This window comes from Chiloscyllium punctatum, chromosome 1 (genome assembly GCF_047496795.1).
Source record: "Chiloscyllium punctatum isolate Juve2018m chromosome 1, sChiPun1.3, whole genome shotgun sequence".
Taxonomy (NCBI): domain Eukaryota; kingdom Metazoa; phylum Chordata; class Chondrichthyes; order Orectolobiformes; family Hemiscylliidae; genus Chiloscyllium; species Chiloscyllium punctatum.
This window is the reverse complement of record NC_092739.1, coordinates 112,861,105-112,980,020: the sequence shown is the minus strand read 5'-3', so window position 1 is coordinate 112,980,020 and position 118,916 is coordinate 112,861,105. Positions and strand designations below refer to the sequence as shown.

The following is a 118,916-nucleotide window of genomic DNA, read 5'->3' as shown; positions in this document are numbered from 1 at the left end:
CTGAACCCTGTCCATTTTAGCAATATCTTTCCTATAGCAGGGCGACCAGAACTTTACACAGTACTCCAAATGTGGCCTCCCCAATGTTCTGAAAACGCTCAACATTCAACGCTCCATACTCGGTGTGGTCTGGACAATGGAGGCAAGCATGCTAAATGCACTATTAACCATCCTGTTTACCTGTGACACAGCATTCAAAGAACTATGTACCTGAACCTTTAGGTGCCTCTGTTCTACAACACTACCCAGGGTCCTGCCATTAACCGTATAAATCCTGCCCTGGTTTGTTTTACCAAAATGAAGTAAGTTGCATTTATCCAAATTAAACTCCATTGGCCACTCCTCAGCCCATTGGCCCAATTGATTAAGATCTTTTTGTAATCTGAGATAATCTTCCTCACTATCGACTATTCCACAAATTTTGGTGTCATCCACAAACTTATTCACCATGCCTCCTAAACTCTCATCCAACTCCTTTCTATAAATGGCAAACAGCAGTGCCCCCAGCACTGATCTCTGTGGAACACCACTGGTCACAGGCCTTCAGTCTGGAAAACAACTCTTCAGTAGTTACGTCCTCAAAACCTCAGTCAAGTTTGCAAGACATGATTTCTCACATACACAGCCATACTGACTATACCTAATGAGTCCATGCCCCTCCAAATGCCTGTTAATCCTATCTGTCTGAATCTGTCCCAATAATGTATCTGTCCCAATAACGTATCCCAATCACTGATGTCAGTGTTGTCAGTCTATAATTCCCAGGCTTCTCTCAACAGCCTGTATAAAATTATCCGAGATTTGCAATTCCAAATTTCAGAATAGTGAATACAGCTGGACCTTCGACTTGAGCATGTTATTAGGTAAAACTGATCAAAAAATAAATCAAATCACTCACATGGTAAGAGATGTATCCTGGTGTATTTGAAGCCCTGAAGTATAATAGCAGGGAAACACAACTTGTTTCAACAGCAATCAGTTAGGAAGAGCTGGTTGATATGGCTTAGAACTCCTACTGAGTAGGAACAGGCTCTTCACACCAACCCTCCAAAGAATATCCCATCCAGACCCATTTCCCCCTGACTCAGGCACCTAACCTACACATTGCTGAACACTATGGGCAGTTTTGCACAGCCAATTCACCTAACCTGCACATCTTTGGATTGTGGGAGGTAACTCGCGTAGACACAGGGAGAATGCCACATAAACAGTCACCCAAGGCTGGAATTGAACCTGGGTCCCTAGTGCTGCAAGGTAGCAGTGCTAACCACTGAGCCACCATGCCACCCCAGTTCTGGTCTAATGTAGAATGTTAGAGAACTGCACTAATCAACAGTAATCAATTCAGACAGTGAACTAACTAACAACGTGCCTCAGCTTTAAACCAAATGCCATAGAAATTTTCAAATACACGAATTGGCAAGTTGTGATTACTGAGGAGAGCAATAGGGTAAGTGGACTTATCAAAATTCTGAAGGTGGCTTGGTTAATTGGACCAAGATGAAATTGAAGGCAAATACGAATAGAGAAATTAGTTTAACATGGAAATGTGAAGGCAAAGAATAGAACCTTGCAATTTGTTGAGTGTAATGTTAGGGACCATTTTGGCCTGAAGAGTTTAAATAGTATCACAGTGACGATGGCCGAAAATCACCTTGGGTGTGGGCCTCAAAAATACATAGGGATGAGGAATGGGCTGAATTATGAGATGCTGGGTTCCTTGTTCCTGGCTGAAAAGAAATGGAGCTGGATCAGGATTAACCCTTGGGGCATGTAGGCTGTCCTACACACATTTGCTGATCTATGGGTTGTTGATAAACAGGAAGCAGGATTTCCACCAGAAATAGAAGTCTCGCTGCAGAGCTACTTATTATTCAGAAACCAGTTCAATCCAGGCAAATGTGAAGTGATACATTTAGGCAAGTCTAATTCTAGAGCGAATTATACAGTAAACTGAAGAGCCTTGGGAAAAGTTGATGAGCAGAGAGATCTGGGAGTTCAGGTCCAACGTACCCTGAAGGTTGCTGCACAGGTGGATAGAGTGGTCAAGAAGGCATATAGTATACTTGCCTTCATCGGACTGAGTATTGAGTATAAGAACTTGCAGGTCATGTTAAAATTGTATAAGATATTGGTTCGGCTGCATTTAGAATACTATGTACAGTCCTGGTCGCCATATTACCAAAAGGATGTGGACGCTTTGGAGAGGGTGCAGAGAAGATTTACAAGGATGTTGCCTAGAATGGAAGGTGCCAGCTGTGAAGAGAGGTTGAGTAGGTTAGGTTTATTTTCATTAGAAAAAAGGGGATTGAGAGGGGACCTGATTGAGGTTTACAAAATCATGAAGGGTATATAGAGGGTAGATAGAGACAAGCTTTTTCCCAGGTCCAAGCAGTGATTCTGTGACTTCTAAGCAGAAATTACCTTATTTGTCCCAATAGAGGCTCATCCCAACCTTACTACTGCAAACATGTTAAAAGATATTTGGGATTCTTTTTATGATAAATTCCTCTCTTTGCGGGTATAATTTTCTGCTTCACTCCCCAAATCAATTTATTTTATTTGAGAGATTAATCTAGTATGCATTATACAGCTTCATGCCCTTACCTTCATGACCCAGTGGCATGATTATGTTTTTCTTTCTTCTCAGCAGTTGGATGGTGTTATTGCCCCCTTGAGGAAATCCTCTCTATCCAATACCACAATGTACCTTCTCACCAATACTGCCATCTTATCTGCCTTTTGCTGCCTTCACCTTTTATGAATGATTGCTCTTCTCATATGTTAATTGCTCAATCCTCGTCATTTAAGGCATTTTTCAGTTATTGTCACTACATCATATTCCCACAGTTGTATGCTTTATCAAATAATATGTTTGATGAGCCGCAAGCACAAGTACATGTTTTGTAGACCTTTCCGATGTAACAAAAAAGGAAGGAGGAAGAGACCATTTGGCCCATCAGACCTGCTTTACCATTTAATAAGACCATAGCTGATTTAATTGTGAAGGTTCCTTTCCTGGCTGTTATCCATAACCTTTTGTTTTGTCAATAAAAGAAGTCTACCTTGTTTTGACTATGATCCAGCCTCCACTGCTGTGTGTGGAGAAAGAATTCCAAAGAGAAAAGACCCTCTGAAAGAAGAAGCTTCTTCTCCTCTCCATCTTTAATGGAAGACCCATTATTTTTATACTGTATCCCTTATATTCTCAGTTCTCCCACAAGAAGAAACATCCTCTCAGCCAGTCAAACATCAGAATTGTGGGTGTTTGAAAAGGATTAACTTTTGACCTCCTAAACTCCAATAGAGAAAGGCCCATCCCACTCAACTTTCAACCAAGGTCAAGCCTTTCACCCAAGAATTAGCTAAATGAATCCAAGCAAGTGTATCCCTTGTGAAGTAAGTTGACCAGAACTGTACAAAGTACTCCAGGTCCAGCTACAGTAATACACTAAATAGTTGCAGCAAAACTTTCCTCCTTTTATATTCAGCTCCTTGACTTGTATTCTTCATAAGCCTTCTTAGTTTGTTCCTATCAAGGATTACAAGCTTATTCTCACCAATGCTCTTACTTTATGCATCTTATTCATGTCATTTTCTAAATGCTGCTCCACAACCCCTGCTAATTCAGCTTAACCCTTACCAACTATACTAGACCTCCCCCATGAAGATGCCAGGCTCCAGTCCTGGTAGGGTGCAACCTGCCCATTTCTATTACATGCCTATTACCTCAATGTCTCATGCTATGCATTGACCCTCTCTACTTTCTTATTGCTGCTATTACTAACATGTGGCACTAAGAGTAATCCAGAGATTTCTATTTTCAATGTCCTGCTTAGCTTTTTGACTAGTTAGGGGATCAAAGCTTACAGGAAGAGGGCAGGAGAATTGAGTTGAAAAATGTATCAGCCATGATTGAATGGCAGAGGACAATCGATGGTCTGAATAGCCTAATTCTGCTCCAATATTTTATGGTCTACTTTATAATTTCCTCTCTACGTCTTGAAAGTCTGATCCTTTGATCCAAGGGCCATTATGCTTACTCTTTCTATGTCATTGCTACTGATGTGGGCCACCACCTTTGTCTCATTCTCTCTTCCCTGATATTCTGCATCCAGTAAGTGATGTTCTTTATCTTGGCATCACCCAAGTATCAAACTGTGTGGGATTCACAATGATGGCTTTTGAATGTTTCCCAGACTGTGTAACCTCCTTTAGCAACTACATCTTCTTCCTTCACTGTTCTCTCCTGGGCAGCCCCTTGTTCATTGTTGCAGTGGTCTTCTGTTTCAATGGATGTGAAAATAACATGGTACTGTTTGAACAAGAGCAAGGAATTCTTCCAGTAAACAGGCCAACATTTATCCCTCAACAAGCAGATTGTCTGGTCATGTATCCTATTGCTGTTTGTAGGATCTTAATGTGTGCAAAGTGGCTGTCGTGTTATTTTGCGACTACAGTAAAGTACCTAATAAACTGTCAAGTGTAAGGTGAAGGCTCCTCGCTTGCTAAGAAATAGTAAGGTTATAGAGCCAGTACAAGTTCCGAATGCCCTACCATTGAGTGCAATCTAATGTGCAGTTTACTGTTTATGAACACACTGTTTTATTTTTGATCTGTGAAAACACATATTTGATTGAAGTTATTTCACACTCATTTCCTTCCTGTCTTTAGGAAGAATATAAAACCTGAAAATCAGGAAGTAAAACCATATTGAGAGTACCTCCAGCCTGCGTCCTCTGTGGGAGATTAAACTAAACTACAAGTGGTTTGGAGTATTCACCATCTGTTCCCACCATTTAGCCCATCCCAGATAAAGCAGAGAAGCAGCAAGCCTCCTTTAGCTTTTAAATTTGTTATCAACATCTCAAACAATGTTGCTGATACAACTGTGAACTAATGCCACCTACACCATTCTGTTTGACTAGTGAAGGATCAGAAAGTGTTAGAAAATAATTATGAATAATAAAATCAGGAGAAAAACATTTTAGTATTTTAGAGAATTGTGAAACTTCAATCAAAGTAAATGCAAACTATTAGAAATGACAAATTCCATTAGAGAATGGTGATACTTTATGCTGCTTCAGATGGAATAATTTCACTATGAACCTCACTATGGTTTCACTATGGTTGACTCAGAGGCCCTGATTGCATTAGAGAGAATAGATTACCAGGGCAAGGATAACAGGCTTCCATTAACCATGGGGAGCACCAGTGGCAATAGCAGATGGTGAGTGAGTGATAAAGGCTGGCATTCAGTGTCATCTCTAGTGCTTCCATGCCCTCTACCCTGGCAGCAAATACCAACTCCAGTACCAGAAAAATGCATCGTAAACATCTTGAAATATATTTCCTTCTCAATGCAATTAGTGGCAGACTGACCCACAGCAAATCAGAAGTTAATGGTCCTTCTGTTAAAAGGTCTTGGGCTTGATTTGTGAGCCATAGTTTTGTGACAGTGCAGCATAAATATTGCAAACAGACCATGAAAAGTGCAGGTGAGCCTCCAGCACGTATTCCTCAGGCACAGGAGCAAGCCTCTCAGCCCCTCAAATCTGTTCCACCATTCAGTTGGTTTATGGTTGAATTGTATCTCAACAATTTACTGGTTTAATGTAGCAAACAGTCGAGACAATGTCCACAAGAAGTTCATTCTCCTACGTTTTCTGCAGTATTACAGTGGGGAATTAGCTTGAAAACCAACAGCAAGTTGAACTGATTGCATCTCTTTTTTTTGTTGCTAAGTCCATCTTATTTTGGTCAGATAAAGGAATTCTTCCTGCTCTGTAAAGACAGCAAAATGTGTGCTGGGTTTTAATGAGCAGACCTACATGGGGACAGGGTCCATTGTGAAATATTACAGACGCTGGAGATCAAAAATTCAAAGAAAGGAAATGTTTGAAATATGTAGCAGATTTGTGGAAGAGAGAAACAGAGTTAAAGTTTCAGGTTGGTGACTTTTTGTCAGTTCTGGGGCAAGGTATCAATCTGGAAGGTTAAAGGTGAGTTCGAACACACTCTCTGCCTATTCAATCTTTTCCATCGTCATCACCTAATTTAGCTGTAGTTGTTCCCATCCCTCCCCATCTATGTATTTCCTCAGCTCAGTATGCAGCACACAATGGCAACCTATGTCCTATGTCCTATCTCTCTCTCATCACCACACTCAACAATTTCATCTATCCATTCAATGAATGCTTGCCTTTCTGCATCTCTTCACTTAGCAAGATATGAGTACTCAGCTCACTCGGGGCAGGCAGAGAACTGCGGGTGAGGTGGCGGGGCGCGGTTTGGTCCTCTATAGAACACACAGCTGACATCTGTAGAGGTGGAGGAGACAATGGAGCTGAATAAAGTTAGTGCAGTGTAGGTCCTGGATGTCAGAGAGGGAGGGATAGGATGATCCTAGCCAACGGGTGAAACAACAAAAAAAAAGTGTGTAGAATATGAACACTTTTATTATAAAAATTCTTATCTTGTCCTCACAAGTTCTTTTTGTTTGAAAAAGAATCTACCCTAGGCCCTTGCCATGTGCAGCAAAAATGGCTAAATCTGGTTTGTCGAGTTGTGGAGTTCTCCTGAATGTGCACTGACACAGCACACATGTAGGTCAGATACTTGATGGGACTGGTGAGGCTTTGAATCTGCTGGTTCACTCTTTACAAGTGAGAAAGGGTTAACAAGTAGATAAGGAAAAACACTGGAGAATCCAAAATAATAAATCCAACAACTGTGGATATCTGGAACTAGAAATTTTAAATAAAAACAGAAATTGATGGAGGAACTTTTCGGGTTTTACAGCATCTGTGGAGAGAAAGCGGAAGGCCAGTGATGGTCAGAAGCAAGTTCTGATGAAGGGTCACTGGACTTGGAACATGATTCTGTCTTCTCTCCACAGATACTGGATAGTCTGGATTAGAGAGTTCAATCCCTGGACACTGATGATGCACCCTGTGGCTGTTGATTAACAGGAAAATGAATGAACTTAAAAGCGGACTCACCACAATTAGAGAGATTGGAGGAGTCCACTGTAAACCTGAAGGAGGTGAAGCTGTAGGCCACCCAGAGTGCCTACCTTCTGAGAGTAACCAGTGAGATATGCATCATTTAACGTTCCAATCTGAAGTGGTTAGCAAAATGATCATTGACATCCTGCTCTCTCTCAGGAGAATTGTGTGCTTATGGCCTAGTGCACTGGAGTTAAATGCTTGCTCCCCACTGAGTCCCCGATGTACTGTAATTTGTCCCAGTTTTAAACCCCCACCCTCTCTGCAGCCTTTCCTAATCTGAAGCTCTCCACCAAAGTAAAATGCAGTTGATGAAGGAGCAGCGCTCCGAAAGCTAGTATTTCCAAATAAACCTGTTGGACTATAACCTGATGTTGTGTGATTTTTAACTCTACAATAAGAGGCAAATGTAAACTTGCAAACAAAAATTAATAACTTGAAGGCACTTGTCAGGAACAGAACTTTATTAGTTGATTCGTATAGCATGGAAACAGACCCTTCAGTCCAACTAGTCCATGCCACCCATGTTCCCAAACTAAACTAGTCCCACCCACCTGCCTGCATTTGGCCCATATCCCTCTATCCATTTCCTATTCACGAACTTAGCTAAATGTCTTTTAAACATTGTAAAAACACCTGCAACCATTAATTTCTCTGGCAGTTCATTCCACACATGAATTACTCTCAGTGTAAAACATTTCCCACTCGTGTCCTTTTTAAATCTTTTTTCTCACCTAAAAAGCATAATTCCTGGTTTTGAACTCTCCCACCTTAGGGAAAAGATCCTTCTTATTCACTTTATTTATGCCCCTCTTGATTTTAGAAACCTCAATAAGGTCACCCCTGCACCACCTACACTCCAGTGGAAAAAAATCCCAGCCTTTCCAGTCTATTTTTATATTTAAAACCCTCCATTCCTGGCAACATCCTAATAAACCTTTTCTGATCTTCCTCCAGTTTAATAATATCCTTCCTACAACAGGGTGACAGCAGAGACCTCACCAAGGTGCTGAACAACTTTAGCATGACAACCCAATTCCTCAGGTCAGGCAGCATCCAAGGAGCAGGAGAATCGACGTTTCGGGCATGAGCCCTTCTTCAGGATTTCCTGAAGAAGGGCTTATGCCCGAAACGTCGATTCTCCTGCTCCTTGGATGCTGCCTGACCTGCTGGCCTTTTCCAGCAACACATTTTCAGCTCTGATCTCCAGCATCTGCAGTCCTCACTTTCTCCAACCCAATTCCTCAACCTTAGGGTCCGAACAATGAAAGCAAATGGTATTACCCACAGTCTCTAACATTGGCATGAACCACCTCATATCTCAAAACGCTTTGTTCAATTTTGAAGTAGTGCTCAAAACAATTCCTTTAAGAAGTTACTTAGAAGCCAAATAGTATCTTGCGAAAGCAAGATACTTAGTTGTTTGTTCTCCAAATTCAGCCTATCACCCTGATTTGTGTTGCCCTGTACTGGCTCCACCCAATATTAAAACTATAAACTCCTTGTCTGTTTCCTGGCAATGAACTCATCTGTATCCTGGCACACCTTGTCTAACTTTACCCCATAGCGTCCTTCAGCCTTGCATACATTCACACATCCTTTACAATCCTCTGACTCAGCTCTTTTGCACAACCTTCTGTTTCTTTGTATCTTCATTGGTAGAAGGGCTTTGAAGCCACCTGAATTTAGACCTCATCCATGTTTGGTGCAAACAAAATCAAAAGGGCTAAATCCCAGAGGTATGTTGAGAATGCTGCTGTTGACTCACATTAAGGGGCCCCATGAAAAAGCAACATCAATGTGAATCAGGAGGAAAGCCCTCCATTGGTTGGAGTCACACCTAACACCAATGATTCGTCACCCGCAGGACATTACTGTAGGGTTTTCCCAGGTAGATATTTTTTCCAATCAACTTGATCAGATATGTCGTGGCACACATCTGAAGCAGTTGGAATGTGAGTCCACACTACCGCTGCAGTTCAAGAGCCCTCATTTCCACAGGATATTTTTTCCCTTTTTCTTTAGATCCACAGTCCTAAATATTTTTCTTTCCCTCACAAAATCACCCGTGTTTTCCAATTGACTAATTTACATGCAAAGCCTGTCCAGGGCAATGCAGACTATCAAAGGTCAGGAAGAGGGGGAGGGGCCTAAATCAAAATGGAGTTAGAATTAAAATCCCTACAGTGGAAACAGGGGATTCAGTCAAACAAGTCCACATTGACTCTCCAAAGAGCATCTCACCCAGACTCACATCCCTTTCCTATCGCTGAAATCCATATTTCCCATGGCTAATCTATCTCACCTACACATCCTTGTACACAATGGACAATTTAGTATTTCCAGTTCACCTAACCTATACATCTTTGGACTACAGGAGGAAACCAGAGCACCCGGAAGAAACCCACGCAGACACAGGGAGCACATGCAAACTCTACACAGACAGTCGTCCGAGGGTGGAATTGACCTCAGGCTCCTGATACTGTGAAGCAGCAGTGTTAACCACTGAGTCACCGTGCTGCCCCAAAACTGTGTATTTCCCATGACTAATGTTGGAAATTCCTCAGGATATTGTCCTATGGCCAACCATCTTCAGCTGCTTCAAACAATCTAATACACGGTTAGAATTAGGGACGTTCACTGACCATGTTCAGTTCTTTCAAAACTTCCCAATTACTGAAGAAATCTGTGCCAACTCTGAAAAGTCAACAACAGATAACATGTATGCCACAGAAGTTCCAGGTAATGACCATCTCCAATAAAACATAATCCCATCATCTGCTCTTGTCTTTCACAGTGATTATCATTACGGATAATTCACCAACAACATCCTGGTTCTATTAACTAAAAATACTAGACCAGCCTCATAAACACAAGAGCCGGTCAGAGGCTAGACATTCTGTGGCAAGAAACTCAACTCTTGATTCCTCAAACTTATCTACAAGACACAAGTCAGGAATGTAATGGAATACCCCACGCTTCCCTGGCTGAGTGCAGCTCCAATAAGATTCAAGAGGCCTGACATCATCCTGGATAACATAGCTATTTGGTTGGCACCACATCCACTACCTTCAACATTCACTCCCTGCACCACTGCACAGGGACAGCTACAAGATTCATTGCAACAACTTGCCAAGCTTTCTTGACAGTACATTGCAACCCTGTAACTTCTAACACCTATGAAGACCCCACATTTGAACAAGCAATACCCATCCTGACTTAAAACAATGTAATTGTTCGTTCTTTGTTACTGTGTCAAATCCCTGAAACTCTCCCTCCGAACCATACAGAGTGCAGTGGTTTTTGAAGGTCACTCACTACGATGTTCTGGCTTAGGGATACACAATAACTGCTGGCCTTGTCAAAAACAACAATGTGAATGAATAAAAACTTCAAACACCCTCCCGAAAATCATTCATTAGACCATTTCTCCCTTTCCATGCCTCTGCAAACCCATTTTTATGATCCAGCTACTGATCAACTTTTCTAAATTTTATTTTCTTGGAAGATATTTCCCTGTCTAGCTGAATTAGTGAAGCCCCTGGGACTTTGTCATAAACCATACTATGAAAATGCAAGTTATAGTCTTACTATCCTGAGGGTGATCTCTTGATTTGTGATTATAGTTTCCTTTACTCCAACAAAAATCTTGTTTTAGACAGTCATTGCTGTCAGTTATGGTTTACAATAATGCTTTTTAAAGGATTTCTCAAAGCCATCATGCAACTTCTTCCAGTAGAGGTTATTACTGACTTTATATCACTTTACAGAGTCGTCAGGTCAAACTAAGGAAAAGATACAAATACATTTTTGCGCACATCTGTTTCCTCCCAAAATTATACTTCACCAAACAGATATACAGTTCAACCCTGTTTCTGCAATTTTGTTAATTAAATATACCCAAGCACTGAACATTATCCTCCACCACCACCGAAAGTGTATGTGACATCCTGTGTCATACAGTAAATAAACTTGTGCCCTTGTATATCACATTGCATATAAAAAATAAGCACACAATAATGAATGTAAAGTTAACTGTCTTACACAACTGATCAAAATTGTTTACCAGTCTCCTAGTATCTGAACAATCAATAGCCTCAGTGAAATTGCCCTGATGCTGTACAGCTCTACTCTTTAAGTACTGCATTTCTTTACATTGTATTCAGATCGTGACATATTACACTGCAGAATTTTATTAAAGCATGAGCCCTTTCTAGAACTGTACAGAATAATTGTTATTCAGAAACAGTCTCAACTGCATTAAGCTAAAGTTCTGAACAGGACAAATAACAAACAGGTAATTTGTTCTTGAGGAATCATTAACTTCTGCTCTAACATCCAGGTTCAATTCCAGGTTTTCTGCTGGTAAACAGATTTGCTGAGTTCTCACGCTTCCATTGTAGCAGCAGGTTTGTAGATTACCTTCTGTCCTCTTTCAGTGTTTGATCTGTTAAAAACAAAGTTTGCAATAAGAAGTGAAACATTGCTGTGAAAGGAATCAAAGAGAGAAGAAAACTGATGCATTGTTTTACAAGGTATACAGATTCAACAAAAGGTTGAAGTTCAAATTTTTAATTTGGTTGCTCTTTCTCTTTAACAATACTTTCAATAGATAAGAGTTATCTGCATCAATGGATATTAATACATAAATGCCTCAGACATGCACATCAGAAGGACGTTAATTTCTGGGTCTATGCTAAATCACCTTGTGTGACAGCTGAATCAGCACTATAGGCAAATAACGTCTCTGTCTTTGGGCTAAGAAAAGGAGACAATCAGTAAAGAGCTTCATTCTGTTCACTATCCAATAGCATATGCTATGTTATGTGAGACCTTGAACATGATTTACTCATGCTCATTATAAAAAGTGGCTGTTGACATTCAATTTCTACACTCATATGGAAATAAAACTAATTTGATCAATGTATCAGACACTTTCGAAACTCTGCAATAGGAATGAAACTGGATGGCCCATATGGCACCAACTAAGGCACTGGAAATTACAACACATAACATAGCCCTATTGAACCTGGCAAGAATACTCCTTACTAACATCTGCAGACTCATGCCAAAATTAAGCGAACTGTCTCAGACTAGTAAAAGAAACTGTCGGACAGTCATATCCACAGAATCATAGCTTACAAACCAATGATGCCCCAGACACCATCACCATCCCCACTGACAGGCCAGACCCAACAGAGGGATTGACACAATGGTATACAGGTGGGAGCCCTTAACGTTGACTCTGAATCCCATAAAGTCTCATGATATTGGGTCAAACACGGGCAAAAAAATCTCTTGTTGACCAATTCACTGCCCACTCTCCAGCTGAGGGATCTTCTGCATTTTGAATACTGACTACAGGGTGTCACAGGGTACAATACATAATCTGGGCTTTTCTCTTCTTGATTCCTGGGATGCGTGGGATTCACTGGCTGGGCCAGCATTTATTGCCTTTGGAGTGGCCTCCTGGAGGCACTACAGACTGTGTGGAGTAGGGACACTCAAACGTCATTAGGGAAGGAGTTTTAGGATTTTGACCCCATGACATTGAAGGAAAGCAATATGTTTGGATCAAGTTGGTGTGAGATTTGGAAAGATGGTGGTGTTCCCACATAGATGCTGACTTTCTAGGTGGTAGTGGTCATGGGTTTGGAAGTTGTTGTCAAAGAAGCCTGATTTTCTGCAGTGCATCATGTAGATGGCACACATTGCTGCCACCGAGTGCCGGTGGTGCAGGGCGGAGTAGATGCTTGAGGGCTGCTTTGGTCTGGATGGTGTCAAGCTCGAACATTGTTGGGGCTGCATCCATCCAGGCAAGTGGAAATTTCAATGTCCATCACCAAGAGTGACTCAGTAGCTCTACTATAGACCAAAACCTCAAGGATATAGTTGGTAGACTAGGTCTGCTACAACTGGTGAGGAAACTAACAAGAGGGAAAAGATCATATTTGACCTTGTCCTCACCAATCCACCTGCGGCCGATGCATATGTTCATGACAGTATTGTTAGACATGACTGTCACACTGACATTGTGGAGATGAAATCTCATCTTCAGAGTAAAGATACCCTCCAATGTGCTGTGTGGCACCACTATCGTGCTAAATAGGATAGATTTCAAACAGATCTTAAAGAAATAAATAAAACAAAGAACTGTGGATGCTGGAAATCTGAAACAGAAACAAAATTGCTGGAAAAGCTCAGCAGATCTGGCAGCATCAGTGGAGAGAAATCAGAGTTAACGTTTCGGGCCCAGTGGCCCTTCCTCAGAACTCAAGGACTCAGTTCTAAGGAAGAGTCACTTGACCTGGTACATTAACTCTAATTTCTGACCACAGATGCTGCCAGACCTTCTGAGTTTTTCCAGCAATTTCTGTTTTTGTTTCTAAACGAACTCAAGACTGGGCATCCATGAGGCACTGTAGGCTATCAGCCAATGTAGAATCATACTCCAACACAATCTGAAACCTCATGGCCCAGCATATGTCTCACTCTAGTTACCATCAAACCATCAACTTTAGTCCACTGGAGAGTGCAGTAGGGAATGCCAGGAGCAACACCAGGCATAGCTAAAATGGAGGTGTCAATTTGGGAAAGCTACAATATAGGACATTTTCCTTGCAAAACAGCATACATAGAAACCAGTAAAGCTAAGCGATTCTACAACCAATGGATCAGATCTAAACTCTGCAGTCCTGCCACATCTGGTTGTGAGTGGCGATGGACAATTAAACAACTCACTGGAGGCGGCGGGTCCCCAAAATTCCCCATCTTCCATGACAGGAGAGCCCAGCACATCAGTGCAAAAGATTAAGCAACAGTCTTCAGCCAGAGCGCCAAGTGGCTGATCTATCATGACCTCCTCCTGAAGTCCTCAGCATCATAGATGCTAGTCTTCAGCCAGTTCGGTTCAATCCACATGATATGAACAAATGGTTGGAGGCACTGGATATTGCAAAGACTATGGGCCCTGACACCACTGCTTTCCCTAGAGCAATAATAACTGCTGGTCCTGCCAGAAATACCCCCATGAATGAATACAAATAAGCACAAAACAAAAGCCAGGAAGTGTGAATAAGGAACTTAGACATCAGTATAAGTTGAGTTTTAGAAGATGATCATCCTTAAATCCCTGGACCTGACTGCCCTGTGCTTCATTTGTCATGTTCGAGCACATGCAGTTTTCACAAATAACCAGCAAGAGTCTAATTTCCCCTTCCGCGCGAGACTCAGTGATATAATGATGTTGAAGGAGTGCTGGATAGGAATGACAGCATGAGAACTGCCTGTCACTTCAGTTTAGGTTTGAACATTTGGATAGATCTTAAAAAAAAGGTTTGTATCAATGTTAATAGCTTTAATAGTTGTTTACAAAACAGTCCTGCAGACTTAGCCAGCTTCGAGGAATAGCAATTGACTGATCAGCATGAGATACATCTTATGATCCCATTTACCTCAACTAACAGTGAATGACCTCCTAGGGGCAGCATTCAGATTAGAGTCGAGAGTGTGGTACTGCAAAAGCACAGCAGGTCAGGCAGCAACCGAAGAGCAGGAAAATCAATGTTTCGGGCAAAAGCCCTTCATGAGGAATGAGGAATCTTTTTTCCCCCTAACCCCACCTCCCTCCCATTTATCTCGCCACTCCTGAGGCTCCCAGCCTCAAGCCTGATAAAGGGCTTTAGCCCGAAATGTTGATTTTCCTGCTCCTTGGATGCTGCCTGACCTGCTGTGCTTTTCCAGCAATCTCGACTCTAATCTCCAGCATCTGCAGTCCTCACTTTCACCTAGCAGTCAGATTGCAGACAGCATTACAGCATTTGAGGAAAGACATTCTGGCTATTGAGGGAGTGCAGCATAGGTTCACGAGGTCAATTCCTGGAATGGTGAGACTACCTTATGCTGAAAGACTAGAGTGACTGGGCTTGTATACCCTTGAGTTTAGAAGACTGAGAGGGAATCTGATTGAGACATATAAGATAATTAAAGGATTGGACACTCTGGAGGCAGGAAACATGTTTCCGCTGATGGGTGAGTGCTGAACCAGAGGACACAGCTTAAAAATACGGGGTAGACCATTTAGGACAGAGATGAGGAGAAACTTCTTCACCCAGAGAGGGGTGGCTGTGTGGAATGCTCTGCCCCAGAGGGCAGTGGAGGCCCAGTCTCTGTATTCATTTAAGAAAGAGTTGGATAGAGCTCTCAAGGATAGTGGAATCAAGGGTTATGGAGATAAGGCAGGAACAGGATATTGATTAAGGATGATCAGTCATGATCATATTGAATGGTGGTGCAGGCTCGAAGGGCAGAATGGCCTACTCCTGCACCTATTGACTATTACAAAATAGACTCAATTTTGGGTTTGGGTTGTACTAAAGACCTTGTGACTGCGGGTCCCAATCTCATGCTTGGCAGCAGTAAAAGAGTCGGTGGAATCAGCCAGGAGCAGTTCTCCTACGCTGCCTGCTCTAGTGAAGGGGGACACAGGCAGGCTCCTGACATTGCAGGACCAATTAGAACTTTCAGCTCTCAAAGCTCAAGCAGGAGAATTGGACCCAACATAGGCAGATCACGAGGCTGCCTCCATTTGAGTTGCCACCAGAGATGTGGATGGAAATAAAATATTACGTGGGGCTGGAGTTGGTGGGTCCCTCAGAACAGAGCAGAGGGGAAACCCCTCCAGAGTTTAAAGAAGCCTGTTTTATTTTGTAATGTTGTCTGCAATCTGAATGCTGCCACTAGGAGGCCACTCACTGTATCTTACTCTGATCAATCAATTGCTGTTCCTCAAAGTTTGAACTCCAGAGTTTAAAGCATGGGAATGTTAAACAGAATTCAAATACATCGGCGATCTGACCTAACATGGTGCCACCTTTCACCCAGTCCCAGGCAGCTCCAATCCCACTGTTCATGGGGCTGGGAAAATACAGGCCTTAATTTCTTTGTTGACTTAGTACTTGCTTTAACTGAGTGAAGGTGGTTTATTGTCAAAAACATCATTGTCAGAGGGACACAATCTGTTCACTGAAGAAAGAAACTCTGTTGTTTGCTGACACTTAAGGATTAATTCATTTTTATTTAAAACATTTGTAGAGCTCAGGATGATGCTGCCATTTGGAACTCATCCCTAACTGACTGTGAAAGGATTGGTTTGGTAGTGCCCTTAAAAAGACAAAGTCAGAGAGATGTACAGCATGGAATAAAAACGCTGGCCAGCCAGCAACACCCACATCCCATAAAATTAATAAATAATTTTAAAAATGGAAACAGACCCTTTGGTACAACTTGCCCATGCCAACCACATATCCTAAATAAATACAGTCCCATTTGTCAGCATTTGACCCATTTCTCTAAACCCTTCCAATTCATATACCCATCCAGACGTTTTTTAGATATTGTAAATGTCCCAGCTCATTCCATACATGTACCATCCTCTGTGTGTAAAAGTTGCCCCTTAGGTCCTTTTTAAATCTTTCCCCTCTCACCTTAAACCTATACCCTCTAATTTTGGACTCTCCCACTCCAGGGAAAAGACCTTGCCTGTTCACCCTATCCATGCTGCTCATGGTTTTATAAACTCCGATAAGGTCACCCCTTAGCCTCCTATGCTCCAGAGAAAATAGCCCCAGCCTGTTCAGCCTCTCCCTTTGCTCAAACTTTCCAAACCTGGCAACATCCTTGAAAGGATTCAGAAGAGATTAGGAGAAAGTGAGGACTGCAGATGCTGGAAATCAGAGTCAAGACTGTGGAGCTGGAAAAGTACAACAGGTCAGGCAGCATCTGAGAGCAGGAGAAATGACGTTTCGGTTTTAAGCCCTTCATCAGGAATGATTTCATCATCATTTACAAGTTTCACAACATCCTTCCTATAGTAGGGAGACCAGAATTGCACACAATATTCCAAAAGTGGCCTAACCAATGTCCTGCACAGCCGCAACATGATGTTCCCAGCCTCAATGATGGAACACCCCAGCACATCAGAGCAAAAGATAAGGCTGAAGCATTCACAGCAATCTTCAGCCTGAAGTGCCGAGTGGATGATCCACCTTCGCCTCTTCCTGTGGTCCCCAGCATTGCAGATACCAGCCTTCAGTCAATTTGATTTACTCCGTGTGGCATCAAGAAACTGTTGGAGACAATGGATACGGCAAAAGCTACAAACTTGGACAATGTTCCAGCAAAAGTGCTGAAGACTTCTGCTTCAGAATGTGCAGGGTGATAGAATATTCCCCACTTGTCTGAATGAGTGCAGCTCCAACAACTTTCAAGAAATTTGGCCACCACCAAGAACAAGCAGTCCCTTGCTTGGCACTGCATCCAAAAGCATCCATTCCCTCCATCAAATCTCTGTAGGAGCAGTGTGTACTACTTACAAAATGCACTGCAGAAATTCACCAAAGATCCTCAGGTAGCACCTTCCAAACCCACAACCATTTCCATCTAGGGAGGACAAGGGCAGCAGATATATGGGAAAACCACTATCTTCAAGTTCCCCTCCAAGCCACTCGCCATCCTGACTTGGAAATACATTGCAGTTCCTTTACTGTCGCTACGTCAAAATCCTGGCGTTCCCTCCCAGTTGGCATTGGGTCAACCCACAGCATGTGGACTGCAGCGATTAAAGAAGGCAGCTCACCACCATCTTCTCAAGGGCAACTAGGGATGGGCAATAAATGCTGGCCCAGCCAGTGACACCCACATCCAAAGGTTCAAAGAACATACTCCTGTGTGATACTGTGAGACTTTATTTCAGGTATTAAACTCTACTGATAGCATAGCCTAAATTGCATATTGAGATGAAGGTATATATTATATCATTATATAGGATCAGGGTTAACCCTAAGGCTTTCCATAGGTATGTCAGGAATAAAAGAATGATGAGAGTTAAATTAGGGCCAATCAAGGATAATAGTGGGAAGTTGTGTGTGGAGTCAGAGGAGATGGGGAAGCACTGAGTAAATGTTTTTCGACAGTGTTCACTATAGAAAATGAAAATGTTGGCAAGGAAGATACAGAGATACTTGCATCTAGACTAGAAGAGATTGAGGTTCACAAGGAAGAGGTATTAGAAACACTGCAGAGTGTGAAAATAGATAAGTCCCCTGGGCCGGATGGGATCTATCCTAGGATCATCTGGGAAGCAAGGGAAGAGATTGCTGAGCCTTTGGCATTGATCTTTAAATCGTCATTGTCTACAGGAATAGTGCTTGAGGACTGGAGGATAGCAAATGTGATTCTCTTGTTCAAAAAGGGTAGTAGAGACAACCCTGGTAATTACAGACCAGTGAGTCTCACTTCAGTTGTTGGTAAAGTGTTGGAAAAGGTTATAAAAGATAGGATTTATAACCATCTAGAAATGGGATAGTCAACACGGTTTTGTGAAGGGTAGGTCGTCCCTAACAAATCTTATTGACTTTTTTGACAAAGTGACCAAACAGGTAGATGAGAGTAAACTGGTTGATGTGGTGTATATGGATTTCAGCAAGGCATTCGATAAGGCTCCCCACAGTAGGCTATTATACACAATGTGGAGGAATGGGATTGTGGGAGACATAGCAGTTTGGATCAGTAATCGGCTTGCTGAAAGAAAACAGAGGGTTGTAGTTGATGGAACATGTTCATCTTGGTGTCCAGTTACTAGCAGTGTACCGCAAGGGTCAGTGTTGGGTCCACTGCTGTTCATCATTTTTATAAATGACCTGGATGAGGGCTTAGAAGGGTGGGTTAGTAAATTTGCGGACAACACTAAGGTCAGTGGAGTCGTGGATAGTGACGAAGGATGTAGTAGGTTGCAGAGAGACATAGATAGGATGCAGAGCTGGGCTGAGAGGTGGAAAATGGAGTTTAATGTGGACAAGTGTGAGGTGATACACTTTGGACGGAGTAATCGGAATGCAAAGTACTGGGCTAACGGTAGGATTCTTGGGAGTGCAGATGAGCAGAGAGATCTTGGTGTCTATGTACACAGGTCCCTGAAAGTTGCCATCCAGATTGACAGGGTTGTTCAGAAGGCATACAGTGTTTTGGCCTTTATTAATAGAGGGATTGAGTTCCGGAACCAGGAGGTTATGCTGCAGCTGTACAAAGCTCTGGTACGGCCACACTTGGAGTATTGTGTACAGTTCTGGTCACTGCATTAAAGAAGGATATGGAAGCTTTGGAAAGGGTGCAGAGGAGATTTACTAGGACGCTGCCTGGTATGGAAGGAATGTCTTATGAGGAAAGGCTGAGGGCCTTGAGGCTGTTCTTGTTAGAGAGAAGAAGGTTGAGAGGTGACTTAATAGAGACATACAAGATAATCAGAGGGTTAGATAGGGTGGACAGGGAGAACCTTTTTCCAAGTATGGGGACAGCAAACATGAGGGGATGCAACTTTAAAGTGAGGGGAGTTAGGTATAAGACAGATGTCAGAGGTAGTTTCTTTACTCAGAGAGTAGTAAGGGTATGGAATGCTTTGCCTGCATTGGTAGTAGATTCGCCAAGTTTAAGTGCATTTAAGTTGTCATTGGACAGGCAAATGGATGTACATGGAATAGTGTAGGTGGGATGGGCTTCAGATTAGTATGACAGGGCGGCGCAACATCGAGGGCCGAAGGGCCTGTACAGCGCTGTAATGTTCTAACTGTTCTATTATTTGGGACTTTTTGTTTTACAAGATAGAGGCCAATGAGTTTTTGGCTTTAGTTCTGTGCAGGTGGCTTGTCTTTTAAAAGAGCAAAAGGTAAGAGAGTAATGCTGAACAGTGAGTTCAACCAGAATCCCCAAGAAGGGCGGCACTGTGGCTCCGTGGTTAGCACTGCTATCTCACAGCGCTAAGAACCTGGGTTTGATCCCAGCCAGCCTCAGGAGAATGTCTGGAGTTTGCACATTGTCCCCGTGTTTATGTAGGTTTCCTCTGGGTGCTCCAGTTTCCTCCTACAGTCTAAAGATGTGCAGATCAGGTGAATTGGCCGTGCTGAATTGCCCATCGTGTTAGGTGCATTACTTAGAGGGAAATTGCTCTGGATGGGTTACTCTTCGGAGGGTTGGTGTGGACTTGTTGAGCCAAAGAGCCTGTTTCCACACAGTAGGGAATTTAATCTAAAAGTATGTGACTTAAGCTAAATGACGAGATAAGCTACTTGGAGAGATAGTGGCCAAAGTATTTACTAAATCAAGTTTTTACAACTTATGGAAAAAGAGAGGTTAGTCTACAAGCAGGTTCAGTTCAATATAAGGAAAAGAAACACACTAGCAAAAGGGTAGTTTCAGTTTTGATATCTGTATTGCCACCAAAGCTGAAATGATACTGTAACACAATTGGTGACTCCTCAGATACTGAAACAGTCCATGTTCAAATGTACAAGATGAGGACAATATCCAGGCTTGAGCTGACAAGTGGAAGGAACATTCACACTACACAAATGATCAATTCCAATAAGAGACAGTCGAACCACTGCTCCTTGACATCTAATGGTGTTACCATCATTGAATCCCCCATACCAACATCCTGGGGGTTACCCTTGACCAGAAATTCAACAAGACTTACTCCAAGAATGGGTACCCAATGAACACTGTCCGCTGGTTTCTCAGCAACAAACCCAAACAAACAAGACAAAACATATCCAGAAACCCTAGCCACTCTCCCCTACATCAAAGACATCTCGGAAATGACTGCCAGACTACACAGACCTCTTGGCATCATGGTAGCCCACAAACCCACCAACACACTAAATCAGTAGCTAATGAACTTGAAAGACCCTATACAATGAGCAAAACTAATGTCATTTACAAAATACCATGCAAGGACTGTAACAAACACTACATTGGACAAACAGGCAGAAAACTAGCCACCAGGATACATGAACACCAACTAGCCACAAAAAGACATGACCCTCTCTCAATAATATCCTCAAATACAGATGAGGAAGGACACCACTTCGACTAGGACAACACGTCCATCCTAGAACAAGCCAAACAAAGACAATTCCTAGAAGCATGGCTTTCTAACCAGAACTCTATCAACAAACACATCGAGTTAGACCCCCATCTACCACCCCCTGAGCAAAGGAACAGGAAGTGTCTTCACCACAGGAAATAACATCACCAAAGGAAATGACATCACCAACCCAAAGAAACCCAAACATATAACTAGAAAGCAAGAATTTTCAGCATTGCTTTGCATGAGGTTTAGATTAGATTACTGCCAGTGTGGAAACAGGCCCTTTGGCCCAACAAGTCCACATGACCCTCTGAAGAGTGACCCACCCAGACCCATTCCCTGAACATGTTCCCTAGTAGCGTGATGAAACGTCAATGAACCTTTCAGTTCAGCGAGCAAACCTACATCCAAAACCTCAACCTGAGCTACAAACCTTCTCAAAACTTGCTCCATAAACAATGGCTACAAGAGCAGGTCAGTGGCTAGGAATACAGTGGTGAGGAACTCGCCTCCTGACTCTCAAACCCTCTTCACCATCTACTTGGGACAAGTCAGGAGTGTGAAGAAATACTCTCCACATACCTGGATGGCTGCAGCTCCAACAACACAAACTTTCCACCACCCAGGACAAAGCAATCCCTTGAATTAGCACTGCATCCATTCCCTCCACCACCAACACTCAGTAGCTGTAGTGTATACTATCTGCAAGATGCTCTGTAGAAATTCAGCAAAGATCCATAGATAGCACCTTCCAAACCCACAGCCACTTCTATTTACAAGGACAAGGATTGCAGATATATGGGAACACCACCACCTACTATCTATCACTACTCCTTCACTGTTTCTGGGTCAAAATCTTGGGAATTGTCTCCCTAATAGCATTGTGGATCAACCCATAGCAGATGGACTACAACGATTCAAGGTGGCAGCTCACTACCACCTTCTCAGGGGCAACTAGGGACAGGCAATAAATGCCCAAGAATAAATTAAATTAAAAATTAGGTAGGGCGAGAAAAGCCCCGAGTTTCTCTCAGATTCTAGGGATGAAAAGGTCAATGTGTTAGCTTGTCTGTGTGTCCCATGGAGAGATGGAGAGGGCCACACATGCAGACAGTTGCCAAAGGAAATGCTTGTGAATTTGTCATATTGACATTTCTTACTCAACCAAAGATAGAAGTGATAATTCACTTTACTGAAGGACATTTCTTAGAAAAAGGGTTATATCATTGTTATGATGCTGTTTATGAGAAGATCTTTCAAAATTGTCAGCTATTTGTACAACATACCAAAGTTCTTTGTTTAATGTATAATAGCAGCTTTGTGTGAACAGTGACTGTACACCATGTTAAAGAAATTGCAAAAGAATAAAACTTACCATCCACCAAGCCAGGTTTGTCTTTGGGATCAGACTTGTCCAGTATTAGATTGACTGGGATCATAATTGTCTCTCAATGCAGTGCCTTTCTACTCCTCATGAATCAGCCAGTGGTAAGCCATCATTTTTATTCTTATTGCTTCTTTATACACTTGTTAAAAAAATGTCGCCTTTATGTTTGAATAGATTAATTGGTGGTACTAAATCATACCGAGATTTCTACAAATTTCGGAAATTTATAAAAAGCATCCACTCTTCTCACCTTTGTTTTTTTTGTTTCAGCACATAAACCGCAAATGCCAAAGCAGTACATCCGAATAAGGTCCCAAATATAACAGCCAGCGTATCACCTACAGAATATAACAGACATATAAGATCAGAACTTCTGTTTCAAGACAAAAGGCTCTGACTTTCCTCAAAGACAATGCATCTTAGGTCGGGGGTAGGTGTTGAGGGAGAGTTCTTACGAGAGATGTTCTCCATCAGCTGCTGTTCTGCCTCCTGACCATGAGCAAGTGTCAGTACAGCAGAGTAGGTGGGGCTTAGAAACCTGCTACAGGCTGTGCTGATGGCCTTGAACACTCCTGATGATAAATGATAAAGGCCATAAGTTGTACAACTGGATATTGTCTTTTTTTAGTCAGACCTGTCAGCTTTAAACTCACATCATTTTTTTTCTTAACCCTCTAACACCATTCAAACCCTCTAATATTGAAACAGGCAATTGATGGATTCGGCCTATGAAAACTCTAGCAGCAAGGCCTTGATTCCTTGCTCACAGATGGGCACTAGTTTCTACTTTGCTATAATGTGACAGAGTGGACTATTTGAGGGTCAAGTGGAACTTCCTTGTAACACATACATACCTCTTTTTCACAATAGACTTTTGATTGCCCCCCCCCCCCACCCACCCCCAAACTGCAGAGTCCCAGAATTAGTTGGTCATTCAAATAGACCCATACCAGAGGGTCTGGCAGGAGTCTCATAGGTGACTCAGGTAGTTACAGCATAGGAGGGGGGCATTCAGTCCATCGTGTCATCAATAAAATTCTGATTACACAAATTCAATTTTTCAGCCTTTAGACTAAAGCCATGAAGACTACATTTAAATATGGCTTAAATGTTACAAGGGTTTCTGACTCAACTATACTCTCAGACAGTGAGTTCTAGATTCCTACCACCCTGAGTGAAAAAGGTTTCTCCTCATCTTTCCTGTTAGCCTTCTCTTCATAAGACCATAAGACCATAAGACATAGGAGTGGAAGTAAGGCCATTCGGCCCATCGAGTCCACTCCGCCATTCAATCATGGCTGATGCGCATTTCAGCTCCACTTGCCAGCGTTCTCCCCGTAGCCCTTAATTCCTCTAGACAACAAGAACCTATCAATCTCGGCCTTGAAGACATTTAGCGTCCCGGCTTCCACTGCACTCCGTGGCAATGAATTCCACAGGCCCACCACTCTCTGGCTGAAGAAATGTCTCCGCATTTCCGTTCTGAAATGACCCCCTCTAATTCTAAGGCTGTGTCCACGGGTCCTAGTCTCCTCGCCTAACAGAAACAATTTTCTAGCATCCACCTTTTCAAAGCCATGTATTATTTTGTACGTCTCTATTAGATCTCCCCTTAATCTTCTAAACTCCAACGAATACAACCCCAGTATCCTCAGCCGTTCCTCATATGCTAGACCTGTCATTCCAGGGATCATCCGTGTGAATCTCCGCTGGACACGTTCCAGTGCCAGTATGTCCTTCCTGAGGTGTGGGGACCAAAACTGGACACAGTACTCCAAATGGGGCCTAACCAGAGCTTTATAAAGTCTTAGTAGTACATCTCTGCTTTTATATTCCAACCCTCTTGAGATAAGAGACAACATTGCATTCGCTTTCTTAATCACAGACTCAACCTGCATGTTTACCTTTAGAGAATCCTCGACTAGCACTCCCAGATCCCTTTGTGCTTTGGCTTTATTAAGTTTCTCACCATTTAGAAAGTAGTCCATTCCTATATTCTTTTTGCCAAAGTGCAAGACCTCGCACTTGCTCACGTTAAATTCCATCAGCCATTTCCTGGACCACTCTCCCAACCTGTCTAGATCCTTCTGTAGTCTCCCCACTTCCTCAGTACTACCTGCCTGTCTACCTAACTTTGTATCATCGGCAAACTTCGCTAGAATGCCCCCGGTTCCCTCATCCAAATCATTAATATATAATGCGAACAGCTGTGGCCCCAGCACCGAACCCTGCGGGACACCGCTCGTCACCGGCTGCCATTCTGAAAAAGAACCTTTTATCCCAACTCTCTGCCTTCTGTTAGATAGCCAATCCTCAATCCATCCCAGCAGCTCACCTCGAACACCATGGGCCCTCACCTTGCTCAGCAGTCTCCCGTGTGGCACCTTATCAAAGGCCTTTTGAAAGTCCAGATAGACCACATCCACTGGGTTCCCCTGGTCTAACCTACTTGTTACCTCTTCAAAAAATTCCAACAGGTTTGTCAGGCATGACCTCCCTTTACTAAATCCATGTTGACTTGTTCTAATCAGACTCTGCTCTTCCAAGAATTTAGAAACCTCATCCTTAATGATGGATTCTAGAATTTTACCAACAACCGAGGTTAAGCTGATTGGCCTATAATTTTCCATCTTTTGCCTTAAATCTGTGGGCCTTGGGTATTAATTTGTCTACTCATGGTAAGATTTATTTTCCTATCCACCTTATCGGTGCCCTTTATAGTTTCTTTCATCTTTATCAGGTCCTCTCTCAATCCTCATTGCTCCAAGGAAAATAACCTCAGACTATCTAGACTTTCATCAGAGCTGAGACCCTCCAGACTGGGCAGCAGCCTGGCAAATCTCGTCTGCACCCTGTCTCTAGTGCAATCACAATCCCTCCAACAATGTGGTGACCAGAACTGCACCCAGCTCTCCAATTATATCCAGTGTTTCATTCAGTTTCATAATGTTTTCTATCTCCTTGCTCTTGCATTCTATACCCCGGCTAATAAAGGCAAGGATCTATATGTCGTCTCAACTATCTCATCTCTGTTCTGTTACCCTCAGGGATGTGTGGATATGTACACCATGGTCACACTGATGTTCAGTATTTTCCAGGTTCCCACCATTCATAGTGCAATTCTTTGCCTTATTAGCCCTCCCTAGGGGTATTACCTGACATTTTTGGGTTGAATTTCATTTGCCAGTGTTCTGCACAGCTGACTAATCTGTTGACCTCTTCCTGCTGTTTACAGCTATCGTCCTCATTATTCTCTGCCCCACCGAACTCACCTCCACCTACCTCGATACTGTCCTATCCCCCCTAGTCCAGGAACTCCCCACATACGTTCAGGACACCACCCATGCCCTCCACCTCCTCCAAAACTTCCGTTTCCCTGGCCCCCAACACCTCATCTTCACCATGGACATTCAATCCCTCCACACCTCCATCTGCCATGACCAGGGCCTCCAAGCCCTCCATTTCTTCCTCTCCCGATGTCCTCACCAGTACCCTTCCACTGACACTCTTATTCATTTGGCTGAACTGGTCCTTACCCTCAACAATTTCTCTTTCGAATTCTCCCACTTCTTCCAGACCAACGAGGTAGCCATGGGCCCCCCATATAGACCCCAGCTATGCCTGTCTCTTTGTTGGCTACGTAGAACAGTCCATCTTCCATAGTTACACCGGCATCACTCCCCACCTTTTCCTCCGCTACATTGATGACTGCATTGGTGCCACCTCATGCTCCCGCGAGGTGGTTGAGCAGTTCATCAGTTTCACCAACACATTCCACCCTGACCTTAAATTCATATGAACCATCTCTGACACCTTCCTCCCCTTCCTGGACCTTTCCATCTCCATCAACGATGGCCGACTCAACTTCAACATTTTTTACAAACCCACTAACTCCCACAACTACCTGGATTACACCTCTTCCCATCCTACCTCCTGCAAAAATGCTATCCCGAATTCCCAATTCCTCCACCATATCTGATCCCAGGAGGACCAGTTCCACCACAGAACACACCAGATGGCATCTTTCTTTAAAGACCCTAATTTCCCTTCCCATGTGGTTAAAGATGCCCTCCAATGCATCTCATCCACGTCCCGCACCTCTGCCCTCAAACCCCACCCCTCCAACCGTAACAAGGACAGAACCCCTGGTCCTCACCTTCCACTCCACCAACCTCCACATAAACTGGGTGGCACGGTGACACAGTGGTTAGCACTGCTGCCTCACAGCGCCAGAGACCCAGATTCAATTCCCACCTCAGGCAACTGTCTGTATGGAGTTTGCACATTCTCCTCGTGTCTGCGTGGGTTTCCTCCGGGTGCTCCGGTTTCCTCCCACAGTCCAAAAATGTGCAGGTTAGGTGAATTGGCTGTGTTAAATTGCCCATAGTGATAGGTGAATGGGGTAAATGTAGGTGAATGGGTCTGGGTGGGTTGCTCTTCGGAGAGTCGGTGTGGACTTGTTGGGCCGAAGGGCCTGTTCCTACACTGTAGGGAATCTAATCTAAGTAAGTAAGTAATCTAATAAACTGCATCATCCGCCAACATTTCCATCACCTACAAACGGATCCCACCATCAGGGATATATTTTCCTCCCCACCCCTATACACTTTCCGCAAAAGCTGTTCCCTCTGTGACAATCCATCCTCCCCTCCTGGCACATTCCCCTGCCACCGCACTCCCCCCCCCCCCCCCCCCCCCCCCACCTCACTTCCACCCAAGGCCCCAAAAGAGCCTTCCACATCCATCAAAGTATCACCTGCACTTCCACAAATATTATTTATTGCATCTGTTGCTCCCGATGCAGTCTCCTCTACATTGGGGAGACTCAATGCCTTCTCGCAGAGTGCTTTGGGGAACATCTCTGAGACACCAGCACCAATCAACCCCACCGCCCCCGTGGCCTAATATTTCAACTCGCCCTCCCACTCTGCTGAGGACATGCCGGTCCTGGGCCTCCTCCACCACCGCTCCCTCACCACCAGATGCCTGGAGGAAGAAGCCTCACCTTCAGCCTCGGACCCCTCAGCCCCAGGGCATCAATATGGACTTCACCAGTTTCCTCATTTCCCCTCCTCCCACCTTGCCCCAGTTCCAAACTTCCAGCTCAGCACCATCCTCATGACCTGTCCTACCTGCCAATCTTCCTTCCCACCTATCTGCTCCACCCTCCTCTCTGACCTATCACCTTTACCCCTTCCTCCATCTACCTATTGCACTCTCAGCTACCTTTTCACCAGCCCCACCCCCTCCCATTTATCTCTCCACCCCCGAAGTTTCCAGCCTCATTCCTGATGAAGGGCTCCTGCCCAAAACGTCGATTTTCCTGCTTCTCGGATGCTGCCTGACCTGCTGTGCACCACTCTAATCTTGATTCTAATTCAGCATCTGCAGTCCTCACTTTCACCATCAATTATTGGGTCATCTGCAAACTGCTTGATTATACGTCTGACATTTTCATTAAATTATTAACATATGCCACAAACATTAAGGTCTGGACTTGCTATATTCGACCTTGAAGTGGATATGTATTCTGGAAAGAGATTCCAGTCTGGAACCCACACTTGATAAGAGATGATACAATTGGGAATCTCTAGGTCAGGCACTCTTATTCTAGACAGGAAACCAACTCGCGGAGTGTTTCAGGGAACATCTCTGGGACACATGCACCAAATAGCCCCACCGCCCTGTGGCTGGCCAATTCAACTCCCCCAAGGACATGCAAGTCCTGGGCCTCCTCCATCGCCAAATCAAAACCAACCAACAACTAGAGGAAGAATGTCGCAGGACCCTTCAACCATATGGCATCAACATCAATTTCACCAGTTTCCAAATCTCCCTTCCCTCCCACCTATCCGCTCCACCCTCCCCTATCACAATTACCCCCCACCTGCACTCACCTATTGCCTTCCCAGTTACTTTCCCCCTATCCCCACCCACACATTCCTGATGAAAGGCTTACACCCGAAACATCAAGTATCCCACTTCTCAGATGCTGCCTGACCTGCTGTGCATTTCCATCACCACGATTTTCGACTCTGACTGTGCAGCATCTGCAGTCCTCACTTTATTCTAGCTCCTATTCTAGCTGCTTAGTAAGGATGTGGGATTGTAATGGCATGGGTTTGTGCCTTATTCAAACTAAAATCAAGCCCATTTAGAGATTTAAGATATGGATCAAGTTACCAAAGGCAAAAGGTAAGAAACAGGGAGTCAAAACTACTTTTTAGGGAAGTCTCTTCTGTAATGGAGTCACAGGGCACTATTTTACCAGGAGTTAATTAGTTTAGATTCCCTCTGAAGAGTAACCCACCCAGACCCATTCCCCTAACTAATGCACTTATCACTATGGGCAATTTAGCATGGCTAATCCACCTAACCTGCACACCTTTGGAATGTGGGAGGAAACCGGCGCACCCGGAGGAAACCTACACAGACACGGGGAGCATGTGCAAACTCCACACAGACAGTCACCCAAAGCTGGGGATTGAACCCGGGTCTGTGAGGCAGCAGTGCTGACCACCAAGCCACCGTGCCACCCCTTATCTGGCACTGTGTCCGATCAGCCAACTCCTGATGGAGTTTCTGGTATCACTGTTAGGGGTGCCATGGATGCACCCCCTCCCAACCACAAAGTGAACTTTAGCGAGATGGATTTGCAAGATGTGTGTTCCCCATAATTACTTCTGTGGTTTTTCTGAATTCTCACTTCTAAAGATCTGAGATTGGCAACTACTTTCTCAATATTGGTATTTCTCTATTTTCTTTGGCTTGAGTGTCAGATTTGTGATTTGTTGAGTTAGAAAATAATGTCAATAACACTACAACAGTCATAAGTTGAAAATGACTGTACAAACTAAAAAGGAGGAACATGCTGCAGATATTAACTAGCAGAATGGATTGCTTCATCACCTCAGGAACAACCACTTGATGCATCTAAAAGGAAAGAAGGACATATTCTAGTCTCAGCAAGCAGGGGCATGTGGATTTGAGTCTGAAGACAGGCTTTGTCATATCAACTGTCGCACCCATAGCTGGCATCCTGAAATAATGATGCCAACTTCATTGTTGATGAGACCTTTCACATTTTTTCTCCACTTTCCTTGTTAAGTTTGGGGTGGCACGGTGGCTCAGTGGTTAGCACTGCTGCCTCACAGCACCAGGGAACCGGGTTCAATTCCATCCTCATGCGTTTGTCTGTGTGGAGTTTGCACATTCTCCGTGTCTGCGTGGGTTTCCTCTGGGGGCTCTGGTTTCCTCTCTCAGTCCAAAGATGTGCAGAGTAGGTGAATTAGCTATACTAAATTGCCCATAGTGTTCAGGGATGTGTGAGTTAGGTGTATTAGTCAGGGATAAATATAGGGTAGGGGGAATGGGTCTGGTTGGGTTACTCTTTGGAGGGTTGGTGTGGACTTGTTGGGCCGAAGGGCCTGTTTTCACACTGTAGGGATTCTAAAAAAATTCTAAGTCTTTCTTTTACATCAGATCAGCTCTCTCCTAAACTCTTTTGGCTTAATGTTTATTCCAATTTTGAATTGCATTGGGATAATTGTATTTTTGAAAAGTGCAGAATAATATTTTAGATATAATATTTTGTTGTTGGAGGAAATTGAAAATGCTTGTCTTATGTTTGACTGTTGGAACAAAAACATCTTGCTATAAATCTTTCTTTATTGCTACAATCTTGAAAGACTGCACACACTTATGAAACTTAGATCCTTTAGTTAATATTTCACAAAGTAAATATTGTCCAAACAGAAGAGAGACATCTGCTAACATGAATTGAGTTAGAACTACCAGTTAAAAAAATTATTTACCGTCCAAAAATTCTTTAGAATAAAAGCACTGAATTTCAAAATACATACCTAAAGTGAAATGGTTGCCATTTGCTGAATTGAAAAAAGAAGAAATAGAAGTTACACAGAATTAAATTGCTGCATATACACATACAAAACGGTCAATCTCCTGTATAATAATTTAATCTCCAATTTTTAAATTCAAACATTTTGCACTTACCATCAGCTCGGTGATTTAAGTCAAACCCACACCCTGCTGTAAACCCCTGACTGATAAAACCATAGACTAGCAGACCATTGACAATGGCTGTTCAGTCAAGAATAAAAACCTTTTGGCTCCGATTGTACTAATTTTGGGGGTGGGGTTGGCAAAACTCTACATTAGCAATGGGACACAGTAGCTTTCAAACTCGCCAAAATGTAGCTTATGTGCAAGTCAACACTTTACATTTTGACCCAAAGAATGAGTTTAGAAACTCAAATTTTACATGAGTGTAAAATGGTATCATGATAATACACCATTTAATAAACATTGCCAGGAAACAAGTTGTCAAGCTTTTACCTTTGAAAATACCTCTTAACACATCAATTTCTGGGAAAGAAAGAAAATACCTACATCTTGTCAGTTAATGACAGATTATAAATAACTGACGTAATTTCGAACATTGTGGATCTGGTATGTTTTGGAATCCGGTACCAAGCTGAAAGTCCCACCCCTGTCAGGAATCAGTAAAAAATAAACAGCTTTTTCCTGTCCAAGTTGACAGGTTCCCAAGTTAGATATATATGTTGAAATCCTTAAAAAGGTAAATTTTCCAGTTGCTTTATCAAGTTGTCAGATATCAATAGCAATGTTTTAAGAATTGAATATTATCTGATTTATGGGCTATTATTTTACAAATAAATGCATAAATATATAAAACTGATACTGCTGGATACAGATATAAGAGCGTGGGCTTAGCTATATGAAAGAAAGCAGCCCCAGTTTCTCTTGTTGGCCTACATTGAGCTATTTGCTCCCAACTTCAGCTGTTGAGGATATTCATCGTCACTGGCAGCCCCTTGCAGACGAGAATGACTCTCTTCCACTCTCAGGGGGAGTCTAGAGGTGGCTGTACAGACTGATGCAGCTATGAGAGGCTCTGTTGGTGGTCACGGTGGGGGGGGGCATTGGTATGGCAGTGTGCTCTTTACGCTGGTTTTGCCTGGCTTCCATTTTCTCCCTCAACAGCAAGTCTTGAGGTGCTTGACATATTCCCGGATGCGCCTCCTCCATTTTGTACGGTCTTGGGTCAATGATTCTCCGGTGTCTGTGGGAATGCTGCACTTCACCAATGAGGCCTTGAGGATATTTACACTGTGAAAACACTTAGAAACAAACGTGCCTAGGTTCTCTGTTCTGGTATTCCCTAAAAGAAAATGATTGATAATCCTTGTTGAAGATAGCTTTGACTCTTCTTTCATGGTCCACTGACATTCCATCTCAGACTTTTTGATGAGGCTTTCATCAACACATCAAGTGATCCTGATCAGAGTAGTATAGGAGATGTGTCAGATCTCTGCTCACTGTGTCACACTCTCAATTTCCCCATAGCTAGTGGACTGTGGCAGACAAACTTTCTTCTCATAAAAGGTGGTCACTTGTTTAAGGATTATTTAAATCTAGGGTGTCCAATAATTTAGCGATGCAAGCCATTCACTCATGGGAAATGGGTGTTGTTGGCTGGCCAGCATTTTTCAATTGCCGGTCCCTAGTTTGCCCTTGAGAAGCCAGAGGTGAGTTGCATTCTAAAACCACTACAGTCCACACCCAGGTAGATGCAAATTTCCCTTTAGGAGGGAATTGCAGAATTTTGACCCAGCAACACTCCAGTAACAGCGATGTATTTCCAAGTCAGGATGGCGAATGGCTTGGAGGGGATCTTGCAGGCGGTGGTGTTCCTATGTATATGCCACCCATGTCCTTCTAGAAGGAACTGGTCATGCATTTAGAAAGTGTTGTCTGAGGATTTTGGTGAGTTTCTGCAGTGCCTCTTGTAGATGGTACACACTGTTGCTGAGTGTTGGTGGATATGATGCCAATCACGCGGGCTTTGTCCTGGATGGTGTCAAGCTTCATGAGCGTCGTTGGAGCTGCACCCATCCAGGTAAGTGGGAAAGGTAATGAGAAACTGCAGTTGTAAATGGGGAGTTTTGTTTTTCTTTATCCATTCATAGGATGAGGACATCACTGGCCAGGCACCATCCCTAATTGTCCAGAGGGCAGTTCAGAGTCAACCACATTGCTGTAGGTCTGGAGTCATATCATAGATCAAGAACCCCTACTGCGTGGAAACAGGCCATTCAGTCTAACAAGTCCACATCAACCCTCTGAAGAGTGACCCACCCAGACCCATTCCCCTCTGTTGCTATTTGTTGTTCATATCAATTGTTCATCCCATGGAGTTAGGAGTTCATCCATCTGCTTGATTTGTATATTTGACTTTGCTTACTTTCCATAAATCCCACTTATGGACTACTTTCACCTTCCTTTGTACATGAAACTCTGCACCTGAGGCTGTGCAAAATTCTAACAATGAATTAATCCTTGAAGGCCAGTTGGCTTCAGTCTACCAATCATTTCAAACCATTTGTGTAGCCGTGGCAGAATATGTATATTTCACTGTTCAACCCAAACTGGGCAAGGTCTTGTGTAAATCATCTCCATTTATGTAAATATACTACAGTAAGAGTTGGCCAATTAAAAAGAGATGTGTAAAGGGAGAAGTTTGAAGCTAAAACTGGAGGTTAAAAAATGTTGCAAATCCATTTTGTCTCTAGGCTGCAATGAACCAATTTACCTAGTCTGAAGGATTAGTGAGTGCCAGAGGGAAGCCTACGGGAAATGTTCTGCTGTGATTAAAAGATATTTCAGGACAGCAGTCTGTCAGTCTATAACGCTCAATCGAATACATTCAGTTGAGGGTCACTGAAATTAAATCATCGCATGACTTGACATTGAGAGTATCCAGTCAGAAAGAGCAGCATTCATGACTCACAAAGTTCTTGTTTGAAATAGTTACAAAGCTGCACCCAGCCTGATAACAGCGACCGCAATAAAACTACGTACAGGCATAATCATCATTCCAGAAAGCTGACACCAAGACTGCAAAACCCACCAACATCTTTGCCTCATTACCTGTGTTACTAACAGAAGTATCACTATGTTCAGCTCACCAAACTTAATGTTTGCTAATTGCTTTAACAGTGATGTACACTACCTAAATTAGCTGAGTGTATTTAAATTATTAGCATTCTGAAGAATTATGAATGATGATTTCCTGAAAGAAATATTTTGGACATAACCTGGAGTTTTCCTAAACCTATGTTGACAAGGTGACTCCAGCTTCAGTCTGTACTGGCTACTTGCTCTCAACAAGTTTGAGAGGGAGAAAGTTTGCATTAATTTTATTTCCCAGTGGCAAAGTCAGTTTATCTCAATAAAATATAGCTGTCTAATTAGAGAGATATGATTTGGTTAAATAGATTAACATCTTTCAGACATTAAGTCCTGAAAACTGTTGGCAGTTATGCCAGACTGGCACCTTCCACTGCTTGCTAGGATTTGTCTAATATATATCAAATTTAAAGAAACAAGTATCTAAACAAGTATCTTGAGTTCACGTTATCCTCCCCTTCCTCCACACCATTCAATGCACCTCCTCGAGGTCATGATAAACTTTCTTACCTCTACTGGCCTCCAGTGTTACTCCAGCTCCCTTGAAGGCTAAGCAAGTGGGAAGGCCCGCCTCCAACCCACCCAACCATATCCATGCCCTTCTAAAGGGTCAAGCTTCTCCCAACCAAGGACAGAAGGTCACTTATCCAAGTGACAATGTTTATTCAAGTCACTCTGGTAAACTACCATTGTACTTTAAAAGAAAAAAAGAACAAGGAACAAACCCTTTGGTCCACCAAGCCTGCCTGATTCTGAGTCCTTATTTAAACCTGCTACTTATTGCCCATAAGTGGCTTCTATCCCTCTGTTAGTCTCCTATTTATGTGACTATGAAGGTATTCCTTAAATACCTCCACTGGCAGTGCATTCCAGACACCCACCATTCTCTGTGTGAAACATTTTCCCTGCAATTCACCCCTAAAACTTTCCCCTCTCACCTTGTACCCTCTTGTAGTTGACCTTTCCATCCTGAGTAAAAGGCTCTGACTATCCACCCTATCTACGCCCCTCAATTTTGTAGATCTCTCTCAGCTTCTGTCTTTCCAGTGATAACAATCTGAGTTTATCCAACCTCTCCTCATACCTAAAACCCTCCACACCAGACAACATCCTGGGAAAACTTCTCTGCATCCTCTCCAACGCATCCACATCTTTCTGGTCACCATGCAACCAGAACTGCACGCAATATCCCAAATGCAGGCTAACTAAAGTTTTATACAGTTGTGACACAACTTGCCAACTTTGATATCCGATGCTCAGGCCAATGAAGGCGAGCGTGCTGTATGTGTCTTGACCACTTTACCCACCTGCGTTGCTACTTTCAGGGATCTGTGGACCTGCACACCCAGATCCATCTGTATGTCAATGTTCCTAAGAGTTCAGCCATTTATTGTATAACTTGCACCTGAATTTGATCTTCTATAATGCAACACCTCGTATTTGTCCAGATTAAACTCCATCTGCTATTTCTCTGTCCAAATCTGCAATTTATCTATATTCCACAGAAACCTTTGACAATCCTCCTCACCATCTGCAACTCCACCAACTTGGTGCTACAAATTCAGAGTTATAGAGTTGTATAACACGGAAACATAAACTTCTGTCCAACTCGTCTATGCTGACCAAATATCCTAAATTAATTTAGTCCCTTTTGCCAGCACTTGGCCCATATCTCTCTATTCATATACCCATCCGGATGCCTTTTAAATGTTGTAATTGTACCAGCCTCCAACACTTCCTCTGGCAGCTCATTCCATTTACGCACCATCCTCTGCATGAAAATATTGCTCCTCAGGTCCCTTTTAAATCTTTCCCCTCTCATCTTAAACCTATGCCCCCTAGTTTTGGACTTCCCTACCCTGGGGAAAAGACTTTAGCTGTTTACCCTATCCATGTCCCTCATGATTTTATAAACCTGGAAGGTTGCCTCTCAGCTTCCATTGCTCCAGGGAAAGCAGCCCCAGCCTATTCAGCCTCTCTCTATAGTTCAAACTCTCCAACCCTGGCAACATCCTTGTAAATCTTTTCTGAACCCTTTATCACTGAAGTCCAGTATATCAGCCAAGGGAAATTTGGCCTCCATATACTTCTTATACATCCTTTTTCCTAGTAAGACAATTGTGAATATTGCAGATCAACTATAATTAATATTGTGCTTCAGATTCTCTAATAATATTAAAATTCTCTCATGGGCTTTGACTCTGTCATATGATTCACCAGATTCAGTCTGCAACAATATGCATTATCAAAAAGGTGTTAGGGAATACACTGAACAGCAAAGGAGCTTTGAAAACAAGCAATCAGTTTCAACGTTAAAAGCCATTCACCCAATCATTGCAATTTGGCAGATTGGAACAACACCAAAATGGCGAGGCTTTTTTATCCAGTCGGAATGCCACATATCATAGGCCAAGCCTATTCATATCACCCTGACTCATCATTCATGTACATAATCAGGATGTTTTGCTGACAGTATTCATAACTATACAGGATAGCCTGTCTTTTGGTGAGGGAGGAAAAGATTTGCGCCTGGCATTGGTCACACGTTGAGGAGTCATGTGACTGGCAGAGTAACAGTAAAATTTTTTTGAAAATAACTGCTTTATCTGGTGCTTTCCCTAATGTCATCTGCCCCTTTAGCAATGTTCATGCCATATATGCAACATCGTTTGTATTGACCCAACTAAATAGGGGTGGAAATATTTTATTTTGGAACAGTATCTGATACTGAAGACACAGCAGATTGCTCCTTGGCCCATCTCCACCTGTATGGAAAATCTTGCTTAATCACTCACCCTTGCTCACCAATTTCTCTCTCTTCGGTTAATTAACTTTGACTTGATGAATTAGCTTCAAAACTAAACCAGAAGAAAAGGGCTACAGCAAACTACAGTAGGTTTAACATTATAACATTTTCATCCTCTTGTTTGGACTTGAGGCAAAGTTCATGGTAAGTTTTACTGCCATGGTTAATTTATATGACATCCAATTCATGTCAGCCTATGGAGCAGCAAGCAAACTAAATAATTCAATAACTTACATGTAAAAAACTATTCATCTCAGCCTGCTCTCTCCTCAACCCTTTGGCCTTGTACCAGAGCATCTCTGGGTAAACACATGACTCAGAAAAACAATAAATACTTCAAGAAAAGACTGCCACCTCTCTGCTCAATGTATATTTTGAAGGAGTTTATTACAACGCTACAAGACTATTTATTGCTGGACATTAAGATTAGAGCACATACCATTTACTGTAAATTTACTGTAAGTTTTACTGTTTATTCATGTCTAACTCAGAGGCAATGGGCTCAAATTTCTTGTTTCTATCGTTCAGACGATCTGCATACGAGTTGAGAATTGTCCTGGTATCCTGGTTAATATTTCTCCCTTGTTAAGCTTTTATGTGGAGTTGAATAAGGTCATTCAACCAACCAGTGTGCTCAAGTGACTGCCTTATTCCCCTATACAGTGAGACAACATTTCAAAATAAGATGGTTTTAGGTACCAGGTTGTTGTTGACATGATTAGGAGTTGAGAGATAAAGGAGCCTCAAAGGATCATTCAGCACATGAAGAGGCCAATCTATCCTCTACATCTATGCCAGTTCTCTCAAAAGAAAATCCACAATCTAGTTCCACTTTGCTACCCTCTTCCCACCGGCCTCCAAATGTTCTCTTCAGGTTCTGATTCAATTCCCTTTTGAAAGCATTGATTGAATCTGCCTCCACCAACCTCTAACACAGTGTACTCCAGATCCTTAATACTCACTGAGCAAAATATTTCCACTTATGTCACTGTCGAGCCATTTGCCAATCACCTTGCAACAGGGTTCTCCAGTTCTCAACCCTTCTGCTAATAGGAACAGTTTTATCTAACAATTCTGATGTTTTATACAAATAAACAATATGTTTTGTCAAATGTCAAAACAATAAGTTGATCTTATTAATCAAAAGACAGCAGATACCCTGCAATCACATGCACCGTTGTGGAGTCTCAAACGTTTTGCATCTAAAATGCATTACTGTGTTTAATTAATTTTGATGGTTTTCCTGCCTGGGAAGTTGTTCTCAGTTTCCAATAGAATCCTGGGCAGCCGTGAGGATTCATGCTGTTCTTTGCTGAAGTACCACATTTTTCTCAAAAATATGTCCTGTGAGCTAAGGGCATGCAAAGTGACATCGGGATTCTAAATGGGTTAACATTAATGAATCAAAAAGAAGTGCTTTTAAATGAAATAACATTTTGACCTCCAGTCACTTGAAGTTAACAAACATGAAGCGATACATAGAGGATGAGAAACAGAAGTAACTGAGCAGAACAAAACTATTTCTTTTTTAAAAACACAGGGTAGTACATGTGTGGAATGAACTTCCAGAGGAAGTGGTGGTTACAGGTACAGTTACAAGGTTTAAAAGACATTTTGATAAATCCATGAATAGGAAACGTTTGGAGGGACCTGGCCAAGTGCAAGCAGGTGGGACTTGTTTAGTTTGAGATTATGGTCGGCATGGACTGGTCGGTCCGACAGGTCTGTTTCCATGCTGTATGACTCCTCTCTCTATGATGCTATAAATTGATAGTAGCCATCTCTAAAAACCTGGTCGCATTATTTCACCAGAGCTGATTGGATGTGTGAAACAAAACATCCACAATGATATTGAATTGCAATGCATCTTTTTTACAGGTTATGTTAACATAGAAGATAATTCCAGAAAAATTCAAGGGAAGCACAATTTAACTATAACAATTTCTGTTCGACTCATGAATAAATCTAGAAATTACTATACCTGAATTGTCATTTCCATCAGAGTCAGTAAAACCAACGTTTGGAACTGTGGATGTAAAAAGACACTGCATTATTCAAAGTGCTGGATGGGTCTCTCTAATTTTGTACTTGACTAGTAAAATCTGATTAAATGAGCTGAATGTATAATCAAAACAAAACATGTAATTAATCAGCAATTTTATAAGCACAGGCTCAATTTGGTCACTGACACTTTCTCTTTTGGCTAATTATTAGCTAAATCTTGATGGCCTATGATCAACCGGTTAAAACAATTGAAGCAAACTAACAGAATGATATAAAATCTGCATTTTAACTTTATGACCCTCATGCATTTGATTTAAAACAGAATCTAATAAAGTGAATTTCTCTATTACAATTGATGCTGTCCTGTGTGGAATTAAGAAAGTGTAAAATGGAAAAGGTCACTTGACCCCTTCCAAAGACCACAGGAAATACATTCTAGTGTATTTGGCTCCAGTCTTGTGATGGCCCTGGATCAAGCAGAGGTGGAAGATTAACTGAGAAAATTGATGCTGCCACAACGGGGTTTTGTGCCTGAAGACACAGTGCTCATGAACTTACTCATCCAAATATGCTTGGAAAGATTAAAATTAGTCTGCAATATAGTGACACTAGGTGTTAAATTTTCCAGACTTGGGATAGAATCTCAGTCAGTCACATGGAGATGGAGGACAGTGAATTTAATGAAATGTCTGTCAGTAAAGATGGGATGAGTCCAGCATCAGGTACCTGCCCAAACAGGTATTAAAGAGACTACCTGGGGGTAAATTGACAATACTGTTGTGATCTCCCTGATGGTGATGGGTTCCTTGGTTTGGCCAGAGTCCAGAGTCCAGCAGAAACCTGGAGTCTCAATGTTGGGGGAGGGGCCTGCCTAACGTCACTGCATACAGTCCTGCTGACAGGGACATATTAATAAGCCGGCATCCAGGAATGCCACATAGGTCAGAGCCAGTGGGCAGAGAGCAAAGCTCACCATTGCTACTATTACAACAGGTATCACCAAAGCAGAAAGTCCCAGATGAGGTACTAATCTTCGCTTCTTGTGATTAGTCAGGCTTTCTAAAGCCATGGTGCGCAGTTCAAGAGCAGATAGTACTAATAACTCAAAAAAAAGTGCATTATTTGCTAATGTTCTTTGCTCCTTTTCTACCTTTACTGAAGTTAGTTTTTGACAATGGATCCACAAGTATCTGGCATTACTGCTGCTCTGCATGGACCAACATGAACAATGTACAATCATGGATGCTGATTTTTTTTAAAAAGCTGCATTAAATTCATGTTGGATATCAGAAAATGAATGTGTCTATTTTAAACCTGACAGAAACCTGACAGCTAAGCCCATGCCACCACATTTACAGCAGAGAGCCATCATGATCCCACCAGCGGTGGCCTCTACTTTGACTTCTAGCTTCTGCCCAAAACCAAAAGAACCTTTCTTTGAATAGAGAGATGCAGGAGTCAATTACGTCCCAATATAATTTTAACTCCAGCCTGAGCAGACAGCTGTCCCACCAGATGAACACCGGTTAAAACCTGTTGCAAAGTAGGAAAAACTTCCAAACAGGGTGGGATCTGGGCTTTGCTTGTTGAGCTGAAGGTGTAGGAGTGGTTCCCTGGCACTCTCACTAACAAGTTCAGGTCTCTCCAATCCTGGACACCCCTTTCCTCCCTGAGATCCTTCTGTACAGATTCCTTCACCCACTTCTATCCCCAAAACTTTCAAGGGATTGCCAATTCCAGCAAACTTTTTATCAGGGAATCAAGTGGCACCCTGTTCATGAAGCATGGCCTGTTAAACATTTGGAAGCTTCTGTCACAATGGATGGGAATACATTGACTTGTCGCAGACCACTGGAAACTCAATGAAAGTCAAAATGTACCCGAATGTTCTCTCTCTCTTTCTCTCTCCTCTTCAATAGTAATTTTGTAGTGACTGCACCTCATTGTGTTATGTAAGAGGAGAATGAGAAATAAGAAAATCACCAAGTATAAAAGCACTGTCTGTGACACAGGAACACGCTGAAATTTTATAATACTGACTCAAACCATTGTATAATCTGGTATTTACTTGATTTTGAATAAAACGAAAGAAGCCCTCCAAGGCCCCTGTTATAAAAATTACACGAGTGGTAGTTCAAATTCCTGTTGTGATAACATATTGAATTCACCTCAGGGGTTATAAATATATTCCAAAATATATTAAACAAATGGTGTTAAAAAGTCTTGCAGCAAATTTTGAACCTAAATGGGGATGAATCACAGTCTTCATTTTGATTATAAGCATTTTAAAGCATAGGTTTCTTTTAATGCTTTAAAAAAACAAGTTGTTTAAATATTTCTTTGTCGTTGCATTTCAATTCTTGTAACTAAATCAAACAAAGACATCAAGCAACTCTTCCAAAGAGCCTATCAATTTTAAAAAGAATTGTTTACTGAAACAAAGTAGCTGTAATAATCTGCAACAGTGTTTAGTGCATTTTCAAGGTGAATAACCTATTATAAACCACAGTATAAAACCGTAACAGTGAGTCATTCTGAAACTTGTATAGTTATATGGGCAATAAATAAAGAGGGTGTGGAATAGACAACATGGAGTAAAGTTGCGAACAAGAAATGTAACAGCTGGAAACATTTCAAAGATTCCCAATGATACATTCATCTTCCAGTCTCACTTAAGTGTCACACAGTTATGACTTTGCTCAACACCTCCTCCTAGTCAAGCATCCCATCTGTATAGAATTGTGATTAGGGAGTTTTCTCTGAACATTCTGCAGTTTAGAAGTTGCGTAGTTACAATTGGACTGGGTTTCAATTCATTATAGTCAGAACTGCACTTTGCCCGATATGCTTAAGCACTTAACATTACAGCTGGAGACAAGGCAGCTTCATGCTCGGGAAAATGATACTATTTTTACTTAGTAGTAAGGCAGCAAAAGCACCCCCAATCTGGTTCAATTCTCCAGTGGAGATGGAGGAGCCTACTATGTGCTAGTAATCTCAAGGTAAAAATACAGTTACTGAGGATATCTGTCCAACCACAGAGTCTCAGTGTATTTTCCTTGAAGAGAGACAGATTAGAGCATTTTCTGGTTCATAGAATGTATAGTTCATGGATTATCTGGTGTAAATATCCAAAAACATTAGGCTCAATTTTAACTTAGTGCTTGTGGAAATAGCTTGTTCAACCATATGCAAGTACATGACCCCATGATAATTTTGGCAAGTGTGTTTGTCCAACCTGCAAAGCCACTTCTCAACACCAAGGCCCTCACTGAGTTTTGCATTTCTTGTGTCAAATTAGATCCTGATTCTAATTTAACATTACATCGGCTTTGTTAAGGAAAGGTCATGTTTTAACAATGTTATCGGGTTCTTTAGGGAAGAGAGAAGGAGGATCAACGAGGGTAGTGCAGTGGATGTTGTCAAATAACTTACTAAAATCCACATGGACAAGGTCCCACATGGCAGCCACATTAAAGAAGTAAAAGCCCATGGGATACAGGGTAATGTGTTAAATTGGATCCAAAAGTTGGCTTCGTGATAAGAAACAAGGAGTAATGATTGATGGCTGACCTTACAAATAGAAGGCTGTTTTAAAAGTGGTGTTTTTCAGGGCTCAGTGTTGGGACCCTGGCTGTCTGTTTGATACATTAAAAATCTAGACTGAATATGGGGGTCTGAGGAAATTGTAGAGAATAGCTGTAAGCTCCAAAGTGAGAAACAAGGGTTGGAGGAGTGGGCAGAAAAGTGGCAGGCAGAATTAAACTCTAACAAGATAATGCATTTAGGGAGGTCACAGAATACACAAAAGGGAATACACAAAAAAAAAGCAATATACTGAGAGGGATACAAAAAGTGAGAATTCTTGGTGTGCAAGTGCACAGGTGGCTAAAGGTGACAGTACAGGTAGATAAGGTGGTAAAAATGGCATATGGAATGCTCTCCTTCGTTATCAGAGATATAGAATACAAAATCAGGGATGTGATGAAACTGTTAAAGACACTGAGGAGGCCACAACTGGAGTACTAGGTGTAGTTGTGGTCACCACATTAGTGGAAGGATACAATTGCTCAGGAGGTAATACAGAGCAGATTTACAAGAATGTTGCTAGGATTGGAGGATTGTAGCTATGAGGAGAAATTGGAATTGTGATTTTTTGAACAGAGAAGGCTGAGGGGTGACATGACTGAGGTACATAACATTGTGAGGGGTAGAGACAGAACAGACAGGACGAACCTATTTCCCATGGAAGAGAGTTTAAAAAGAACAGAGGTTACAGATTCAAGCTAAGTGGCAGAAGGATTAGAGAGGACGGGAGGAAAAATATTTTTATGCAGAGGGTGTGTGTGTCTGGAATTCACTTCCTGAGCTGGTAATAGAGGCAAAGACCCTCAAGGAGAACCAGGATCTGTACCTTAAGTGCTGTGACTGAAGGCCGTGTGCAGGAAGATGCAATTTGAAAGGTCATCTGGGTGTCTTTGGGTTGCCATGGATAAGATGGACCAAATGGCCCTCTTCTGTGCTGTTTCATTTCTATGGTTCTATGGTCAGGTCCTAAACTGGCACTAGCCTTGTTGGGGAAACATGGCACCATGAGGGGATGTGTAAATCTTTATGGCTTCAGGCATCCAAGTCTGGAGGGATACACTGGAGCGATACAAAGCAAAGCAAAAAGAAGTTTCCTGCAAATGATGATGGAAAAATGATTCCCAATAAAAACTGGAAAATTCCATGTAAGTAGATAATAACTGAAGTAATAAATCTATGTAGTGTCACGTTTTCCTTTCATAGTTAGGAGCTGAACGCAAAGTGCATATGATGGAAGTTTAACTCAGTCTATTGCCACAGTATATACATCAGGCAACACACCCAGTTATTTCAAGTTGAAGGTCAGGTTCCCTATAGTCATTATAAAACTTATTGATTGTGAGTCATAGATTTGTAAAAGGTGTAAGAACCAATGAGTCATTCTCTCATTTATGTCTTAACCTGTGCTCGTAAGTCAAGGATTTTCAGGGTGTGGAAATGATATAGTGCCTTAATATGGAATTAAAATTTGCTACTCTTCTCATATACTGTACAAAATGTGTTTTGCCTTTACACTGATATTTCTTGTGAATTATCCAAATGACTGCAAGTCACAATATTTTCTCAAAACGTCTGTTTAGCAATACTTAAGAGAATAACTATAAAAATTATCAATTTTCCTTTATTACTGATGCTATAAATCAATTAAATTATCATTTTAGCTACTGACTGAACAAAAAGGTACCCATTAAGGGCCATAAGTAGTTTCCTAACTGATAAATTGCAGTATTACCAATTGTCTATACCACATTAAAAATGATAATTGGCCAATGACTAAACTGAAGTTACTCTCAGCTATAACAGTAAAAACAGTCACACTGATACTCAGACTAAAGGCACTAACCAACATTGCAGTAAAGGCCTGATTTTAACTGTGTGATGAACCTCTTCCTGGCTGCAACCATTGTATGATTCATTATATGAACTCGTGGCTCAAGGGAAACGAATGGCTTAAATCATAGAGGCTTGACGAGCAAAGTCCAGTTCTTGGTTGACAACAATTAATTGAGTTGCTATAATTAGCTTCATCAACTCTGAGATCAGGAAGGAAAATTCAGCGAGGCTTTCTGAGCAGAATTCTGAACTTTATCCCGAGGCCCTGCCCAGCCAAATAAAATTGGTTAGAGACATAAAAACTGCAGATGCTGGAATCCAAAATGGACAGGCAGGAGGCTGGATGAACACAGCAAGCCAGGCAGCATCAGGAGTTGGAGAAGTTGATGTTTCAGGTCTACAGCCAAATAAAATAGCAGCTGCATGTAACTGCACTTCAGAGATAATTGGGCTGTGAAATGCTTTGGGACAATCAAAAACATCATGATCTTATCCAGGGAATTAAATGTTGATATTTGCTAATGTTAGTGAAAAGACATCTTTCTCCATTTGGAGGAGGGGGAGGAGGCACCATAAATATTTCAGCTTTCTTCTGAGAGCATTTGCTCCTGGGAACTCCATGAGTTCTGCCTTCTGGTAACTTCTGGAGAGAAAGAGAAGAAACTGCAATATATTACATTTCAACTGAATCAATGTGTCAAAACGGATGAGACTATGAAAAGAGGCCTTGTGTCTCAGAGCAGTCCACTAGAGTGTGAGGGGGAGAGAGCCGTAATTGGATCAGGGGTATCAGAGCACATATGTGCTTAAAAAAACATGCATGATGCCAACTGAAAAAGAGACATCCAGTATTTAATGCTTTACTCCATACTTGTGGCTGCTGTTCACTAGGTATTGTGTTTTAGGTTTTTTCTGCATTGACTGCGCATGACATTATGTCGAAAGAGATTTCTGTTTCCTCATATTTACTGGATGAAATGTTAAGGGACAGATATACCTTTCATGGGCTTGATCAATCCTCAAGCTATAAATTACACAGACATATTAACAACGATTTGCATTTATAACCTGGTAAATTGCAATAGATGTTTGTTACATTAACTTCAAACTAGTGCTGTTCCAAAAGGATACTGCTAGATTCAACAACTAAAGGATTAAAAAGAAGTGTGTCAGAGGTTTGATGAATTGATAGGGAAATTCAGGTTCGATTCCACTCTAAGGCGACTGTGCAAACTCCACACAGAGAGACATTTTCCCCTTGTCTGTGTGGGTTTCCTCCAGGTGCTCCGATTTCCTTCTACAATCCAAATATATGGGAAAAATAATTGGTGGATTGGCCCTGCTAAATTGTCCATAGTGTCCAGGATGTGCAGGGTCGGTGGATTAGCCATGGGAAATGTCGGGTGACAGGGTAGGGGTTGAGTCTGGGTGGGCTGCTCTTCAGAGCATCATTGTGGACTCAATGGGCTGAATGGTCCACTTCACATTGTAGGGATTCTATGATTCTACATACAAGTCTTCGGCTCCCAATGTTGTCTTACTAGCCCAAGAAAGATTTACAGAGTCAGGTAAAATAAGGCCGTTCAGAAGATTCAACTTGAATCTGACTTACATAATAAGCTGATGTATCACTTGAGACCCAGAACGGGTTGCCTCTTTTCAGTAATCGTTAGTGAAACATTCAACCTATTATTTTGTGCCGGACTGAAATGTGATTGTTCCAGGTATGAAGCCACACAATAGTCTCAATATCTGTAATGGTGTTAAAATCCATGTCTGGGATAGGTCATTGACACAATGCAGCTGAAATTGCATAGCCAACCCCACCAACGTTTCCTTGATATTAGTTTTGGAGTTGGCTGTGTACTCTGAAAATCATTAGACACAGTGTCTGAATCATTGTATTTACAGAATGGTACAGAGACCTCAGAGCTCACCTGTCTCAAACTCAGGCTGGGAATGACTAACATGAACGTTCAAACAGTATTGAGATGTAAAAGATATAAAAAAGAAATAATTTGTAAATATCTAATATACTACTACAAAGATAACTTGATGCGCCTGGGGTCGGGGGGGACCATGCTGGAACATTGGTGAGAGCTCATGCTCAAGGAAGACCAAATTAACGAGAATTTAAAAAAACAAGAAAGAGAGGCTGGAAGATTCACCCAGACTGAACTAAAGGGAAATATTCTAGAGAAAAACCCTCACTGTGAGAGAGCGTTCTGGAGTTAAAGTTCATCAAAAAAAGGAAGTAAACCTGTAGGACCTAAGCATCAATATTTTTTATTCACTTGAGGGATGTGGGTGTTACTGCTGGCCTGCATTTTATTGCCCATCCCTAGCTGCCCTTGAGGAGGTGATGTTGAGCTGCAGTCCACCTACTATGGGTTAACCCACAATGCTCTTGGGGTGGGAATTCCTGGATTTGGATCAGCAACAGTGAAGGAATGGCGATATATTTCCAAGTCAGGGTGGTGAGTAGCTTAGAGGGAAATGTGTTTCCATGTATCTCCTGCCCTTCTGCAACCACTTTGGACTCGTACCAGGAAAACTGAATCACTATGTCAGGGATGTGTTGGAGAGCACACACGTGAGATGGTTTGGGTTAAAAAGTAAAAGGGGAAAGTTTTGTTTAAAGTTCAAGCTGCAAAACATGTAATACTTAAGTCATTGTTACTCAAAAGTCTTAAAAAACATTAAATCTGGTCTTGTCATCTTTTCAAATTGGAAGCTCAAATTTCTTTTTTAAAAATGTAACTGTTCTCTTCAGGGATGGTTACAATTCTTTTAAACCAGGTAATTCAAGTATACAAACTACACCTATAATTTAATATAAAAATAGTTTGCAATATTCAGAATTTTACTCAAACTCACTATATAACAGCAGATATATGTTCAGATAAATTGTCAGCACATACAGTCCATTGAGCTCTATCATTCTCAATCTGTAATAGATTGCAACATTTGTTTTGACTCAAAGAAAAAGTGCTAGTCATTTCCACAACTCCTCAAATTTGACGCAATGTCTAAATTATCAGGGTCAGAAAACCTCCCCTCAGTGAGTCAGAAATAACTAAAATGGCAGTTAGGAGGAAATCCTTTTGAATTCTTTATCAGAAGTGACTAGTTTCTATCTCTCATATTTTTCAGATTATTCCAGAAACCAATGAGTGAGTTTCAACTGACCTGGAAATGATCAGCACTGAAAGGCAAATAGAAAGAGCTGAAAAGCAAAAGATGTAATCATTAACTAGTTACTTGTTTACCTATGCTTCGTGATGATGTTAGTGATGAAAAGGAAGCAAATACACTCCTTCTGTTGAGCGGCTGAACCTGTCTAAAGTTTGAATCCAACGTGTGATGGTTAGCCTTTAAACTGGTCTTCAATTTGTCCAGCTGCAGAAAGGACAGGGTACAGTTTCAGTAACCATTTTCAGATAAATTGATTGAAAATGTATTTGGAATCTGTGTAGAATCAGTAAGTTACCACAATTATCCTTATAATAGTTCATAGTTAAACTTCACATGCAATGCTCCAATATTATAGTCTTATGTTTATAGAACTGTGAGAGAATACATTATCTTACTGTGGATTCCACGGGAGTAATTTTAACACTGAAAAGCAGTTTAATTGCAGACAGATGAGAGGTGGAAAATTTAAAATCTCAAAATCAACCTCATCTATGTTCACCCATTTGAGTTTAATGAAGGCGATCTCATATTTAACCTTTTAAAAATTGGTTCAAGGGATGTGAGCATCACTAGCTAGGCCAGCATTTATTACCCATTCCCAGTTTGCCCTAGAGGAAGCTGCCTTCAAGACCCACTGCAGTCTTTAGGTGTAGGGACTCCCAGGTTTGGTGTTGTTAGGAAGGGAGTTCCAGGATATTATTTTTGAGGAGGTCAAGATGGACCTCCACTTGGCACCTCTAGGTGATGATGAACACAAATGCTTCGGCCTTGTCTTTTGACCTGATGTGTTGGGATCCCCCATGATTATGGGTGGGGATATTTGTGGAGCTTCCTCCTCCTGTTTGTTGTTTAACTGTCCACTACTTTTCATGACTGGAGATGGCAGGACTATACAGCTGAAATCTGATCCAATGGTTGTAAGATTGCTTAGTCTTATCTGTCACATGCTAGTTCTGCCATGAAGCTTACTATGTCCTCTATCTTCATCAGGTTGAATGTATGTCATGATAGCCAGGGGCAACATCGAGCAAAATTGTGGGCTTGTGAGGGTACATTCCAGACCATGAATTATCAATTGTGGTTGAACACAATTCTTTGCTAGCCCTCAGCTATCACAGAAGCCCAGTTTTGAGTTGTTAGATCTGCTTGATGTTTCTTCCATTTACCTCTCACTGATAGTGCTACACAACATGATAAGAAGAGTCCACAAGGTCTGTGCTATGTTCTTACCTATGGCAGCTCAGTGGTTAGCACTACTGCCTCACAGTACCAAGAACCTGGGTTTGATTCCAGCCTTGGGTGACGGTCTGTGTGGGACCTGAACCAGGGCCTGCTGGATCAGAGATAAGTACACTACCACTACACCATTAGAGTCTAATTAGTTTGTTGGATGTTTAAAACAAAAAAAAGGGTGTCACGGTGGCACAGTGGTTAGCACTGCTGCCTCACAGTGCCAGAGACCTGGGTTCAACTCTCGCCTCAGGTGACTCTCTGTGTGGAGTTTGCACATTCTCCCCGTGTCTGCGTGGGTTTCCTCCGGGTGCTCCGGTTTCCTCCCACAGTCCAAAAATGTGCAGGATAGGTGAATTGGCCATGCTAAATTGCCCATAGTGTTAGGTGAAGGGGTACATATATGGTAATGCATCTGGTTGTGTTGCGCTTCGGTGGGCCGGTGTGGACTTGTTGGGCTGAAGGGCCTGTTTTCACACTGTAAGTAATCTAAAGAGTTTGCACATTTTCCCCGTGTCTCCAAGTGCTCCAGTTTCCTCCCACAGTCCAAAGATTTCCAGGCTAGGTGAAGTGGCTCTGCTAAATTGCTCACAGTGTTCGAGATGTGTGGTTAGGTGCATTAGTCAGGGGAAATGTAGGGGAATGGGTCTGGTTGGGTTACTCTTCGGAGGGTTGGTGTGGACTTGTTGGGCTAATGACCTGTTTCCACACTGTAGGGATTCTACGATCTGTCATGGATAAACACATCTGTAGCAGACATACTGGTGAGGGCAAGTGAGGTATATTTTTCCTGTTAATTCCCTCAACTGCTGCAGACTTTGTCCAGCAGTTGTGCCCTTTAGGATTTAACCAGCTTGATCAGTAGTGCTGCTGGCAAGCCACTCCTAATGGTGCATGGAAATCTCCCACTATGTGTCTTGTCACCTTCAGTGTTTCATCCAATTGGTGTCCAATGTGGAAGAGTTCTGATTCATCAGCTGAAGGGAGATGGTAAGCAGTAATAGGAGGTTTCCTTGCCTATATTTGACCTGGTACCATGAGATTTCATGGGATCCAGAGTCAAATGTTGAAGACTCCCAGGGCAAAACCCTCCTGATTGTATACCATTGTACCATCACTAACACTGCTTGGACGGGTTTTTCCAAAGGGTCTTATTGGTGCTGTCTGGGACAGTGTCTGTACAATATGATTTAACAACTTTAATTTAGTCAGGTTGATGCTTGATTAGTCTGAGAGAAAGCTATTCCTATTTCGGCATTGACCCCAGCTATTGGTATGGAAGGCACGACAAGGCTGTTTTTGCCAATATCATTTCTGAAACCTAGATCAATGCTGGGTGGTCCATTCAATTTTGTCACTTCCTTTAGACATTGTAGTTGTCTGACACAATGGAGGGGCTTTCCAAGCCATTTCAAAAGGCCATTAACATTACTATTGGTCAGGAGTTGCATATAGGCCAGACAAAGTAAAGATGGTAGATTTGCTTCCCTGGGAGGAAGGAAATTAGCGAATCATTTATTTTCCCAACACTGCCAATGTTAGGCTAGCTTTATATTCCAATCCATGAGCCCAGAACATTAATCTGAGTTGCTGTATTGCTAATTGTTATGGACCAGGTCAGACCCCCTCAAAATATTTCAGTAGCCCAGACCCTAACTTTGGTCATTGTTTTAAGCAGATATAATGCGGATATTCCAGAAGTGGTGCAGTTGGTCAAACCACTTAGTTTTAAGCAAAACAGAATTTATTTACAAGGTCACTGAATGAAGCACAAACAAAAGGGAACAGAATACTGAATAACTTAACCTATCCAAAAACCCAACAGATCATCCCCACTTAATGATGCTGTTCCAAATACCTGCAACAATCCCCATAAACACCCCTTGACACAGAAGGTAAAATCAAACCCAGGCTCTTACAGGAGAGAGGTCAGAGAGAGGTCAGAGAGAGAGAGAGAGGTTCAGCATGGACCTGCTTCTTTGGGTCTAGCAGCTTCACAACTGCATGATTGGTCTGGCTATTCACTAAAAGCAGAGAAAAGCTGAGCTGGGAGAACTGGCCACTCCCTTTTCATTGTACAATTTTTTTTTTAACTTGAAAGCCTTTTTTTGAGGCAGTATCAGTTAGCTATAACCAAATTGGCCTTAAAACCCTTTTTTTCAAACCTGGAATTTTCAGAGCCTGTGTCTTTTGCAACCTCACTGGAAAAAAAAAATGGACAATATAACCTTGTTAAAGGAGCAGTATTGTCACATAATGCAACAACTTTATTACTAAACCATGGCCTACCCACCCTCGAGTAGAAGAAATCATGCAGTTTAGGTAAATCCATTTTTAAGCCTGATCAATTGAGTTTGAGAAACTTGTACAGCTGATGGTAGGTGCAGATACAGTCACAGAGTCAGAGCATGGAAACAGGCCCTTTGGCCCAACTCATCCTTGCCGACCAAGTTTCCCAAATTAAACTAATCCATTTTCCTGTAAACATATCCCTGTAAACAATTCCTATTCATGTACCTGTCTAAATGTCTTTTAACATGTTGTAACTGTACCTGCATCTACCATTTTGTCATTAGTTCTTTCCACCAATGAGCCACCTTCAGAGAGAGAAAAGGGACCCTCAGGTCCCTTTTAATCTTTCTTCTCTCACCTTAAAATTATACCCTCCAGGTTTGAACTCCATGGAGAATTGGAAGTGACTTTCCAGCAGTGTTTGTGGAATACAAGCAAGGCAGTGAAAATAGGTTTTCACATGGTGAGTGGATAAGAGATGATGTAATGCTCTGCCTGAGAGTGTGACACAGGCAAATTCAATCATGGCTGTCAAATGAGAATTGGATAATAAGCTAAAGTATTTTTTCAGGCTAGGGGAATAAGCAGGGATCCGGCACAGGTGAATTGCTTTTGTATTAAGCTAATGCAGGCACGATGGGCCAAATGGCCTCTTTCTGTACTTGTAGCCCTTCTATAACTATTGATGAGCTTCACACACAATGCAATTGTTCATTCTATCAGCATTTTAGACAATGCTGGTGTGTCTAATTGTTCAAGTTTTCTGGAGAATCAGGTTCCAGTTAGGTCATGGGCTAGAATCCAGCCCTGATAGTTGGATCATAATTTCCCCTTATTGTGAACTAGGTTTGTAATTGAGAAGATATCAGTCTGGGTGCAAAATTATGTGACTTATTTAAACTATGGGTGACATCTTCTATTCTTCTTTGGGACCAGTTGTAGTTCCAGCAGTGGCCACCACTCTGTTTTGGCACTATTGGGCTTTCAGAGGCTGCCAGCCAATCAGATTGCATAGCAGCTTTCTAGGACAAGATTTTCTTCCATGTTGGGGGCACAAGCCCCATTTTGAGCCAATTTTTAAAAAAGACAACCTGTTCAGAAATGTTATGACACACCTCTGGAGCAGGTGGGACTTGAACTCAGATTTCCTGGTTCAGAAGTAGGGACACTCCCACTGTGCCATAAGAGCCATGTGAGAGAGAGATCACAGTGGGGCAGCCAGATTGCTGGTTGGAAGTGTCCTAACTAATTGAGGTTGTTGGAGGCTGATTTGTCTCCATGAAAAATCCACACCGTTCTGATTATTGGTTCCCAGCTTAAAACAGCTGGGAATTTAGCACAGGAGTTACATGGACTTGCATTAGCCCCCCCAATTTTCTTTCATGGGTCTGGATATTTGCTCTGGGTGGAAAGGCAGGCTGGATTTTGATCTGCTGATCTGAAGAAACAGACTAACTGGACTGGCAGAAAGTCAAGATTAGGGTCGTGCTGGAAAGGCACAGCAGGTCAGACAGCATCTGAGGAGCAGGAAAATGGATGTTTCAGACAAGGGCAGAAAACCTACTTCAGGGCTCCAGTGCTGTAACTCAAAGTTTAAGAATAGACATGATAATACAGCTTTGTTCCTGCTCACCCCCTCTCCCTTAGACAGACCCCATACCCTACCATGTCAACCCATCGAACCTAATGCCCTCTTCCCTCATAGCCCTTCATAACACCCATGTCCTCTACTCATCCCCTTGGCCCCTCACACTCTTATGGAAATTTAGTGCATTCCATCTACCACCCTTTCCACCCTTCACTGACCATCTAATGAATCCAGTATTCATATGCCCATGCATATGGGAACAAAAAGATTAATTTAACATTCTATATTGCACTTTTGAAAAAAAAATCCCATTCATAAAAATACTTTGATACTTCTTGACAGGTTGACACTTCAAGACAACTCTTATAAGGTCTTGACAAGTTGGACAGTTCCAAGGGGATTATGCACAATCAGCTCCACAGTTCAGCCCCAAAGGGCATATACACAATCCCCCCAAAGGATTCCTGATCCCCAACCTCAAAAGGATGGCTAATCCCATTCCTGCCAAGAGAATTCCTGTCCATATGTCTATGATGCCCAGGACAGTATCAATGGGGCAATCTCAGCTCTCCAAAAGGACACCCTGGCAATACAAATGAAGTATACTGTAAGCAGACCAGCTCATTGCTCATCTAACCATCACATTATGTGTTCAAGGGGAAAACAGGAATCCAAAATCTAATTTCAGCAGAGGCAGAAAATTATTTAAATAACCCCAATCCTGCCCCTGCAATAATGAAAAATGCTGGATTGAGGCATGAAATTTTGGATTCCCAATTTCTTCTGGTATCCATGCCAGAGCAGGAGTGCTCTGCATCAAGACAACAGTCTAGGCCAAAGCATTGTTGCCATTAAAGTAATGAAAAAGGCATTATCCAGGGTATGGTGGTCCCCACCTGAACCTCCACTGAGGAGGTCAGTATGAATCTCACTCAGAAAGCCAAATGGCCAATTGAGAATATCTGCCAATCAGTAGTATAGTTGTCATTGCCCAATTGTGCTGACAGGACTACAGGTCATTGCCGGGACTGCACCTGGACAACAAGGTGGCAAGCTGCCTTTGTTTGGAACTTTGCACATGATGGGGGGGCACGGGGGGCACAGTAGTGCTTGGGGGGTGGGGAGGAGGTGTCAGTGAGGTCAGCTAGGTTGGGTTTTCAGACATCATCAGGAAGAATAGTCACTGGGTGGATGGAGGTGTCAAAAGGTGAGCCCTCTCATGCCAGTCCATGCTGTATAGTTGCCTGCATTGTGTGGTCTCTCTTGCCTTAGGTTACATGCCACTAACAACTGGAAGATCCACTTTCAATTGTCCCATGTCCATAGGACCAAAAGACATAGAAGCAAAGTAGGCCATTCAGCCTATTAAGTCTTTTCCACCATTCAATGAGATCATGGCTGATCTGATAATTCATTAATGCACAGGTTACCCTGCAGCTAATATAGTTGTGGTGAAAGCGGGGGCAGACGGCTAGGTCATGGTAGACCACCTGCTGATTTAACTTGTTCCCTGCACCATCTGAGATGGAGCATTAAATCCTGTCCCTGGATCTGCTAAATTAACTTTGCTATTACAACTGATTAACTTAGACATTGTAAGAGTTATTTTGCGATGGTGTTATGTACTATTACATTAGCACTACTTATTGTTGCTAAACTAAATCTTAAAAGACAACTGTACAACATTGACAGATAGTAAAGGAGAAAGCAGGTCTCATTGAGGCAATAAGGAGCAGAAGTAAGCTATATGGTTCCTCAGTCTATTCCATTATGGTTTTTTTTGATTTGTAACCATGAGGTAGGAACCTGTATTAGATCCTTCAACTGCTAAATGTAACATGTGCACATAACTTCAGGTAATAATGGGTGAAAAATAAGAGGTATTGGCTGACACACTAACTTTGATGCTATTTCACTATTAGCTAAACTAACTTTAGTAGTTGCAGAAGTACCTGTACTTGAGAAATTAGGACAACCTCGTTGAATACGGTCCAGGTAACTGTCTGAAAGCAGGGCGGCGTTGTCAAAGATCCAGTATAGCGGAAAAAGTGGTGTAGCTGACTGGGTAACAGTGTGTTTATGTCAAAACCAGGAATTTTTATAGTGGCACCTACAAAGGAATCAAAGCAAAACAATGTGTTCTATGTAGAGAGCATCACAAGAAAGATCTAAATGTCAGAAACGGACTATAAAAATCTGAGATCAAGTCAAAGATATGCATTTATTTTACTACTGTAAGTTTGTCTTCATAGATACATTAAAATGTTGACTTCAACCTCAAATCAATTCATGTTAAAACTATTTTTAAGTTACACAAATTAATTTCATCTATTCGAAATGTTTTAAAATACTAATTTAAATGAATGCCACCTCAGTCACATTTTTTAAAAACTGTGAAATAAACTTTTGAAAAGGACTAAAATAAATTGCAGTCTGGTGAGGTATACCACATTGGTCTGATGTGGTAACATCTTTTATCCAAACCACATACCATTATATCAACTTTATCCCTGCCAGGTTTCTGAGCAGCTATGGCATGTGCTGAATGGGAGAATGTAACTCTCGAGATTTAAACAGAGCTACATCCACAGAACTCTGCTTTCACCCAAAATATTGCTCATTAATTGGATTTCTGCAAGGAGGGGGGTAAGAGACCAGTCAGGAACAAACAGGAGAAGCAAGTTAAATGAGCAAGAATGGGAACAGAGAGCTGGGAAGAAGAGACAGAAAAAAGAAGATGAAGTGTTAGCTTTCTTCACAAGAATCACAAGAGAATCAGTCATGCCGTGGGGCAGCACAGTGACTCAGAGGTTAGCTCTGCTGCCTCACAGCATCAGCGATCCTGGTTCAATTCCACCCTCAGGCGACTACCTTCTTGAGTTTATGTGGGTTTCCTCTGGGTGCTCTGATTCTGTCTCACATTCTAAGGATCCTGCGTGGATTAGCCATGAGAAATGCAAGGTTACAGGATAGGATAGGGGTGGGATGGTCCTTGGAGGATCAGTGTGGACTCAGTGGGCTGATTGGTTTCTTTCCACACTCTAGGGATTTAACAACTTAAATACAATTCTCAACAGTTACTCAGAGATGGCTTAAAGCCATAATGTAGAAACAGTTCCCAGCCAGAGCTCTTGATATAGGAAGGTAAAAGCATCCGCCGACATTTCCGCCACATCCAAACAGACCCCACCACCAGGGATATATTTCCTTCCCTACCCCTTTTCCGCTTTCTGCAAAAACCGTTCCCTCCGTGACTATCTGGTCAGGTCCACGTCCCCCTACAACCCATCGTCCCATCCTGGCACCTTCCCCTGCCACCGCAGGAATTGTAAAACCTGCGCCCACACCTCCTCCCTCACCTCCATCCAAGGCCTTAAAGGAGCCTTCCACATCCATCAAGGTTTTACTTGCACATCCACTAATATCATTTATTGTATCCGTTGCTCCCGATATGGTCTCCTCTTCATTGGGGAGACTGGGCGCCTCCTAGCAGAGCGCTTTAGGGAACATCTCCAGGACACCCGCACCAATCAACCACACCGCCCCGTGGCCCAACATTTCAACTCCCCCTCCCACTCTGCCGAGGACATGGAGGTCCTGGGCCTCCTTCACCTCTGCTCCCTCACCACCCGATGCCTGGAGGTAGAATGCCTCATCTTCCACCTCGGAACACTTCAACCCCAGGGCATCAATGTGGACTTCACCAGTTTCCTCATTTCCCCTTCCCCCACCTCACCCTAGTTCCAAACTTCCAGCTCAGCACTGTCCCTATGACCTCCCCTACCTGCCTATCTTCTTTTCCACCTATCCACTCCACCTCCTCCCTGACCTATCACCTTCATCCCCTCCTACACCTATTGTACTCTATGCTACTTTCTCCCCACCCCCATCCTCCTCTCATTTATCTCTCCACCCTTCAGGCACTCTGCCTGTATTCCTGATGAAGGACTTTTGCCCGAAATGTCGATTTTCCTGCTCCTTGGATGCTGCCTGAACTGCTGTGTTTTTCCAGCACCACTCCATTTCCAGATTCTTGATATAGGAGTTAAATACACAATATATACTGCATATTTCAATAATAATCACAACTTGGATTTATAGCATCTTTAAGGCCCAAGGAACTTTGCAGGAGTGTTATAGGACATAAGAGTTAGGAGCAGGAGTAGGCCATCTGGCCCATCGAGCCTGCTCTGCCATTTAATAAGATCATGGCTGATCGTTTCATGGACTCATTTGTCCTGATCTCTCATCATGTGTACTGGTGCCATAAAAGCAAAGAGTGGGGTTAAATTGGTGTTTTTCTGGTTGGCAATTAGGGGTTAGTGATGTTCCTCAGATCGGTGTTGGGACTCCATTTGATTAGATAATGTGGAGTTGTGGACCAAGTGTAGTGTGTCAAAGTTTGCAGATGACATCAAGATGAGTGGTTACTCGCCCGCTCACCATAACCCTTAATTCCTTTACTGTTCAAAAAGTCTATCTTTGTCTTAAAAACATTCACTTAGGTCACCTCAACTACTTCATTGGGTGGGGAGTTCCACAGGTTCAGAATGCCTCCCTTTGGGAGAGGAAGTTCCTCTTCTATATCTGCACCCCCTTATTTTGAGGCTCTGCCTCCTAGTTCTTGTTTCACTCACCAGTGGAAACAACTTCCCTGCTTCTATCTTATCTATTCCCCTCATAATTTTATATGTTTCTATAAGGATCCCCTCTCATTCTTCTAAATTCCACTGAGTATAGTCACAGTCTACTCTGTCTCTCCTCATAAGCCAACTCTCTCAATTCTGGAATCCACCTAGTGAACCTCCTCTATACCCACTCCTGTGCCAGTACTTTCTTTTTCAAGTAAAAAAGTCAAAACTGTCCACACTATGAAAGGTGTGGCCTCACCAGCACCCTGTACAGCTGTAGCATAACCTCCTTATTTTTAAGCTCCATCCCTTTAGCAATGGAGGACAATATTCCATTTTCCTTCTTGATTACCTGTGGCACTGACAGACCAACCTTCTGTGATTCATGCTCAAAGACACCCAGGTCCCTCTGTACAGCAACATGCTGCATTTTTTTCATTATTTAAATAATGGTTCATTTGCTGTTATTCTGTCCAAAATAGACGACCTTACATTTACCAACATTGTGCCCCATCTGCCAGACCCTTGCACACTCATTTAATCTATCTATATCTCTCTGCAGACTTTGTGTCCTCTGCACACTTAGCTCTACCACTCATCTTGGTGTCACATGCAAACTTTCACACACTACACTTGGTCCACAACTCCACATTATCTAATTAAATGGTATCCCAACACTGATCCGAGGAACACCACAAGCCTCTGATCACCAACCAGAAAAACACCCATGTATCTCCATTGTTCACTTTTATGACACCAACACACATGATGAGAGATTAGGACAAATGAGCAAAAGCCTAGTTGGAAACAGTATTAAGGAGCATCTTAAAGAAATTGGGGTGACAAGCAGACAGGTCTGTACAGAGGATTCCAGATCTCAGAGCCTTGCCAGCTGAACTATGGCTAACAACTGGGTCAACAGGTCACAATGAGAGGAGATTAGAGACAGGAAAGGTAGCATGGAAGAAATTGACGATGAGTTTGAGACTTTTAAAATTGAAGCATTTCTTAACCAAAGTCCAGTGCAGAGCAACAGGCATATAAGTGAATTGAACTTGCTACAAGTTAGGACGTGTGTGGCAGAATTTGGATAATGTCAAATTTACTGAGGGCTGAATGTCTGTTGGAATTTTTATCTTTCGAGGTGATGAGCAAATGAGTTGAGATGAGGGCAAAGTTGAGCAACGTTACAAAGGTACAAGTGGGTAGTCTCAATAATGGTGTGGGTATTTGGCCAGATGATCATCTCAGTCAAACCTACCACTAAATGTTAGGTGTGTGCACTTTGCCTTTAAGAAAGCTCTCCTGTTAAGGACTCTAGACCTTGTGCTTATACAATCTTGTGAATTTTCCTGTCATTCTCCTTAGAGTCTGAAAGCTGCACACGCAAATCAATCGATTTTGTTAGCCTTGTAATTAGTTTTACTGTTGTAAATAAACTAACTCACAGAATTAATTAATCCTTGACAAACATTTGAATATTAAATCATTAACATGACAGGAAGCAGACTGATTTAGTCTCAGAGTTGCCAAGGGGACAGTTGGAGTCAGTGGTTATGGAAAACCTACTGTAGAGAACTGGAGAGATATAGTCAGTGGCTATGGAAAACATTCTATAGAGAACTGGGGAAATTTTGAGATACTGAAGATGATGGCTGATGATTTACAGACAATTGGGGAGGGGCAGGGTGCAAATGGTGATAACATCAAACTAGGTGTACCTGTACAAACACAACATGTTTAGAATGATGTCGTGATGGACAGCATGCAACAGCACACTTGTAAACTTTAACTAGAGTCATACTTAGCTGGAGGCTGAGCTGGAATCCTTAAGTCTACTCACTAAGGAATTGACAAAATAAACAGCAAGCATCTGAACCAGAGAGAGAAAAAAATGATCTTTATGGAAACTCAATGCCCTTATCTCAAAGTTCTTTACGTGCAGGTTAATGTGTTATCTGTCATGTTATCAGAGCAGCAATGCTGGCGTTTACCATCAGCATTCTGAACTACAATACACTTAACATCAAACAGGTGAGACACACAGGCAGTGGTGCATGAGGAACACTAGCAAAAGAATAGACGTTTGACTCGAAAACTGTCAATGTATTGGCATGTGAACAAAACAAACCACAGCAAGTTTAGTTCCCTTCTCCAACCTTTTCCCTCGGTCAGACGTTCTGTCCATTTTGAACTAGTTTGGCCTATTACTGACAGTAAGGCCTGACAGTAACTCCTAACTTCTTCAACTGATTGGGAAACTGTCTTTCATGGATAGGGTTTCCAAGTCTGTTGGTTGGCCAAAGTTTGAGGGAGAAATTCTGTTTTTGGAGTACACAGTCTTGTAACCTACACATCGTTTTATCCTCCTGCTTATTTAGGGCCTCAGAAAATGATTTGTCACTTAATCATATCAGCACCAAGGTAATCTTGCCAAATTCATATAAATGACTTCATCTGTGGGAAGAAGCAGTCAGTGCACTGAAACAGGTCAATGCACTGAGGTGCAGAAATGTACAGGTCTTGCTGAAATGATTGCTTTGAATTTCCATGGGGCTTTCTACAGATCCCTGGATTAATGTTGGTGAAAGATCAGCAAAACTTCCAGGGGAATTAGCATCAATAGCTGAAAAATAATTACTTGCCTTAAATTCCCATTGTAACTTTATGTTGTAATTAATGGAAATACAATTTTATGGAATTGCAGTTATGGGCTAGAGACTAGATAGATTGTGGTGGTTTTACATAGAGCAGAGAAGCCTAAAAGGGGGATCAGACTGCAGTGTACAAAAGTTCTGAGGGGCATAGACTCGGTAGATAGGGAGAAACTAATCGCTTTTGTAGACGGTCAATACCCAGGGGGCACAGTTTAAAAGCTAAGGAGCAGGAGGTTTAGAGGGGATTTGAGGAAATGTTTTATCACCCAGAGGGTTGCGCGCATCTGAAACTCTCAACTTGAAAGAAATTGATAGAGGCAGGAACTGTTAAGACAATAGAGGGTAGCATTACAGACCTTGGGAATATGAGAGCTCAGTACTATGCAAGTTGGCAGAGACAATGAGTCCTTAGTGCTTGGATGCTGAATGGAGCCATAAACTCGGTGGATTTACAATGGCAGGTGTGTATGAGGAAAATGGCTGTCAGAGTACTTTTAATATTCCTCAGTCCTCCCCTTGCTGTCAACTTCCTTCCCTGTAACCCACCACTCCACAACACCCTCCTAACCAATAACTTGGCTGTGCTTCGAACCCTATACAATCAAAGCTCTCAGATGGAACTAATACTGGCAGAAACCACAGCTTCTGGAAGCACTGCTGAGTACAGGAGTGCAGCCAGCCTTTGATTAGCCAGTGGCTCTCAGAGGGCAGGACCTCCTTCTGTGGGGTCCTTGATCCATGGAGAAAAGCCTGTCACTGACCTAATAGGGATACAGGATGGGAACCATCTCAAAGACAGCCAACATGGGATCTTACAGGTTTCTCCAGCTGGCAGCCCATACCCCCATATCACCACAACAAAGTTCCACCTGGTAACTGCCCAGCTGGATGACAGCAGCCATCTGTGCCCTCATCACCAAAGATCTCACACCACAATCAGCGGCACAGTGGCTCAGGGACCTGGGTTCGATTCCAGCCCAGGGTGACTGTGTGTGTGAAGTTTGCACATTCTCCATGTCTGTGTGGGTTTCCTCTGGGTGCTCTGGTTTCCTCCCACAATCCAAAGATATTCAGGTTAGGTGGATTGGTCGTGCTAAATTGCCCATAGTTTTCAGGGATGTACAGGCTAGGTGCATTAGTCAGGGGAAATGTAGAATAATAGGGTATGGGAATGGGTCTGGTTGGGATACTCTGAGGGTCGGTGTGGACTGTTTTCACACTGTAGAGATTCTATGATTCTAAGACCTTCTCGCCATCCACGGTTTATAGCCTTCCAGCTCATTATAGCTCACACCTTCTTTATTTCTCATGTGTTCCAAGCATCAAATGCAGACATTGGTGGCATCTTGCAAATAACTACATGCCATCTTGCATCTCACTGGGCAATACACTTTGAAAAGAGCTGGACAGCACATTCAAATGAAGACAGACAGAGAACATACAAACGTACAGCACAGAACAGGCCTTTTGGCTCACGAGGTTGTGCCGAGGATTAATCCTAATGTAAAATAAAATAACTTAACCTATGCACCCCTCAATTCACTGCTATCCATGTGCATGTCCAGCAGTCACTTCAATGCCCCTAATGATTCTGCTTCCACCACCATCGCTGGCAACGCATTCCATGCATTCACAACTCTCTATGTAAGAGTTGTGAATACATGGACTTATGAAGGTCACGGAACATTGGACCATCAATGCTGGACTCCCCCACATGCTTGGGAAATTATTTTGATGTGCACATCAAGGCTCTGCACCAGATAATGAGATCCTCGCACAGGAATGAATTCTAATCCTCAACTCCTCTGCAACTACAATTATGTATGTGCTCACCTTCCAGGCACCTTCCAAGACTCCTTCATCTTGCAGCAATCTTCCTCAGATCTTCTCTTCAACCTCCAAAATGACCACACAACATCAGAAGTCTGATTGGTTGTCAACTTCTTTACTCTCCAGAAGGAGTCTCACTCGTTGTGGTCTGCTATCTTCTCCAGTAAGTCTCACCTTATGGGATTCATTTGTTTACACAGCCCATGGCTCAAAAAGCGAACACAGGAGACCAACTCTATTTCTGTTAAGAGCTTTCCCCACATTAAAATGGCAATTTTAATCGCCGTCCTTAATTGGACTGACTGACGGTTGACTCCAGGTTCAGAGTCAAACACACGACTCTGAACTCTAAAATGGTCAATTGCAATTACGGACAGGCAATAATTGTGGGTATGGCCTGTATTGGCCAATCCTGTGAAAGAGCAAAAGAAAGTATGATGTGAGGAATTACAGTTCCAATTCCAAATTCAGGAGTAGTGCCTCACCCTCGCTCACATTATGTCACCATCCAGTTGGCCAAAATTACAAAAATAAAACCATCAGGAAAACAAGTGTTCCAAACTGTGTGTATAAATGATAACATGCAATATTGCACTTGGAGGTCAGTAATCAACCTTGTGCATTTCCTTAGTTCTTGTTTTCTGCCTGTCCTGGTCTCTTTCTTAAATTCACTTGTGGGGTGTGGATTGCTGGCTGGCCAGTATTTTGTTTCCTGATCCTATTTGCCACTGAGAAGGTGGTGGTGAGCTGCCTTCCTGCTATGCAGTGTTACCACAATTGCTGTAGTAAGGCTGGTGAAATGTTGCTGACTTTCACAGGGCAGACTGCAGATGGCACTGGAGGAGGATTTCATGTAGCTATGAACTTGGAAGGCCTGTTTGTAGCCTGTACCATCTTATCAGGGGTGACAGCATTTGGGACTGGCTAGCTGAAGGGCAATATAAATATGGGGGCATTGGAATGGAAGGGGTGGGAGAATGAGCACTGTCATCCTGAGAAGGGACAGCAGGGGCATGCTCTATGAAGCCATTCTTCTTTGGGAGGACCTAAGTGACCTGTTCGGGGACTGACTGATAAATTGTTGGGGCAGTCTGTGAGGGCCTTTATAACACTGTAATCCAGAGTCAAGACAGCAGCAGCCAGCTATTCCAATGCAACATTTAGATATTGAGTTGCAGTTGCTGGAATTGGGGATGTCACATCAGCCAGACGCTGCATCATGCTTGAATCCAAAAGTATGTAAACAGAGTTATTCGCCACGTCTTGACTGGAAACGGTACAGTCCATACTCTGAAGTTAGTGCTTCCCAACGCACCCAGTGTTTCACTGTGCACATTGGTCAGTATTCTTCTGTAGGCTGTGCATCAAATGTCGTCACCTGAGTTCACTTCAACAGAACCCTAATCCTAACCCTCTGGCAACTGCACTATCCTTACCCAGGGGCCTTGACTGCAGCCCATTTATACCCAATGTCTCATCACTTATAGAATTCACCTCCATACCCTCAGAGGAAAATTATTTCTCCTCAGCTTGGACCCAAATGACATTTCCTTTTTAAAATTGTACACCCTGGTTTGAGATGAAGCATTTACCCTGTCTATTCCTTGAAAGACTTTTGTAAATGTCAATGAGATTACCACTAATTTGTTAAAATTCTCCAGAATAAAGGCTCCTTTTGTGAAAATTCTCTTCACAGGACAGTTCTATCAACCCAGAATGAAGTCTTGTTAACTATTGGTGCTTTCCCTCTGAGGAAATAAGATCATTCCTGAGATTGAGGAGACTCAAACTTCATCTAGTACTCTTGGTGAGGTCCCACCAGACTTCTGTACAGTTGAAGCAAGCTTCAGAACTCCAACATTACTGGTGTTTGTGGATTGCAGAGAGATTTCAGGAAGCTGGCTGCAGTTGATCATCAAGGACCGGCTGTATATGTTTTTTAAAATTGGATTTGATTTATTGCCACATGTACCTTGGTTTATGCGCTGTACAATAAGCAAGGACATATAAATCATAGGGTGAAAAAAACTCTTGGACAGAGGCATGCAGATTACATCGCACAGGGTTTGCACTTGGCAAGATCAACATCAGCAAGACCAGCATTATTTGGGGCTAGAGAATTCATTCAACAGTCTAATAACAACCAGGGAGAAATGGTTCCTGAATCTGCTGGTGCATGTGTTCAATTTCTGTATCTTTTGCCTGATGGAAGAGGTTGGAGGAGAGCATTACCAGGGTGTGATGGGTCTTTGTTGGCTGCCTTTCTGCAGCAGTGTGCCATATAAATGGAGTCAATGGATGGAAGGTTGGCTTCCATGATGATCTGGGCTGTGAGCACGACCATCTGTATCATAATATCATAAAATCATAATAGTAGCCACTATTCTTCCCTTTGGAAGAAAAAAGTCGATATAGTTTTCAATATAGCTCATAAGATGGTCCTTTAGCACAGGGGATGACATCCTTGCCTCTGAGCCACAAGTTCCACATGCAAGTTCCACTCCAGGACTTGACGGCCAAAGTGATTTGGCCAAGCAGGTAAATGCTAAAGGCAGGTAATATGCACAAAGGAAGATTCCTGGTCAGGTATGTGATGGAAAACAATGGGAAAGCCTCTACTGATCACTATCCATCACTCCATACAACAACAGGTAAAAAGTGCTGTTGTCACAGCAACAGACGCCGAGTGATCATTTACACAACAGATAAACCAGCTCACCTGAGTTAGTACATGAAACCATGAAAAGAGTGGAAAAATCTGATGTTTATGACCCATCAACAAAATTGATGTTTTCAAAAAGGAGGAAAATGGGGACATCAGATAATTGGTGTTTCAATCTAACCTTTCAAATCAGAAGAAAAACCCAGTACAACATCTAAGGCCCAAAGCATTACAATGAACAACTGAAAATCATTTGGTACACTTTCAGTCTAACAACAGTATTTGTACTTCCAGTCTGGATGGACTTTTAAAATCCAAATTGGCTGTGTTCCCTTCCTTTACTAACATTAGAGAACGTCAGTTCTAAAGTGGTCTCCCACAACTCTATCGTATGCTTCTGATAAGATATTGCAAACTAACACCATAATTAACTGATAGGATCAGTGTCAGCAACAAAAACCTTGGCAACGGCCCTAAAGATAGAGGCAACAGAGATACATGTGGAAAAAATGTAAGTAAATATGGGAACAAAGACTAAAAGCAACAATTAACAAGCAGCTAGGTTAAGGGTGGTTAGGTGCCAGAAGAATCTCCTTCCACTTGTGCTCATCATTTTTACAATGCTGTTCATCCAAAATATCTTCCAGTTCAGAGGAAGTCTCCAAACCTGAAATATCAAACTTGAAAATTCACCCTGTTGATGTTGTGTAACCTGCAGAGTGTTTCTACAATTCAAACATCTGCAATACTTTGCATTTTGAATGTACACAATGAGTTGGAAAATTGGTGCCAATCAGATAAGACATGGACTCAGTGTAGGGATGTGACAAGCTGCTGGTAGGACCATGTCTGGCCAAGGGAAATAGTTGACTGAATTGGAATTAGTCTCTTATCTTCAGATACCTGGCAGTGACAAGAAGCTCAAGAAAGTCATTTGTCTTGGTGACCTTAGAATGACTTGGACTCAACGTCAGCTCAATGTGATGAGTTAATTTGACAGCAATAAAACAATAATTCGAATTTTGTTCCTCAAATATAAAAAGACAAATACTTTTGATTGCACATATGGGAGGCCAATTGTATTTTGCACTGACCGATTACCTTCAGCAATATCTTGAAGTTTATCAAATATGTGATCATAGTTTTTATTATGTTGTGTTCCAACCTGCAAGATAAACACATTAGGTTAGGAAAATGTCAGAGGTTACATAACAAAAAAAAGCTAAGGTATACTCACCTTGAGCCAGCTCTTTTCCAGTGTGAAGTTCTACACAGAGTGCATACTGAACCTAATTCTGGGGACTAGCTTGGCTAATTATTACCAAAAGGCCATTCACCTTCATTTTGATTGCCAGTCCATTTTGATCATCAGCCCATTTTTAAGTGTAGGTGGCTGATTTTTCTGGGTCGTGGGAATGTTAGCAGCCTAAATGGAAGCAGGAAAATTTGCATCAACATGTAAACTATCTCCATAGCACTGCTGAAGGCTAGGAGGGCAGGATTGTTTTCATCAGACTAAACAAGGTATTGTCCCCGACCTCCCCAATCTGTCAGCTCACTATCTAACCACAATCATCAGACCCTGTCAGACAGAACACTGCGAATGTTATTTTTGCTGCAGTTAAATAGACATCAACTACCGACAGTACAGAAAATATCCATTTGTGAGATGGAGCAGCAAGACCTGGAACAATTTCTTCACCTAAAAATGCATATTTTGTAAGTTTTACATTTGATTTCATATTTTTAAAAAATTATTCCTAATGCAAAATGGTCCCAAATGAGAAAAAACATTATGAAAAATTAATTGAAACTTCTAGTAAGGACAATAAAATACACATTAAGAGTAGGTTGTATGTGAAGAGTTAACGTGACTTAGAGTCACGGAAACAGACCCTTGGGTCCAACTCGTCTATGCTGACCAGATATCCTCAACTGATCTCATTCCATTTGTCAGCATTTGGCCCATTTTTTATGATGCCTCTGATGAAATGCCTTGGGATATTAAATTTGAAAAATATTTTTAATGGAAGTTATTATTGTTGACACCTGCTTTTGAGGCTGGCTGCTGCTCCTGATTTTCTGTTATGTATGAACTTATGAATTAGAACCAAGAATAGACCATTTAGTCTGCATTGCCATTTAATAGCTAACCATGGCTAAGTTGATGGCAACTCAATGCCACATGCCACAATTATCTATTTCCCACTTGCATACCAAGAACGGATCCACCCAATACTCGGACTCTGCTCCACAACTTTTAGAGGAACAGGGTTCCAAAGCCTCAGTGTGTGGGAGCTACATTGTTTGAGGATGGAGGAAAGGTTTGAAAACCTTGACAATTGAGGAAGCAAAGTTGAGGATACGTTATATAGGCATGAGCAGAATCAAAGTAGTTAAAAACTTAGGTGGTATTTCAGATTGAATTGTGATGATGTAAGATGAACAAGGGCTCACTGAAGGTGGAATTGCACAACAAAAGTAGGAGGAATTGTGTCAGCATTAACAGACAATCATAGCTTTCAAACATTGCAGGAAAAAGACAAAATATGTGCAAAGAAACTGCTATGTACAAATAAACTGAATTGAAAGGGATATTTCTTGTTAAAAAGTGATCTCCCAAAGAAAATTAACAAACCTCATCTTGATAGCACTTTACCTGAAGAAATACTGCCAGAACAGCGAGACCATCTGCTTTCTGTGATGCATTGACCAAACTTTCATACTTGGCAGCAAAGTGAACAATGTGCATCTGCAACAATAAGAAGTACATAAGAACTAGGAATAGCAGTAGGCAATTCAGCCCCACTGTAATGATTCTAGCTACTGGCATGTATTGTCTTTACTTTACAGTGAGAGTTTGATCCAGGACATTTCACAGAAACTTAAACTAGGAGCAGGGGTAGGCTGTTTGACCTATCGAGCCTGCTCCAGCATTCAATAGGATTATCATCGTAGAATCTCTACAGTGTGGAAACAGGCCATTAGGCCCAACAAGTCCACACATGACCCTCCAAAGAGTATCCCAACCACACCCTAAATGACCAATGCAGCTAACCTACACATCCCTGAATACTATAGGCAATTTAGCTCGTCCAATTCACCTAACATGCACATCTTTGGATTGTGGGAGGGAACCAGACCACCCAGAAGGGACTCATGCAGACACAGAGAGAATGTGCAAACTCCACACAGACAGTCACCCAAGGCTGGAATTGAACCCAGGTCCTTGGTGCTGTAAGGTGGTAGTGCTAACCACTGAGCCACCGTGCCACCCAATGACTGGCTGTCTAATTCAATGGCATATTCCCACTTTCTGCCAATTCTCTAAGGTGCCTTTAGAAATCAAAAACTGGCTCTTTTTGAATATATTCATGTGACTTGGCCTCCATAGTCTTTTGTGGTAGAAAAAAATAACACAGGGGAGTACGTGGAGAATATATATCCTGAGACTGTAGTTCCTGGTTCTAGCTCCCCCCTCAAACAGAGAAAATATCTTCACTGTATTTTGTCTACCCAGTTTGTTACAACTTTATATGTTTCAAGCAGATCCCCTCTCATTCCTCTAAACTCTAATGAACAGCAATGCAAGTAAATCAATCTCTCCTCATAGGACAATTGTGCCATCCCTGGTATCAGTCTAGTGAACATCTGCTGCACTCCCTTTATGGCAAGTATATCCTTTCTTGGGTATGCAAAACAGCATGCAATACTCCAGGTGTTGTCTCAGCAAGGGCCTGTATAACTGGACTGAAAGGTCTCCATTTCGGAACTCAAACTTTCTTGCAATGAAGGCCAAAATACCTGGAAATCTAAAAATGGTGGCACCCATGCTGCTTGGTTCTTCTTCAGGGTAATTCTTTAGCCCAACAGGGTCAACACACTGGTTTAAATTTAAACAACGCTTGGCAGTTAACTGTCATTCAGACATTCTGTAACTGATTCATAGAAACAGAAAATAGCAGGAATAGGCCCTTTGAACCTGCTCTGCCATTATTATGGAATTATGTTCCTGCATTTCCCCCTTATCTTTTGATCCCTTTTGCTCCAAGTGCTATATCCAACTCCTTCTTAAAATCATACAATATTTCATCTTGACTGCTGTCTGTTGTCGTGAATTCTACAGGCTCACTCTGGGTGAAGAAATATTGCTTGATCTTAGTCCTAAATGGTTTATACTGTATCCTTAGATAGTGACCCCTGCTTCTGAAATACCCACCACCATTGTGAGCATCCTTTCAGCACCCACCCTGCATAGTCTTCTGGAATTTTATAGATTTCTAGGCGCCACCACCTATTCTTCTGAACTTTAGTGGAAGAAGCCTAGCCAGTACAAACTCATACATCTCCACTGCATGCCTCCAAAGCAAGAATATCCTTCCTCAGATAAAGGAGGTCAAACCTGAACACAATATTCTGGGGGGGGTCTCACCAAGACCCTGTATAATTGCAGCAAGCCATCTCCGCTCCTGTACTTGAGTCTTCTTTCTATGAAGGTCAACATCCCATTTGCTTTCTTTACTGCCTGCTGCACCTGTGTGCTTACCTTCAGGGTACATGGGCACATTTCTCTCTCTCAGATAATAACCTGCCTTCCTCCACTGAAGTGGATAACTTCACATTTATCCACATTACACTGCATCTATTTACCCACTTGCTAAGCTTATCCAAATCACCTTAAAGCATTCCTGCCTTATCCTCACAGCTCACCCTCCCACCCAGCTTTGTATCATCTACAACTTGAGATATTACATTTTTCTCATCTAAATCATTAATATATATTGTGATTAGCTGGGGTCCTTGCCTACATTCCCACAGTACTCTACTAGTCACTACCTGTCACTTGAAAAAGACCTGTCTATTCCTACACTTTGTTTCCTGTCTGCCAACCAGTTTTTTTTATCAATCTCAATATACCAACCCCAAGCATGTGTGCTTTATATTTTATATATTAGTCTGTTAATGTGGGACTTTGTCAAAAGTCTTTTGGAAGTCCAATAAACCATATCCAGAGATTTCCCTTTATCAACCCTTCTAGTTACATCCACAAAGGGTTCCAATAAAGTTGTCAAGCATTATTTCTCTTTCACAAATTCATGCCAACTCAGTCTGATCCTGCCACTTCCTCCCCCCGAAAATGCTCTGTTATTAAATCTTTAATAATAGACACTAGCATTTTTCCCCACTATAAATTTCAGACCCACTGACCTATAATTCCCAGTTTTCTCTCTACCTCACTCTTTAAAAAGTGGGGTTGTATTAGCTAACCTCCAAGCGAAAGGAAATTTTCCAGAGTTTATAGAATCTTAAAAGATGACCACAACATTCACTATTTTTAAGATCACTTCCTTAAATACTCTGAGATGTAGATTATCAGGGCCTGGGAATTCAGGCTTCAATCTAAATTTCCCTTCACCATTTACCTACTAATCCTGATTTCCTTTAACACCTCGCTCACTAAACCCTGTGTTCTCCAATATTTCTGGTATATTATATGTGTCCTCCTTTGTGAACACAGAACCAAATCTATTTAGTTGGTCAGCCATTTCTTTGTTCCCTATTAGAAATTCCCCTGTTTGACCATAAAGGGCCTACTTTTGTCTTCACCAATCTTTTTCTTCTCACAAGAAAACTTTCACAGGCAGTTTTGTTTTGCTCCCCACAGCCTTACTCTCATACTCTATTTTCCCTCTCTCAATCCCTCCTTTATCCTGCTCTCTCAAATTCTAAACTGCTCCCACTTCTCAGGTCTGTTTTTTTTCTGGCCAATGTGGATTCCTCTTCCTTAGGTCTAATACTTTCTAATATCTCTTGTAAACCATGGTTTGGCTACCTTACAGGCTTTGCACCAGGGATGAATGAACACGTTTTGTAGCTTTCTCACGCTCTTTGAATGTTTGCCGTTGCCTTTTCATGGTCATCCCTTTTAGTAACACTCCCCAATCGATAGCCAACTTGCTTCTCATACCATTGTCATTTCTTCTGTTTAGATTCACTCTTGTTACAGAATTAAATACAGACCATTCTCTATGGCAATACTCTGCCAGAGTCAGCCTGCCAGCTCATTTGCACACTCTTCTCATGCAATATAAAAAATGTACACCTGGTATTCTTGTGAACTGTCTTAAATGCGTGCAAGACAAATAAATTTCAAATAGTGCTTTTTAAAAAGTTCCTAAATTTCAAAAAAACTAAATGACATTCAGCATAAAATAGTAAGCAATACTTCTCTGAATGTTGAATTCAGTTATAGATCAATTTCTTAAATTGCAGTTTGCACATGCAAAAAATAAAGTTTTAACAAAAAATGCACACAAACCATTCCTCCCGGTTAGAACCTGTTGCTTACTTCATATTGAGGTTAGCCATTTTGACAATCAAGGGGGAAACAATACCTATATTCTTCTTGTTTGTGACACCTTGAGTTCTTTCAGCAAATCACATCACAGAACAAGAACATGGAATTCAGACTTGCCCTACAGATTCCCTGCACATGCTGTATGATGTTGGGCTTCAGGTTAATGTGCCCTGTGCAGTAGGATGTCTTTAGCTAAAGCAAGGTTGAATGTAATTAATTGTCATATTCCAGACTGTAACTTTGAGCACCTATTAAAATGATCAATGAGGAATTATTCCAATATTAACTATCAATCTTCAGTGACCATTGGCCATGGTAGCAACCATGGTGCATCTTACAACTGGCAAAGGGCACTTGGCACAGAAATAACATCTTTCAAAGACCATCATCTTTGGAAGATGCAGTTGGCACTGTGGCTCAGTGGTTAGATTAGATTCCATACAATATGGAAACAGACCTTTTGGCCCAAAAAGCCAACAGACCCATTCCCCAACCCTATATTTACCCCTGACTAATGCACTTAAAACTATGGGCAATTTAGCATGGCCAATTTACCTGACCTGCACATCTTTGGATTGTGGGAGGAAACCCACGCAGACACGGGGAGAATGTGCAAACTCCACACAGATAGTTGCCCAAGAAGGGAATCAAACCCGGGTCCCTGGTGCTATGAGGCAGCAGTGCTAACCATTGAGTTACCGTGCCACCCACATCATGCTGTCAGCACTACTGCCTCACAGCATCAGGAACGCAAGTTAGATTCCAGCCTCAGGAAATGTTCTCCCTAAGTCTGCATGGGTTTCCTCTGGGTGCTGCAGTTTCCTCCAATACAGTCTGAAGATGTACAGGTTGGATGGATTAGCCAGGCTAAACAGCCCATATAGTGTCCAGGGATGTACAGGATAGATGGATTAACCATTGTTTAGGGTAGTGGGGTGGGTCTGGATGGGATGCTCTTTGGACAGTCGGTGTGGAGTCGATGAGCCAAACTGCCTGATTCCACATTTTGTGGATTCTATGACAACATCATGCTGCAATGGTTTTATTTCATTTATCCAGTTGTGGTAAAGCCCATAACAAAAAGAATACATTAAATTTTAAGACGTTTTTCTTTAAAATGAATCCAAATGAAAAATAATTACTGAAACTATGATGAATCAACAAAATAATCACCAATTTTTGCAGAGTAAAATCAACAAAGGCCGACAGTATTACCTCAGCAGCATACTGGGTACCATCCACTGTGTGCTCAGATCCTGGAATGTTCTCTGATCCCCAATGAAAATGCAGCTGAGATGCGAGATATTTCTGTGTGAAACCACCGCTTATGCTCATTGAATCTGGGAGTGAAAGTTGAACTTGAGAAAAAACAAAAAGTGCAACAATGTTACTGTCCTTTTATATTAAACCAGATGGAATCACGTGAATGTTCTCTTAGCAGCACAAACTGGTGCCACGAGTTATATTCCACACAGGTTCACCTTAGTATCACAGGTATTTTGGGATGGTGAGTCTTTGTAATCAGAAAAAAAATCATGAACAAGGTGTTGAAATAAAGAATATTTCTCAGAACTTAGAAAATATTCACAAACAATTCATTCTCATGTTTAGGAGTCATTAGCAAATTCTTACATAAAGGTTAGAGGTTCGAGCCCAGAAACAGGCTGTCTAACCCAACAGGATAATTTTATCAAGCAAAATACTGCAGAAACAAACACACAGAATGCTGGAGAAACCCAGCCAGTCTGGCAGCATCTGTGGAGAGAGAAACAGTTCATCTTTCAAGTCTGGTATGACTCTTCTTCAGAATGCAAAGATGCTAGAAAATAAATTATTTTCTAAACATTTGATAGGGGCAGAGGAGGACCAAGAGGATTAATGCAAAAGACCAAGGGATTGTTAAAAGTGCAGAGAAAAGTAAAAAAGGATGTAAGTTATGGTGTGAAAGGGAGAGAATTTGTCCTTTCTACTAAGTACAAACTAATTAAGATACAAACATGAAATGGCTGTGGGGGATGGTAGTAGTGGGGGAGAATAAATGAGAAAAATAGAGGGCAGATGTAAAATGATTAGTTTCTGAAGTTAGTGAATTCACTGTTGAGACCTCAAAGCTATAAAGTGTCTAAATGGGAAATGAGATGTTGCTCTTCGAACTTGTGATATTCTTCATTTGTGAACACTCCACTGGGCCTAGGAAGAAGTGTTACATGGCACCTACCCATGTAAAATCACAGAAGGTGGTGTCACACATATGTGTTAGCCCCCTCTCTCCTCACTGTCCAAGACCCCAAATACAGAGCATTTCACTTGGACTTCTTTCTACCTAGTCTATTACATTTGCAGCTCATAATGTGGTGTCTTTTACATTGGTGCAGCTAAATGCAGACTGGGTGACTCAGATCTCCATTCTAACTGCAGGAATAACTGTGGCCTTGTCATTTCAATAAACCTCTTTGCTCCCATGCTAACACTTCTGTCATGCTGTAATGTTTCAATGGTCTTTTTTATCCTTTAATATCAGCCTTCTCACACTTTTGAAGATATTAGTTTTTATAACACTGTACACAACTTTATATGCAGTGAAATAAATTTATACTTCAGAATCTGAGATATACAAAACATATTATTGTTAAATAGAGTCATAGATATGTACAGCATGGAAACAGACTCTTTGGTCCAACCCGTCCATGCCGACCAGATATCCCAACCCAATCTAGTCCCATCTGCCAGCACCCGGCCCAAATCCCTCCAAACCCTTCCTATTCATATACCCATCCAAATGCCTCTTAAATGTTGCAATTGTACCAGCCTCCACCACTTCCTCTGGCAGCTCATTCCATACATGTACCACCCTCTGCGTGAAAAAGTTGCCCCTTAGGTCTCTTTTGTATCTTTCCCCTCTCACCCTAAACCTATGCTCTCTCGTTCTGGACTCCCCAACCTCAGGGAAAAGATTTTGTCTATTTATCCTATCCATGTCCCTCATAATTTTGTAAACCTCTATAAAGTTACCCCTCAGCCTCCGACGCTCCAGGGAAAATAGCCCCAGCCTGTTCAGCCCCTCCCTATAGCTCAAGTCTTCCAACCCTGGCAATATCCTTGTAAATCTTTTCTGACCCCTTTCAAGTTTCACAACGTCTTTCCAATAGGAAGGAGACCAGAATTGCATGCAATATTCCAACAGTGGCCTAACCAATGTCCTGTACAGCTGCAACATGACCTCCCAACTCCTGTACTTAATACTCTGACTCAATACTCTGTTAAATCTTACTTACGGCTGACCTTCCTGAATATACACAGGATTTGGAAAGCACATGGTGTCTTCAGGTGAAGCAAGGGTTTATTTAATCAAGGAATGCCATTTCCCCATTTTAAGTTCAGCTATCACACTGTACAATATTTTGACTCATTTACAGGCATCTCTCACTATAAACTTAGACAAGGAATGAGAGAACTGTGGTGTCAATGTACAAGGCACATCTAAATAAAGGGTGATTTGGTGATGGGTCACTGGCCTTTATTGAACTATTTCATTTGGCTGCTAGAAATTTGAAACAAAAAACAAATATCTGGAGAAACTCAGCAGGTCTGACAGCATCTGTGGAGAGAAAGCAGAATTAACAGCCTGAAGAAGAGTCTTTGGATGTCAAATGTTAACTCTGCTTTCTCTCCACAGCCGCTGCTAGACCTACTGTACACATGAAGATCAGATTTTAAAGAACAAAATCCATTCACAGGATGAGGGTGTCACTGGTTAGGCAGCATTTATTGCCCATCCCTAATTTCCCAGAGGGCAGTTAAGAGTAAACCACATTGCTGTAGGTCTGGAGTCACATGTAGGCTAGACCGGGTCATGATTGCAGTTTCCTTCCCAAAAGAACATGAGTGAACCAAATGGGTCTTTATCTGACAATCTATTCACAGTCATCATAAGACTCTTAATTCCAGATTTTTTAAAAATTAAATTCAAATTCCAATTTATGCCATGGCAGCATTTTATATCCAGGTCCCCAGATTATAATATTCAGCCTCTGGATTAACAGTCTATGATAATATCACAAAGCTTCCCCTAATTGTAGAAGGGGAAAAGTTAAAAACAAGTAATAAGGTTTTCCATCCAGCACAGATATTCACAAAAATAAGATTTTCAATACATTATGGATTATTGGTTTTTCTCAAGCATGTACCACCTGAAATTATTGATTTTATAACCTGGTGCTCATGATAAATTGGAAGTTTCACTGCTGCAGAAATAGGGAAATTGTGAGGATTAGTGGAGAAAGGGACATCAATAAGAAATTAAGTGGAAAGATGTTTGTAAGCGATGAGCTCAGAATTGGTGCAGTTAGAATTTTAAGTGGTTTGGAAAAAAAAGTGTTTTCTATCTACCACAGGTAGATACATACAATCATTTGGTTCCCTCATACACACCGCAGTTAGACCATCATAATGGCAAAGTTACATTTGAATGCAATTTTACTGTAATATAACCACATCATTTGTCAAAATAATTAATTGTTTTGCTTTTCTGTTCAAGTAATTGTTTTATGTCATTTTGAGAGCTGGCTTGATTACGGAGTCATATTTTGATTAATCGTGTGTATGAAGCAGTTTCAAACTTATGCAGTTGGCAGTTTTGTTTCATACAGGTTGTTTTTGCCAGGGTTAGAGGGTTTGAGCTATAGGGAGAGGCTGAATAGGCTGGGGCTGTTTTCCCAGAGGCTGAGAGATAACCTTATAGAGGTTTACAAAATTATGAGGGGCATGGATAGGATAAATAGACAAAGTCTTTTCCCTGGGGTTGGGGAGTCCAGAACTAGAGGGCATAGGTTTAGGGTGAGAGGGGAAAGATATAAAAGGGACCTAAGGGGCAACTTTTTCACACAGAGGGTGGTGTGTGTATGGAATGAACTGCTAGAGGAAGTGGTGGAGGCTGGTACAATTGCAGCATTTAAAAAGCATCTGGATGGGTATATGAATAGGAAGGGTTTAGCGGGATCTGGGCCGGGTGCTGACAAATGAGACTAGATTAGGCTAGGATACCTGGTCAGCTTGAACAGGTTGGAATGGAGGGTCTATTTCCATGCTGTACATCTCCATGACTATGACTATAACTGCTCATGTGATGGCGCTAATAGGGGAAGGATTTGAAAATACTTAGTGGAGTATGAGAAGACCATGCACTTTTCACTTTACAAAGTAACCAGACGAATGATCTGAATAATAGCTCATGCTTTTGCACTAAAATGACAAAAATGTCTCTAAATTTCTCCACCATATTTAAGCAGAGGAATCTGAAACAAAAACAGAAATTGCTGGAGAGACTCAGCAGGTCTGGTAGCATCTGTGGAGAGAAAACAGAGTTAACAGTTGAGAACCAGTAATTCTTCTTGAGAACTGTTTGCTTTTGTTTCACTTTTTAAAACAGGTAAATCTGATGGATGCTGTTAAAATGTTTCTATTTATTCAGCCACAAAGAGGTTTCTGCCAAAGCCAATCGATTACTGCTGGCTACAGTATTAATTGGACACTTATTAAGAAAGATACTTGCTCTATCTGCCATTTGTATAGCAGTGGAAAGGAAATGGCACTGACTCTCATAACGAGTAATGGAATTTCCTGTTCCTGTCTGCCACTTTGGATGGACTTGAAAATCATTTGAACAAATAGCTTCTTCATAAAAACAAACCGCTGACCTACAATAATCAAATAAGCGCGCGTCACATTTGCTCAGAGTGTGAATTTTTATTCACAACCATGAAGTACCAATGGGCATGTAAAAGGCTATTAGATATTTGTTAGCTAAGTGTATGAAGGCCTTGGGGAGCAAAATGTAAGTAAATAAAGTTTTGGCATTCAGTAATTGAATAGTGAAAGAAGCTCAAGAGATTGAAGAGCTATTTCTGTTCATATGTCGACTTAAGAAGAACAAACTAATTTGAATCTTACCTTTTCATTAATCAAATGTCTGTGCAAAAGTTATAAAAATACTCTGTTTAAAGCAATACATCTAAATTCATTTTATTTATACATTAATTTATACCCTCTAAGTTGAATAATGACACAGCCCTTCCAGAACTATTACCCCCTTATATTTGCCAAACTAGAATTCTCTTAAAACGTAGTGACTTACCTTGTGAATGCATTATGTAGCAGCCTAGTCATTGTTAAAACAGAGAGATTGCTAACTTGGCCAAACAGAAAGGGATGCTGTGTACATTGACTAAGTGAAAATCTGATATCACAAAAGCTCTCACACCAGACACAGTGCAAACTCAACAGTCAGGTGCTAATGATATTAGCGTTATGTAAAAAGCAAGTATTATCCTGGGCAGACATATCTCCAATAACTTATCCACCAAAGGTGAGTACAGACAGAAAGGCACTGGGTCTTGCTACACAAACATGCCATTTAAATGACTGATATGTTTCAAACAAATAGGGGAATCTCCCTGATTGGTCAGAACTATAGAAAGACCCAGAAAACTATCCAAAAAGCTGTAAAAACAGGGTTCACCTGCAGACTTCTCTCTTGGATCCTCTTGGGCCTCCTGAGGAAACCAGCATGACTAAGGCAGAGACCCACTGACTGTGTGTAGAGAGGGAGCATGAGGGAATGTGAGGCTTTGCAGTCCTACAGAGACAGAGAGAGCACAACTGTGCAAATCTACAAGAGACTTGGGAAGTATTCTGAATTAGTGGTGCTGGAAAAACACAGCAGTTAAGGCAGCACCCGAGGAGCAGTAAAATCGACGCTTCAGGCAAAAGCCCTTCATCAGGAATAAAGGCAGAGTGCCTGAAGAGTGGAGAGATAAATGAGAAGGGGTGGGGGTGGGGAGAAAGTAGCATAGAGTACAATAGGTGAGTGGGGGAGGGGATGAAGGTGATAGGTCGGGGGCGGAGGAGGGTGGAGTGGATAGGTGGAAAAGAAGGTAGGCAGGTAGGACAAGTCATGGGGACAGTGCTGAGCTGGAAGTTTGGAACTAGGGTGAGGTGGGGGAAGGGGAAATGAGGAAACTGTTGAAGTCCACATTGATGCCCTGGGGTTGAAGTGTTCCGAGGCGGAAGATGAGGCGTTCTTCCTCCAGGCGTCTGGTGGTGAGGGAGCAGCGGTGAAGGAGGTCCAGGACCTCCATGTCCTTGGCAGAGTGGGAGGGGGAGTTGAAATGTTGGGCCACGGGGCGGTGTGGTTGATTGGTGTGGGTGTCCCAGAGACTTGGGAAGTATCGTAAACTTAAACGGCTGAACAAGATTAGAGATAGCATTGTTTCCTAATAAAGTTGGGGTTGTTTTGCATCAGTACTAGCTTGTGTTCATGCTGATTTGATTCGGTATTGTGGGATGCCTGGGTAAATTCGTTCATAAATACTCTGGTTGGAGTTGTCTAAATTGTTTTAAAAGGAGGAACTAGACAATAGTTCTATCAGCTCCTCTGCTTGACTACGATAAATTTGGATGGCAAATGTACTTCCAGTAGATGCATTGCCTCCTGACACTGGAATTGGCAGAGTTACACCATTCAGTAAGGTGGGGGGGAACAGAAGACAAGAAGCTACAAGCCAATTAGCTTGACCTCTGTCATGGGGAATTACAGCTGCACACTTAAAGTAACCTGGGAGAGTCAGCATGGGTTTATCAAAGACAAACCTTATTTTTCCAATTTGTTGGCATCCTTTGAAGTAGTAACACATGGTGTGCAGAAAGGGGAACCTGTCAATGTGCTAACCTTGGATTTCCAGAGGTATTTAATAACGTGCCACAACATAACTTATTGCAGAAATTAAAAGCTTATGGTGTAGGGAGTCATATACTGATGTGGATAGGGGATTGGCTGGCTGGTAGAAAACAAAATATGCATAAATGAATCTTTGTCTGATTGGCAGGACGTGATGAGTAGAGTTCCATATGTTCTTTGCTGGCACCTCACCTTTTTCAAATTTACATCAATGACTTTGATGAGGTGGGTGAAGGTACTGGGAGCTAAAACTTGCAGACAATACCAAAATAGTTAGAAATGTATTTTGTGAAGAAGGCATAAGAACATTGTAGACAGATATAGACAGATGCAGTGAGTGGGCAAACATCTAGCAGGTAGAGTCATGGAGTTCGAGATGTACAGCACGAAAACCGACCCTTCAGTCCAACTCATCCATGCTGATCTCGGGGCAGCACTGTGGCTCAGTGGTTAGCACTGCTAGGTAAAAGCTCCTTCACAATACCAGGGACCCAAGTTCGATTCCTGCCTCGGGCAACTGTCTGTGTGGAGTTTGCACATTCTCTCTGTGTCTGTGTGAGTTTCCTCCAGGAGCTCTGGTTTCTTCCCACAGTCTAAAGATATGTAAGTTAGGTGAATTGGCCATGTGTTAGGTGCATTAGTCAGAGGTAAATACAGGGTGTGGGTGGGACACTCTTCAGAGGGTTGGTGTGGACTTTTTGGGCCGAAGGGCCTGTTTCCATACTGTAGGGAATCTAATCTAATCATCTGACCTAATATAGTCCCATTTGCCAGCACTTGGACCATAAATCCTTCCGATTCATATACCCATCCAGATGCCTTTTAAATGTTGCAATTGTACCAGCCTCCACCACTTCCTCTGGCAGCTCATTCTATACACGCACCACCCTCTGCATGAAAAGGTTGCCCCTCTTGATTCCTTTTAAATCGTTCTGCTCTCACTCTAAACCTATGTCCTCTAGTTCTGGGCTCCCTCACCCCAGGGAAAAACTTTGTCTATTTACCCTATCCATGCCCCTCATAATTTTATAAACCTCTGACACTCCAGGGAAAACAGCCCCAACCTGATCAGCCTCTCCTGATAGCTCAAATCCTCCAACCCTGGCAACACGTTCGTAAATCTTTTCTGAACGCCTCAAATTTCACAACATCTTTACGTAGCAAGGAGACCAGAATTGCATACAATATTCCAAAAGTGACCTAACCAATGTCCTGTACAGCCGCAACATGACCTCCCAACTCCTATACTCAATGCTCTGACCAATAAAGGAAAGCATATCAAATGGCTTCTTCACTATCCTATCTACCTGCAACTCTGCTTTTAAGGAGCTATAAACCTGCACTCCAAGATCTCTTTGTTCAGCAACACTTCCCAGGACTTTACCATTAAGTATATCAGTCCTGCCGTGATTTGCCTTTCCAAACCTTATATTTATCTAAATTAAACTCCATCTGCCACTTTTCGGCCCATTGGCCCATCTGGTCAAGATCCATTGTGCTCAGAGGTAACCTTCTTTGCTGTCCACTACACCTCCAATTTTGGTGTCATCTACAAACTTACTAACTATACCTCCTATGTTCGCATCCAAATCATTTATATAAATGACAAAAAGTAGTGGCCCCAGCACTGATCCCTGTGGCACTCCAATGGTCACAGGCCTCCAGTCTGAAAAGCAGCCCTCCACCACCACCCTCTGTCTCCTACTTTCAAGCCAGTTCTATATCCAAATGGCTAGTTTGCCCTGTATTCCATGTACTCTAACCTTGCTAACCAGTCACCGATGGGGAACCTTGTCGAATGCCTTACTGAAGTCCATATTGATCACGTCCACCACTCTGCCCCCATCAATCCTCTTTGTTACTTCTTCAAAAAACTCAATCAAGTTTGTGTCACATAATTTCCCACACACAAAGCCGTGTTGACTATCCCTAATCAGTCCTTGCCTTTCCCAATACATGTAATTCCTGTCCCTCAGGATTCCCTCCAACAACTTGCCCACCACTGACGTCGGGCTCATTGGTTTATAGTTCCCTGACTTTTCCTTACCATCTTTCTTAAATAGTGGCACCACGTTAGCCAACCTCCAGTCTTCTGGCACCTCACCTGTGACTATTGATGATACAAATATCTCAGTAAGGGGCCCACCAATCACTTCTCTAGCTTCCCACAGAGTTCTTGGGTACCAAGAACTTTGTTTCCAAAGAGGTCAATGCATATTTAAGATAGAGCCACATAGATTCTAGCTGGTTAGGGGAAATTGTGGGTAGACAGGAATGTAGAATTGAAAATACAATAGATGAACTATGATCTTATTAATAGACAGAGCATCAGAGGAGCAAAATGGTCTACGTGTGCTCCTATTTTATTCATGCGTACATCTGTTGGTGATTGTGCCCTTGCAGCAATATTAAGGGAAATATGTCAACCAGTATAATATCTGCCCATTATAACCATAATAAAACTAAAATGTAAGGTACTGTTTGATTAGCCTTGGTTCTTTCTTGCTTGGATTCATGCACACAAGTTTTTTTTCTGTTTGTGAACTTATGTTGAGGTTAGCAGCAAGCTTTGGCTGTGGATGGTCACCAAGGCTTGCTTTAGCCACTTGCTACCCTTAATCCCTGGGAACCTGGAAATATTATGCAGATTATTCCAAAGGCTGGGCAAACACTTGGAGTCAGGTATACATCTTTGTGGAAAGCAGAATTCCTATCAGTTGAAACAGGTCACCCCATTCCTGATAAAGCAGACAGTATGGATTTTTAACAGGTTCCAATTCTTTTGCATGTTACCTCAGCTAAGTTCCAAAGCCTATGATTCATGCTGTTTTGACACTTTTTCCACAGAGAGAAATAAAGATCAAATCCTACGAGTTTCTTCAGCTCATCTTTCTCAATGAACAAACAAATGGTGTGCTAAAATTCTGGCCAACATTAATATTAATTGTTTTTGAATCCTGTGATTTCAGACATTGATGGATGCTTAAGCTGTGCCTATTATTGTTTTAGTTTCTTCATGAGCGAAGGCTTTGGAAAGGCTCAAAAACTGAACTCTGATGGAGAACATCAGAAACTTTAAGACACAATATTATGATATAATCAGATGCTCATAATATTTGCTTATTGTCCTTATTGATTTATAAATCTTACTTCTGACACTAGATAATTATAAAAAAGGTGTTGTCAGCTGACTTTTGAGCAATTTTAAAATCGATGCTTCACCTGCTCCTTGCTGTTGAGCTTTCAGAAATTATAGAATACTGCTTGCTACATGTTGATGTGTGCACTCCACACTTGCTCAGTTACAATTTGCTTTTCTTAATCTGAAATTGTAGCCCTGCTGAGGAAACATAGTGTATCAATTTTATAATGGGGAACAATCAGCATGATATGCAATGTGTGTTTGGTATAGCATCTTCCGTGGTATCGTTCATGAGCCAGAAGTCATATTGTTATAAAGGCAACAGTGGGTTTTGAGGGTAGTCTGAACTCAAACCTGCCAGCCACCGTTTTTATTATAATCTAGGTAAATACGTGAGACCTGCCTGGTCAAAACAATCAATGATATTTCCCAAAATATCAGCAGTATTACTTCTATCTGAAGCATGAGGGATATAGAGTCAGAGATGTATAGCACGGAAACAGACTCTTTGGTCCAACTCATCCATGCTGACCAGATATCCTAACTTAAACTAGTCCCATTTGTCAGCACTTGATCCATATCCCTGTAAACTCTTCCTGTTCATACACCCATCCAGACGCCTTTTTAAATGTTGTAAATATACCATTTCCTCTGGCAGCTCATTCCAAACATGCACCACCCTCTGCGTGAAAAAGCTGCCCCTTTGGTCCTTTTTAAATCTTTCCCCTCTCACCCTAAACCTGTGCTCTCTAGCTCTGGACTCCCCCACCCCAGGGAAAAGACCCTATCCATGACCTTCAAGATTTGATAAACCTCTTAAAGTCACTGCTCAGCTCTGCGCTCCAGGGAAAACAGGCCTAGCCCATTCAGCCTCTCCCTATAGCTCAAACGCTCCAATTCTGACAACATCCTGGTAAATCTTTTCTGAACCCTTTCAAGTATCACAACATCCTTCCAATAGGAAGGAGACCAGAATTGCACACAATGTTCCAAAACGGCCTAACCAATGTCCTGTACAGTTGCAACATGACCTCCCAACTCCTATACTCAATGCTCTGTCCAATAAAAGCAAGCATATCAAATGCCTTCTTCAGTACGCTGTCAACCTGTGACACCACTTTCAAGGAGCTATACACCTGCACCTCATAGGATATGATTGGATTTCACAATATATCACCCCCACTCTACATAATCTTATCTTAAATGATTCACGGGATGAGACGTTTGTCCTTTGAGGAAAGATTCAATAGAATTGGTTTACATTCTCAGGAATTTAGCAGAATATGAGGCAATGCTATTGAAATATATAAAATTATTACAGGATGGGACAGATTGGTTGATGGTAAGCTGTTTCCCTCTAGAACTAGAGGTGACAATCTCAGAATTGTTCTGAAGATGGGTCACTGGACTCAAAACGTTAACTCTGCTTTCTCTCCACAGATGCTGCCAGACCTGCTGAGTTTTCTCTGCAATTTTGGTATACATTTTTGATTTCCAGCATCCACAGTTCTTTGTTACTTTTTGTGATAATCTCAGGATTAGCATTGACCATTTAGGACTGAGATGGGGGGAAATATTGTTGCTGAAAGATTTGGAAATCTTTACTCTCCACCCCAGAGAGCTGTGGATAATCTGTAGTTGACGATATCCAAGACAATGATTGAAAACCTCCAGGGATGGAGAAAGGGGAGCAATTGGAGTTGAGGTCTTATATTAGCCATAAGCCTATTGAATAATGGAACAGCCACCGTCGGTATTAGATTTTAAGATTTAGATTTTATTGCCAAATTTTAAATCTAATGTAGGAGTAGACCATTTAGCTTGTGAAGTCTGCCCCACCATTCAATATGATCAGGCTGATCGAACATTTCAATGCCTTTTATGTACCCTATCTCCATTTACTCATGTTCTATGATGAATTTAAATGATATGCAAAGATGAAAACTATGATTTCACACTTACCGGTGTGCCCATTATTAGATAAATCAAGCTGTTCAGTTTCTTTTAGATTGTATCCTTCAAGAGTGATTGAAGGAAGTTCTTTGTTGACTATGGTTTTTCGAGTGTTGATATTAATAGGAGACTGTGCATCCCCATTACAATATGGATAGCCTTTGACCCAGTCTTGATCTAAAGGAAAACAAAAGCACAAACCACCATTAGGTATGATTCCTTAAAATTAATACATGGGCTGCAAATGTATTCTTACTATTATGTGTATTTTTGGAGGTTAAAGTGTACACAATGAATTCATAGGGTGAAAATTCCAATTGGAACAGCTGTTATACAAAAGCTTAACACATTTACACTACATTCTAGTTTACACAGCCATTGATGTAGTTGAATAACTTCTAACCAGATGACGAATACTCTTTTCAGATTAAGAAATATATTAACATTTGGCACATCAACATGACCACCCATACTCCCAAGAGCTATTACATTAAATAGACCATAATTAATCTTACTTCAGTAAACAGTAGACCAAATTACACTAAAACATAATGTACTATTATTATCAACTTTAACAACTTTGACTTAGATTTATCAATCTGTTGATATTTTTAAAGCAAGCATTTTTCCTACTACTGTATACTTTAGTAGCTTTACCACAAACATCCTGTTCCCCTTCCTTCCCATCCCATAGGTGTTGACTCAACTGGAATATGGAAATAAAATTCTAATGTGATGCCCTTCATGCCCATCAAGAAAATATTGCCTTGCCCTATATAACCCCTCTATTAAAGTTAATGGATGGGAAATTGCAGGCAGGAGTTGTGTTATTTCGCAATACAAGATCTTAGCCAACATTGGCTAATTGTTTGCCAAAACATTGTCACCATTCCCATGGTGCCCTCTGACTCTATGTCAAAATGGTACATTCTCTTCATGGTATGTGATTCCATAATGCAACAGGTTATTTAAAAACATAGAGACCATCACAGCTGAACAAGTTTCAACCCTCATCTGATATCCACATCTCCAACCATCCAATTGAGCTAGCAGATCTAAAACAGGAAGAGTTCCTTTCCCTAAACTAGAGGCACGAAGACCAATTAAAACACATTTGAGCTAAGATCAGAACAGTTGGAACAGACCACAGACCAATTCTGGGACCTTTATGGGTTGAATGGTATGGAGTTACAGTGCTTGCTGATGAGATTGTACTACACTCACTACAGATAGCTAGAGCTTGATGGAAGTGACACAATATACCTATTTGAAAACATTTAATGTCAATGCATAATTGATTAAATTTAGGTCTGCTGTCAAGAGTTTCTTTTCACAATGTGTTAATTATTATTAATCACTTTCTGGATTAGTGGTGCTGGAAGAGCACAGCAGTTCAGGCAGCATCCGAGGAGCAGTAAAATCGACGTTTCGGGCAAAAGCCCTTCATCAGGAATACAGGCAGAGAGCCTGAAGCATGGACAGATAAGCTCGAGGAGGGTGGGGGTGGGGAGAAAGTAGCATCGAGTACAATAGGTGAGTGGGGGAGGGGATGAAGGTGATAGGTCAGGGAGGAGTGAATAGGTGGAAAAGAAGATAGGCAGGTAGGACAAGTCATGGGGACAGTGCTGAGCTGGAAGTTTGGAACTAGGGTGAGGTGGGGGAAGGGGAAATGAGGAAACTGTTGAAGTCCACATAGATGCCCTGGGGTTGAAGTGTTCCGAGGCGGAAGATGAGGTGTTCTTCCTCCAGGTGTCTGGTGGTGAGGGAGCGGTGGTGAAGGAGGCCCAGGACCTCCATGTCCTCGGCAGAGTGGGGTGGGAGTTGAAATGTTGGGCCACAGGGCAGTGTGGTTGATTGGCGCAGGTGTCCCGGAGATGTTCCCTAAAGCGCTCTGGTAGGAGGCGTCCAGTGTCCCCAATGTAGAGGAGACCGCATCGGGAGCAATGGATACAATAAATGATATTAGTGGATGTGCAGGTAAAACTTTGATAGATATAGAAGGCTCCTTTAGGGCTTTGGATGGAAGTGAGGGAGGAGGTGTGGGCGCAGGTTTTACAGTTCCTGCGGTGGCAGGGGAAGGTGCCAGGATGAGAGGGTGGGTCGTAGGGGGGTGTGGACCTGACCAGGTAGTCACGGAGGGAATGGTCTTTGCGGAAGGCAGAAAGGGGTGGGGAGGGAAATATATACCTGGTGGTGGGGTCTTTTTGGAGGTGGCGGAAATGTCGGCGGATGATTTGGTTTATGTGAAGGTTGGTAGGGTGGAAGGTGAGCACCAGGGGCGTTCTGTCTGAAGGTTGGAGGGGTGGGGTCTGAGGGCGGAGGTGCGGGATGTGGACGAGATGCATTGGAGGGCATCTTTAACCACGTGGGAAGGGAGATTGCAGTCTCTAAAGAAGGAGGCCATCTGATGTGTTCTGTGGTGGAATTGGTCCTCCTGGGAACAGATACGGCAGAGGCGGAGAAATTGGGAATACGGGATGGCATTTTTGCAAGAGGTAGGGTGGGAAGAGGTGTAATCCAGGTAGCTGTGGGAGTCAGTAGGTATGCCCCAGGGCATCTATGTGGACTTCAACAGTTTCCTCATTTCCGCTTTCCCCACCTCACCCTAGTTCCAAACTTCCTGCTCAGCACTGTCCCCATGACTTGTCCGACCTGCCTATCTTCTTTTCCACCTATCCACTCCACCCTCCTCCCTGACCTATCACCTTCATCCCCTCCCCCACTCACCCATTGTACTCTATGCTACTTTCTCCCCACCCCCACCCTCCTCTAGCTTATCTCTCCACGCTTTAGGCTCTCTGCCTTTATTCCTGATGAAGGGCTTTTGCCCGATACGTCGATTTTACTGCTCATGGATGCTGCCTGAACTGCTGTGCTCTTCCAGCACCACTAATCCAGAATCTGGTTTCCAGCATCTGCAGTCATTGTTTTTACCTATTATTAATCACTGCCAATCGATTTTTTAATTAAAGCTCTGCAAATGAAATGTTAGAATTTGTCCAGAGGCAAATAGCTCAACTAGTGAAATTTTCTGACTTGCCTGACAGAAAAACGAGGGTTTGGGAAGTGTTGATATTCAAAGGGGCCTGAATGTCCAACTTCAAGTCAACAAAAGCTACCATGAAGGTGAAACAACATCAATAAAGGCAGCATGTATTACATTGTACTTCAATACCCTAACTATGATGGTCAAAATGAAAGATGTCAACAAGTGTGGTGCTGGAAAGGCACAGCCGGTCAGGCAGCATCTGGACTCATGCCTGTTTTGATGGCGCTAACTTTTTTTAAAATGAAGATATCTTCTCTACAACAACAAACAACATTTCAGACACCAGAACTGGCTTAGCAAGACAGAGCTTACATTGGGAATTTCCTACCATTAGCAAGCATAACATTGATGGAAAAAATCTGAACAGGATTTTGTGCCATCCAGCCAAGGTGTTACAGGCCAATTGAGAGGCCCATCAGGAAATGGGTCAATATCAGGAATTTCCTCCCAAATGTATTGTGGGTCAATCTACATCACGTGGACTGCAGTGGTTCAAGAAGTCAGCTCTTCACCACCTTCTCAAAGGCAATTGGGAATGGCAATAAATGCTGGGCAGCTACCGATGCCCACATTCTACGAGTGAGTAAAAGAAAACTCCCCAGTATAGCTGCTTAGTTATTTGACTCATGCAGTTAAGAGACAACATCAGCTCAGGTTCAACAAGCAGCTGATGTCCATCAATTATTAACCTTTGATTTAACTGTTAAGATTAACATCGAATCAGATTGCATATCCAGACAGCTGAGATTACCTTCATAATTCCAATGGGCAAGCGTTTTACCTTGGGGGAAGAAAACAGAAAAAGAATTGTTAGCATGTCAAAAACTGTTTACCAAGAAAGATAACAAATTTGAAGAGTAGTTACAAACAGCAATTTTTAAAAGTCCTATCAGCATGTAGCGGTAAGACTTATCAGGCCAAAACAGGCCATTTTACACTATAAAACAAATGTTATTACTGTCCTAATCTTTTTGTTTATCGTTTGGGATAAACATCTAGGGCTTGAAAAAGACCTACTGCTGAGTGCATGTAATTGATTCTGATCATAAAGTGCATGTTTGATACTCTTTGATGATCCTAATGCAAGAGAGTTCAAAAACAAAGGAAATTCATATTGGAAAGTTGCTGCTCCTTTTACACTATTCAAATGACCTTATGGGGAAAACATTTCTGTCATACACCATTATTTATGTGGCATGTTCAGGATGTCTCCAGGAGGTCACTCACAGGCTACGCAGTGAATTCTCCCCTAAAATCCTCTGATCAACAGCTGCTGAAAGCAGACCTGGTCACCACATGAATTTACATTGAAGCCTCTAATCCGAAAGGCAAAGAGAAAACAATTGTAGAAGGATCAGTTACTTGGAGTTACGGTTGTCTCAGCAGGGTGGACCTCCCCTACAGGCCTGGCCTTCCAACGCAATTGTTTAAATAACCCAAACTTTGGAAATCGTGGGAAGAAGAGGTTCTTCTCTAATGTGTCTCGAGTGGTGCATTGGCACTGTGGGATTTTTGACCCAAAGGATTTACCATGCACTAATAAATGAAAACTTTAGGAAAATATGTTTCTGTAAATAGACCACAGGACTCCAAAGGCATATTTGTTCCGTAGTTTGCATTCCTAACTTTGAAGTAGAAACAGAGTTGATGACAAGGGCAACGTCTTTCTGATTTCATTAAAAGAAATGGCTAGGTTTCTGTGGTACCAAAATTTATGTTTTATGGTCCATAAGTGATAATATTTCATGATATAATTTTTCATGGTGCTGTGAAAAACTTTATCCATTTAGGCATTCCTGACACCCAACAAATCTAGATAGAAGTCCATAGTTCTGAAATTCAGGATAAATTCTGAAATGCTTTGTCCACCGCTCCGAAACTATGGGCAGGCTGCTTCTTGATGTCCCATTCCGGATTTCTAAAATTGAACTCACTCACCAGGTATTTTGTTCTCTGGGAGTTGCTGCAAGCTTGAGAGGGGGTCTGATACTTCCCAAGTCTGCAATGCAGGTAGGCTGTTAGTGTAGCCAGTGAAGTAAAAAGGCCCAGTCTGTTTATTTGGGCACTGCCCCAGTTCCATTCATGCTCTTCCAGAACAGTAACTCTCATCTTCTGCCAGCTCCATAAACTTTGCGTCTCATTTTATTTTCCCATGCACCTACATCTTCCTCATATCTCCTATGTGTCCTCCACTTCCTCTTGTGTGCATCCCTTGCATCCTCCCACCGGGTTCAGAAACAAAATAAGATGTTGCTGGAAAAGCTCAGCAAGTCTCGCAGCATCAGTGAAGAGAAGTTGGAGTTTACATAACGGGTCCGGTAACTCTCCCCCTTCTGAGGAAGGGTCACCTGATCTGAAATATTAATTCTGATTTCTCTGCACAGATGCTGCCAGACTTGCTGAGTTTTTCCAGGAACTTCTGTTTTTGGTTCTGATTTGCAGCAGCCGCAGTTCTTTCAGTTTTTATGTTCAGAAACAAACTTTGAAATGCTCAAGAAGAGTTAAAGAGAAAGGAGTTAACGTTCCCTTGGAAGAAAGTCCCTTTGATATTGTAGAAAAAACAAACACCGCCAGAGGATGTCCCACTGAAAAATTTTTAAAATCCAATTAATTCCTCTTAATTTGTGTCCAAGCGGACACAACGACATTGGAAAACAGTTTGAAGGAGAGACAAGTTATTGCAAGCTCAAAGCTGTCAAACAGAGCTAGACAGTTCCTTTGCAGCTGAGTAAACAATCAGCTCCTGGGTAGAGCCACTTCATTAGTTTTGGAGCTGAACCAAGCATTCACAACAAGGCCATCATGAGGTTGGTCATGCAATGATTTGGAGAAGGTGGTTTAAGTGGACCTACGCAGTGCTGTAAGGGTTAGAGCTCCACAATTTTGACCTTTGTGACATAGGACAAATGCTGATGCACTGGGGGCAAAAATAATTTGAAGATGGATCCTCTTGAGTTTCAAGGGCGATTGTATGATTTTCAAGGACATCTTTTTGGTATTTGAGCGTTCCATTTTTATTCTCAGTAATTCGTCACAACATGCCTTTATTCATCTCGACATATGGGGCAATGGCACTCAGACAGAAGCAGAAATGGAAAAATTCATCAATATCTTGAATAATTATGAATTGTCCATTGAAAATAAAGCCAAAACATCTAAGAAAAGCACTAATTTTCTCACCAACAGATTAAATTAGTACAACAGGAATAAATAAAAAGTTTCTATTAACAAAAAAAAACAGAAAAGAAATCACCTGAACATCCCTTTTGGGGACTGATGACATCACACCTAATGCCTTGCGTCACTTCTGTATAAAGCTGCAGGACATTATTCCTGTTGTGACTACACTTTTTACTCCATCTCAGCTCCTAGTTTCAAATTTAAAATTTAATAATTGACAGTGTTTTCTACTCTAAAGTATTGCTGCATTCTTCCCTCCAAATTATAGTTCCTGAACATAGGCAAGAGAGCTGGAGATTCTTGCATGCATTTTTAAGGAATTTATTACCCCAGTGAAATCAGGTTTTCTTGGTTTACAGTTAGCCTTGGTTACAGGAAGGCAGTAATCCCTTGTTGGTAGGGTATTTGCAGCCTCCTTCTACCCCTCCCCCTGCAACCCAACCACTTCTGTAGCTTCCCTCCAAACCACCTTGGAGGCTCCCTCTCCCACCTTTACGGTCTCCCTTAAAATTCACCAGTAGAATCCCTCTGAACCAGACAATTGCCCCCTAGTGGGTAGTCCCAGGGCCAGCAGCCCCACCAGCTCTGGAACCTAGCTGCCCCCAACACCCCCACCTCAGCTGTGATGGACAATTTCATTATCCACTCACCCCAGCCCAAGACAACAGCAGCCTCTGCCCAGTCTAAGCCTCTATCTATCCCTCCAGCATCCACTGCCACACCCCTATGATCTACTCACCACTGCCACTTAGCTTCCCAACTGCTTGCTGCCCCTCCAATCACTGCTGTTTTTCACTGTGAGGCTCGGATGGGAGAGAAACAGCTTGTGATTCCACCAGCAGTTGCTGTCTCTCCCACATGTAAAGTTTCAGCAAATTTGCATCCCCAGATTATTTCTGCAGTGGGTTCACCTCTACAACTTTTTCCAGTCTGAAATTTTTGGGATTAGTCATTACAATTTTACAAATGTATGGATTACAGAAGGAAGGATGTTAGAATGCCTAACCAAAAGTTTGTGAAGCAGAAGACAGATTACCTGCAGCATCAAGCAGTGATAACATACAATAAAGCAGTAATTAAAATAATTTTAGTTATCCAAATACTATATGTTCTGCTCCCAAAGGCACAAAAATAATGTTGTACCTTGCCAGGGTTCGCTCAAGAAATTTCTGGACAAATTAGTATTTCGAGCAATTGGTTTTTGGACTGTGGAGGTTATAGGGTATATATTTAACTCAAGATGATGTGTGGCTTAGAAGGGAACTTGCAGGTGGTGGAATTCTGTTGCTCTTTTAAGTGGTAGGGGGTCACCAGGTTTTGTATATTGCTGTAAAAGAAGCCTTGATAAAATTACAGTGGTACATCTTGTATATGGTATATATTGGTGTCACTGCATTTTGGTGAAGGAAAGAGTGAATGTTTAAGGTGATGGATGGAGTGCCAATCAAACTGGGTGCTTTTGCTGGAATGTCCATCACACTTGTGATTTTAGACAAGGGGGGAGTATTCCATAACATTCCCACTATGTATTTTGATGAGCTTTGGGGAATCAGGCATTGATTCACTTACTACACAATTCTCATCCTCTGTGGACCTACGTTGCAGCTACAGTATTTATATGGCTTCCCAGTTTAGTTCTTAGCTGATTGTAACCATCAGGATGTTGATGGCTGTGGACTCAGATAGTAATACACACTTTGTTCCATTGGACATCGAAGCTTCCTCATTCAGAACAGAATCTGTGGCATTACTCCAGTCGGTATTCCTTCCAAGTTCCTTACTAGCATAGTATTACTTAACATAAATCATTGACAAATTTATTACAGTTGAGGATGTAACTGATGGGGTAGACTTTGGCACAAAATAAGTTATTTTGAGTGTGCCTCCAGGATTATCAATACTTTTGCTGATTCATGTAGAAGCAGAAGGAGAAGAATTCACCAATTCCTTCAATAATTTTCAACATTTGGAAAATATGTCTCTTACCAATGTAAGTGACATTGAATTCAATATATCAACTCCATTTTGCTCTTCCCCAATACTGCCAGATCTGCTAAGTTTATTTTAGTTCCAGCTCTTTAGCATCTTTTCTTTTATCTTATCAATGTGCAATTCCCCTCACTTAATATGTTGACTATCCAAGTGCATCTTTTGTTCAACTATATCAAGCATTATTTTGAGTTTGTGAGAAGTAGCTCTAAAAATATTTTTAAAACTCTTACATCCATGTAACTCCATATAGAAACAGACTAGTGTGGCAATGTCATGAACCTTTGTGCTCAGCCCCTAAAGCAAGGTCCTGAGAAAACACATAAACCCACAGAGACCACAAGGAATTACAAAGGACACATCTGGTCAGCAAAGATCAATCTCAGAGCATGGTACCATCTGCAACAAGAATAGTTAAAACAAAGTTGCAATGTGGGGTCAGCAAGGTTAGCATTACATTAACATCGTTATTGCTCAAAACAGAATGTAGAAGCAGACGTAAACCATCTGGCCCTTTGAGATACTTCCGCCATTTAATAAAAGATCACAGCTGATCTGTGGTCCCAACTTCACTTTTCTGTCTGCTCTCCCCCCACCCAACTCCTTTGTCTACCAGAAATGTAACTCAGCCTTGTAAGGGAATTAAAGCCACTGCTGCCACTAAACTCTGGGGAAGAGAATTGCTCAAGCTAAAAACAAAAAAAAAATTCTGCTCATCCATCTTAAAAAGGGAAATATTTTATTGTAAAACTATGTCCTCAAGATTTAGTCTCCCTTACAGTGGAAATATCCTCCAGATATACAATTTTTCCAGTCACCAAGATCTTCTAGGTTTCAATTGGATTACACAGCGGGGTGATAGTCTAGTGGTATTTTTAATCCAGAGACCCAGGTAATATTCTGAGGACCCAGGTTTGGATCCTGCCATGACTTATGGTGTAATCACTTCCAATTCAACTCTTTTGCCCATGCTTAATCCAAGGCTGTAATGAGGTCAGGAGCTGAGTGGCCCTGGTGGATCCCAAACAGGGCATCACTGAGCAGGCTCGTACTGAACAGGTGCTACTTGAAAGCACTGTTGATGACACCTTCCATCTCTTTACTGGTGATTAAGGGTAAATAGTTGGGGCGGTAATTGGCCGGGTTGGGATTGTCCTGTTTTTTGTGGTCAGGGCAGTTGGGCACTTTTCCACATTGTAGTGCAAATGTCAGTTTGTAACTGTACTGGAACAGCTTGGCTGAAGGAGTGGCAAGTTCTGAAGCACAAGTCTTCAGTTCAGTTGTTGGAATGTTGTTAGGGCCCCACAGCCTTGAGTATTCAGTACCTCCAACTGTTTCTTGATATCAGTGTTTTCTCCAAGTATTACGAGGAGTCACAAGTCATTAGCCGATGGAGGTGGGAGACATTATAAAAATCGTCAGGCGGTTTTTTGGATTCTATTTGTGTACACATCACATCTGCAACTTCTGCTAAATAGAATCTTCACACTTCTCCCACAGCAACCTGAATCATCATGAGAATCATTGTTTTCACACACACACTGTCAGTCTGTGGAGTTCAAAACATGATATGGTCCTAACGGAAACAGCCAATGACTAAAAGATATCTGCAGAGTCTTTTGTTTTTAAAACAGTTTTTAAAGTATAATATTAGCTTAAATAAAGGTAGGTAGAGAGTTTTGGGGATAAAGTAGAGGTGTTTAAAACTTAGCTTAAGTAAACCTAGCTTAAGTAAAATTCTTAAACTGCCATGGTGGGATTTGAGCTCACCAGTTGTTCAAATCTCATCATGACAGTATGCTGGGATAACTACATTGGCTTAATGCAGATATATCAGAAACAATGAGAACATAACTGAAAATAATGAAATTTGTCATTATAAAATCACCATAGTGCCACATGAAAGAGATCAAGGAGACTTTGAAACATACATCTTTAATGTTTGCTCCAAATCAGATGCGTAAATAAACTTTTGCTGGCATGTTTGATTGAAATACCAAAGAATATATGTGGAATGTATGTGACCATGTGACCAACATTAAAAAAAAGATTAAATTGATCATTCAACCAGGGACTAAAACAAACCATGTCAGATATCAGATCCTTGACAGAGAGTATGCTGTGTACATTACAAGGCATCAGAAGGATTCTGATAGCATCAAGAAAGTATAAGAAGAAATAAGTACTTCATCAATAATATTTCTAAATAGCCAGATCTGATAGCTTCAGTAAATTGATAGCTATGGAAATATGCTGGATAATTCATGCAACATTAAAGGCTTTGCAAATTTGCACTCCTGATACGACATTGTGTTCAGCATATCTTGCGCAAGTTTACATTCATGAATTTTAATGGGTGGAAAATGCATGCCCCATAGGACTTACAATAACGTATTTCAAATGCACACAAATAATTCCACACTGAGGGCACAAATACATTAAACTGACCTAGAGGGTTCAAATAGGTGAACTGAAGTGGATTGCATGGAAACTATGATTGGTCTCTTTTGCCTTAAGCAGACTTCACTGCACTTTTGTTTAATATACTCATTTTTAAATAAAAAGCTTACAGTCAGGAAAACAGCTTTGAGTTGTGCACAAATATTATCCATTTTATAGAATAGTTGAGGTCACACCACAATAAGAGGCCATTCATTTCATTTGGGAGGTATAGACCTCAGAATAGCTTTATTATTATTCTTTTATACTTTGTTAGAAAAAATATTATTGCCTCTGACTTCTAGTGAAAGGTTCTGGATTAAAACTGATCTTTGGTAGCTGCACAAAACTGCAAGTATTGTACGGTCAATAAACTGGTATATCTGCAGCCAGTATTGTAATCATAAGCCTCAGCAAAGTCTTGAACAAATTCTGCTTAACTTACTAGCTTTTTGATTCCACATGAGCGTACATAATAATATTGAATCTCACTTTGTCTGTTATCTCCACTGTCAGCTTGAACCTCCACTGCTTGGTCAAGATTCTTTGGAGGAATCAGGCTAAGAGAAGCTAAAGGGAAAGAAAGGGATTAATGGGGAGATATCCTTTGTGAGAGAGAGAGACAGCAGACATTTTGAGTTGGGGGATGGAGGGCTTGAAAAGAATGATTGGGGAGTTGATTGTGAGATGAGCTGAGGAGGGCAAAATATAGGAAGTAAGTTGGTGGTTGAAAGATGGGTTTGGTAATGGTGGGAAAGAAGTAGTGTTAGGAAAGGAAGGAGATAAAGGGAGGATGAGGTGACAGAAAATATTGCTTTATCTTGAAGCTCCTTGCTCCTATCAGTAAATAAAGTTTCAACACCCACATACAGTTGCACTACTTCATTTATATTTCTTCATGATAGGTTCTCAGATGCTCACATTTTCATTCGAGACTGCTGTCTTCTCTTACTGATGCTGTATGGGGTTGGTTAGCTCAGTTGGCTGATTTGTTACACAGAATAATGCCGACAGCATGGGCTCAATTCTCCTTCTAAACCTCTTCCCCTCACCTGAGGCATTGGTGACCCTCAGGTTAAACCACCACCAATCACCTCTCTCTGATAAGAGAGCAGGCCTACGGCGTAGTAGGACAATGGGGACTTTAATATTGATGTTGGAGTCATGTGATTAATTACAGCACCACAATTTACATGAAATTTACTACATCACAGATGTGATGAGTATAAAAAGTGTGTTGCAGGAAAAATTTAAGGAAAAGTGAGAGGATATTTTCCACATAAGCATTCATCAGCAAGCTACTGGTGAATGGTGCATCATTTCAATAGTTTTCCAAACCTACCTGAATGAAAGCCTATCATTAAAATAGCTCAGACTCCTAGCACCATCAATCCTGTCAAATATTCACCAAAAGACAGTGCCTGCCATATTCTCATGCAAGACCACAGGAGATTGATCAGAATTAATAGTCCATGTGTCCATTACACCTTCCACTTCAAAGACCTGTATAGAAACTTTCCTGTGAATTCTTTTATTTTAAAAATGTGTTTGCACCTTACCTGTTAGACTTGGTCCTAACCTTTGCTTGTGATCACAATAGGCAGTGTTTTTATTGGCCTTGTAGCGATGATCTGTGCCCAAAGTTACACAACATGATATGCTTGCTTCATGTTTAACTGCTGTTTTCAGAGTGTAGTCATGAGGGGTAAATCTCAGGAGTAATTTTCCAATTGTCTCTATGATTTTTCCAATTGCAGACAAAATGTGGATGAGGAACAACTTTGTATACTGTATGGCTTCATATCCAAAATTTGTATTGTTAATCACAAGTTCAGATCCCTTCCAGTTATTTTTAATCAACATGTAGACTGTGATGCACTGGGTTGATTTTAGTCTGTCTTTCTTCTATTTATAGAGTATTAAACCTATTAAAATCCCACTTCCCATAAGCTAAAAATTGCTACTCCCACTGCCTTCATGTCACAGACTTCAGGTGACCTCCTTGTGAACTCTACACCCCAGTACCTTAAAGCTTACAACTAGTCTTTTACACTGGGAATCATCTTGGCTCTGTTGATGGATCTCTCGCCCATCTGATTCAATAATGTCCTTTAGGGAAGGAACCTGCCATCCTCACCTGGTCAGGCCTACCCGTTACCCATAGCAATGTGGTTGACTCCTAACTACCCTCTGAGTAATTAGAGTTGGGCAATAAACGCTGGCCTAGCCAGTGATGCCCACGCTGAATGAATGCAAAAAAAAATTCAAATATTGTATGGTTGATCCCAAAAGCAGAACTTAGGCATTGCCTCAAGACTGCTTCTAGGATTTTGAGCATAATTGGTTCCTGCATTCAAGGTAACAACATTGACTGCACCAATACTATGTTTAGCAGAACATTGTTCAGCTTCTAGTGACCAGCTGGAATCTGAAGGGCCACATGCTCAATGAAACAAGGGAACATTCCTATTCTCTCCTTTATAAGAAGTCAATACTCATCCACTTTAAGCTGCCATGAAAGCTGTGCCAGGCTTCAGTTGGACAGCAGTTCAATGACATTCTGGGAAATTGAATGGCACATAGGATATTAAATGAAGAACTTGATGATTTTGTTTCAGAGTTGAGGAACAGTCGAGTTTTGTGAGCAATGGGCAATGTTGTCTGGCTGTAAATGTCAGTCAAAGGGCTGCATTTTCTCAGGGCAGCCAGACAACACTGTTCCAGCCTCTCCAATGACCTTTTTGCCAATGTCACCTCCCCAACTTGTGGCGAAGGAGTTGTGTCAAGCCTCTTGTCCATTTAAAAATGGGATGAGAGGCCACCTCCAAATGTTGCTGGGCAAGTGCAACCCCAGCGGTACCACAAAAATTTGGCCTGGACCCAGCAGATAGACACACATTGATGAATGTCAGTCTCACCACCAGACAAGGGGCAGTCAGGCAGCACCCAACAAAGACTGGATGTGGGGCTGGCTGATATTGGTGGTTATGGGCAGGAAGTCATTGTTAATATGGAGGGTTGGCAGGTTGGCATTGCCACAGGTCACAGAGAGGTTCTCACCACACAGCAGAGGACCCAAGTGCCAGTGATACAGTGCCAACAATGGTGGGAAGAGATCGTAATTAATTGGCCATTGAAGTGGTCTCACCATCCTTCACATCCCTTACCAGTGGCAGCACACCAAATCAGATTGATTGTGGAATTGCTTTGCTCTCTCTCTACAACTCCGGACTTACTGCTTGGCGCACAGTATTTTATTTTATAGCTTCACCCTATCTCACATTTAGGTTTACCTGATTGTGACATACCCTCCTACATTTTCCATTAAAGCATGGAACAGCACGGTGGCTCAGTGGCTAGCACTGCTGCCTCACAGCACCAAGGACCTGCGTTTGATTCCAACCTCGAGTGACTATCTGTGTGGAGTTTGCACATTTTCCCCGCGTCTGCATGGGTTTCCTCCCACTATCCAAAAATGTGCTAAATTGCCCATAGTATTGAGAGATGTTTGGTTAGGTACATTAGTTAAGGGTAAATAGAGAGTAGGGGAATGGGTCTGGGTGGGTTACTTTTCCGAGGGTCACTGTGAACTTGTTGGGCCAAAGGTCCTGTTTCCCCACTATGTGGATTCTTTGGTTTGTTGGTAGTAATAATGTGGTAGATATGCTGGACCATAAGATTTCAGATTGTGTTTAAGTACAATTCTACTGCTATTGATGGCCCATGGCTCCTCATGGAAGCCCAGTCTGGAGTTGCTCAATCTGTTTGAAATTTATCCTGTTTAGCATGGTGGTGTGCTACACAACATGGAAAACATTCTCAAAGTGGCGACAGAACTTCATCTCCATGAAGCCTGTGCTGTGGTCACTCGTACTGATACTGTCATGGACAGATTTAGTGTGGCAGGCAGATCAGTAAATCTGAGGCCAAGTATATTTTTCCTCGGATTCCCTCACCGTTTGTGATACACCCAGTCAAGCAGCAATGTCCTTTACAATTTGACCAGCTCAGTCAGTTGTGGTGGTGCCAAGCCACTCTTTGTAGTGGATGTTGAAATCCCCACTCAAAGTCCATTCTATGCCTTTGTCATCCTCAGTGCTTCATGCATGGAGGACCATGAATTCATCAACCATGGGAGCATTGTACGCTATAAACAACAGGACGCACCTGACCCCTGCGCTCCCCCCCACCCCCACTTGTAAAGGACCTTAAGCCATTACATTTAAAAGGGGTTTGGACTTGATGATGATGACTCCTAGGATAACTTCCTTCTGACTGTATACTTCCAGTGTCACTCACCAGTGGGACAGGGCATATCCAGGTGATGGCAGTATCTCAGGCAATGTTTCTCTGGTTTGATTCCTAGAGTATGACTGTTGTACTGTTACTTGACTAGCCTGAGAGACAGCTCTCCCAACTTTGGCTCAAGCCCCCAGAAGTTAGTAAAGAGGCTTTAGTGGGTCAACAGAACTGTATTTGTCAAAGTCATTTCTGGTGTCTTCCTCATTGTTGGCTGTTGCATCTGCTTTAATTCTTTTTTGAAATGTTTTAAGCAGTTTATAGCACTGAGTGGCTTGCTAGGCTATTTCAGAGGGCAGTTAGGAGTCAATCATATTGCTGTGGGACTAGACTAGATGGCAGAAATTCTTTTTTAATGGACTTTCGTGAACCAGATGACCTTCTACAAAAATGTCTCGTGAAACCAAAAACAGAAATTGCAGCAGATATTCAGCATAGTCAAGTGAAAATGAGTCAATGCTTCAGGTCCAATGACCATTCTTCAGAATAGTTTGTAGCTCGGAAAAGGTTGATATAAATGCTGGGACAATGGTTTTGTGGTGATCATTAGATTTTAAATATTCAAATTTCACCATTTGGTTGGATTTGAACCAAAGTCCCCAGAAAATTCTTTAGATTTTATGCAAAGTTAGGCAGATTAAAAGTTTAAGCAGACCTGCCATAACTGGAATAGAAAATTTGGGAAACAATTCAGGCTTTGGAAAATGAGTGATGCTTTATTAAAGCTGCCATGAAAAGGTAAGAATCATTCACTTAAACCATGAGGTACAAGAATTATTCAGTAAAACTATGATTAATGGAAGAACTGTTTATTAAAGCTGCAAGCAATGGAATTCATACAGAGAAGTTGTAAAAAGAGATGGCAATCCTACATTTAAGCTGTGAAGCACAGGAATCTTCAATTTTACCTTCAAGGTAATGTCTAAACTGTCTAAGGCATTAGCAAAGTACAGCAGCTGAGAAATGAGATATGTTGTTTTCTCAAAAGATTATGATCACATTCAGATATGGCATCATCCCAGTACTGGCAGGAAAACTTCTTTGCAGAGATAACTCAAATGGAACACGGAATTGGTCACCAAGTTTTGACATACAGATTAACTTCCAAGTTAGATCTAAATCAGAAGCTGAACAAATGCCCGATTGTGTACAAAAATGCACTTAGCTAATGGCGTTATTAGTTGCCCTACAGTGTGGAAACAGGCCCTTCGGCCCAACAAGTCCACACCAACTCTCCAAAGAGTAACCCACCCAGGCCCATTTTCCTCTCACTAATGCACCTAACAGCATGGCCAATTTACCTAACCTGCACATCTTTAGACTGTGGGAGGAAACCCACACAACCACAGGGAGAATGTGCAGACTCCACACAGGCAGTTGCCCAAGGCTGGAATTGAACCTGGGACCCTAGTGTTGTGAGGCAGCAGCACTAACCACTGAGCCACTGTGCCATCCCAAGTTAGCTTACTAAATTATACTTACTAAGGGTTAAAATGGATACTTTTGAAGTGGCACAAAAGATATCAAAGTCATTGGGGAAAATAACATTTTGTACTGTATGAGAAGACAGTGCTTATTGGTTGTCAAGTAGACTGATTTTTAGATGACTTAGAGATGCCGGTGTTGGACTCGGGTGGACAAAGTTAAAAATCACACAACACCAGGTTGTAGTCCAACAGGTTTATTTGGAAGCATTAGCTTTCAGAAGGAGCAGTGCTCCAAAAACAGTGCTTCCAAATTAATCTGTTGGTCTATAACCTGGTGCTGTGCAATTTTTTACTTTGATTGATAGATGTGCACCATAGAGAATGAATCAATGAGATGCATTCTCTAAAATTTGGAAGTTAACTATAAGTTATTTAAATCTAAACCAGGCAGATTGATTTTTGAATTCCAGTTTTTGAATTAGAGTTATTGAATGTTCCTTTCAGACAATTGATTGATGTTATTGAAGTACAATAATGCTTGGAGATTAATTCTCAAAGCATTTGCAACAACTATACTATTGAACTGGTGCAAAAGTCACTCGTGTTGATTTTCTATGCTGGTTATTTTGTTCCTCACTCCAGTTAATACATTTAAAGAATGATTTTTAAGCTTTTATAGTAATAGTTGAAAACAGATTATTAATGGTCCATGAAAATAAGTTAATAATTGTAGGCCATTTTGATCAGTATCATGATTCACAGCAACCATGTGCAACAATCCTTAATGACGCAAGTCTTGGTATATTAGCAAAAGGTTTACTACCATAAATGCAGCTGAACAACACTGGAAAAATTTTGAACAAATGGTTCTGGATATGGCCATTTGGATTTCTGAATCCATTGCGTAGCTGGGAATTTCTTAGCGCTCTTACCACTGGCTACACGAATGCCAACAATGTGCAGAGTTTATCAGAATTAATCTGTGTAGAACAAATTGTTCAAATATGAATATTAATGGCTTACTTTTATGTGCTAGTAGTTTCCTGACTACAATCTTTTTGTCAACATTATGTTGAAATTTTGCTGTGAGCTATTAGTAAAACATACCTTCAAGGCACAAGATTGTAATTTCTCTATACATATTTTAATAAAGACATTAACACTTTAATCTCTTGTCAAACTAGGAAACTAAACAATTTCATAATGAAGTACTTCATAATGCAATCTCAATTTTACAATGCTAAGCAGTGGCTAAACAACCATAATCTTCCCTTACTTGACTGGATTGAAATGAATTGAATTGAATTTATTGTCACATGTACCAAGGCACAGTGAAAAGCTTTGTCTTGTGAGCAATACAGGCAGATCACAGAGTTAAGTAGCATAGACAGTAAATAATAGGTAAACAGCAGCAAAAACAAAAACACAGGTACAGGTGAATGTTAAGAGTTTGTGAGTCCATTCAGTATTCTAACAACAGCAGGGTACAAACTGTTACGAAACCGGCTGGTGTGTGTGTTCAGGCTTCTGTACCTTCTCCCCGATGGTAGAGGTTGAAGGGTGGGATGGATCTTTGAGAATGCTGGTGGCCTTTCCTTGACAGTGGGCCTGGTAGATGGATTCTATAGATGGAAGGTTGGCATTTGTGATTGATAGAGTATTGAATTTAATTAGAAAACTCTACCTGAGTTTTCATAGGTCTACTTCAGGTTCAAAAGGTATGTGTTGGCTCAAGGGTGACACACCCACCTCAAAGCAGTAGTTTGAAGTCCTACTCTTGAAATCCAAGCATATAATCCAGACTGACATTTCAGAGCAATGCTGAGGAAATGTTGCACTATTGGAGATTATGCCTTTTGGTGAGGTGTTAAACAGAGACAATTGGGCTGAACTTTCCTTTTCAATTCACAAACAGAATTTGAATACAACACGATATTGGGAATTATCTCCCCCAGAAGATGCAAATAAAGAAGCCGTTTCGACAAGTGCTTGGGTATTGGAATGGTCTGAGAACAGGGGCTGGGCCAAAGCAGAGTGTCTGGGAGACCCAGTGTGAATGATACGTGCTGCTAAGGTGAAAGGAGAAGAGGCACAGGCAGAGGTACTACACTACTGATGGGTCTGGCAGCCAGTTCCTCATGGCCTTTCTCTCTCTCTCTCTCAGTGGGTGATGAGCAAATGATTGCAAGCATTTGTCTCCAGATTGTCAGAGGCCTGTTGCTCTCACCTTCCCTCACATTAGGGGGCTGGAGGTTAAACTGCCTCTAAATTGGCCTTAAACTGAATTCCAGCTATTTATGGGTAGATTGCAGTCACCAATTTGAATGCTTTGGTTTGAAAAAAAAAGTCAGAGATGGGAACTCATTGGATAGCCAATCCAATGCAATTACTTTTGCTGTCATTTTTTTCACCACCACCCAACCACATCCCACTCCCTCCCCATAAAAAAAACACGTGCAATCTCAATTAACAGATGGATATCAAAAAAAATTCAAAGTTGCAATTTGAAGAACAGCTAAGTTGCCTTGCTAATATTTATCCTTTAAATCAACAAACTGAAACAGGTTATCTGCTCACTTACCTTAATTGTTCCTTGTGAGGTGTTGTTTTGGGAAAATTTTGAGCTGTTTTAGTTGCCTTGCATTTCAACACAGACTGCTTTTAAAGTAAATCATTGATTTGCAACCATGTTATGATGGCATGATGCCATGAAAATGCAATAAAAAGACATTCTTTCTCTACAGTTTTGATGCACTTGAATTGATATATGTTTTACTCACACATTAGATTCTTGTATGAGGACAATTCCTAATGGTCTGCATGGATCACACTACAAGCAAGCATAGAGACTATCTGTTCCCAATGAAAATCAAAGGACAAGTGATCTGTTATCTGTTAGTCATTCTGGATTAGTGGTGCTGGAAGAGCACAGCAGTTCAGGCAGCATCCAAGGAGCTGGAAAATCGACATTTCAAGCAAAAGTCCTTCATCAGGAGCATCTTAGTAAATCTCCTATGAACCTTCCCAAAGCTTCCACATCCTTCCTATAATGCGGTGACCAGAACTATGAAGAAAGTATTTATTGCATGGAGTAGAATACATTCTGGTCTAAAAAATTGCCCTGTGTCTAAGCATCAGCATACTATTTTCCCCTTTGGCAGGATTTCATTTATCATTTCACATTTTTATGGAATTAGGAAGCTGAGTGTGTAATTCAGTCTAGTGCAAATAGAGAAGGCACAGAAATCGGCAATTAGTTTGCAATAGACAATGACTAACAGATAAAAACAATGACTGCAGATGCTGGAAACCAGATTCTGGATTAGTGGTGCTGGAAGAGCACAGCAGTTCAGGCAGCAACTGAGGAGCAGTAAAATCGACGTTTCGGGCAAAAGCCCTTGGGAAAAATGTATGCTGATGCTTAGACACAGGGCAATTTTTTAGACCAGAATGTATTCTACTCCATGCAATAAATACTTTCTTCATAGTTCTGGTCACCGCATTATAGGAAGGATGTGGAAGCTTTGGGAAGGTTCAGAGGAGATTTACTAAGATGCTCCTGATGAAGGACTTTTGCCTGAAACGTCGATTCTCCAGCTCCTCGGATGCTGCCTGAACTGCTGTGCTTTTCCAGCTTCACACTCTCAATTCTAATCTCCAGCATTTGCAGTCCTCACTTTCACCTATTTACTAGGATGTTGCTTGGTATGGAGGGAAGGTCCTATGAAGAAAGGCTGAGGGACTTGAGGCTGTTTTCGTTAAAGAGAAGAAGGTTGAGAGGTGACTTAATTGAGCCATATAAGATAATCAGAGGGTTTGACAGGGTGGACATTGAGAGCCTTTTCCCTCAGATGGTGATGGCTAACACGAAGAGACACAGCTTTAAATTGAGGGGTGATAGATACAGGACAGATGTCAGAAGTAGTTTCTTTACTCAGAGAGTAATAGGGGCATGGAACGTTCCTGCCTGCAACAGTGGTAGACACATCGACATTAAGGCCATTTAAATGATCATTGTATAGACACATGGATGAAAATGGAACAGTATAGGTTAGATGAGCTTCAGATTGGTACCGCAGGTCAGTGCAACATCGAGGGCTGAAGGTCCTATACTGCGCTGTAATGTTCTATGTTCTAAGTTTTATGATTAAACATAATAGTTACATTAAAGACTCATCTCAGTTGTCAGTCGCTGACCATTATTCATAAAGCATAATTCAGGAATGCAGCAGAATACACTTCATTTATGGCTTCAATAACACAATTAAATACCATCCAAGACAAAGCAGTCCACAGTGGCACTCCATCAGCCACTTTCAACAATCACTGCTGTACCAATGCAAAGTACCAGTAGTCCTTAGCATCTGCAAGTTATACCACAGCAACTCATCACAGATCCCCCCCACCTCCCAAACACACCTTCCAAACCCATATTCTCTGTAAGGATAAGGGCAGCATATTCATAACAGCATCACCAGCTGGTTCCTATCCAAGCCGCTCAGCATTCTATTGCCACTCCTCATTGTCACTGGATCAGAATCCCTCCCTAAAAGCATGAGGATTTACCTACACCTGATGGACTTCAGTTCAATGAGGCAGTTCACTACCACCTTCAAGGGCAGTATTGCCCAGAATCCAATAGTGCAGAATTGGCAATTATCTACAACTTTACAGTTTTAAATATCAAGAAATACCAGACGCATTTTGAAGATGATTAAGTCCCAATATTCAGTAACAGGTTTCTAATTCAGTAACAGTGTTCTTTACCCTTTGTTGTGATGTATGTAAATTTTACATTTGACAGCATGGTTAAAATATAATAAAGGAATAATGCTCAGCAACTGTAATAGCACTCTCAGCTATTCAATCAACTCCTGAGACTTTAAAACTTGTTCTTATTATGCGTGTTAATTATTTTGTGGTGATATTTGGGGAGATTCTTTTGAGCATGATTTCTCCTTTAGATTTTTCAGAAAGTAACAGAGAAACTATTGTATGTTTTACTTTCCCAACTGGAGGACACTACTCAGCATCATAGAATCCCTATACAGTGTGGAAGCAGGCCATATGGCCTATCGTGTCCACACCAACTCTCTGAAGAGCATCCCACTCAGACCCACCCTATCCCTGTAACCCTGTATTTCCGGTGCTAACCCACCTAGCCTGCACATCCTCCAGCACTACAGGGTAATCTAGTGTGGCCAATCAACCTAAGCTCCACATCGTTGGACTGTGGGTGAAAACCAGAGCATTTGGAGGAAACCCACACAGACATGGGGAGAATATGCAAACTCCACATAGAGTCACCTGAGGGTGGAATCGAACTCAGGCTCCTGGTGAAACGAGGAAGCAGTGCTGACCACTGAGCCACCATGCTATCCCAAAGCACCTTTCCCTCATTCCAGGCTTCCCCCACAAGAATATTGGGTGTGATTACATGGGTTAATCTTGAGACAGACCTCATTGCTTGTTGACAAAGATTCATTGAACAAATTCTAAGCAAGTATGCTGCTTCCGGTAGGCAACTGACTGTGTGGAGTTTGCACATTCTCCATGTGTCCGCGTGGGTTTCCTCCGGGTGCTCTGGTTTCCTCCCACAGTCAAAGGATGTGCAGGTCGGGTGAATTGGCCATGCTAAATTGCCTAAAGGTTAGGTGCGTTAGTCAGAGGGAAATGGGTCTGGGTGGGTTACTCTTTGGAGGGTCGGTGTGGACTCGTTGGGCCGAAGGGCCTGTTTCCACACTGTAGGGAATCTAAACTAATCTAATAATTCTGTAATAGAATTTTAGAAGGCATTCACATTCCAAAAAGGCTGTACTCATGAAATATTGTGTGGATGTGGTGCCAATTTTGAGGTTAGACTGATAGTACTGTTTTGAAGGTTTAAATGTTATAAAATGTTAGAGGCAGCATTTTTGTTTTGAGACCAAGACCCAATTTTGGAATCAAGTATGATTCCTGACTACATAATATCAGACGTGGTCCTGCACCCAATTTTTATATGATCCGACGAATGGTTAGAGGATGTACTCCCTGAGCAATTATGGTGACTTGGCCTGCCCGGATGTTGGAGGGGTAATAGAAGTTTCTGTAGCCCTGAGGCACTGACAGCCTGGTGGGCAGGCAAGAGAAAGATTCTCAGCACCAACTCATAAAATGGGTAAAATCAAAATTGCTAGGGCTCCCAGACCACTATTGTAGAGGAGGGAGCACCTCCTCAAGGAGGCCTACAGCTGCACTATGGCCTTGTTGCCATGGCGACTGTTGGTATGGAGGTGGGGCTGGCAGTAGGGGAGGGAGCTTCATGTAGCCTGCCACCATGAAACCCTGTCAGCTCACAAGGCCATGGACTTGGGCCAGGGACTTTGCAAAGGCCCGAGTGAATAATTCCACCCTTCCTTCTCCAACGACTTCTCCTGTAACCCCTTCTCCCTCTCATTTCATCAAGCGACATCCTGGATGAATTGGTGCCCAATCACTTCAACCTCTCCACGTGGTAACATGTTCTGTATTCTTGTCACTTCATGTGCATAGTTTTGCGAATGCTAGCCATAAAACTATAGAATGCAGAAAGAAGACAATTATGTGAACAGTCTGCTTTGGTCAGTTCCATCTGTTAAAGTCAACAGGTCAAGTGATAGCTGTTTATTCCCGCAGACCACAGCTAGATACCCAGGGGTGGAACAAAACAGGAAGATCTATGGTTTTTGATGAAGTCTTGCTTGAATTGATCAATGCCTGAAAATCTTAAATCAGGATCCTTGAAATATGATTTTAATTTTACTGATGATGAATAATAATGGCTACTGTAGAATACAACTATATCAAGTTACTGTTGAAAACTTCGTACTTCACAAGTGACAAAATCTAAGTGATAAACGTCCTCTCCCCAAAAGAGAAAATCGTACTTTACGTATTATTTCTTATCGAGGCTACTACAGACATTCAGAGTGATGGGATGCTTTCGACTGTCCTGAGACAGGTTCACCAGTCTTTCATTCTTTCTTTAGGTATCTATTTTGCTTCTCTTCCTTCTTTCTTATTCCTTTGCATCATTCCCCATTAGAAAAGACAAAAACACTGAAATGTTTATGCAGCTGTAGGGCCACATTCTGTAATCAATCCAAAGAGTCTGACTGAATCTGAGATATGACACTTCACATACTTTCTCCTGCCTGTTAAGCCTTTTTAAAATATCTAGACCATGTTGCTTATAAGCCTGCTTCTGCGTGAGAAGTTGAAAAAACTGAACCATTAATTGCAGAACCAGAGGTCTTGGCATATGGCAATGGCTTTCATGTTGACCAGCTGCTCAGGCACTAAACCCTGGAATTCCTTGCCTAAACATCTTTGCCTTTCCACATCTCTCATCTCCATTAAGTCAAATTTGTTCCTAAAATAAAGCTTTTATGCCGCTGCTAAATCATGCTCAAGCAAATCTTCTGCTTGGACTCAAATCATGCTATTATAAAGTGCGCCTGACATAAAATATACAGCAACATTGAGATTATGCTTGGTTTCCTTTCTCGTTTTCCAATGTTCCTCCTGTCTGGCTTCCCAAAAAGGACTATACTCCATTCTCCCAATTGTTTTAGATTAGATTCCCTACAGTGTGGAAATAGGCCCTTCGGCCCAACCAGTCGACACTGACCATCCAAAGAGTAACCCACCCAGACCCATTTCCCTCTGACTAATGCACCTAACACTATGAGCAATTTACCATGGCCAAACCACCTGCCCTGCACATCTTCGGACTGTGGGAGGAAACCCACCCAGACACGGGGAGAATGTACAAACTCCACACAGATGGTCACCCAAGGCTGAAATTGAACCTGGGACCCTGATGCTGTGAGGCAGCAGTGCTAACCACTGAACCACCGTGTTACCCCACAGTTGTGTAGTTTACTAAACTAAATCTTACCTTTTCTTAACAGAGCATTATCCTCACCATAGGGCCCTCAACTATTTCTGTTCCATTTCCCACATGTCTGCTATTATCATTCCCCCAAACCTATCTACACCTCCCCATTGCATCCTTCCGTGGAAACACAGGAGGTGCAGCATCTGCTCTTTTACGTCCTTCCCTCTCAGCATTCAAGGTGCCAAATAGTCCTTCCAAATAAACGGTGGTTGAGTTCTCGGTCTTTCAACTAACAATACTGCATTCGTAGCTAACTCTACTCTGGGGGGAAACCAAGCATAATCTCAATGTTGCTGTATATTTTATGTCAGGCGCACTTTATAATAACATGATTTGAGTCCAAGCACAAGATTTGGTTGAGCGTGGTTTAGCAGCAGGCATAAATGCACATTGGAGGTGTTCTGTCAAGCAGTCACTCATTCAGTCCTCAAGCAACGCCCAAAGCATCCTATAGCCCATCATTTTTATTCTTCACTCCACTACTAGTCTGATGTGTCTGAACATGGTTTTCTAAACTGTTTTAATGATCTCAACACAAGATCTTTTAAACAGGCATTTTACAACTTTCCAGAGTCAGCATTGAGCCCCTAGCAATGCTTGGCGGTGACTCTACACATTCCATTTACACCTTGACCAGACATTGTTTTTGAAGTAATCGACCATCACTTTTTGCACCATCAACCCAAAAATACCACAAGGCATCATAATGTATCCTCTGGTTCCCCCCGTTTCCTCACTTTTCTTAGAGGCATTTCCAATTTTAAACAATTGCTTTCCTGTTGCCACAGATGAAGGCAGCCTACTGAGCGAATCCAGTGTTTTCTACTAGATCAGAAGAAGGGTCATTGGACCCGAAACATAAAGCGATTTCTCTCCATATATGCTGCCAGACCTGCTGAGCTTTTCCATCAACACCTGTTTTTGTTTCAGCATTTTCTGCTGTTATTTTATAATTGATTCAGTTAATTGGTGGGTCAATGCATGGTTGGCATTGCCTTTAATTATTACGGGCCATGATTTATTCTAATTTGCATCAATTGGATAAAGCCCATTTTTAACTCCAGGTGGAAGTCAGCCCTGCACATGCAGAAGCAACCAGCAAACCATTCTAACCTCATTTGTGTGAGGTACAGAAGGTTTTATCATTCAGAACTTATGCAAATACTCAGTCAGCTTCCCATTCTGGCACCATAGGAAAACCATAAGACATAGGGACAGAAATTAGGCCATTTGGCCCATCGAATTTACTCTGCCATTCGATCATGACTCATGTGTTTCTTAACCCCATTCTCCTGCCTTCTCCCTGTAACCTTTGAACCCCTATCTCTGTCTTAAAAATACTCAATGACCTGGCCTCCACAGCCTTCTGAGGCAATGAATCCCATAGATTCACCACGCTCTGGCTGTAGTATGTTCTCCTTGTCTCCATTCTAAAGGGTTTTCCCTTTACTCTAAGGCTGTGCCCTCGGGTCCTACTCTCTCCTACCAATGGAAACATTTTTCCAATGGCCATTCTATCCAAGCCTTTCAGTATTCTGAAAATTTCAATTCAGTCCCCCAGCATCCTTTTAACCTCCATTTGGTATAGAGCCAGAGTCCTCAAATATTCCTCATATGATAAGCCTTTCATTCCTGAGATCATTCTTGTGAACATCCTCTGGACCTGATCCAGGAGCAGTAGATCCTTCCTGAGATATGAGGCCCAAAACTGCACACAATACTCCAAATGTGGCCTGACCAGAGCCTTATCGAGCCTCAGAAGTACATTCTTGCTTTTATATTCAAGTCCTCTCAAATAAATACCAACATTGTATTTCCTAACTATCGATTCAACCTATGAGCTAACCTTGAGAGAATCCTGGACTAGGACTTCCAAATCCTTGGCACTTCAGATTTCTGAATTTTCTCCCAATTTAGAAAATAGTCGATACCTTTATTCTTCCTATCAAAGTGCATGACCTCACACTTTTCCACGTTGTATTCCATCTGCCACTTCTTTTTCAGCTGTCCTAACCTCTCCAAATCCTTTTGCAGCCTCCCTGCCTCATCGATACTAACTGCCCCTTCACCTATCTTTGTATCGTCTGCAAACATAGTCAGAGTACCCTCAGTTCCTTCATCCAGATCATTAATGTATGAAGTAAAAAGTTATGGTTCCAACACTGAGCCTTGTGGAACACCTCTAGTCACTGGTTGCCATCCTGAGAGGAATCCATTTATTCCCACTTTCTACCTTCTGCCAGACAGCCAAGCCTCTATCCTTGCTAGCACCTTGCCTCTGAAACCATAGGTCCTTATCTTACTCAGCAACTGCCTGTGCAGCACCTTGTCAAAGGCCTTCTGGAAGTCCAAGTAGATAACATCTATTGGCTCTCCTTTGTCTAACTTGCTTATTACTTCCTCAAAGAACTCTAACAGATTTGTCAGGCATGACCTCCCCTGGATGAAACCATGCTGACATTCTCCTATTTTAGGAGAAAGTGAGGACTGCAGATGCTGGAGATCAGAGCTGAAAATGTGTTGCTGGAAAAGCGCAGCAGGTCAGGTAGCATCTAAGGGGCAGGAGAATCGACATTTCGGGCATGAGCCCTTCTTCAGGAATGAGGAAAGCGTGCCAAACAGGCTAAGATAAAAGGTAGGGAGGAGGGGAATGGAAATGCGATAGGTGGAAGGAGGTTAAGGTGAGGGTGATAAGGTGAGGGTGATAGGCCAGAGTGGGGGTGGGCGCGGAGAGGTCAGGAAGATGATTGCAGGTTAGGAAGGTGGTGCTGAGTTCGAGGGTTGGGACTGAGACAAAGTGGGGGGAGGGGAAATGAGGAAACTGGAGAAATCTGAGTTCATCCCTTGTGGTTGGAGGGAGACAGGCCGTCCAATTGTGGAACATTTCAGAGAACACCTCTGGGACACCCGGACCAACCAACCCAACCACCCTGTGGCTCAACACTTCAACTCCTCCTCCCACTCCACCAAGGACATGCAGGTCCTCGGACTCCTCCATTGCCAGACCATAGCAACACAACGGCTGGAGGAAGAGCACCTCAACTTCTGCTTAGGAACCCTCCAACCACAAGGGATGAACTCAGATTTCTCTAGTTTCCTCACTTCCCCTCCCCCCACCTTGTCTCAGTCCCAACCTTCGAACTCAGCACCACCTTCCTAACCTGCAATCTTCTTCTTGAACTCTCCGCCCCCACCCCTACTCCGGCCTATCACCTTCACCTTAACCTCCTTTCAAATATCGCATTTCCAACGCCTCTCCCCCAAGTCCCTCCTCCCTACCTTTTATCTTAGCCTGCTTGGCACACTTTCCTTATTTCTGAAGAAGGGCTCATGCCCGAAACGTCGATTCTCCTGCTCCTTGGATGCTGCCTGACCTGCTGCCCTTTTCCAGCAACACATTTTCAGCTTTTTCCTATTTTACAATACATTTCCAAGTATTCAGAAAGCTCATCCTTCTTACTAATGACCAAGGTTAAGCTGATTGGCCTGTAATTTCCTATGTTTTGCCCCACTCCCTTCTTTAATAGGAGAGTAACATTAGCAATTTTCCAGTCCTCTGGGATGCTCCCTGACTTTAGTGATTCCTGAAAGATCACCACTAACGCCTCCATTATCTCTTCAGCTATATCCTTAGAACACTGGGTGTAGTCCATCTGATCCAGGTGATTTATCCATCTTCAGACCATTCAGTTTTTCTAGCACCTTCTCCGTGGTAATGGCTACCAAATACACCTCTGCCCCCAGATTCACTCATGTCTTCCACCATGAAGACTGATGCAAGGAAAGGCCAACTGGCAGGGGTAGAAGGAGACCACTGAGTAATAATCTTTTGTACTCAGCTGAGGGAGAGGAGGCCTAAACCTTTTCTTTGGGATTAGTTTCTGACCCTTTGTTCTGAAATTACAGCTATATGACCACTGGCAGGTTATGCGTGTGATTAGCCACTCTAAAGCCAATCTCATGCAGCTTTTCATGGAAATTCCTCCATTAAGCATCTCATAACTCTCCTGCAAGCGCTTCTCAGTCCAAAGACTTTAATAAAATTGCATTTATTTATTGCCTTTCATAAATTCATGATGTTCTCAAAGCACCCTACAGCCAATGGAGTGCTGCTGTCTGCTGTCAGCTGAACCATGGTAGCTGTCTGAGAGATTGGAGAAAGATTAGTGAACTGGATTTAATTTACATTGGAAACCTCCTGGACGGAGAGGAACTGGAAGGCCTTACCTGGATCTGCAAGTTATCCGGACATGTCCCTAATCTTGGTCTTCTCTCCTGGCAATAGCATCACAGAAGCATGGAAATGGATTGGCTCCCAGTTGCCCACTCTAGTGCTTATTTTACGTCAGGAATCATTCCTTTATGCCTGGAATGTTTTCCCTGTCTGCCACCCATAATGTCACTCTTACCAGAAGTGTGAGTGGGAATCTGCCCTGTTTTATTCAAGCAAGACACAAGATAAAATGGCCCTACCTTACACAGAGCTCCCCTCAGCGGTTTATGTCCTGCATTTCATCTCTGCTTCCCGCTAAATGCACCCATTTAAATTCAACCACTCCATGTTAACACACCAGCATTCAACTATCAACACAAGTTAATATACTCAACAGAAAGACAAGTGAAGAAAGAGAAGTGGAAAAGAACCCTTTAAAGTTTAAGTGACCGTCCTATCAGGTTTCAAAACAGCTACTGAGAGCGCGCAATATCAAAAAGCTCTCAGATTCACCAAGACAGTTAGTGGCTATTTTCAGTTGATGCTTTTTTTTTATCCTAACCAATTTTAGGCCTTGAATTGAAATGAGATCCAAACAAGGAAGGAAGAACATACAGAGAGGAGTAGAGAAAGAGATTACAACACAGACAAAACAAAAAAAAACCATTAAGTATGAATTTAAACTTAAAGACAAAATAGTTGTGTGTGCGCTACACAGTGTCACTATATATATTTGTCTATATTTATACAGAATTTTCATTACCTCAAAACCTCAAATTTATTCACAACTAGTTATTACTGTATAGTGGTCATATTGTGAAAATGTAAGGAAGCATGGCAGATTACTCAAGCATAGTAAGATCCCATAAGTGACAATGAGACCAAACCAGGAAATCTGAGTGACATTGGCCAGGATACCAGGAAAATTTGATTGCTCTTCTCCAAATAACAGTGGGATCTTTTAAATCCACCTGATATGGTAAAATGCTTCTCTTGTCCATAAGTTCATACCCCCCAAAATAGTTTGCAATATTTTTTAAAAATATAGTTGATGATATCTTGATGTACAAAGCCAGGTGATCATCTACATTATTTTCCACAGCTTAAAAGAGTTTATTCTTTCTATATTTGCTTCAATTGACTATTTTTCATACATTTTCCTATACATGCGCACACGAACACCCATGACGCAAGTCAGAGTCATCGAGATGTACAGCACGGAAATAGACCCTTCGGTCCAACTCGTTCATGCCAACCAGATATCCTAGATTAATCCGTTTCCATTTTCCAGTATTTAGCCAATATCCCTCTAAACCCTTCCTATTCATATACTCATCCAGATGCCTTTCAAATGTTGCAATTGTACCAGCCTCCACCACTTCCTCTGGCAGCTCATTCCATACACATACCAGCTTCTGCTTGAAAAACGTTTACTCCTCAGGTCCCTTTTAAGTCTTTCCCTCTCACCTTAAACCTATGCCCTCTAGTTTTGGACCTTGGCTATTTATCCTATCCATGCCCCTCATGATTTTATAAACCTCTATAAGGTCACCCATCATCCTTCAACACTCTAGAGAAAACAGCCCCAGCCTATTTAGCCTCTCTCTATAGCTCAATCCCTCCAATCCCAGCAAACTCCTTGTAAATCTTTTCTGAACCTTTGCAAGTTTAACAACATCTTTCCTATAGCAGGGAGACCAGAATTGAACAAAGCATTCCATAAATGGCCTAACCAATGTCCTGCACAGGCAGAACAGGACATCCCAACTCCTATACTCTTTGAAATGTCTGATTACTTAAGTACTTGTGTAGATTCTTATTTGTGCATGTTATTACAAGGACCATGCAGGATAAATTGATCAGTGAAAAAAATTGATTATTTGGAAACAGTAGAACATATTGTACACATTCAGCAACATTTAGTAACAGCAAATACTAACAACAAATGATCACTTGGAGGTGAATAAATACATTTGCACTTACAGGGTCAATTTAAATTCTCGAGCAGTCGTGAGCCTTCACAAAACTGAAGTGATTGCACTGTACAGAAGCTATATACAAAAGTCCTGTCAGATTGTTTTGTACTTTTAAGGTATCAGTCTGCCTTTGAAACATTTGACTGGGTGGCTCGGTAACTGAGTTCCACACACCTCTTGTTAAAATTTAACGAAAATTCCAACACATAATTTAAACTTATACAAATCTTTAAACTTTTATTCCTTTTCTTATCAAAAAGAATTTGACATTGTTAACAGCTATTTGCTGAAAGTACATTTTTGAGATTGCAGAAACAAATACAGGAAATCAATCGTTCCCCTTCGTACAACTGTTCAAATCAAATGAAATAAAACATTTCCTGACTTAGGAACAAATTGTCTTACCTTCATGCTTTCCTTCTTGCTCAGGACCTGGGCTTATATCACATGTACCAGTTGCTAACAGCTGAGTCAGTATTAGAAACAATAATCTGCGCATTATATAAAGCGTTCTACTATTATGCCTTCACTTAAAAAGCCTGAAGTGAGCTCGCAGTCAACTCTGAAGGCTGTCTCAAATCTATTCAGCTAATTTACGGTCTCACTAGCATTAAACACTGAGTGATCTCTGTTTCTGTGACTCTGCCTTCTCCAATGCTTTCTGTGTTAAACGTCAAGTGAAAGGCATGCTGTCTTAAATACCTAACAACAATTAAAGGTGATATTTTGTCCTTGTGTCCACATTGCATTATTTTGGCAGGCAAAAAATAAGTCTTTGCTGAGAGTTACAGCCTGTAATGCGATTCCACACAGTGTACAACACTGATATAATAGTAGGAACAAAGTGCAGGATTAAAGGTAATGTTTTTTAGGGTGTTTTAAAGAGGAACAGCAGATTTTCTTGTCCTGTTTACTAATTCTATTTATATTTTTAAATTTCTACATTAATGTGTTACTAGGAAACAGTGCTATACCAATTAGTTTCAAAACATGGCATTTGAATACTTTTACTAGACAAAATAAATCCCGGTGGTTTCGCAGTGGAAAGGCGTAGATCAAAGGAGGGTATAAATAGGAGGATGAAACCTCTGCCAACGGTGAATTTTCTTTAACAGGAAGAAAACGGTGGAGAAGAATAGGAGAAGAGTTGCAGAAATAAAACAAAGGACTGCAGTTGCTGAAGATCAGAAATGATAGGGAAACATGGTTTAGTGAAAGACATGAACTGAAATTGGGTTGTGGGAAATTAATGAATTTTAAGGTCATTAAGTCCCCAGATCCTGATAATCAGCATCCCACAGTATTTAAGGAAGTGGTTCTAGAAGCAGTAGATGCATCGGTGATCATCCTCCAAGATTCTTCAGACTGTGATGTGGAACAGTTCCCACAGATTGGAGGGTAGCTAATGTAACCCCACTATTTAGAAAGGGATGTAGAGAGAAAACAGAGAATTATAGACCAGTGAGTCTGGTGTCAATTGTGGGGAAAATGTTATAGTCCATTATCAATGATTTTAAAGCTACGAAAACAGTGATAGAATCAGACACAGTCAGCATGGATTTACAATGGGCAAATCATGCTTGATAAATCTAATGGAATTCTTTGAGGGTGTAACCAGTAGAGTTGATGAGGGGGAGCCAGTGGATTTGGTTTATTTGGCCTTTCAAAAGACTTTCAACAAAATCCCACATTACACACTAATGTGTAAAATTAAAGCACATGGGATTGGAGGTGGGATAGCGAAATGGATGGAAATCTGGTTAGCAGACAGGAAACAATTAATTGGAACAAGTAGGTCTTTTTCTGAATATATTTTCTGTGGTAGTGAATTCCACAGGCTCACCACTCTCTGGGTAAGGAAATCTCTCCAAATCTCAGTCCTAAAGGGTTTACTATTTAATCTTAAACGATGTCCCCTGGTTTTGGACTCTCTCACCATCAGGATTATCCATCCTGCATCTAGCCTGTCCAGTCCTGTTAAAATTTCATAGGTTTCTATCAGATTCCCCTCATTCTTCTGAATCCAAGTGAAAACAATCCTAATCAATAAAATCTCTCCTTATATGCCAGGCCTGCCATCACAGGAATCAGTCTAATAAACCTTTACTGTCCTCCCTCTTTAGCAAGAACATCCTTCATCAGACAGGAAAACAAAAGCTGCCCACAATATTCTAGGTGTGGTCTCACCAAGGCCCTGTATAAGGCTGTTCAAAAAACTGCCAAACCTTAAATAGGCCATCGTTTGCAGCAAACTACCCAGCCTTCCGGCCAACATCGACCACACCACACAACCCTGCCACCTAGCAATCTCTGCAAGTCATGCCAGATCGACATGGATACTACCATCACATGTAGCAACACCACCCACCACATACATGGTGGGTATTCGTGTGACTTGGCCAATGTTGTCTAGCTCGTACGCTGTAGGAAAGACTACCCTGAGGCATGGTATATTGGTGAGACCATGCTGTCACTACAGCAACAGATGAATGGACACTGTGCAACAATCACCAGGCAGGGATGCTTAGCCCCAATCTAGGAACATTTCAGTGGTCAAGGACATTCAGTTCCCAATTTTTAGTAAGTACCCTCCAAGGTGGCCTTCAAAATACACAACAACGAGGAGCTGGAGAGGCTGCAGAAAGATTTAGACAGTTTAGGAGAGTGGTCCAAGAAATGGCCGATGAAATTCAATGTGAGCAAATGCGAGGTCTTGCACTTTGGATAAAAGCATACAAGCGTGGACTATTTTCTTAACAGTGAGAAAATTCAAAAAAACCAAAGTACAAAGGGATCTGGCAGTGCAAATACAGGATTCTCTAAAGGTTAACTTGCTGGCCGAGTCAGTGGTTAAGAAAGCAAATGTAATTTTGTCACTTATCTCAAGAGGTTGGAATGTAAAAGCAGCGATGCGCTACTGAGACTTTATAAAGCTCTGGTTAGGCCCCATTTTGGGCCCCACACCTCAGGAAGGACATACTGGCACCCTGGAGCGTGTCCGGAGGAGATTCACACGGATGATCCCTGGAATGGTAGGCTGAACGTACGATGAACTGCTGAGGATCCTTGGATTATATTTACTAGAGTTTAGAAGGTTGAGGGTAGATCTAATAGAAACTTACAAGATAACGCATGGTTTAGAAAGGGTGGACATTGGGAATTTGTTTCCGTCAGGTACTAGGACCCGTGGGCACAGCCTTAGAATTAGAGAGGGTCAATTTAAAACGGCAATGAGGAGACATTTCTTCAGCCAGAGAGTGGTCGACCTGGGGAATTTATTGCCTTGGAGCGGAGCAGAGGCCGGGACGTTAAATGTCTTCAAGGCAGATATTGATAAATTCTTAATCTCGCAAGGAAATAAGGGATACCAGGAGAGTGTGGGTAAGTGGCGTTGAAATGCCCATCAGCCATGATTGAATGGCAGAGTGGAGTCAATGGGCTGAGTGGCCTTACTTCCACTCCTATGTCTTAAGATCATATGGTCTAACGCAGAATCACTGAGCAGGAACTGATAGCCAAGTTCCACACCATGAAGATCACCTCAACTGTGATCTTGGAACCACGATCGTGCTACATATAATCCCCATCATACTGTTCTGTATTTCTAAAATCTTCCTTACTGTCTTGACACATGTCACCTTGATAATGTCTCTATCTTAATTAGTTTGTACAGATTTTGTATAGTAGATAGTCGTGGAAAGTTGTGCATAGAGTCCAAGGATATAGGGGAAGTGCTAAATGAATATTTTCATCAGTATTCACATTGAATAAAGAAAATGTTGTCAAGGAGAATACTGAGATACAGTGCTACTAAACTAGATGGGATTGAGGTTCACAAGGAGGAAGTGTTAGCAATTCTGGAAAGTGTGAAAATAGATAAGTCCTCTGGGCCGATTGGGATTTATCCAAGAATTCTCTGGGAAGTCAGGGGAGATTGCAGAACCTTTGGCTTTGATCTTTATGTTGTCATTGTCTACAGGAATAGTGCCAGAAGACCAGAGGATAGCACATGTTGTCCCCTTGTTCAAGAAGGGGAGTAGAGACAACCCTGGTAATTATAGACCAGTGAGCCTTACTTTGGTTGTGGATGAAGTGTTGGAAAAGGTTACAAGAGATATGATTTATAATCATCTTGAGAGGAACAAGTTGATTAGGGATAGTCAGCACGGTTTTGTGAAGGGTAGGTTGTGCCTCACAAACCTTATTGAGTTCTTTAAGATGGTGACCTAACAGGTCAATGAGGGTAAAGTGGTTGATGTATATGGATTTGATAAGGTTCACCACAGTAGGCTTTTGCACAAAATACAGAGGCATGGGATTGAGGGAGATTTGGCAGTTTGGATCAGAAATTTGCTAGCTGAAAGAAGATAGAGGGTGGTGGTTGATGGAAAATGTTCACCCTGGAGTTGAGTTACTAGTGGTGTACCGCAAGGACCTGTTTTGAGTCCACTGCTGTTTGTCATTTTTATAAATGACCTGGATGACCTGGGTGTAGAAGGATGGGGTTAGTAAATTTGCAGATGACATAAGATCAGTGGAGTTGTGGATAGTGCTGAAGGATGTTGCAGGTTACAGAGGGACATAGGTAAGCTGCAGGGCTGGGCTGAGAGGTGGCAAATGGCGTTTAATGTGGAAAAGTGTGAGGTGATTCATTTAGGAAGGAGCACCAGAAATGCAGAGTACTGGGCTAATGGTAAGATATTTGGTAATATAGATGAACGGAAAGATCTTGGTGCCCATGCACATAGATCCCTGAAAGTTGCCACCCAAGCTGATAGGGTTGTTAAGAAGGCATACAGTGTGCATTGGTAGAGGGATTGAGTTTCAGAGCCATGAGGTCATGTTGCAGCTGTACAAAACTCTGATGCGGCCGCACTTGGAGTATTGTGTACAGTTCTGCCCACCGCATTATAGGAAGGATTTAGAAGCTTTGGAAAGGGTTCAGAGGAGATTTACTAGTTGTTGCCTGGTATGGAGGGAAGGTCTTATGAGGAAAGGCTGAGGGACTTGAGGCTGTTTTTGCTAGAAGAAGGTTGAGAGGTGACTTAATTGAGACATAGAAGATAATCAGAGAATTAGGGTGGACAATGACAGCTTTTTTCTTCAGATGCTGTTGGCTAGCACGAGAGGACATAGCTTTAAACTGGGGGTTTTAGATTTAGGACAGATGTCAGAGGTAGTTTCTTTACTCAGAGAGTAGTAGTGGCATGGGACACACTGCCTGCAACAGTAGTAGACTCACCAACTTTAAGGGCATTTAAATAAACATTGGATAAACATATAGATGAAAATTTAATGGTGTAGGATAGATAAGCTTCAGATTGTTTCCATAGGTTGGCGCAACATTGAGGGCCGAAGCACCTGTACTGTGCTGTAATGTTCTGTGCTCTATGTTTTAGTTCACTTGTTATTTTGGTTCGACCCTCGGCATGCGATTCTTATACCTATCATGTTATTCGAGCCATTTGGTTTGTTTCCAACACCACCTTATTTTAAATTTTTTTATGATTATCTCTCTGTCTCAGTTAATTGAATTTTACCTCATGCCTTCACTGGCTATTCAGCTGTTGACGTTTTACTCACACGGTTTGACA

General features: G+C 41.8%; 1 protein-coding gene across 2 annotated transcripts; it reads right to left on the bottom strand.

Annotated features, from left to right (window-relative positions):
- Positions 1-9,943: 9,943 nt before the first annotated feature.
- ca9 (carbonic anhydrase IX) lies at positions 9,944-113,973 on the bottom strand. 2 transcript variants are annotated; one of them, XM_072572269.1, is made up of 12 exons: positions 113,728-113,973; positions 86,630-86,659; positions 82,839-83,006; positions 71,215-71,357; positions 66,301-66,393; positions 64,743-64,806; positions 53,814-53,971; positions 46,826-46,955; positions 38,113-38,157; positions 30,178-30,201; positions 22,566-22,653; positions 9,944-11,454 (listed from the first exon to the last, which is right to left on the bottom strand). In XM_072572269.1, the coding sequence occupies exons 1-12, from the start codon at positions 113,819-113,821 to the stop codon at positions 11,394-11,396; spliced, it is 1,098 nt and encodes a 365-aa protein (XP_072428370.1). In that variant the 5' UTR covers positions 113,822-113,973; the 3' UTR covers positions 9,944-11,393. The 2 variants fall into 2 exon arrangements, with proteins under 2 accessions (XP_072428370.1, XP_072428377.1); XM_072572276.1 differs by lacking the exon at positions 66,301-66,393.
- Between the last annotated feature and the right edge of the window lie 4,943 nt (positions 113,974-118,916).

Bases quoted from the DNA above. Each gene is read 5' to 3' on its own strand.
- ca9 (XM_072572269.1), bottom strand. From the start codon at position 113,821: ATGCGCAGATTATTGTTTCTAATACTGACTCAGCTGTTAGCAACTGGT. The intron at 86,660-113,727 runs GTAAGACAATTT...TCTTCCCCCAAG, and splicing joins GCAAGAAGGAAAGCATGAAG to GTAAAACGCTTGCCCATTGG. The intron at 83,007-86,629 runs GTAATCTCAGCT...GTTTTCCTTTAG, and splicing joins TGCCCATTGGAATTATGAAG to ATCAAGACTGGGTCAAAGGC.